This window comes from Felis catus, chromosome C1 (assembly GCF_018350175.1).
Source record: "Felis catus isolate Fca126 chromosome C1, F.catus_Fca126_mat1.0, whole genome shotgun sequence".
Taxonomy (NCBI): domain Eukaryota; kingdom Metazoa; phylum Chordata; class Mammalia; order Carnivora; family Felidae; genus Felis; species Felis catus.
The window spans coordinates 113,580,682-113,724,860 of NC_058375.1; positions in this window are offsets into that span (position 1 = coordinate 113,580,682).

A 144,179-nucleotide genomic window follows, 5' to 3' on the forward strand; every position below is an offset into this window, starting at 1 on the left:
TCCTATTTGCAAGTATCCGATTAATTTCTCCCTTTAGCATCACTACCTTTACCTATGCCTGATGTCCCCAAGGCCAGAAACTCTCTCTTTTGTCTTCTCTAGAGGGTGAATATTTCCTCTTTCTCTTATGAAGCAATTGTCCACCTTGGAAGACTGAGAGAGAGGGAATAATGCCTTTAGTTATAAGAAGTTATACTGTTCCTAGCCCTACCTTCATCCCTGTTATTATGAGTAACAGCTAGTACTAGATTATGGATATTTTGGATTATTTTACCTTCTTTCCTTCATTTCTTTCTTCCTTCCTACCTCCCTCTCTCCCTTTTAATATAATTATCATGAGATTTGGGGATAGAATATGCTTAATCTACCTATTTTATTTTATTTTTTAATGTTTATTTATTTTTGAGAGAGAGAGAGAGAGAGTGAGCAGGGGAGGGGCAGAGACAGAGAGGGAGACACAGAATCCAAAGCAGGCTCCTGGATGTGAGCTGTCAGCACAGAGCCTGACTTGGGGCTTGAACCCATGAACTGTGCATTCATGACCTGAGCTGAAGTCAGACGCTTAACCCACTGAGCCACCCAGGCTCCCCTAATTTACCAATTTAACTAATAAATCTTCCAATTGTTTTTAAACCCTAATATTCTCATCTTTTAAGTAGAAATAATAGTATCTACCTTACACAGTTGTTATGAAGATTAGATATGGTATTTTCCTGGAACGATATCTGACATCTACAAACTCCATAAAAAAAAACATAAAAACAAATTGAACAACTGTGTTGAACATCTTAAGGATAAGACACAGTAGAAACAGAACCAGATAATGTCAAACAGAAAGAAGTATTATAGATTGTAACACTCAACCTTCTTTTTCACAACTGAACTACAGATTCAATTGTAATATGCTTGTACTTTCTAATCTCAGTACTTTATAAAACTGTTCTCTGCTATTAATAGTTTATACTATGATGTATCGACTGATAGAACTCAAGAAAGAAAAGCAAAAAGTTTCGTGAGGCTAGGAAATTTTTAAATAACTCTGGATTCTTTCAATTAGCCTGTAATCTTATGTTCACACAAAATTCCAATGTCGATTCCTTCTCAAGATGTTTAGTATCAAGCATATTCACTCTTTTCCAGTCCTCTGTCTCAGGTACCAGAATGGGGAAAGAGACAGAGCAGACATGCAAGGCTATGCCACTACAAGCAGGCCTGTTAAGGCTGTTCTGCAGTGAACAGTCCAAAACAAGTATGGATTCAAAAACCAGAACATGTGGTATGATTGAAAAATGCACTAGAAAGATGAAGAAACTGTTGATCCCTTGGAAGGGCCAACCAGCAGTGCTGAGCAGTCAAGTAGCCAAGGAGAAGTGGAGGTTCAAACAAAGATGGTAGAAACAGAATTGACATTGATAACTAGCAGCTAGATTCAAGACAAGTTCCACTCATCCTGCCGTGGATTGTCCTGCTTTACCGATACACAGCAGAACCATAATTTACCCTCACATTCCCCCACTGTCTACTGAACAAAATCTAAAAGATATTGCATTGATTCTTCTGTTCAAAGTCTTGTTGGGGCTCCTGGGTGGCTCAGTGAGTTAAATGTTCAACTCTTGATTTTGGCTTAGGTCATGATTTCCTAGTTCATGAGACTGAGCCCCACACTAGGCTCTGCACTGTCAGAGCCCTGCTTGGAACTCTCTCCTTCTCTCTCTGCCCCTCCCCTTCTCTCTCTCTCTCTCTCTCTCTCTCTCTCTCTCTCTCTCTTTCAAAATAAATAAATGAGCAATTTTTAAAAATTTTGCTAAAGATTCTTAAAGTTTTATTCTCAGTTCTTTCACTTTAGACCAGCTCCATAAAAAAATTATAATGTTTATTTGTTTTTGAGAGACAGAGAGAGACAGAGCACAAATGGGGAAGGAACAGAGAGAGAGGGAGACACAGAATCCAAAGCAGGCTGCAGGCTCTGAGGTGTCAGCACAGAGCCCAACGTGGGGCTTGAACTCACAAACCAGGAGATCATGACCTGATTCGAAGTCAGCGCTTAACCAACTGAGCCCCCTGGGCACCCTAGACCAGCTCCATTTTAGGGGAGATGCTACTAAGTCTTTCTGACTGGCCTCTCTTCACTATAAACCATCAGGTTAATTTTGTAAACACTGTTTTACTATGACATATAGTAAATAAACTCCCAGGAATAACTTACTAACAGAAAAAGTTTAAACTCAATCTCACATAGAGTTTCTTGGTATTTTTAGGTAATCAAGAGCCTGTTTCAATATTTTAAACAAACAAGCAAAACTTCACAGATGTTAATAGGTGATTTTTGGATTATACTGAAAGTCAGCTCAATTTAATAGTTAAGAATACGTTTCCAGAAATTAATGTGTTTCCAAATTGATATTTGGATCTCTTTCCACCATTCACTAGCTATATATCCATCAACCAGTCACTTAACTCTGCTATACTGTGATCTCTTAATCTCTAAAACAGAAATCTTAATCTCTAAAAGTTCTCAAAACAGAACTTACTTTGTAAGATCATTTTAAGAATTTAAATGAAACATAAAAAAAAGACATCTAAATGCTGCTAACTCATTTCAAATGATCAATATATATTAACAATTACTATTAATTGAGAAAACATGCACTAACATAAAGACAGAATATACACTTGTATTTTGTTTACCATAGATGTATCTGCATAAAATTCAAAGAAGGAAACAATAGTTAATGAGCATATGAGATATTTGAACAGCCTGCAAATCATGTTTGTTGCACATCTGGATGCGGAGATTGATTTCAATATTTTTTTGGTCCCTTGGGCTTTAGAACACACATATCTAGCATGATTATATTCACAAACTATTAATTTGTTGATCACATTACTTTTGGAATCACTATTTTAAAATCATTTTGGACTTATCATAAAAGCTTGTAGTGCTCTGTCACCATGAAAATGCAGAAACATGAAGATATACAAAATTATGTGCTCTGGGACTTTCACTTAAATGAGTTAGTAGAGAAGTAGCATTTGAAGCAATGTCTGGAACACAGTAAAGGCATTGAATCTTATACATTAATTACCATTTCATGTTTAAGAGACCATGTAAAGGCATTTCTGCTACACCCTGCTCATTAAAAAAAAATTCCAAAACAATTAGAAAAATAAAACAAAGGTTGAAACTTTGATGAAACTAGAAATTACACATAAAGTCTTGATAATTTTCCAGAAGGAGCTAGCTACCAAATACACTGACAGTTACATAAAAGAGGGGAATGGGGTGGAGGGGACGGACAAAAAGGGGTGAAGAGGAGTGGATGGTATAGGAGGGAATAAGTCATGGGGATGAAAGGCACAGCTTAGGGAGTATAGTCAATGGAATCGTGACAGCATTGCATGGGGACAGGTGGCAGCGACACTTGTGGTGAGCACAGCATAATGCATAGAGTTGTTGTATCCCTATTTTGTACACTTGACACTAATGGAACATTGTGTGTGTGAATAAATAATTCCATCCTAAGCTGGAAAATATTTTGAACTCAATGGAAACTGAAATCGGACATAACACCTTCATAGATTGCAGGCAAGCGCTACTTAGAGGAACATTTATATTTCAAATGTTTATAGAGGAAAAAAGAATGGATTTAAAACTAAGCTGTCACCAGAAGAAAGTAGAGAAACACGAGAATACTGAAATCAGAGCAAGCAAAAGAAAGAAAATAACAAAAATTAGAGCAGGAATAAATGGAAAAAAGTAGAGAAAGTCAACAAAACTGTAAATTGTCTTTTTGCAAATATCAACAGCGTTATAAACCTATAGCTAGTTGAGGGGTCAGCCAACTCTGGCCCATCTGGTTTAAGACTTTTTCTTCACTAGTGTTTTATTGGAAACAGCAGTTCCTATTTATGTATCTATGGCTGCTTTCATTCTAAAATAACATGGTTGGGGCGCCTGGGTGGCTCAATCAGTTGGGCGTCCAACTTCGGCTCAGGTCATGATCTTGCGGTTTGTGAGTTCAAGCCCCGCCTCGGGCTCTGTGCTGACAGCTCAGAGCCTGGAGCCTGTTTCAGATTCTGTGTCTCCCTCTCTCTCTGACCCTCCCCCGTTCATGCTCTGTCTCTCTCTGTCTCAAAAATAAATAAACGTTAAAAAAAAAAAACTAAAATAACATGGTTAACTGGTTGCAATTGAGACTATATGGCTGGTCTGTAAGTCCTAAAACATTTATTACCTATTTATTTACAGAAAGAGTATGCTAACTCCTGATTTGGACTGAACCAGAAAAAAAAAAAAAAAGACACAAGTTATAAAAATGAAGAATGAAAAAGTTAATGTAATTACCAACAGTTCGGAATATGGAATACGGGGAAAATATGCCAACAAATCAGACAATTTAGATGAATTGATAAATCATAGGGAAAAAAGTTGCCAAAACTGACTCAAGACTATAGGAAAAATAGAAAAACAAAACAAAACCAAAAAAAAAAAAAAAAAAAACCAAGAAGAAAAACAAAGAAAACAAATTGAATGAATGATTATATTAAAAACATTTCCCCAAAGAGAAAATCTAGACCCAGATTTCTTCAATAATAAATTCTGCCAGTTATTTAAAGAATAAACACCAATCACTCTCATAAACATGTTCAGTGAACTGAGAATGAGAGAACATTTCCCAACTTACTGGTGAGCCCAGTGTTACCCAGATATCAAAGCCAGACAAAGAGATCACAGCAAATGGACACTACAGACTAACATCCCTCATGAACACATATATAACAATCCTTAACAGAACAGTAGAAAACTGAATATAGCAACACACACAAAAAAAGTTTACACCATGACGAAGAAAGTTTAAGATTTATCCTAGGAATGAGAAGTTAGCTTAACAATTGAAAATCAATTAATGTAATACATAAAGTTAATATAATGAAGGAAACACACACACACACATACACACACATCAGTGTCTCAACTGATGCAGAAAAAAGCTGACAGTAGTTCATACAAATTGATGATAAAAGTCTTAAACTAGGAATGTAAAGAAACTTCTACCTGCCAAAGTGTTATGTTATTGTAACATCATATGTACTGATAAAAGACTGCTCTTATTACTTTTAATTAACACTGTACTGGAAGTTCTAGGCACCAAAATAACATAGAAGGGAACAGAAGTGGAGTGGAGGAGAGGGGAGGGAAGGAAAGGGAAGGCAAGGGAAGGCAAGGGAAGACAAGGGAGGAGGAAAAAAGGAAATGTATCAAAACGGGAAAGGAAAAAAGAATACTAAAAAATGCTAGAAAAAATTTTAAAACAAAGTTTATTTAGTGGCAGGATATAGGAGCAATATATAAAAAATAAAATAAACTGTATTTCTACACACTATCAATGAACAATCTACAAATAAATTTAAGAAAACAATTACATTCACAATATACTCCAAGAAGAATAAAATTCTTGGGAATAAATTTAACAAAAGAAATGTTAAAATTTATAAATTGAAAACTACAAAACGTTGCTGAGAGAAATTTAAAATAATTTCTGAGTAAATGAAAAATATTTCACATTTATAGGTCAGGAGGCTAAAAATTCCCAAATCAGCAATTCTGTGCAAAACGGTCTACAAATTCAATGCACTACACATCAAAATGATATTTTTTTTGTTAAAATTGACAAAATGCTCCTAAAATATATAAAATGATAATGTCACTAAAAAGAGCCGAACAGTTTTGAGAAAGTAAAGCAAATTTGGAGTTACACTAAATTATTTTAAGTAATTAAAAACACATTGTATTCAGGACAATGTGATCTTGGTTAATAGGTTTAGACAGGTCAATGGGACAGAATTGAGATTCTGGAATTGAACTCTTATGTTTATCAGTTAATTTTGGACACAGGTGCCAAGACAATTCAATAGGAAAAGAACAGTATACATAGCAGATGGTGTTGGGATAATTACATACACATGTAAAAACATCCCCTTAGATTTTGATGCCACCAATTAACCCAACATGTAAAATAGGCCAGCAAAAATATAAAATTTGTAGAGAGATAATGTTCTGACCTTGGGTTTGACAAAGATTTCATAGATAAAACACTAATCGCATGATTTATAAATGGAAAAAAAAATCAGTCGATTGGACTACATCATAATGAAAAAAAATATGTGATTCAAAAGACACCATGAAGGGGCGCCTGGGTGGCGCAGTCGGTTAAGCGTCCGACTTCAGCCAGGTCACCATCTCGCGGTCTGTGAGTTCAAGCCCCGCGTCAGGCTCTGGGCTGATGGCTCAGAGCCTGGAGCCTGTTTCTGATTCTGTGTCTCCCTCTCTCTCTGCCCTTCCCCCGTTCATGCTCTGTCTCTCTCTGTCCCAAAAATAAATAAACGTTGAAAAAAAAATTAAAAAAAAAAAAAAGACACCATGAAGAAAATGAAAAGACAAACCATGGTCTCCTAGGACTGGAGGAATAATTTTGTTTTCAAATTATATATTTGCCTTGTATCCAGATTATATAAAAACATACAATTCAATAACAATAAAATAGCCCAGTTAAAAAATGAACACAAATTTTGAATAGACATTTCACCGATGTAGATACATAGATGCCCCATGAGCGCATGGAATTACGTCCCAAATCAATATTAATTAGAGAAGTGTTCATTAAAACCGCAATAAGTGACCACTGTATGTCAATGATAATGACTATAATCAGACAAATGGAAAGTACAAAGTGTTGATAAGAATGTGGGGAAATTGGGCCCCTCATTCATTGCTGGTAGGAATGTAAAATGGTATAGCCACACTGGAAAACATTTGACAAGTTTTAAAAAGCCCAAATATGAATTTTCCAAATGGCCCATCAATTCTATTTTAGGAATTTATTTGAGGAGGAAGGGGAATATATATGTCCACACAAAGGCACGTTGATGTATTTCATAACAACATTTATAGTAATCAATAACTAGAAAACATTACCGCAGCTGTCAGAGCGTAAACGGATAATGAAAATGTGTATTCGTACAATGGAATATTATTCAGCAATAAAAATGAACCAAGTTCTTACATATGCCATACATAGATGCATTTCAAAAATATCATAAATGCAAAAATCTAGGCACAAAATAGGTGACAGGAAGCTTTAAGTGATATGGAATCATTACTTATATGCATCGTGGGAGTTTACCATTGTCCAATGTATTTTTCAATACATTATTTTGTTTTTAAGTACTTTAAAATATTTTAAATAATACAAACAATTTTTAAATTTAGGAATAAATTTAATGAGAAATATATTAGAGTTATATGAATGAACCCTTAAAATTCTAATCTGAGGACCAAAAGAAAGAAAGAAAAAAAAGGACAATAAGCCATACTATTTCTTTACATAAGAAAATAATACCCTATTCTCCAATATTCCCTAAATTCATCCATAAATGTAATAAACTCCTAGTTAAATTTACAAGTGAAACTTGAAAGAACTAAACTATTCTTAATTAATACAAATTTAAAAAAAAAAGTTCAGCACCTTAATAGCCAGAAACATTCTGAATTAAAGAGTTGTGAGCAGAAATTAGCCGTAGCTAATACCAAAACCAATTACACAGCTACAACAATTAAAAGTAGGATGCTAATGTAGAAATAAATAAAACATCAGAGTAACAAAATGGAAAGTCCAGAAATATAACTTAATAAATATAGAAATTTAGTGTATGAAAAGGGTAATGAAATGTTAGTGACTTAAAAATGCTTTATTAAATAAACGTTTTTGAAACACTGAGCAGACATCCAGAAAATAAACATATAGCAAAATTAATTCCAGATGGAACAAACATTTAAATGTGAAAAATAAAGTCATAAAATATTTTAGGTAAAAATATTTTTATGAGTTAGCATGAAGTCCTTTCAAACTATGACAGATTTACAAAATTAATGAAGTTGTATCCATTCGAAGCTTAAAAAGGATTCCACATATTTAAGAAACTCAGAGCCAAAAGACAAATTAAAAGTTGAAGAGTACCTTTCCAATACATAGTATAGACAGCAGATAACATTTTTATTTTTTTAATGTTGTTTTAAAGGTTATTTATTTATTTATTTATTTTTGAGAGAGAGGACGTGTGAGTGGGGGGAAGGGGCAGAGAGAGAACGAGAGAGAAAGAATCCCAAGCAGGCTCCGTGCTGTCAGCACAGAGCCCAATGCCAGGATTGAACTCACAAACCATGAGATCCTGACCTAAGCCCAAATCAAGAGTCGGACTTTTAACCAACCGAGCCCCACACACACCCCAGATAACATTTTTAATAAGTAAACAGCCCTAAGAGTTATTAGAGCAATTTAATGAATCCTCTCAGAAAATGGTAAAGGATGTGAACAAACAGCTCAGGGAATCAAATACAAACGGCTCTTGGTGGCTGAAAAGATGTAGAACTTAACTCAAAATCAGAAATGTTCAAATTCAAATTGTAATGGGATTCAGGATCATTTACAGTGATAACTTTCTTTTTTTTAATTTTTTTTAACGTTTATTTATTTTTGGGACAGAGAGAGACAGAGCATGAACAGGGGAGGGTCAGAGAGAGAGAGGGAGACACAGAATTGGAAGCAGGCTCCAGGCTCTGAGCCATCAGCCCAGAGCCTGACGCAGGGCTCGAACTCACGGACCGCAAGATCGTGACCTGAGCTGAAGTCGGATGCTTAACCGACTGAGCCACCCAGGCGCCCCTAGAGTGGTAACTTTCAAACAAGTTCATGACACACTTCATGGTTTGATGAACAGAAATTCTCCTACTTTTCTGGGTGAAGTATAAAACAATAATTCTTGGGACAATTTAGCAACCTTTCTCAACCTTTAAAATGCACATCAGCTTTGGCATGCACTTCAATTTCTATGTATGGTTCCTGCAAATACATGCAAATTGACGAAGGGACAGGTCACATGTGGAGTCTGCGTGTACATTACCAAAAATGAAAACAATCTAAATGTTCATCAGTAGAGTACTGGTTAAAGATGCTATGGTGAGGGACACCTAGGTGGCTCAGTAGGTTAAGTATCTGACTCTGGCTTTTGGCTCAGGTCACGATCTCATGGTTTGTGACTTCAAGCCCTGCATCGGACTCTATACTGACAGCATGGAGCCTGCCTGGGATTCTCTCTCCACTCTCTGCCCCTCTTCTGCTCTCTCTGTCTCTCAAAATACATAAACTTAAAAAAATTTTAAGGAAAAAAGATGGTATGGTAAATACATGTAACTAAAAGTCATGCTGCTGTGGAAAGGAATGAGGTTCCTCTACTGATGTGGGAGAATCTCTAAGGTATACAATACAAACTAAAAATAAAACAAAGGATAGAATAATTTGTATAATATGTTGCATTGATTAAAAAAAACCACAAAAATAAATTTATATTCAATGCATAGAATATTCCTGGATGCACGCAAGAAACCAATAGGGAACATTACCTTGGTAGGAGGGAAGGTTGGGGCTTGTGCAGGGAAGGATAACTTTCTACTATGTATCTTTTCGAATGTACCAATTTTGTAATATGTTCATGTATGACTTAAGAAATAAACTTGGGGTGCCTGGGTGGCTCAGTCAGTCAAGTTTCTAACTCTTGATTTCAGCTCAGGTCATGATCTCAGGGTTATGAGATTGAGCCCCTCATCGGGCTCTGCAGTGAGTGTGGAGCCCGATTGGGATTCTCTCTCTCTCCCTCTCCATCTCTCTCTCTCTCTTTCTCTCTCTCACACCTGCTCTCAAAATAAATAAACTTAAATAAAAGAAATTAACTTAAAAATATAAAGGATGGATAATAGAATAGGAGTCTTAGTCCCTTGTTTTAGATGATAACGAAAGGTCTAAGAACAAGAATTTCCAAATATGCCCACATGCCAAAGCAATGTGTTAGACCACTGATGAAGTGACATTAATTTATATGGCTATTTATTAAAGATGTTGCTACTTATCTCTACTTCATTCTGATGTTTTTCCCAATTTTTCAGTTGTCTTTGATTTTTTTTTCAGAAGACTGGCAGATATGAGGTGTTAGCTTTGCTTCCATGTCCGTTTTTCCCAAGAATTGTTGGTATTTTGTAGTATTTTGTAACTTCTCACCCCGCACAACCCCTCCTGAGAAACAGGAGAGGGTTTCTCTTCACCTTAATGCACCTGTGGAGAGTTTCACAACAAACCTCACAAAGCTTCACCTTTGCCCCTTGAAATTTGGAGTGTGTAGCAATGTCATCTTGATCCCTGAAGACTTTTATTTTTGAGAGGATGGTACAAGAGTCTGAAGGGGACTGACAGGGAGCAAGCAGCTCTTGGAACTATTTTGGGAAAAGGTAAATGTTTGAAAGAGGGCTGGCTTTGGATTCCACAGATGGAAGCTTGACTGGGTCATTTTGAGGAAAACTTCCAATTTGAAAAGAGGGTTTGCTGACAGTTAACCTGAGCAGAAATTGTCAGTCTGAAGAGGGTAGGCTTTCAGGTGTGGGAACTTAGGGGGTACGTTGGTAGCCATCAAAGAGGCAGCGAAGCTATATCCTTCATGGAGCTCCAGCAGCCACAAAGCAAAGCATCCTCACTCAGAATCCAGTCTGCACAGCAGATTATATCTGTCCTAAATGTGTTCCCAGGAGCCAACTGGGAAACAGAGACCAAGGGAGAATTAGAGATCTGAGAAGCTATGTAGGCCACCGTAATAACAATAACTGGAAGCCACTGACACTGCCAGGGGTAGTGGGAGGAGGTGGGAGCTTTGAGCCCAAGCTCCTGGGTCACTAGGCAGACTCTGTAAGCTCAGTGGTCTTGTTGGAAGGAGATGGGGCTACAGAAGCAATGTCACCTGAGCCAAAAATAAGGGAAAGAAACACTATGGGTTTCCCCCATCTCTTGGCCTCAATATCATCTCAGTGCCTTCTGATGGTCAAGCCCCATCAGAAGTCAAACCCTCACTGGTTATACAGTCAACAGGCTCTAGTATCCTGAATTTCAGTGCACAGAAGGCTGAAGAATGTGACTGAGGCAAAGTGTCCAGAACAACCACAGCAGTAAGATGAAATCTGTGTTTGTATATCTTCCCTGTGGTACCCAATATGGAAGGGAGGAAGAAGAACCTCAGAGAAGGAACACAAGAAGCCAGCTATTCTCATCCTCTCCCCTCTCACCCCAACCCCTCTCCCCACACAAACATAAATACACAGAGCTCCCCCAACCTACATGGAGGGAGCCTTATCTGTGTAATATTAGGCAGACTGCCAAGAATCATCCAAGTGCACGTGACCAAGGCAGTCGGACCAAGTGCAGATTCTGCCACACAGGTTGGTTCTATCCACTAGACAGCTCATAGGTAATAATAGCATTTTTCTTAATGAACGATGATAGAATTAAAAGTTGGGTGTATTCTAATGCAAATCTGGCTGTCCCTTTAATATTCACAATCTTTTTCAAGTTATTTAACCTCTCAGAAATGAAATGACGTCTTTGTTAATTCAGGATAGCAATAACAGTCATTTAGGCTTTCACAAGGTTAATGCTCCCCCCTGGGACCAGGTAGATGCTTGATAGTTATTGTTTTCTTTCCATAATTAAATTTATTGGAATATTCTGAATCTCCCCTCCATCTAGGAGAAGCTCATCTATTGGACAAAACCCACCTTAAATCTCTTTTTCAAGATTAAATCTGTGTCAAAGAGAATTTCTGTTTATCCATACGTCTCTTTTTACCATGCTCATTCCTGTGGTCACATGATAATTATTCAGAATATTAAACATGGAGGCTACAGAGGGTGAACAGTGGGGAGGAGCCATTATTTACATGATGGGCTCCAGTTTTCTCTGCACTCTTCTGTATATAATCACCATTCCTTGAGCATCCACTGTGCACATCCTTCCAGAGCCCAGGACCAGAGACCAAATTGCTTTGCTTCAAAGCCTGGCTCTACAGCTTGACAACCAAGGGGCTTTGGGAAGATCATTTAACCTCTTACATTCACAGTTGTGAGAAGTGAATTCATATAAGATGCTTGGAACCAAGTCTTGCATGTGGCAAGCACTAGAGACAATTATGTTACCCTTCGGTTTCACAGAGAAACTTTTAGATTTCCCATCAAGTAAATTAATATTCATGCGGATCCCTTACTGGGATAATTTCCCGCCATTCATTCACTCATTCATTCATTGATTCTTTCACTCACTTTTAGAGATTATTTTGCATCACATTTATTGCCACGGAAGAATTCACATGCACGTATAGTTACCCAGATGCAGGCCACAAATAGTTCCAATAGGTCTTATCTATTTTATAGATGGCTTTCCTACAATAAATAGCAGACACCTGTATAAAAATAAACCCAGACTTGATTGAATCCCACGGAAAAATAGAAATCTTATCTATCACTGTGTATCTTTATGTATTTTAAAATACATACACTATCTTTGTGTGAATTCTTTCCTAATGTAATAAATGTTAGGGAATTTAAGTCTTTTTTAATTTAACATATGCCTTTTATTTTTTGCAGAAAATGGAAACTTAAATTTATATTTTAATATGTTTTTGATATGTTTTCTTTACTGTCTCTTCTTGTAAAGAACTTTGGTCCCTCACTGTTGCCTTGAGTAAAGTCTATGCAGTCCTGCCACTGTCATTCTGAACAATTGGTAGATTGCAAAGGAGAGAAATAAATTGTAAATGAGTCTACCCTGGGAGAGTCCCCCATAACAGTGAGCAATCAGTCCCAAGCTGATAGGTGCACAGCCTCACCTCCCTTAGATTTGGCTTCCTATTATTTCACCAATGGTATGTTTTTCAAACTAAACCTTTATACACTCACCTTACAATGAAGCCGTGAGTTTGATTGTCTTGGCCAGTGTCCCTCAGGTGTTCTCATGAGCACCTGTCATTTTTAGACCAATATACTTTAAAGCCTTATTTGCTTATTTATCTTCTCCTCTTCCCCCTTTTTTTAATAAAAGGTTATATCACTACCTACTACCCAATACTCCCACTCCCCCTACACACTCCTCTACCAACAAAGGCACATCCAGCCAGGCTGTTGTATGTCCAATTTGTTTATCATGATGAGAAATGTGGAAATCTTTGGCAGAGATCATTAATTTTATAGCTTGTGTTTCGAAAAGTAGTTCCTGGGCTATTTACATCTCTTCATATTAACACCTGAGAAAATGAGTGTGCTGAAGAAAGCACACTTGAACTTGAAAGCAAATTGTGTTTACCATCTCCCTCTAAATATAATTTATGGCTCAGAACAGATCTTTACGACTCATGATCAAATATTTTCCTGGGGTGGCATTTGATGTTTGCTGCAGTGACACTGAATGTCTTTGGGTCTTTTGATTCCAAGACATTTAGCTTCCTGTTGGATTTTGGTACTCAAGGTGAAATTATTACAATCCATCTTGGCAGGGACAATTACTCTCTGAATTAACAGATACAAGTATCATGAGTTGCAAAAGATTTCCAATTTAAGAAAACATTTTTTTTTTATTTTCTTTGAAAGGAGGAGCTGAAAAGAATCCCAGAAATTATATATTGTCATCTTATGTATCTTAACTTTTAAATATCAGCATTATTGAGGTATAATTGACATATAAAATAGCAAGAAATTTAAAGTGTAAATCATGGTGATTTTATATATGTGTGCATTGTGATAGGATTCCCCACATCTACTTAATTAATACATGCGTCACCTCACATAATTATCTCTTGCATATATGTGAGAACATTTAAGTTCTACTCTCCTAGAAAATTTCAGTTATACAATACAGTGTTATCAACTCAAGTCACTACATTTTACATTGGGCCCCCAGGATATATTCATCTTTTAGCTAAAAATTTGCACCCCTTTACCAACCTCTCCTTATTTTCCCCGCCTCTCAGCCCTTGTCACTGTCTCATCTATTTTTCTACTTTGTTTCTATGAGTTTGACTTTTTTTTTAAGATTTTTGCAAACAAATGAGCTTATACAGTATTTGTCTTTCTCTGGCTCATTTCATTTAGTATAACAGCTCAAGTTCCAACTATGGTATCGCAAAAGACAAGATTTCCTTTTTTCTCATGGTTGAATGATATTCCATTGTAAGTTTATGCCACATTTTCCCTATCCATTCAGCCGTTGATGGACAGTGAGGTAACCTGGGAGTGCAAATATCTTTTCAATATCCTGCTTTCATTTCCTTTGAATATACACCCAGAAGTGAGGTTACTGGATCATATGGCAGTTCCCTATTTAATTTCTTAAGGTATTTCATACTGTTTTCCATAGTGGCTGTACCATTTACATTCCCATCAAGAATATACAGGGTTCCATTTACTCCACATCCTAGCTGACATTTACCATGTCTTATCTTTTTGATAGTATACATCCTAATAGGTGTGAAGTCATATTAATTTGCATTTCCCATATGATTAATGATGTGAGCACCTTTTCATGCATGAATTGGCTATTTCTAAATCTTCTTTGGAAAAATTATATTCAGTTCCTCTGCCCACTTATAGATTGTGTGGATTTCTCTGCCAATGAGCTATATGAGCTCATTATATACTTTGGGTTCTTAACCCCTTATCGGATATATGGTTTCTGAAAATTTTCTCCCATTCCATAGACTGCCTTTTCACTTGCTGATGATTTTCTTTTGTCGTGTGAAAGATTTCTAGTTTAATGTAGTCCCACTTGTTTATTTTTACTTTTGTAGCATTTACTTTTGCTGTCATATCCAAAAAATCATTGTCAAGACCAATATCAGGTAGTTGACCCCATGTGTTTTCTTCTAAGGATTTTGTAGTTTCAGGTCTCCCATTCAAGTCTCTGATCCATTTTGAATTTATTTTTGTGAATGGTGTAAGAAAGGAGTCTACTTTTATTACAATACATGTAAATATCCAATTTTCCCAATAACCATTTGAGGGAAAGACTATCCTTCCCTTGTTGTATATTCTTGATTCCATTAAAACAAATAAACTAAATATGTATGAATGGGTTTATTTCTGGGCTCTCTATTCTATCCCACTGATATATGTGTCTGTGTTTATGTGACCTTATTGTTTTGATTAAGGTAACTTTGTAATAAAGCTTGATATCGGGAAGCACGATGCCTCCAGCTAGCTTCTTCTCAAGAGCAGAGGAACTTCATGGCATCTTCTGACCACTGAGCATTGCTTTTAATCTGTAACTATGAATGAAATCCAGAGATTCCACCCACACTTGAGAAAAACAAATGTAACAATAGCAACAAATAAATGAAAAAATTAAAAAAAATAAGATGTATATACCTAAATTGGGGAAGGGAGGCAGCTAAAAGATATTTGAAGGAAAAGGAGTACTATAAAAAAACCTAGTAGAGAAAAAAATACTATGTTTATTTATTAATTTATTACTAAAAAATAAATGCTTCCCAGGCAGAAATATTTACCTTAGAAATGACTGCAGCTGTGGCTTGGGGACAGTCAGTGGAATTGCTCACTCCATCAAAGAAACTAGGGAGCTCTACTTTAATCCTATCACTAGTTTCCAACTTAAAGTCTAAGGTGGGTGCATCTGATCCTGGGGCCCTGACCTTCCTAGTATCCAGGAAGGCATTGAAAGTATGTGTCATTTTCAGTTCTGGAGTATAAGGCAAACTCCAAACTGACTTTTTTTTTTTTGAAGTTTATTTATTTGGAGAGAGACAGAGAGAGCATGCGTGGGGGAGGGGCAGAGAGAGGGAGAGAGAGAGAATCCCAAGCAGGCTCTGCACTGTCTGCATAAGGCCCCATGCGGGGCTCGAACTCGTGAACTGTGAGATCACAACCTGAGCTGAAACCAGGAGTGGGATGCTCAACAAACTGAGCCACCAAGGCACCCCACACTCTGACTTTGAAAGGTGGGATTTCGGATACACAGACAAGCGTTTCACATGGTGGCCAGCAGAACAAACCATACACAGCCACAGTGGTGGGTCCAGCTGCAATTCTAGGGCATGTTTGCATCTTCTTCCGCCTTCAGTATTTAACTTCTCTCATCTCGAAATGAAAGATTAGGACTCAATTATTGCTGATGTTACTTCTATCTTTTACATTTTGAGATTCACTGATTCAGAGAAATGACAAGATGAGAACAGTTCAGATATGGTGTTCAGAAAGCAGACAGATGAAACAAAATGAGAAAAGAATTTTCTGAGTCAAACAAGAAATTCAGTGCCGTCTTGTCATAGCAGAATGACAACAAGAAGGTAGATGAGAGAGAGACAGAGGGGGTGGGAGAGGGAAGAGAGAGACAGAGAGACTGAGAAAAAATAGTATTCAGAGAAGCTGACTCATGCATTCATGAGGCAGGTGAACTCTGCTTGGAAACTTAATCAGCCAAACTGATGGATAAAAAGAAGGTAACTATAAACATCCCTTACCTTCACATTCATAGTGAAATGCATCAGACAAAACTTAGATTGCTGAATGCTTTACCTGAGGGGAAGAAAGTCTAAGAATGTAGGAAATGAATTTCATTCATTCACCTACTCATTAAGCAAACACTTTGCCCCACCTTCTACAGTATTAAGAACAGAACACATGTTCCCAGCTGGCAAGGACTCCGTAGCCTAGAAATTAATGATCGCAACAGTATGGCGAGTGTAAAAAAAATCAGTGACACATTAGGACATCAGAGAACAGAGGAAGTGTACATAACAGCCTGCAAGGCACAAAAAATGTTCTCAAGGGGCAATTAAGCTACATCTTGAAGGAAGAATAGAAACCACTCACAGGAGGATAGAGAGAGGATGGTTGTTTCAAAACCACAAACAACAACAAAGAACACATGATCTCAGGGAAAAAAACTTGAAAAATTGTTTGACTTAATTTGAGAACTCAAGGTTATTGCAGTTGAGATGGTGGCTACACACATAGAAAAGAAACAAAGCCTAGGACATGAACCACATCACACTGGGCTTCATGTTTCTTGTTAAGTAATTGGTGCTACATTCTGGAAATAATAAGTGACAACAAGATTTGGGGCCAGGAAGTAACAAGGACAGGGTTGAGGAGTTTAGAGGTTGGAAGAAACATGGAAAATTAGAAGTTGGTTTTAATAGTATAGGAAAGAGGCACTGATAGTTAGATCCAAGGCAAAGGGATCAAGAGGGAAAAAAATAACCTGATGGATTTAAGAGAAAATATGGAAGATCAGTTAAGAGCATGCAGAGAAGTATAATCCTGACCATGGTTTCCTCAAATCCTAACCTCAAATGGCTTTCAATCTCAAAGCAGGAAAATAAAATGTGTGTGTGTGTGTGTGTGTGTGTGTGTGTGTGTCCGTGCGCACATATGCGTGAGTACATTACATATACAGTACATGCGCACAAAAGTATGGAAAAATCTAAGAGAGTATATTATTACATGAGAGTTGTTTTGCGATCAATACTCTGCCACATTTTATAAGTGTTACCATTTTTATAAGGCTAATATATTCAAGACACACTTGTTTTATGGAAAAGGTGGAATTTTTATTGCATCTTTAAGAACAAGTAATATTTAGCTTCCCAGAAAGGAGAAAGGTGGGCTTTCAGCTATGGGGAACAAATCGATCAGGATAATGGGGTTGGAATGAATCTGGTTTGGGCTCAGGATGTAGACAAGATGATACCCGCTAAATAAACAGAGCACACAAGCAGGAAACGGGTGTGGAATGCTAAAGAGGTAAAGATAATCAGCAACCTCTTGAAGAATTGCTTGTTTGGGTGTATGAGTGGTACTGTAGTAGAAGGCATTGAAAGAAGGTTGGTTGAAGAAATAATCTGAAGGCAGAATGGGGTTAAATGAGATCATTGGGCCAGCTGTGTCACAGAAGAAGTGGGCTGAGTGGCTGGGAGGAAATGGGAATCAGGACTTGGGAGGGTCGAAAGGGTTTCTAACAGCAGGAGAGATATGTAAGAAAGATATGTATTTAGATAGTTGAGCTGAGGTCCAACAGAGAGACAAAAAGAAGACGTCATTTCAGACAGCAGGGTTATCTTGTGTGAAGATGAGCGGGCACAAAATGGCACATCATATTCATGGCACTCTAAGTAATTAGGGCGGGTTGGAATGATGGGACAGGTGTGTGTGCGCAAGCACATGCATGTGTCTATTTGGGCTGGACATGCTGGGAAGATGATACCACTCATGTGTTGGGGGAACCTAACAGGACACAAAGAGAAAAGTAGGAGCCAAATCTTAGATGATCTTATACAGAATAAAACCACAGGGTCTAGGCTGTATCTAATAATTCCATGTCGTTAGAAGATCTGTGATACAATTTGCAAGTTTGAAAGATCTCTCCCTACAGTGGCCAGGGTAGAAAGGGGAGAGAGAGACAGAACCAAGCCATTCTATTTATCCCAGTGGTTCTCACAATTTATTGTGTGTGTGAATCCCCTGAAGATCTTGTTAAGATTCTGATTCAATGGGTCCGAGTGGAGCCTGCATTTCTACATTCATAACATTTCTCACAGTCAGATGATACCAGCCTGCTGGCCCATGGGCAGCACTTTGAACAGAGATGGTGAACAGATCATTTCTCTGGCCCTGGTGACATGATGATAGCCTGACCTGTATTCCGTAGTTGTTGCTATATGTCTATTGAGGGTTCCTCACTAGGTGATCTCCTGATCAGTTATATTCTTAAGATGCAGCACACATGAATTTCAGTTATTAACTGCTATAAACATCTAAGAATGTTCACACAGGCCAGTAGACCATATGTTTTCTCTTCTGTATGAATCAAGGATATGTTCTACTCAAAGCGTCTCTTCATATAAATACCCATTTCATGACATTGTGCCTCCAACTGTTTTTCTCTAATAGAAATGTGAAAACAGATAAAGAAATAACAACACATTTTTTTTCCTGGTACTCACAGAACTGTTTTTACTCCAACCTGAAAAGATTGTGCAAATTAAACGCGTCCCTTTCCAACCTGTTTAACTGTTGGAAACGGTTATGTTTAAACACGGATGTGAGGAGGCTTCTGCTTCCTCTCTTGTCCAGACATATCAGTGAGAGGGGTATTCTTACGTGCCCATCTTCTTCCGGTGACATGTGCATATTGTGGAATTCAGTCATTAGGTTTAGGTTACAGAGTTAGTGGATATTTATTATCTAGAATGAATTCATTCTTGCAAGAACAAAAGGAAAATTGAAACCCTTGGAAAATTTTATGTTTGTCAATTGGGTCAAGCTATTCCCTAAAGTCACTCTTTCCTTCATTGTCTGACACAAAGTCTGTGTATTATTTGCAAGAATAGTGGATGTATAGAGATTTAATTTGGTTGTAAAATATGTTTTCATGGTCACTTGCGGCCTTTATTTTTTTCCTACCTCATGTTTATTCCTTTTTATCTTCCGGACCCATTTCTTGCCTTCCGTGGAATCTGCTTACTCAAAATACCCTTCACATTTTTCTTAAAAACTTAGATGCCTATAAAAGAAAGAAAATTAGTGAAATATTTCTTTCCCAATGGAAAACATCCATTAAATCTGTTGTCAAAAACCTGTGAAGGGCCGGGGTGCCTGGGTGGCGCAGTCGGTTAAGCGTCCGACTTCAGCCACGTCACGATCTCGCGGTCCGTGAGTTCGCAGGTCACGATCTCGCGGTCCGTGAGTTCGAGCCCTGCGTCAGGCTCTGGGTTGATGGCTCAGAGCCTGGAGCCTGTTTCTGATTCTGTGTCTCCCTCTCTCTCTGCCCCTCCCCTGTTCATGCTCTGTCTCTCTCTGTCCCAAAAATAAATAAACGTTGAAAAAAAAAAAAAAAACCTGTGAAGGGTCCATGATTTTGCTATACTTGGAAGCTAACAAACTTGCCTGCCATAGTCTCAGTGTCCTGAGAGAAGATACAAGATTCCTAGATCAGAAACAAAGCACATTTACTCCTGGCATAAGGAGACAGCATGAGCTTCCTATCCGTTTTGGTTTTCTGTGTTGCTCCCACCATAGATCCTCAGGGGTGAAGTAGAACCAGATTCTGTCCATGCAGTAAATTCATGTTATGGCTGAGGAACTCTGAGGTTAGGGCATATGAATATATTTTTTAAGTGTATTTATTTATTTTGAGAGGGAGGAAGAGAGAAAGAGAGAGAGAGAGAGAGAGAGAGAGAGGAGACAAATCACAAATGGGTGAAAAGCAGAAAGAGAGGAAGACAGAGAATCCCAAGAAGGCTTCGTGCACAGCACAGAGCCCGTTGCAGGGCCCGAACACAGGAACCGTGAGATCATGACCTGAACTGACGTCGGACGCTAAATCAACTGAGCCACCCAGGTGTCCCAGGACATCCGAATCTTTTATAATAGGATGCAAGCAAAGTTGCCCAACATTTACCCTGGTGGGAGATAATGATCTTTGTTATACTGGGTAGTAAACAAGCCTGCCAAGTCTCCATCTTCCTAGAAAGTTCCCTACACAAACATTCTTGAAAACACAGTTGCACAGAAAGCTACCAGTACTACTGCCTGAAAGAGGTAATATGATAATATTAAAATAATAGTAATAATAGTATTATTATTAATAACATTAATAATAAATAATAATAACATAATAATAAAATGTGACATCCATGGCCAGTTGTCTCCCAACGTTCATAAACTGATTTCTGTATTTTCAGATGTAAGACATCAGCCCCAAGTTGACAAATATAAAAGAGTATTTTAAAATTTCATTTGGACATCTGTCACCATGAGAAGTCATTATTTTATTTCACACAAAGGGCAGCATGATGAGAGCTTTAGAGTTTGAAAGTCCTGAATTTAACTGTGGCTCAGCTACAGCTAGATGAATCTCTGTGTACGATACACCTTACCTGTTTACACCTCAGACATTGGAAAAGTTAGGAGGGCATAGAAGCATTTCTGCAGAACCAATCTCCCAGCACAATGTCTGGAAATTGAAGGAAATCACTAGGTATTTCGTCTCTCAACATTCTTCTTTCCATCTCTTACTCTAAGTGTTTACTCCTATAAATAAAAGCACACTAGCCTTCTCACCCAATTCTAAATATTCATGAGAAGAGCTCACTGGTCTGCTATTTACTTTCAATTTATTCCCTGACTAACTAATCAAAGCAGAAAAATAAAAGGAGATATAGTCTGAACCAGAGGCATAGAAAGCAGACATGCTGAACTGAAAACCTTATTGCAAAATAATTTTAGGAAAGCCATTGTCAACAGAGACCCAGTCTCACTGTCATTCTCTTCAGGCACCTCACACATCAGTAGGAAAAGAACGCAAACTTCAAAGGCATGCCCACCTTAAATCCAACTCTATTGCTTAGTCTATAAATTAGTAAAGTTATCACAATGGGATGTCTATATATAAAATAAGTTTTAAAATAAATACCAGAGGAGAAGGGGGGAGGGGTGGATTAAATAGTTGATAGGTGTTAAGGAGGAACACCAGGTGTCGTATGCAAGCGATGAATCACTAAATTCAACACCTGAAACTAATACTGTACTGTATGTCAGCTAACTGTAATTTAAAAAAAATTAAGTTTATTCATTTTTGAGAAAGAAAGAGAGACAGAGTGTGAGCAGAGGAAGGGAAAGAGAGAGAGGGAGACAGAGAATCCGAAGCAGGCTCCAGGCTCAGAGCTGTCAGCACAGAGTCCGACATGAGGCTTGAACTCATGGACCCTGAGATCATGACCTGATAACAGGTTAGACACCTGAGCCACCCAGGTGCCCCTTAATTAATGGGAATTTAAATAAAAATTTTGAAAAAGAAAAAAGAAAATAATATGTATCTATCCTGTTGTAGAGATCCAATGAGATTACACCTGAAACACCTATCAGTCTATTGTAGGTGTACAAAAAACTTTGTTTCCTCCAGAAAACTTCACCTCTTCTTTCTTTATTTTTTTTAAATCTTTATTTATTTTGAGAGAAAGAGAGCTTGTGTGCCCGTGTGTGCAGGTGGGCAGGAGAGGGGCCGAGAGAGTCCCATGCAGGCCCTGCACTATCAGCGCAAAGCCAGATGAGGGGCTTGAACTCACAAACCATGAAGCCTGACGCTTAACCCACTGAGCCACCCAGGTGCCCCTCACCTCTTCTTTCTGTCTAATATTTGTATCACAAGGTTCGTTTTTAGCTATTTGAGGACTTCCTGAGCACCATCGAGAAACAGCCCTGTGTCTTGCCCTTCTTTCCAACTGCTTTTATGTTTCTTCCTAAATCTAGTCACCAGAATTCTCAAATGAGTGACCAATGTACATTACTTAATAAACTTTCTTTTTTTTTAAGTTTATTTATTTATTGAGAGAGAGAGAGAGAGAGAGAGAGGGAAAATCCCAAGCAGGCTTTGCACTATCAGCACGGATCCTGAAGTGGGGCTTGAACTCACAATCTGTGAGATCATGACCTGAGTGGAAATCTAGAGTTGGATGCTTAACCAACTGAGCCAGGCACCCCAGTACTTAAGTTTTCTTAGGTTTTTTTTTAATGTTTATTCATTTTTTGAGAGAGAGATAGTGAGGGATGTGCAGAGATAGAGGGGAGCAGAGGATCCAAAGCAGGCTCTGAGTTGACAGCAGAGAGCCCCATGCAGGGCTCGAACTCACAAACCATGAGATCATCACCTGAGCTGAAGTCAGATGCCCAACTGACCGAGCCACCCAGGTGCCCCACTTAATGAATTTTCTTAAGCCTGAGCCTTCTATCCATCATAATCTTGAAGTAAGTTAACTCAAACCAAATGCCAAATTGCCCATGTTGGCCATTCTTTTCAATGCTTCATGCCATCCTTTGTGGATGATTATACAGATTATGTATCTTCCAAAAATCTCCATAATGTTTCTAGTCCTCCATGCTCTCTGAGGACATTTCGCTCCCCATCAAGAGATAGTCTATTTCCCTCCCTTTGGGCGGGCCTATGTCTACCCTGACCAACAAAAAATGACAAAACCATGCTATATGACCTCCAAAGCTAGAGCATAAAAGGAACATAGCTTTTCCTGGCTCTCTGTGTTGGCTGTTTTCCCTTTGAGCCCAGCCACCATACTGTAAAGAAGACAGGCCACAATTCAAGGCTGTGTATGGTGTTCCAGACTACAAGACCAAGTAATGTCCCAGCTGACAGCCCCATTCCACTGCCAGATACAAGTAAATAGACTTCAGGTGATTCTAGCTTTTAGTTTCTAAGTTCCTCCAGGCTTTGCTTCTTCCCAGTGGAGGTTGCAAACATCATGGAGCAAAGAGGATCTAACCCCACTATGCCTTGTATTAATTTCTGACCCATGAATTCTATAAACTCAATCAATGCTTTACATGACTAACTTTTGAGGCGTTTATAACACAGATCTGGTAACAGGAACATACTCCTTACCAATCTTTGCTTCTGAAAATTGTCTCACTTTCACCCCTACGCCTTTTAGGGTTTCAATTCTCTTCTGCTCTGGCTCTTTCTCCACTCTGCATTGACCCCAAGATTTTCTCCCTAGATCTTTCCTCTCACCTGTACCCTGTTCATCTTGTAGAGTCTGTGTCCATGCTAAATATCTTCAAGCCTTTATCTCAGGACCACAATTCTTTGGGAGCAAGTCTCCTAAGGATTAAATTTTAAGGAGCCTCTTTCTCTCAGGATCATGCACATGTCTCCGTAACTTTGGACCATAGCAATCTCACTTGCCCTCAGCCCTGACTCTTAATCTGTCTCTGTTAGTTCCCCATTAAAATCCTAGCCTTGGAGTGCCTGGGTGGCTCAGTCAGTTAAGTGTGTGACTCTCTTGGTTTCAGCTCAGGTCATGATCTCACGGTTTCTTGAGTCCAAGTTTTTTGTTGAGCTCTGTGCTAATAACACAGAGTCTGCTTGGGATTCTCTGTCTCCCTCTCTCTCTGCCCCGCCCCTTTTCCATGCTGTCTCTGTCTCTCTCAAAATAATAAAAAATGAATTAAAAAATAAATCCTAGCCTTGTATATGTAATTCAGGGATAAAAATGAGCAGGCTCACAAGTTTGACTTTCTAGTTTGAATCTCAAGTTTGCCATTAACAGGCTGTGTCATAGAGATTATTTTAACTCTAAGTACTTTAGTTTTGTCATCTATTAATGGAGATAGTGGTATTATTTATCTCTTAGGACTAATGGAGAGATTAATGAGTTAATGAAAACAAAGACATTACAACAGTATCTGTAATAGAAACAGTTAGTGTTGGTTATAATTGTCCTTTATTGTAATTGCTTTCATATCATATGTACCTCCTCATTATAATAATTTCCACAAATGTAAAACTGAACTTTTGGTCAAAACCTAAAAGTAACACTTCCTCTGAGTCTCTCTACTTGTCCTAACATTATTTAACTCATATAGGCCCAAATTTAAAATCATCTTTGAACTACAGTCTTCCTTCAGCCAAACAAATGTGGTAATTTTTTGTACTAAGATCACCTTACCCTTTTCTCTTTTTGTCTGGTGATTTCGTTTTCATATATTTGATGAAGTCTTGATTTAGTCTTGATGAAGTCTTGATGAAGTCTTGAAGACTTTGATCCCAAAGTCTCAGTGGGATCATCAACCCTACCCAAACAATTAAAATTTAAAAGATGTTACAAAAACATCTCTGTGACTACTGGTCACTCCCTCAGGCTGTCATACATCACTCTCCCAAGCTGATTTATTGTTCTGTACTCTTTTTTTTCTGGGTCTGTCATCAAAAATCATCCAGGTTTCCCTATTTCCTTCTAAACAATCTCTACATCTCAGCTTTTGTATCAATGTTATCTAGTAAGTAAACTTGATTAAGTTATCAGACCTCATTTTTCACTAACATATAAAATGCTTTCTCCAAGTAGGTAGTCTTGAATGTGCCATAAGGTAAAATTTCTAATTTAAACATATGTCTTTGTATGTTGTGGTTTGTTGTAGCTTCTGATATACATAACTCCTTTTCATTTTTGACCTTTCAGATTTGCTATGTTTTGTATATAAGTATTATTATTATAGAGCACTTTTTAATATCACATAATATTTCAGAGAAATATAAGCATAGGACTCTGCAGGAAACTAAAAGGATCATCATTATTTTTTTAAAGTTTTGTTTACATGGAAAACTTAGCTGACCAGAATTATCGCCTTTGCACTCCAGGATTCCAGATAGCATGGAATTTATTGATAGTCTTAGATGGAATTGGACTATTTTCTTATTTCCCTGTGCAAAGTTACATATTTCTGATATTTTATGAGGGTAAGCAAATCAGACACAAATTGATATGACTAGACCACATAATCATAGAATCATTGAAAAATTCATAGATGTTATGATCTGATGTTCTGGCCAGTTTTACATAAAATATAAAACATGTGATTTACAATTATCTTTTAACTGTCATGAAATTTATTCTGATATTTCATAAAATTCATACAAAGTCCCCCTTTAACACCCAGTTGAGAGCTTAAGTTATGGACAAGTGATGTTGAATTTATTACTGTTTTATTTACATGTTCTGAGCATCTCGAAGCTTTGCAAAAGTCTGTATCATCAGCTATATAATATTGTGATTATAATTTTGGTATTATAATCAAAGGCAATAACCAAATAAGATCATCCCTCAAATCAGTTATAATTTTGTCTGAGAACAGAGAAATACCAGCTGGAAAAATAGTTTGCTAAGCAAATTGGTGGATTGTTGGAAGTTTTTTTAAAAGAGGTTGAAAAGAGAAAAGTCGGTCATGGAAGCCTATCATTTTGATTTATTTTGAAGAGACAATAAAGAAAAATCTTGCAGGGAGATATCTCAATAAGACTATATTTTGCAAAAAACAAAAACAAACTTTCTCCCATAAGGCTTGGATAGTTTATAAATAATAAATATTCTTTGACCAAATACATTGATACATTACAGATGAACCTTCCCTAAGAGTTAGACAAGGGACAAGAAACTAAGTGTCTTAAAAGGCTGTGACTGATGCATGTCGCAAGCCTCTGTTATTTGCATCAGGAATTTCTCTAATTCAAGAAGCAATAAAAAAGCTTGCATGAGAAGCCTATTGGGACACCTGCTTTCAAATTGTAGAAATAATATCTGATCCTCACCCTCATCGTCTGTAATATTTAATATCCGCCATTGGACCTGTTAAGAGAAATGCATGAAATCAAGTATGTTTGCTCCAAGGACATAATGCATTTGTGATGAAGAAAATGCAAATTGGTACAGAGCCAACTGCCTCATTCCTGATTTCTTATAATTAACATTAACAATGAACAAAAAAAGATCCAAAACGTCTGGGTTCTATTAGATAATTGGAAATCGTGAATTCAGTCTGGCTTATATTTGAAGCACTGTCTAATGGATTGAAGAATGGCCAACAGTCTAGATCTAAAGTTAAATGATAAATAGAAGCTTATTCAGCCAGGAGGCTTCCCTGCGTGGTGCAATGGTGATGAGAGTTGGTTGCATTTTATTTGTCATTATTATTAATGATGTGGAACAGAGGATAAGCAGCAGAAAAATTAAATAAGCAGGCAATAGAATATTGGAAATAGTTGCATGTCAGTGCAATACAGTGATGGGGCCCAAAGCAAGTTGAAAATCTATAATGCACCCAAGAGATGACTAAACAATATTTAATCTAAAAAATAAGAAAATGCACATAAAAACAAACACTTAAATTCAGGAAACACAAAACTAAATCAATCTAAAAAGAATCCAGTTTAAATAATTAAAACTTGACGGGTGTAGAGTAAATCATATATGCAGCTTTAATATTTTCAAGCATCAAGGGGTCTCTTAATACTATACGTACTTCCCCTTTGTTTTAATTAATCACAGGTGTAATGTCAGATTAATATATTAATATTTACTGTAGATGTGTACGTAACTGAAAACATATGGGTTGTTATAGATTTTCCCGGAAATATGCTATGAACCAAAGTAAGAAGGACAGGGATTTAGAAAGAATTCAGCTTCTTTTCGGATGTTTTTTTCAGGACTCTACCAGTGTGGAAAGTGTGGTAGTGTCATGCCTCTTTTGGACAGGAGAGGTGAGTAAAGTGCCTAGTGAATTATGCCGTCTGCTCTTGCTCTGTAGAGTCTCATTTAGTTCTGTATTCTTGACTAAATAAATTAAGATTTATTGTAGGCATGTGTGGTCACTTCCCACAAACTCAGAACCTTTCAACACTAGAGGCCCATTTCAGAATTGCCTTCTATGTGATTCTAATTATCTTTCAGCTGTTCCGTCTATGCAACAATTTTTATGATTTAATACATTTTGAATGGCAAATGAGAAAATAAGGGGGAAAAGTCAGGACTGTATGCAAGAAAATAAGACTCTTGAGGATAATGATTGGCCCTCACCTCGATACACATTACGGCTGATTGCTCTCTCTCTCTCTCTCTCTCTCTCTCTCTCTCTCTCTGTGGGAAGATGGAGCTAAGCCAGGACTAGAGCCACTGATCAACACGAGAGAGTCAATTTATTGACTCCAACTGTAATAAACTTCAAAAGGTATATAACAAATAACAAAATATAAAAAAAAAATCAAGATGCTGCTGAGTTGGTCATAGATCCACCAAATTGTATTGGCTCAGGCTATAGTAATCACATTAAAACATTCTTGGAACAGACACAGCCAAATATCGAATCATGGGCTCCCAGAACGGAAAATGAGATTAGGTCATCTGTATTAACCCTCTAACTAGATGCATAAATTCCAAATAAGTGGTCGTGTATCTTCTTATTGCACACTTCCAATACCGGAGAATTCACTGCCTCACTAGGCAGTTCATTCCATTCCAGGGCAACTTAAATTATTTGAAAGTCCTGTCTTCCATTAAGCCCAAATCTACCTCCTAATAATTTCCAATTATAGGTCTTAGTTTTTCACTCTGTGGCTATGAAATAGAAAGGAGCCCAACAATTTCTCTTTCACCCAGGCCAGTAAATATTTGAAGACAGCAATCGTGTTGACCTAAGTCTTAGTCACAGGCTAAATACCATGTTTTTTTTCCTCAGCTCTTCTCTTGATATGTCCTCAATTGCATACCCACCATTTTCTTGGCCTCCGTCTATCTCTTCATATCCAGTTTATCTTCGTCATTCCAAAAGGTATTTTCCAGGATTTAGTCTGCCACTACTCTAAACTGTCCCTCAATTCTCATGAAGCAGAGTGGTACCATTACCACCTGGTGCTGAACACTGAGTTTGTTCTACTGCCAAAGACAACAACAGCTCTTCTAGAATCTCTCTTGTCTCGTGGTAGGTATGGTTACCTACATAGGATAACATTTGGTCCCTTCTCCTCTCAAATCTCTTTTTTTCTCATTGAGAGATCACTGGTGCCTCAATAATATTTAAGCAAAACCAAAAACATAAAACTTTATTGTTTTTTCATAAGAACACAATTTAATTAATCCAGGAATGTGAAAATCAATGAAAAAGCTGACTAAAAATTGAATTTGTACTTCTTTATTGCATATATTGCAAAAATCAAAAACTTTATCATTCTTAGGAAAATACTTTTCAGGCTATAAATATGGCCTCCTGACCATCACTAGCCATGCTCTGAATCTATAACCAAACAAAAACCATACTTTGGAGGATTATTGACAGACCCATCTTCTTGTCACAGAAAATCAGACAGTTGATGGTTAATATGCACATTTTGATTCTTCAGGTGTATACAATTGCCCTACTGAATTTCTGATCAGTCTAGAAATTGTTATTTTTTTAATATAATTTATTGTCAAATTGGCTAACATACAGGGTGGAAAGTGAGCTCTTGGTTTTGGAGTAGATTCCTGTGGTTCATGGCTTACATACAACACCCAGTGCTCATCCCAACAAGTGCCGTCCTCAATGCCCATCACCCATTTTTCCTTCTCTTCCACTCCCCGATCTACCCTCAGTTTGTTCTCTGTGTTTAAGAGTCTCTTACGGTTTGCCTCCCTCCCTCTCTGTTTGTAACTATTTTTTTCCCCTTCCCTTCCCCTATGGTCTTCTGTTAAGTTCCTGAAGATCCACATATGAGTGAAAACATATGATATCTGTACTTCTCTGACTGTCTTATTTCACTCAGCATAATACCTTCCAGATCCATCCACGTTGCTGCAAATGGCATGATTTCATTCTTTCTCATTGTCAAGTAGTATTCCATTGTGTATATGAACCACATCTTCTTTATGCATTCATCAGTTGATGGACATTTAGGCTCTTTCCATAATTTGGCTATTGTTGAAAGCATTGCTATAAACATTGGGGTACACTTGCCTCTATTAATCAGTGCTCCTGTATCCCTTGGATAAATTCCTAGTAGTGCTATTGATGAGTCATAGGGTAGTTCTATTTTTGATTTTTTGAGGAACCTCCACACTGATTTCCAGAGCAGCTGCACCAGTTTGCATTCCCACCAACAGTGCAAGAGGGTTCCCGTTTCTCCACATCCTCACTGGCATCTGTAGTTTCATGATTTGTTCATTTTAGCCACTCTGGCCGGTGGGAGGTGATATGTTAGTGTGGTTTTGATTTGTATTTCCCTGATGAAGAGTGACGTTGAGCATCTTTTCATGTGTCTGTTGGTGATCTAGGTGTCTTCTTTGGAAATATGTCTATTCATGTCTTCTGCCCATTTATTCACTGGATTATTTGTTTTTCAAGTGTTGAGTTGGTAAATTCTTTATAGATTTTGGATACTAACCCTTAATCTGATATGCCATTTGCAAAAATCTTTTCCCATTTGATTTCTTATCCCACAGTCACTTAGTGGAGAGCATATGATGATTTAAAATCAATTGAAGATACAGATAGTTATTAGATTATTGATGGGTGAAAGGGGAACCTAATAAATGGTAATTCTGTGTAAAAAAGGAAAGAGGGCTAGGAGAATATACATGTGTAACAAAAAAACGCACTTTGTTAACTTACACACTTTCTCCTAAAATCGTTTTCCTGAGAAATGTGTGATGAGATAGATGTGTCATCTTCGAAGACAAGTAAACCAGGCCATGAATCCTTGCTCACTCACCTACTTGTTATGTGAACTTAAAGCAATTACAATTTTTTTCCAATATTAATTCCCTTCTTTATAAAATCAAGATAATTCCAGCAATTATTTTCAAATAATTAAAAAGAGAATTAAATAAAATAATGTACTAAATTGATGAACACAATCTGTGGTATGGAGCTCTACATATAGGCACTGTAACTTCCTCTTCCTCCTAATACCTAAAATATGATTCATGAAAAATTTTAAGTTTACAGATAAATTTATAATAACTCTGATTACTTTTAATTCAGACCTTACCCTAGGACTAGATGAATGCCAATGAATTGTAATTTGAGGGGAAATGAAAGTGGTTTTGCCTGAAAGCATCTCTTCCACCTCACTGCCATTTTGTCATGTTCCCTTGTGAGTAATTTTTCAAATCTCTCTGTGAGAGCTGAATCACCAGGAAGTGTAGGGGAAAGTGTAAGAAGGTAGATAAGGCAGAGATGCAGGTATGAGTCACTGATCATCCAGAGAAGGTCAGCTCAGGAAAGATGCTTCTGCATGCCTGGTAAATGGGAAAGCTACAGAATGGGTGATAATGGGGAAAATGGACTATTTGGTCCTCTTTGGAAAGTCCCCAGAAAAAAACCTGAAGTACTTATCTACTAGCATGGAGCAGACCCATACCTAATTGGCATCAGATGGGCATTCCAAAGGTAACAGAAGAAAGGGGAAGAAAGACTCATGTTTGAGAAAGACTTCAAACTTAACCAGAAGAATAATACCAAGTGTCAGGGCACAAGACTCATGGCAAAGCATTGGCTAGAATAAGACAATCAGAAGAGAGTCATGGGGATTAAGAAATGTGCCAGGAAACAGGAGTTAATATGAAATGAAGGATTCAAAGCAAGGGTGCTAGACTTGCATTGCCAATGGTCAGTGGTCTCTGGGTATGGGAAGTGGGATCCTACAAGGGTCCAGACAGAGAGAAAACAACAAAACACTCTTTTAACCATACCCCATGTTGGCCATGACCAAAGCAACATGGTAGTTCAATTTCTTCCATCTTTTCATTAAGACACTTTTTTTTTCATGACCTAGAAATACTAGGAATGTAATAATATGCATGGTTGGGCTAAATGCCTCTACTGTAATTATCCCAGGCATGTTAACCATAAATAATGAAGTTATTGGTTGGAGCTGAGTCCATAAAACAGAAGGGTAGTGATTAGTGCATCAGTGCCTGAAGCAGCCACAACTGTGTGTGGTCTTTTGTTTTGCTTTGTTTTATTTCTGACTATAGATAATGGTGGTCTCTGATTATTTTCCTTGCTTTAAATAAACTCAGTTCCACTTATTTGTTTCATTGTGGGATTTTTTTTAACCAACAAATAGACTTGATTGCTATATTTTTGGCTGCTGAATTCTGGTTCATATTTCCCATACATGAAATAGGTAAGAAAAACATACTTTCCTTGAATAAAAATTTTAAAAAATGTATTTGTAAGCACAAATCACATCTATCACTTTAATCACGGTGTGAATAAATTGGATGTAGTTTTTAAGGATTCTTTTTGCTACAAATAATGTGTAATTTTAGTTCTTAAAAGGTTGTCTTAAAAAGGTCAGCTGTGAGTTGTGGGTCTTTTGTCAAGAGCCTTTATTTCAGATGTGTATGTTAGCATAAAATGTGCAACTTCGTTGTGTTAATAAGCACACATACATTGTGGCAGAGTAGGACAAGACCATGCTGTAGGCTCAGACTAACCCTGATTCGGTTCAAAGCCCCTGAACTTACCAGCTGACCTTAGATAATGTATTTAATGTCTCTGAACCTCAGTCTCCTTACCTGTAAAACTTTTACACACATAAAACTGGTGGCTTCTCTAGCAAACAGAAAGTGTTTATCATACAGTGGCCAATATTATTATCATCCATATGTGTATATCATGTAGTGATCAATATTATCATCATCAATATGCATAAACACTTAGCATAATGCCTGTACATAGATACTATTTAACAAAGAGTGCAGAATATTTTTGTCTTTGTATTTGGGGTAGACCATTAGATACAACACTATATATATATTTATATAGAGTCATATATATTCTATACAACAGGTACAGAATAAGTGATAGCATGCACAGCATGATATGAATAAACTAAAGACTATTCTTCCACAAGAAGAGGAGGTGAGGGTCATCTAGGTCAGGAGCACATGCATAGGAGGCTCTTCATAACCACCCGATAACAGGGATGATTTAGAATCCACGTAAAGCTACTGGTACAAAGTTAAACTCACAATAGTGGCTTAATAAATGTTAGCTATTATTGTGTTCTCCATAAGCAGTATCAGACCTAATAACTTTATTTGTTGCTTCAATTGATCTCCATATCAATACTGAATATTTATGCTTCTTAAGTGGATTACCTTTACTTTAAGAGGCCAGCTTTCATTTTCAATAAGCCCCCTGCTATTTTGTTTTGTTTTCCTTTTTTCAAAGTGTGTAGGCCCTTATTGATACAGGGCTTATCTAAAACAAACAACATGAGTCTGTACAAAGGAGAGAGTCAAGTGAAAGGAAAGAGATGTCTGTGTCAGAAGCACAGTAAATGCGGGCAGATTGGGTGTTTGCTGCAGATGCTACTTTGCTGACACGGGGAAGCGCATACATCATTCTGTCAGTGCGTGGTGTTTCCGAGCTCGACAATCACCAGGCAAGCTTACGGTGAAGTACAAACGCCTGGAGATAAATATGAAGGGGATACTTCTGTTAAGGAATTTCCTCCACTGAGCACAATTCCAAGAACGAGGACCATAACGCCTTCAACCTAAGAATTCGCCTTAGCCAGATTTCAATATCGTATTTCTCAGAAATAATAACAAAGAAGAAAACAAGTTATTTTAAAAGTGTCTTGTTACTGTTTTACTTGTTTGGTTTTGTAATTGGCCAGTGTTCATGCCTGGGTAAAACTGGTATGAGATTTGGATTCTGAAACTAGAGCAAATTCACCCAAGACTCACTCCAAAAACATACATATACGCTCCAAACAGAAGAACAAATAGAAATTTTCAAGTACTATTTGACACAAGCTTAAGAATAAATCATATTCCATGTACCACAGATTTAAAGTCCTCAGGCATATGTGCCTACTGGAAATCAAGCATTATGTCTGAAATAAACCAAATCCTTCTACCTTTTTTTCCTGAATTCTTTTGTTGATTTAAGTTTGCCAGCTATATGCAGGAGAGCTCTATATTATGCTTGGCAATTGAACATATCCTTGTGAGATATTTTGTGACAAGGGTGTAGGCCACCATTATAATTAAGCAGAAAAATTATGGCCCTCTGTATGGACATTCGGAGGCACTGGCCCTCTAACTTTCCCACCATTGTTTTGTTTTGTTGTGTTGTGTTGTGTTTTTTTAATTTTTTTAATGTTTATTTATTATTGAGAGACAGAGCATGAGCAGGGGAGGAGCAGAGAAAGGAGGAGGCACAGAATATGAAGGAGGCTCCAGGCTCTGAGCTGTCATCACAGAGCCCGAGGCGGGGCTCAAACTCACAAACCACGAGATCATGACCTGAGCTGAAGTTGCACGCTTAACCGACTGAGCCACCCAGGTGTCCTTTCCCACCATTGTTTTGACAAAGTCTGAGACCCTGTTTTTAAGAAGCAACTACAAACTCCAGTTCCCTTGGAGAGTGAGCACAATGACTTAAGTTAATCACTAGAAGTGACTCTTGACCAATCTTCCTGATAATGGATTTGAGCCCGAATAAAGAAGAGAGAACAAAATGATGGCAAATAAAGAAGGAAGGCCATTGAGAAAGTCAAAGTTATGAAAAGGATTAAAGGAAAACTTTGCTATTGTCTCACATCAAGAAATGGTTTCTAACTAGATATCAGGAGCCAAGATATGTATGCAAAAACACAAAGAAATGTAAGCATAGTTATTGTAAATTCATGGGTGAATGTCTTTTTTCCAGTCTATTAGTAAAAAGGAAAAAAAAAGGAATTTCCCAGGCTGATTTGACTTTATTAAAGGAATGGTGACACTCCAAAAAAGCTCATATTTTGACCAGAAGTCCTTGAATTCTAAGAGAAAAATCAGACTCAGTATGTGGAAAACAGGGTCACTTGAGGCATATTATTTTCCTCTAAAGTTTTCTGTTTGACTTTTACACTTGGTTGTCTCTGATGTTGCTGCTAGGCTTGAGAGTATGAAATGTATGGCTCTAGGGAAAAACCATGGTAGAAGAGAAGCCTAACAAAATAGCTAATTCAGGAATGATGTGTGGTACTAGAGACTCAACGGCCACCAAAGCGGTGCTTGTTTCTGTCCTTATCCTGAAAAGCTACCTTGAAACACACTTTAGAATTTACTCTAGGTATCTATAAGGGTCCTGAAATTGCCCAATGATATGGAGGAGCACAATGAGAAGTTTTTAAAGCTAAATGAAGTAGACTATTCCTAGACCTGCTCATAAGAAGAGCCTGAAGATCAAGTCTTTACCATAATTTTGGTTTCAAATGAATTTGAAGTTCTTTGTATATGTCAGGGGCCATCAGCTATTCTTTGGTAGAAGACACTCTTTGCTCCCGGAGTAAGGCATTTTGTGGAGATATGAAAGAGTATTGATAATCAATATCCAGTAAGTTGCTGAGATTCAACCAAGCCTGAATCATAGGATCATGGTGACAAAGGGTGTTATCTTGCTCCTTCTGGTCAGATGCAGCTGACATTTGCAGTGGAAGAGTGACTGGCCAACAGTCTTGTAAAGCAGAAGCATAGCTGTTAAATTGTGTTCATATTTGTGGCATCAGAGGTATCATGGTCAGGCCTTGAGCACCATCCCCCTGGCAGCAGTATACCAAAAGGAGAAGGAGAATTTCTCACCCCAATTCAGAGTCAAATCTCATTTTTGTGTATATGAAGATAAGATAAGATAACATTTAGACTATATTATTCCTCTGCATGATCCTTCTATGATCTGCGAGAGCCATCACACTTCTTCACATTGCTTAGTGGTCATAAGCAGAGTTAGCCTGACTTTTGACTGAAAATCCTTTCCTGGTGCATCATCTCATGAGTAACTTTGCTCAAAATGTCTTGGTGTTGAAAATATGATTTGCACTCCCCAACATCAGCCTTTGAAGCATTCCTCCACTTGCTCTCTTCTTTTCTTGAATTTTTCTTGGGTACATGCCTAGAAATGGAATCATTAAGTCATATGGTAACTACATTCCATAACCTTTTGAGGGGCAGCCAGACAGTTTCCCAAAGGACTGTAACATTGACATTCCCACAAGTAGTGAATAAGGGTCCCAGGTTCTCCACATGCTTTTCAATACCTGTTATTAGTTGTATTCTTGATTATAGGCACATTAAGTGGATATAGAGTCGTATCTCAGTTATGATTTACATTTCCTTAATGGTTAATGATATAGCATATCTTTTCAGGTGCTTATTGACCATTTCTATATCTTCTTTGCAAAATATCTACTCAAATCTTTTGCACACTTTGAGTTATGTATCTTTATTTTTGCATTAAAGAATTATTTTTGTATCCTGGATACTTGTTTCTTGTCACATACATGAGTTTCAAATATTTTCTTCTATTCTGGTGGTTGTTGTTTCACTTTCTTGATGATAGCATTTGCAAAACAGAAATTTAATTTTGACTAAGTCCAAATTATCTATTTTTTCTACTTGTTGTTCGCATTTCTGAGGTCCTATCTAAGAAATTATTACCCAATCCAAGATCATGACTATTCATTCATATTGTCTCCTAAGAGTTGTATAATTTTAGCTCTTATATTTATGTCTATAATCCATTTTAATTAATTTCTGTGTAAGATATGATGTTGGGATCCAACTTCATTCTTTTCTTTGTGGCTATTCAGTTAACATCAGCATTATTTGTTGAAAAGACTATTCTTTCCCCATTTAACTGTCTTGGCACCCTTGTTGAAAATTGGTTGACTATATATGCCAGGATTTATTTCTGAACTTCAATTGTATTTCATTGAACTATTTATAGTTTCATTAACCTCATAATGCATTGCTTTGATTACTGCCACTGTATATGTTTTCAAAACAAAAGAGTGAGGAGTGACTTTTAATAGATACAGGATTTCTTTTTAATAATTTTTTAATGTATTTATTTATTTTTGAGAGAGAGAGAGACAGCTCATGAGCAGGGGAGAGGCAGAGAGAAAGAGACACAAAATCTGAAGCAGGTTCCAGGCTCTGAGTGGTCAGCACAGAGTTCAACGCAGGGCTCTAACCCAGGAGCCATGAGATCATGACCTGAGCCGAAGTCAGTCGCTTAACTAATTTAGCCACCCAGGAGCCCCTGGGATTTCTTTTCAGAGTGATGAAAATGTTCTTGAATTATGTAGTAGTAATGAGGGTACAGCTCTGTAAATGTACTAAAACCATTGAATTCTACACTTTGTATGTGTAGATTTTATGGTATTTAAATTATATTTCAATAAAGATGTTTAAAACGACAGGGAATACTTCACAGAGAAGCTGAGGTCTGATACAGTTCTGATATGAGAATTTGGCAGATGAGAAGAAAATGGGATTGCAGGAGAAGGATCTAAGGGCACAAATGCAGAGTGATACGAGGTCATACCAAGTGTTCCAGCAACCCCAAACAGTTTTGTACTAAGCGTAAAGTAGAATAAAATATGGGTGATGGCATTGAAGAAAGAATAAAGAGTCTGTTAGGAATCCCATTCTATTCAAATAAAAGGAGTTCAGATTTTAATTTGTTAACTGATATAAATATTTGACCATGTTCCATCTATATATGTATTTATATAGTTATTAATTATAAAATATAATATATATTATGTTATTGGATTAATAGCACATTTATGCATTTTAAAATATTCTATTTATTTTATTTTGTAATGTGCATTTATTTATTTATTTATTTATTTTTGAGAGAATGAGAGTGTGAGCAGGATAGGAGCAGAGAGAGAGAGAAAGTCAGACAGAGGATCTGAAGTGGGATCCACACTCTCAGCACAGAGCCTGATGTGGAGCTCGATCTCATGAACTGTGAGATCATGATCCAAGTTGAAGTCAGATGCTTAACTGACTGAACTACCCAGGCACCCCATTTCATAATATTTTAAAATTATTTTTAAATCATAAAATATAAGCAAAAAAAGGTAAAAATAAACACAATTTCTAATATTCATTTATCTCATTCCAAATAATAAAGGTTACTCCTGGGTTATTTGGGTGTAGCCAAATAAATATGAAATACTTGGTTATGAGGCAGGGGAGAGTATATTTCAATTTAATTTGCAATATTAAACCCAGGAAACATATCAAAATCCAAAGCGGATCCATTTTTAATAATAGAGCTTAGGCAACCTAAGATGCTTTTTGAGAAATATTTGAGGGCTTGGAGACTTATCTGGCACACTTTCAATAAAAGTCACACATTTCTTAATCTGAATCCACATGCTTTAATCCCGCTATTTCTTTAGTTATCTTCTTCATTTTTAAGGGCCAACCAATGGAGAAACAGAACAGGATACACTCTGCCTACTTTTCTGGCTTCAGTAGAAAATGATTTGCATCATGATGCTACTTAAACTTTGCCCTTTACGATTACCTAGTTAAAAACAAACAAACAGCAAGGTAAATTCCTGTTTTTCCTTGATTATTGGAAGAAAGGACAGCTTGCTAAAAGACTGGAAGGAAATGGTCTCCAGTCTTCTTTTACCTTTCCAGTGTGTGTGTGTGCTGGGGGAAGGTCTCATATTTCACGAACCAGCATACAAAACTCTTATTATTTTATTTGGTCCTATTTTCAATTTGTATTACAGTACAGGGAAAAAGAGTTTCCAAGTTCCATGTTATAAATGAAGAGATTAAAGGTAAGAACTGGAGGCAGACGGTGTGCTTACAGGCAGAATAAATGCTCCTCACCTTAGAAATCAATCAATCAAACTGGAGGCAGAAGCACACGGTGGCCTCTGAGCCCAAGCCTCGTCTGAGGTTTCCTGAGAGCCTTGTGGCTGGGCTGATGCTTGGTGTGCCTGCTCCCGAAGCCACTAGAGGCAGGGCACCCCAGGTGGAGGGGCCACCGTCCTTAGTCACGACACACAACGGGACGCAGACCTCTGCCGCTCCTGGCAGGGACCTCACCTGGTGCTTGAAGCCTGCTTTGGCAGAGAAAAAAATGGCAGCAAGTAGGTGGGCTGCTCTAGAGGACACCAGTGACCAGGTGGAGGCCTAGGTCACCAAACTGAACGTTATGAAAAAGGAGACAGAAGAGGCTCTGCTAATTTTGCATGGTGTTCACCTTGCCTTTCGCAGCAATAACAAGAAGGCCATCACTCACACTTAAATAAAGGTAAATAAAAACTAACATTTGTTAGTCATTCTGCACAATACATACTTACTTAACATCAACAATCTTTTGTAATTCTTACCTAAACTTTGCCATTTAGGTTTTTCTCTCCCCTTACCACTTGGGGAAACAAAGTTTAAAAGATCATAAAGTGGAAAGCAACTTGCCAAAATGTAGACCCAAGTTCTTTTTATACTAGAGAAGTATTTATATATCTATTAAATAAGCACCTATTGAGCAAACACTAATTTAGAACAGACACTAATTTAGAAGTTAGATACATGGGCATGTGGGGAAAGTGACACCAGAAAAATGTCAGAAGAAGAGTTTCTGATGTCTTCCCCCAAATACCACCAACTTTGACAATAGCCCATTGATAAAAGTATCTTTGTGGAAGTCAGTGAGCCCACCATTTAAGTTCCAGAATCCCACTGTAGAGAAAGAATGCCAACTAGTATGTTTTCAAAACTGTAAGAACAGTTTCACTGCACCAGGGGCATCCCTCCTCTAAACCAGCTCAGCTCAGAGCAGAATCTTTCTCACTCTGTGACTGTACCACGGTGTGTGACGTGAGCATGTGACTTCCCCAGCTGTGCTGCCACTTCATTCTTGTCCTGTTCATGATGCTGAGGTGTCTGTATGACTTGGGGAAGGGAGAGTGGGCAGTGTAGAAGTGCAGAAAGAACAACAGCCATGGTTCTCCAAGGGCATGAAAGGAATAGGAATCCCACTAACCACTATGCAGACTCCCTTGAAAAGCTCACCATGAGCTTCTTGGGATGCCTTGGTTAGACTCCCCCCTTCAGTGGCCCATAGACACCCAGGATGCTCCACATGCCTCACTCACATACACCCCCACCCTGTGACTGACTCCATTTGCCGTGTCCCCAGGGGCATGACTGCAAACCTTTGCAGACCACTAATGAGCATGCACAGAAGGCTGGCTGCTGAGGGAGAATGCACGCAGAACTGAGAACTTAGTGCTGCTCTAGGGAAAGCATACAGAAGGCTGTCAGCACCCAGGCTGACTTTGCAGAACTGAGGGGAAGCATTCAATCTTAATATATTGTTTCCCTTATTAGGGAACATATGTGGAGTAGGCACACCTTAGAAAAGGTTTTAGAAAACCTCAGATTTTCCAGTAAGGGTGACAGAGGGTATTTCTCTCCCAACACAGGCCCACAAAGAGTAGAAGGGTCACTACTTCCTTAAATGCAAAGAAAGCAAGGCAAGACTTCAGCAAACATGAAAAATTAAGTGAACACCACCAGAGGAAAACACTAATTTTCTAGAGAACGAGAAAGGGATGGAAATCTGCAATTTGCCCCATCATAGTTGCCCAATTTGCCCAAAATAGTCATTTCAAGGAAGTTCAGTGAGGTACAAGAAAACACAGAAAAACAATTCAGTAAAATCAGGAAGACAACACATGAACAAAACAAGAAATTTAACAAACAGATAGAAATCATAACAAAGATCCAACCAGAAATCCTGGAACTGAAGAATACAATTAATAAAATAAAAAGTACAATAGAGCATTGACATCACTCTTGATCAAGCAGAAGAAAGAAACTGTGAAGTCAAAGATAGCTCATCCAGATAGAGGAGAACAAAGGGGAAAAAAAATAAAGAATGTCAAAGTGTGAAGAAAGCATGTGGATTACAAGATACCATATAAGAAAGCTACATATATAATGGGGTCCCAGAAGAAGGGAGCAAGAAAGAACACATAAAACTCATTTAAAGATAATGCTTGGGGTGCCTGGGTGTCTTAGTCAGTTAAGTATCTGACTCTTGATTTCAGCTCAGGTCTTGATCTCATGGTTTATGAGATTGAGTCCCTATCCCACCCCTCACATAAGACTGTGTTGAGCCTACTTGGGATCCTTTCTCTCTCTCTCTCTCTCTCTCTCTCTCTCTCTCTCTCTCTCTCTCTTTCTCTCTCTCTGTCCCTTGACCACTCATGCGTGCTCTTTCTCCCTCTCAAAAAAAAATGGCTAAGGGGTGCCTGGCCAGCTCAGTCAGTAGAACATGTGATCCTTGATCTCAGGTTGTAAGTTCAAGCCCCATGTTGGGCATAGAGCTTACTTTAAATTAAAAATAATAAAATAAAATAAGTGGACAGGGATGTCTGGGAGGCTCAGTTGATCAAGCATCCGACTCTTGATTTCTGCTCAGGTCATGATCTCACAGTTTGTGGGACTGAGCTCTGTTTTGGGCTCCATGCTGACAGAGCACAGCCTGCCTGGGGTTCTCTCTTTCCCTCTCTCTCTGCCACTTTCCCACTTGCTTTCTCTCTCTCTCTGTCTCTTTCAAAACAAAAACATAAGTTAAAAACAATAAAATAAGTGAAAATAATGGCTACAACTCTCAAATTCTGGGTAGAGTTTTGGAGATCCAAGCTCATGCAGCTTGTAATTCTCAAAAAAGATTCAACAAAAAGATAATCTCCCTCAAAACATAATAAAACTGTCAAAAAATATTAAAAGCAGGAAGATGAAAATAATTCCTCACACGTAGGGAATTTCCATAAGGCTGTCACTGGATTCCTCTGCAGAAACCTTATTAGCCAGCACAGAATGGGATAATATGTTCAGAAGAAAAGAACCGGCAACTGAGAATACTTTACCTAGCATAGCTGTCTTTCAGAAACTGTGGAGAGATATAGAAATTGCACAGACAAATGGAAAAAGAAACTCCATCAGTTCCAGACCTGATTTATAAGAAAAACTAAAAGGAGTTCTTCATGCTGAAATGACAGGACACTAATCAGTAACATTAAACACCTGAAAATATAAATCACTATGGTAAAGGTAAGTATAGAATAAAATTAGATTATTTGATTTTAATTGCTAATTAGATCTAATGCTAAGAGAGAGGGAATCAAACCATGAGACTCTTAATGTTAGAGAAAAAACAGAGTTGATGGAAGGAGGTGGGGGGGTGAGCTAAATGGGTGATGAGTATTAAGGAGAGCAATTATTCGGAGGAGCACTGAGTGTTATATGTAAGTGACGAGTGACTAAATTCTACTACTGAAGTCAATATTACTCTATGTCTTAACTAACTATAATTTAAATTAAAAAATTGAAAAAGAAACAAATACTCTAATACTGAAATATGGTGGTGTGTTCATTATTAAACTGTGGTATAAAGATTAAAGGACAAAAGCATTAAAAATAACTACAGCCACAAAATTTATTAATGGATACACAATATAAAATATGTAAATTGTGATATCAGAAACATAGAATGTGGGGGATGTATAAAAGAGTGTAATTTTTCTATGTGACTAAAATTAAGTTGTTTTCAGCATAAAATAACTTTTACAACTATAAAATAATTTGTGTAAGCCTCATGGTAACCACAAAGCAAAAACTTACAGTAGATACACAAAAGATAAAAGGAAGGGAATGAAACCCTACCACTATGGAATGTCATCAATTCATAAGGAAGAAATAAAGACAATTCGTAAGGAAGACATAAGGAAGGAATTCATAAGAAAGGAATAAAAGGACCACAAAACAGCCAGAAAACAGTAAGTTGGCATCAATAAGTCCAAAACTATCAATAATCACTTTAAAAGTAAATGGACAACGTTTTCCAATGAAAAGCAATAAAGTAGCTAAATTGTTAAAAAAAAAAAAAAAAGACCTAACTATATGCTATCTGCAAGAAACACACTTGAAGTACACACATACAATGAAAGTGAAGGGATAGAAAAAGGTATTCCTTGTAAGTGGAAATCAAACGAAGCAGGAATAGCTATATTTATAGCAGAGAAAATAGACTTTAAGCCAAAAATTATAACAAGAGACAAAGAAGGTCATAAAATGATGAAAAGGGAGTCAATTCGTCAACATGATGTAACAATTGTAAATGTGTGTGCTCCCAACACACACACCTAAATATATTAAGCAAATATTAACAGATATGAAGGAAGAAACAGACAACAATATACTAATTGCAGGGGATTTCAATACCCCCTTTCAATAATGGACAGATAATTCAGACAGAAAAGCAGTAAGAAAATAATAGACTTCAATGACATTTTAGATCAAATGAACATAACAGACATATACAGAACATTCCATCCAACATTAAGATAATACACATTCTCCTCAAGCACACATGAGAATATTGTCTAGGATTTATCACATGTTAGATCACAAAACAAGTCTCAGCAAATTTAAGAAAATTGAAATTATACTAAATATCTTCTCCAACCACAATGGCATGAAACTACAAATAAATAACAAGGGGAAAACTGAAAAAAGAATTTTAATGGGGAAAATAAACAAGATACTACTATACAACCAAAGTGCCAAATAATATATCAAAATAAAAATTGAAAAAAAATCCCAAAACAAATAACTATGAAAACACAACATTCCAAAACTTATGGGATGTAACAGAAGCAGTCCTAAGAGGGAGATTTATAGAGATAAATGCCTACATTAATAAAAAAATAAAAACCTCAAATAAAAAACCTACTTTTACAACTTTACCTAAACTCTATAGTTTCTCAAAGAACTATAAAAAGAACAAACTAACCCCAAAGTTATCAAAATGAAAGAAATAATAAAGATCAGAGCAGAAATAATATGATAGAAATCAGCAAAACAATAGGAAAGGCCAATAAAACCAAGAACTAGCTTTATTAAAAGGTTAAAAAATTGACAAATTTTTAGCTAGACTAGCTAAAATATAGAAAGATTTAAATAAATAAAATAAGAAATGACAGAGGAATGTTACAACTGATACTCAGAAATGCAAAGAATCATGAGATTATTATGAACTGTTTTATGCCAACAAATTGGAAAACCTAGAAGAAATAGATACAATCCTAGAAACTTAACAATCTTCCAAGACTGAATCAGTAAGAAATTTAAAATCTAAACAAACTAGTAATATGCAAGGAATTTGAATCAATAAACAAAAACCTCCTGACAAAATAGGAACTGATAGCTTTATTGGTGAATTGTATCAAATATTTAATGAAGAATTAATACCAATATTTCTCAAATTCTTCCAAAAAAATTTGAAAAAGATAAAACACTTCCTAACTCATTTTGGAAGATCAGCATTACCCTGAAATCTGAGTCAGGCAAGGAAGGCATAAGAAAAAAAATTACAGCCCAGTATCTCAGATACATATAGATGCAACAGTCATCAACAGAATACTAGGAAACCAGATTCAACATCATGTTAAAAGGATCATAACAGCATAACCAATTGGCTTTCTTTTTTCGCTTGGATGCAATGATGGTTCAACATCCACAAATCAGTAAGTGTGATCACCACCAACAAAATGAAGGGAAAAAATCATCTGATGATATCAATACATTAAAAAAAAGCATTCAGAAAAAAAAAAGCATTTGACAAAATTAAACTTCATTTTATCATTAAAACTCTCAACAAATTAGGCATAGAAGGAGTGTATTTTCACATAATAAAAGCCATATGCAGCAAGCCCACAGTTAACTTCATGCTCATTTTGAAGAGCTGAAAACTTGTCTTCTAAGATCAGGAACAAGACAAGACAAATCTGTTCACTCCTACCAGTCTATTTACATAGTACTGAAATTCCTAGCCAGAAACATTAAGGGGAAAAAATCCAAATCAGAAAGGAAGGTTTAAAATTGTTTCTGAAAATTATACATATCCTTAGAACTTATAAACAATTCTATAAAGTATACAAAACCAATATGCAAAAAAGACTTACACTGCTATACCCCAGCAACAAATTATCAGAAGGAGAAATTGAGAAAACACTCCCATTCATAATAGTTTCAAAAACAATTAAATGCCTAAGAATGAGTCCAACCAATGGGATGAGGGGCCTGTACACTGTGAGTTGTAAGAATTTGATAAAATTTATTGAAGGAGACACAAATAAATGGAAAGATATCTCATATTCATGGACTGGAAGAATTAATATTGTTAAAATATCCATACTACCCAAAACAATATATAGATTCAATGAAATTCCTATCAAGATTGCATTGACATTTTTCACAGAAATAGAAAAATCTATCCTACAATTCATATGAAAGCACAAAAGACCCTACAAAGCAACCCTGAGGAAGCACAGCAAAGCTGGAAGTTATCACACTTCACACTATATTACAAAGCTATAGTAATCAACAAAATATGGTGCAGGCATAAAAACAGACACATAGATCAATGGAACAGAATAGTAAACCCAGATAGAAACCCATGCATGTACAGTCATCTAATTTTTGACAAGGGTGTCAAGAACATGAAATAAGAAAAGGATAGTCTCTCTAATAAGTGGACGGGAAAACTGGATACACAGGCAAAAGAATGAAATTGGGCTTTTACTTTTCACCACTCACATGAATTAATTTGAAATGGATTAAAAACTTAAAGAGAAGACTTGAAACCATAAAACTACTGGAAAAAATATAAGCTTGACATTGGTCTTGGAATACAGTTTTTAGATATGACACCAAAAGTACAAGCAACAAAAGAAAAAATCAAGTGGAATTATATCAAGCTAAAAAGCTTATGCACAAGAAAACAATCAACAAAGTGATCGTTGTACCTCATGAGAGATTGCTATCAAAAATATAGAAGAAGCTCATGTAACTCAATAGCAAATATATACATATCTATATATATTAATAGAAATCTATATATTATAGAGTTATTATTATTAATATTATATATTATATATTATATATATTAATTGCATATATTAATATAATGTGTATTATATATTAATATATATTATGTAATATATATTATATATTAATATACGTATTGTATAATATATACTATACAATATGTATATTATTGGATATACATATACATATTATATGTATATGTATAATTATATTATATTATAATATACATATAATATACTTATATAATATGCATATTAATATATAGTACATATATTATATTATATATTATATATTAATAATATATATATTAATATGTAATACACATTACATTAATATATGCAATTAATATAATATATTACCCCATATATAATATAATGTATATTAATATATAATTATATTATATATTGATATATAATATTAATATATTATATTTATGTTATATATTATATAATATATAGTAATATTATATATATTAATATAGCATTAATATTAATATTATGTTATAATATATTGATGTATTAATATTGGCATTACTAAAATTAATTAATTAATAAATATTATTTATATGTTATATTATATTATATATATTAATTGCATATATTAATATAAAGTGTATTATATATTAATATACATTATATAATATATATTATATTAATATACATATTGTATAATATATACTATACAATATGTATATTATTGGATATACATATACATATTATATGTATTGTACATATATACATATTATATGTATATGTATAATTATATTATATTATAAATACATATAATATACTTATTATATAATATGTATATTAATCAATAGTATATATACATACATTATATATTATATATTATTAATATAAATTAATATGTAATATACATTATATTAATATATGTAATTAATATAATATATTATCCCATCTATAATATAATGTATGTTAATATATAATTATATTATATATTGATATATAATATAAATATATATGTAATTTAAAAACATGAAAAGGACTTGAATAAGGATTTTCTCAAAGAATACTTGTAAACAAGTACATGGAAAGTCGCTCAACATCACTAACCATCAGGAAATTTCATATCATCTCATGCCTGTTGGAATGGCTTTTATCAAGAAGATAAGAGGCAACAAACGTTGATGAAGATGTGAAGAAAATAGAGCTCTTTCACTAGTGGTGGGAATGCAAATCGGTACAGTTGTTATGGAAAACAGTAGAAAAAATAAAAATAGAATGACCATATGGTCCAGTAACCCCCCTTCTAGGTATATATCCCAATTAAGTGAAATCAGCATCTAGAAAAGATAGCTGTGCTTCCATCATCATTGCAGCATTATTCACAATAGCTAACACGTGGAAACAACCTAAGTGTTTATGAATAGATGAATTGATACAGAAGATGTGGTATATATATTCAATAAACATTATTCAGCCATCAGAAAGAATGACATTCTGCCATTTGCAGCTATGAACCTAGATGCCATTATGCTAAGTGAAATTAGACAGTCACAAAAAGACAAATACTGAAATACTGTATTATCTTACTTACATGTGAAATGTAAGAAAAAAAAAGGAAAGAAAAAGAAAAAGAAAAAAAAAGAAAAAGAAGAAGAAAAAAAGTTGACCTCATAGAAACAGAGTAGAATGGTATGTTAGCCAAGGTTTGATGTATGGGGGGGAGGGGGAAATGCTGGCAAAAGAAATGAGCCTTTGAGGGCGCCTGGGTAGCTCAGTCGGTTAAGCATCTGACTTGCAGTTGATGAGTTCAAGCCCCATGTTGGGCTCTGTGCTGACAGCTCAGAGCCTGTAACCTCTTCAGATTCTGTGTGTGTGTGTCTCTCTCTCCCCCTCTCTCTGTCTCTCTCTGTCCCTCCCCCACTTGCACTCTGTCTTTATCTCTCTCAGAAATAAATAAACATTTAAAAAAATTTAATTGTATGGAACCACTAAGGACCCCGAATAGCCAAAATAATATTGAAGAAGACCAAAGTGGGAGGCATCACAAACCCAGACTTTAGCCTCTACTACAAAGCTTTTATCATCAAGACAGCATGGTAATGGCACAAAAACAGACACATAGACCAATGGAATAGAATAGAAACCCCAGAACTAGACCCACAAACGTATGGCCAACTCATCTTTGACAAAGCAGGAAAGAATATCCAATGGAAAAAAGACAGTCTCTTTAACGAATGGTGCTGGGAGAACTGGGCAGCAACATGCAGAAGAATGAAACTAGACTACTTTCTTACACTATTCACAAAAATAAACTCAAAATGGATCAAGGACCTGAATGTGAGACAGGAAACCATCAAAGCCCTAGAAGAGAAAGCAGGAAAAAACTTCTCTGAGCTCAGCCGCAGCAATTTCTTACTTGACACATCTCCAAAGACAAGGGAATTAAAAGCAAAAATAAACTATTGGGACCTCATGAAGATAAAAAACTTCTGCAATGCAAAGGAAACAATCAACAAAACTAAAAGGCAACTGACAGAATGGAAAAAGATATTTGCAAATGACCTATCAGGCAAAGGATTAGTATCCAAAATCTATAAAGAATTCACCAAACTCCATACCTGAAAAACAAATAATCCAGTAAAGAAATAGGCAGAAGACACAAATAGACATTTTTCTAAAGAAGACATCCAGATGGCCAAGAGGCACATGAAAAGATGCTCAACGTCACTCATCAGGGCAATACCAATCAAAACCACACTGAGATGTCACCTCACCCAAGAGTGGCTAAAATGAACAAATCAGGAGACTATAGATGCTAGTGAGGATGTGGAGAAATGGGAACCCTCTTGCACTGTTGGTGGGAATGCAAACTGGTGCAGCCACTCTGGAAAACAGTGTGGAGGTTCCTCAAAAAATTAAATATAGATCTACCCTATGACCCAGCAAGAGCACTGCTAGGAATTTACCCAAGGGATACAGGAGTGCTGATGCATAGGGGTACTTGTACGCCAATGTTTATAGCAATGCTTTCAAGAATAGCCTAATTATGGAAAGAGCCTAAATGCCCATCAACTGATGAATGGATAAAGAAATTATGGTTTATATACATAACGGAATACTATGTGGCAATGAGAAAGAATGAAATCTGGCCTTTTGTCGCAACGTGGATGGAACTGGAGAGTGTTTGCTAAGTGAAATAAGTCATACAGAGAAACACAGATACCATATATTTTCACTCTTATGTGGATCCTGAGAAACTTAACAGAAGACCATGGGGGAGGGGAAGGAAAAAAATAAAGTTACAGAGGGAGGGAGGCAAACCATAAGAGACTCTTAAATACTGAGAATAAACAGGGTTGATGGGGGGGTGGGAGGGAATGGAAAGTGGGTGATGGGCATTAAGGAGGGCACCCGTTGGGATGAGCACTGGGTGTTGTATGGAAACCAATTTGACAATAAATTTCATATTAAAAAAATTTAAATTAAAAAAAAAGAAATGAGCTTTTGGTTATAAGATGAATGAGCTCTGGAGATATAAGTTGAAGCATGATGATTACAGTCAATAATACTATGTTGGGTACTTGACATTTGCTGAGTGAGTAGACCTTAAGCGCTCTTGTAACTGGGTGAGGTGATGGATGTGTTAATTAACCTGATTGTGGTAATCATTTCACAGAATACATGTATGTCAAATCATCATGTTTTACATTTCATATTTATATATATATACATACACACACATTAATTTAATATATTTATATTAATTCAATATATTAAGTTAACTAAAATTATTATTAATAAGTATCAAATAAATTAATTATTGAATCAATAAATAATTACATTTAATAATTAATCACTATGCATATAATATATAATTTATTTAATTTAATTTAAATATTAAAGTTATTGAATTAAATTAAATGTATTAAATACAATTTTGAAATATATAATGATACATATAATTTCTTATCAATTCTACTTCAATAAAGCTGATTTTTTAAAATAAATTGATAAAACTAGACATATGGGTATGAACAAGACAGACTACATCCATCACTTGTGTAGCTTACATTCTTAGAGCATAATAAACAAATAAAAGCAGAAGTATGTAATAGAACCTCAAATGAAAATAGCCATTATACTGGAAAATAAAACATGGAAAGGAGTCAGAAACTGACTGAGTGATGAGGACACTATTTTATGTAACGGTGATGAGGTTTTATGGGGTAATTTTGGGGTTCGTGGGGTCTGGAGCCAACAGCAAAGAATTATTGAAGACGTCTTTGGTGCAAAAAGGTGATTGCATTAAAGCACTGGGACAGGACCTGTAGGCGGGAAGAGCTGCCCTGGGACCATGAGGAGAGACTGGTTTTATACTTTGAGGTGTGGGGAGGAAAGTCCAGGGGAAGTTTCCAGTGAGATTTTCATATGCTAAACTCCCAGGATAGTGGAGGCCTGGCTAGTGTCAAACTAGGGTTGCTTACCCTCTAGCAGAGCATTAGCATTAAGACATAGGGAGTTACTCTGCCTGCCTCAAGTATTTGTCAATGGGCTGAAGTTTATAAGGAAATTTAGTTCTATCTGCCATTTCCTTCTGCCTTTGTTTCCCACATCTCTATGGAGGGGTGATGGAGACTTAGGTCCTGCAGGATCATGATCTCTATCAGTTAACCATTTTTTCCTCCTTTTCCTTTGTTGTTCAGCAGCCAGGAGTGCCCTAGGAATATCCCACATATCCCACCTGGGAGTGGGGGGGGGGGGGGTGAGGGGGTGTTTGAGACCTGTCAGCTTGCCTTATGTTCCCTCATCAATATGATCAATAAAAAAAATGTGACCAAGAAGATATTTTTGCAAAAATTAGAATAAAACCAATAGAGACTTGCCTAGGGGGTGTTTTTGTAGAGGTAGCAGTAAGTGCAAAGACCCTAGACCCTGAAGAAGCAATTAGACTGTCACATTTGAGAAAGAGCAAGAAAGTTGGTTTAGCTGTGGTAGAACAAGAAGGGAGATGGAGAGATTGGCAGATCTAGACCACATAGGATTTGACAATCAAGGTAAGAACTCAAACTTTAATTTTAACTGTGGGGTAAACCAGTGGAGGGTTATGATCTCATTTGAAATTTAAAATTATCATTCAGAAGTAGAAACAGAGAGAACCATGGGGAGGGGCTCTCTAGATAAGAGATCATGCTGTCAAAAACAGGAAAGCAAGGAAGGTAGTGGGAAGTAGCACATTCAGATATCTAATAAAGGAAGAACTGACCACATCCATTGATTAGTTTAATTTGTGGTGAGGAAGATATGGGGGAACCAAGAATAGCTTGTTTCTACTTATTTTTTTTGTTTGCCTTAGCAACTGGGTAAATGGATGTAATAAATGATCTGGAGAAAATGGGGGAAGGAGCAGATGTGTGGATTTGGTAGATTAAGAATTCTATTTTGGGGGCAGCTAGGTGGCTCAGTTAGTTGGCATCCAACTCTTGATTTAGGCTCAGGTCATGATTTCTCAGTTCAGTTCCTGAATTCAAGCCCCACATCCAGTTCTGTGGCCTGCTTGGAATTCTCTCTCTCCCTCTCTTTCTGTCCCACCCTCAAAATAAATAAATAAACAAAACAAAATAAAAAAATGTATTTTATTTTGGGCATGCTAAATCTGAATTGTCTTTTAGCCATACAAGTAAGGATGTACAACAGGCAGAGGAATATGCCTTATTTCAACTGATCCCAGTGTTCATTGTTCTTTCATACTTTAACATCCTTGTAAAATAAAAATGTCTCACACAATTGATGTTCTTTTCAGTGACTGGAAGTCAGGTGGTGGTGGTGATGGCATTGACATTGTCTGATCATGGACAAACTTACCTCCAGCTCTTCATATTGTCATGACTTCAATTAGATGCTTGCTGTGCAATGTTAGTCCTTTACTACAGAAATGCCTTTCTTATTGTTATCAGAAATAATTGAGTCTCCTCAGCATGTAAATAGCACATTCAGCCATAGTACTGGAAGTGATGCGCCAAGACATCAATATAGATAAGAAGACATTGCAATTAAAGCTTACCCCTGTGGCATGCCAACATTTAGGAGTCACAAAGACAAGGTGAGCTCAGCAAAGGAAACCAAGAGTCCTCAATGAAGTAGAATGGAAAATGGAAGAAAGAGGAATCAGAATAAGAGAAATGTGTTTATGGAAGGATGAAATAATCATCCAGGTTAAATGTTGCTGAAAGATCAAATAACATAAAAACTGGGGACTGACCACTGAACTTGGTAAACTGTGAGCCTTTAGTGATCCTGACAAAAGCAGAAACGCTTTTTGGGAGAGGCAGAGACAAAGTTTAATTGGAGTGACTTTAGAGAAGATAGGAGATGAGGAAGTAGAAGTTATCTTTTGTGACTTTGAGGAGTTTTACAAAATAAAGGATAATAAACACACACACACACACACATTCACAAATAAGGGATGAGTTAAGGAAGAAATTTTGTTTTAAAGTGGAAGATCTATTCAGAAGCCGATTATAATGTCCTAAAGAAAAGAGAAAACCATAATATTTAAAAGAAGGGAGTAATTGTGGGAACAAAATCATTAAGTAGAAAAGGGGATGAGTTCCACCCTATAGGTTTGGCCTTGAAAAGAAACAGGAACAATGCTAGGTTTACATATCAAAGAACTTTCTTCACAATGAGTAGAAGGGAGATCATCTGCCTGTGCTAGGGGTAGGCAAACTAATATAAAGGACAAAGGCATGGATTAAACACTACAGTGTTCCAGGCTTCCAACTCCCTCTTCCGTCAAATGCTTGCTACACTACGTGCCTTTATATAAGCTTGTGACACTACAGGGACCCAAGGAAAGTGTAGTTTGAACAGTTCAAAATTGTCTACCACATGCAAGATGCTATGATTGCTTTCCATCAGACTGCTGTCAGCAGGATTTTCTCATTCCTGTGCCAATGTATCTCTGTACACCACCCCCACCAGCACCCCAATTTATTTTACTGGCAACAGTAAAAAAGTCTTGCTGGAGGAGAAAACCATGTGCTTCACTTCACATGGCTTGCTACTTGCCAGTAGCTCATATATCAGGACAATTTGGAACACAGTTGGTGCCCTGGATTTCCTGGTGTGACTTTCTTCAGGGTGTGATGGCTGTCCCAGCACCACCTGGCACCCCTTGAAGCCACCAACTGTTGTGCTTTGTAGAAATCCATGAAGCCCTAGGACTCAGGAGGCGATGTCGATACCAAAAGTCTGCAGAAAATTAGAAAATGTAAAAATATTACTGGGAACAGATAAGCAAAGTATTTGAGATTTCATTCTTTAGTGACTTCAGCTTGTAGTTCGGTCAATTGTTATCCATTATGTCCAATAGATACCTGTGCAATACTTACATTTAAGGCACGACCTCAACCTTGGGGGGGGGGAGGCTCACAGACAAGTGGCAACATTGATAGACAAACAACTAAATGTCTCAGACAAGCCAAATTAAGAGGGAGCTGTTTCAGAGTTCCACAGTGGAAGGTATCAACCACCATCGCAACCTCAAACAGGTATCCTGGGACCCTCAGTTCTCTACTGGTTTTTAAAGAGATGGTGAAGGTACATTTTAGAAATTCCAAAAAGATCGGTTGAGCATCCAACTCTTGATTTTGGCTCAGGTCATGATCTCACAGTTTCATCAATTTGAGCCCTGCATCAGGTTCTGTGCACTGACCTGCACAGAGCCTGCTTGGGATTCTGCCTCTCTCTCTACCTCTCTGTCCCTCCTCTGCTCATTCTCTTTCTGTCTCTCTCAAAATAAATAAACTTAAAAAAAGAGAGAAGAAATTCCAGAATGAGAAAACAAGCGTTCTAAACGCTCAGAGTTGTATAATGGCAACATTTGTGGAGATTTATAAATTTTTAAATTATTACTCTTCTGAAGATGGATTGGATCACAATGGACTAAACTTTCTGTCATCTTGGGGAAGGGTCAGAGAGAGAAAGAGAGAGGAGGATCTGAAGTGGGCTCTGTGCCATTAGCACAGAGCCTTATGCAGGGCTTGAACTCACGAACCATGAGATCACGACTTGAGCCAAAGTCTGACGCTTAACCAACTAAGCCACCCAGCGACCCTCATTTTTCTATCATCCAAACAAGGGAATTGTCAATAAAAGATGTGTATGAGGTGTGATCAACACGGGGATACATGGCCTGATTCCTGTTTAAGGACGGGCATCTGACCAGCTTCGCGGGTGCCATCAGGAGACAGCTGTCCACCGTTCTGGGTGTGCTTCAGCCACGGGAGTAGCCTCACCTGAGGACATGCTTTTCCTGGAGTGGCCCACACGTGTTGATTGAGCAAGTTAGGGATACCCAGGTCCTGCCCTTTTGCCCAAAGTGAAAGATTCCATCAGCCAGTATTCTCTCCAGGGCTTGCACCAGTTGGCTAGAACTTTGTGAGCCTGCATTTCAATTTGATGTTTCCTTTCATAACTACTGATCCCCATGAACACCTTATACTTCAAACTCTGTCAGTGGATGCCTCTGGAAAACCCAAACTATAGCAAGAAGGTGGGCATTTAGCTGCCTTTTGGCTATGTGATATCCTGTTGGAAAATATCTATTGTTTTATTACCTTATTTTTGTTTTTAGTTTTAGTCGATCTTACTTGGTGGATAAAAACTCCTCTTATAACAATTTAAACTGTCTTTTATAGCATTTTTTCCATTAGTATGTCAGGTGGCTTTTTTGGTTTTTTGTTTTTGTTTTTTAAGTGAAAGGCAGCTGAGATTAGGGCATAGAAGGACTGGGGCAAGGTGGGGAGGTTGTTTGAGAGACTCGAAAGCTATGAAGCAGGAAAGGCCTGAAATCAGTAGCAAGGGCAGGAATGTGGTCATTCCCTGAGTGGGGTGGGCTCAAGGGACTTAAAAGGTGGAGATCAAGGTGGGGATAGAGTATACTGCCTGGCAGGGTGAGAAAGATCCCCCCTCTCTCTCTTACTGCCATGAGACAGTGCCTTACACATAGTAAGAAATCAAAAACTGATGGCTATTGCTTTTTGTTGTTTTCATTAACATTGTTATCAGAAATAAAAGAATGAGTGGGAGAAGCGAAGATCAGCTTCATACACTCTATAACTCTGCCTAGGGCCAGTCTTCCTGCCCGAACAAACCACGAAGAAATTGCTTAGCGTCAGTGGTTAAACAAAAATAAGGAATAAATGACTGAATTTTCTTCCACATCTTTACACCAATGCAAACATGGGGATATAAGAAAAAGAAATTAGGAATGATAATAAAAACTGAGATAATTAGCATTTGAGAATAAGTGATGATTTGTTGTTTTAATTGCAGCACAGATCATAATTGATTCAGGCCATCTGCAGAACGGGGAACACAAACGCTAGAAGAGGGGTGTGAATACCAAAGTGCTTTCAAAGGCATCAAGATAAACAGATAAGAGGCTGGTGAAATATTGAACTTGAAATAAATATTCAAAGGATTAAAAAGCCATGGCAGAGGGGACTCCTCCTGCCATATGGATAACTAGGTATGCTTAAAGAGAATATGCTTGTATCAATATAGGCCAATATCTGTTCTTTTGAGACATTAACCAGTCTTTTTTCTACTAAATAATTTTATATATGTTATCAAGCAAGTGGACTCCAGAATATATATTTTTTCTAAGCCCAAAGTCATGATAAATAAAACTGGAAGCTTCTAGGACACTATTTAGTCCAATCAGGTAATTTTAAAACTGGCGGCTGGGTGGCTCAGTAGTTAAACGTCCGACTCTTGATTTAAGCTCAGGTCATGATCTCATGGTTTGTGAGCTCGAGCCCTGCTTTCTCTCTCTGCAGCCCCTCACCCCCTGCTCATGCTCACTCTCTCAAAATAAATAAACTTTAGAAAAAATAAATAAATAAAACTGATGATAGATAGTCCAAAGGAAATAAATGGTTCATATTAGGTGACAGATACAGCAGAATCAGAATAAGAACTCAGGTCTGAAATCCTAGGTCAGCATACTTTGTAATATCCCAGGATACGATGTTTCATTTGATTGCAATTAAGAAATACTTCCAGGGGCGCCTGGGTGGCGCAGTGGGTTAAGCGTCCGACTTCAGCCAGGTCACGATCTCGCGGTCCGTGAGTTCGAGCCCGGCGTCAGGCTCTGGGCTGATGGCTCGGAGCCTGGAGCCTGTTTCCGATTCTGTGTCTCCCTCTCTCTCTGCCCCTCCCCCGTTCATGCTCTGTCTCTCTCTGTCCCAAAAATAAATAAACGTTGAGAAAAAAAAAAAAAGAAATACTTCCATTTATTTATCATAGATACCAAAATTCTCTTTGTACCATATAGTTGTATAAGAAACTAGGGGCGGGGGGCAGTGAAACAACAGATCTGTAGCTTTGTTGATTTCTGTGTTGTAACTATTCATAAATGTGTTCACCATGAACAATTTCAAGCTACCAAAATGATATCACTGGACACTAGAGAAGAGATGTGCATAAACAGCTGTAATGAAAATCATCCAGTATTTAACTTAGTCTGTGACAATCATCTATAACCCCTCTTGCTTTCTCAGATTCCTTGTGTGCACAAAGAAAGCCTTCCTCTAAGTCTACAAATAAAGTTGGCTGGAAAGACACAAAGGTTAGCTGCTGCAAAGAATCTTTAGAACTGATCCTGCAATTTGAATTACTTGCTTTTGAAGTCCTTAGTAGGGGCACCTGGGTGGCTCAGTCAACTAAGCGTCTGACTTCAGCTCAGGTCATGATCTCGCAGTTTGTGGGTTCCAGCCCTGTGTCAGGCTCTGTGCTGACAGCTCAGAGCCTGGAGTCTGTTTCAGATTCTGTGTCTCCCTCTCTCTCTGACCCACCCCATTCATACTCTATCTCTCTCTGTCTCAAAAATAAATAAACGTTAAAAAAAAGTCCTTAGTAAATAGGTGGGAAGGACAAAACTGCCTCCCTAGCTTTAGGAATTAGGTAGGATACAAGGTAATATTCTAGTGAGTCATGTCTCAATGTATACTTGAGAGTATCAAATCTGTAAAAGTTGTATAAGTGAATATCTTAAGCTAATCACAATGTTTATCACATAATATAGCCTTCTTATTCTTCCCCTCTATGGGTGAGAACCAGAAGTCTGTGTCTAAAGCATACTGGCCAGAAAAGAACTAGAATCTTGTCTCTTGACTTCCCAAAACATTCAAATCTACTCCTTTCTACTGACCTGAATAGACCTTTGTTACCAACCAAGAATAGCACTAAGTTTCTCTGGAACTATTTGTGCCAGAAATCAGGGTTTCTGCGATGTTTCTCACTATGGGAGAATCTTAATACCAACTGTGCTCTAGATCAGTAGCTCACACCTGTCTCCAACATTTCCCTCTTGAAATCTATTCTGTCCATGTGTTATTCTTTCCTTCATGTCTTCACCCCTTGATTCACTCATAAAACATGTATTACATACTAATAGAATGTCAAAACTAGCACTCACAGTGTCCATAGCCCAAAATAGAAAGCAGACAAGTCAAAATAACGACAAAAATAATATCGAATAATACAAAAGGATAAATATAACAATGAATATAAACACACATGAGGGGACCTGAAAGAAATGATCTGATTTTCTGTGGCAGGCATTATGTTTTATGGGGTTTGGGATCCTATAGGGTGATTATAAGTTTGCCAATAGACTGGGAAATGCATTCCAGGAAGAAGAAATAAAAACATGTATAACTATCCAAATGTTTTTGTTTTTGTTTTGTTTTGTTTTTGTATGTCAATGGGCATACTCACTCCTGAAATATACACCTTTTTTATCTTTTCTTCTCACAGTCCAGGCTGCTAAAACCAAGTAGTATCATTACTAAGACATCAGGGAATAGAGACCTCAAACACTTAGCTTTTACATTATAAATAAATAAATAAATAAATAAATAAATAAATAAATAAATAAACAAACAAATGCCTAACACTTGAAAGATTCTGGAAACGAAAAACCTCCCGATGTAATGTTAACACCTCAGAAAGGATTTGAAATCACTGGGACAGGGGACCGAAGAAGAGTTAAAGAGAAGGTGAAATAGAGCAATTGTTAGGATCTCCAACAGAATCATGTAACTGTCCCCTCTTCTCCTTAGGGAGAGTTCCAAGGAGGAAGTTTGGAGATCTGAGACCAGTGGTCACCTCTACCTTGTTTTGGGATACAATCCTGAGATATATCAGGCTTTGGGAGGTTTCTCTCTCCACTGTGGTTTGGAAACAGAAAAAGCAAGATACCTGCTGGGGAAGAAAGGACCCAAAGTGGTAGCTCCGTGTCTCCTATTGTCCCAGAAAAGGATGAGGGAACAGTTGTGTTTCCTCGTTTCTTAGTAGAATTCTCATTATTTATGAAGGAGAATGTTGAACATTCCTATGACACCATCAGGACATTGGGTTGCTGGAGGGATGAACAGAGTGGACAGAGTAGCATCAGAAGAAGTCAGGGTGGGGAGATGGGCTATAGATCAGACAAGACTTGTCAGAGAGCAGACAAGACTGAACACCTCAGAGAATGGGGTCTTTGAGGTAAAATAACTCAGAAAATCTAAATTGAATTTGCCAGAACTCACTAGAGTAGATTTTCTGCTTTCTAAAAGAATAAAAGATTCAGATGAAAATGTAATTCAAATAGAGATCAACAGGTACTTTGAGTGGTGTTTCTGTTTGCATGCGAAGAGGTTGAAGATAGGGATGGATTACACAAATATTAAAGATGTTGAGATTCATCAGGAGATCAGCTTTAGGCATGAGAACATGGGGAACTCTGGTTACTCCAAGTAAACTTGTTTAAAATTACTTAAAAACAAAACAAAACAAAACAAAACAAAAACAAGGGTGCCTGTGTGGCTCAGTCAGTTAAGCATCCAACTCTTGTTTTCAGCTCAGGTCGTGATCTCATGGTTTTGTGAGTTCAAGCCTCACATCGGTCTCTGCATTGAGAGCATGAAGTTGAGATTCTCTATCTACCTCTCTCTCTATTCCTCTTCCATTCATACTGCCTCTGTCTCTCTCAAAATAAATAAAATAAACTTGAAAAATGTAAAACAAAAACAAAAATCAAACAAATAAAAAAAACATTTAAAGACTCTAGAAATGGTCTTAAGGGCAACAGCAAATGAGAAAGATATTTTCAAGCAAATATATGAAAGTTTGTTAAGAGAGGTAAGAGTATGTAGTATTTAAAGCAACACCACTACATCCCTCCAGGCTCTTGGCTCAGAAAGAGGAGACTCCCCTCCAGGATACTGCAGCCAAGAACACATGGCTGCCTCCCGACTCAGGACCTGGCCAGAGGGATGTCTTACTGGAAGAAACAAGACCTCAACATTTCTTATCCTACTGCCAGCTGACTGTTGCTGAGATTGTCTTGGGTGATGTGAGAAATGAGACCGCTGACCCAATCAAAGGAGGGACACGGAGACTCAGAGCACAGTGACGTGAAGCTTTAATCAACGTTCTTGCAAGAGCAGGTGTCTGATGCACAGGCACACTCCAGGCAGTTACAGCAGGCAATTGACCTCCTAGCGTGAAGTCCCTCCCCTGAGTCCTCTTTGACTGACACTACAGAGGTTACCCAGAAGTCGCCTATGCCCATGTAAGGCAAAAAGTAGTCTGATTGGAACAAAGGTACATTTCCTGAGGTAACACAGACACTTCAGTTCTTTGGCGCATGCTCATTGCAAAACCTATGAAAAATAAGCCCGTGAAACGGACAGGGGAAGAACCAGCAAGTGAAGTGTCTACAGGTTTGGGACTCCATTGTCAGGGGGAGACGTTCGCACACATTCTCAATAGGTTGTAAACCTATTGTTAACTAGACAACACAGCTTGCATTTGGTATTTCTGAAAATGAATCATCTCCCTTACTTCTCACAGATGAGTGCAACTGAGAAGTGTGGAGGTCCCTATTTTGCCCAGTCCACACTGCTGGAACAGTAGTACTGCCTGAGGCATGATATGCTGAGGACACTGAGCCCATGAAAGCCCTTCCTCTAGCTTGTGGGACAGTACTTACAGGTCAGGAAAATGCAAGCCAGGAAGTTGACTTTTCCCCTCCCCCAGAGGACTCAGATCAGACAGTAGGGGTGTCACTCAGAGAAGATTTCCATTGTCCCTACCTCCAGCTCCAGAGCCTTTGGTCCCAGACTTTGCCTTGAGGTAAAAGAGAAGCATAAATCATATACCTCCTAATGTCCTCCTAAAGGAACTTACTTCATTCATAACACAGTGTGGAGAGTTTTAACCCAAGGGCATTCTCAAGAATGCAGAGCTTGTGGTGAGGGCATTTGGGAAGAGACCTATGGATCTAATGAGGATGTGGCCTAGGTTGTAAGCCAGCTAGTTTGCAGGAAAGAACCAGAGAATAAGAGAGCTTGAAGCAGACAAAAAGCATGATCCAACTATATTGTGTGTATAGAAGACAGACTTGAACTCACAGACAAATAGGTTGAGAAGAAAAGGGTGGAAAAGCATGCATCATGCAAACAGCAACAACAGAAAATCTGCAGTGACTCCACTAATATGGAACACAATAGAGTTTAAAACTAAAAACAGAATTTAAAACAGAGTTTTAAAATATGTATTAGAACATGAGACCGCTTGGAGCACCTAGGTGGCTCAGTCGATTAAGTGTCCAACTCTGACTCAGGTCATGATCTTGCAGTTCATGAGTTCGAGCCCCACGTTGAGTTCTGTGCTGACAGCTCAGAGCCTGGAGCCTGGTTCAAATTCTGTGTGTGTGTGTCTCTCTCTCTGCCCCTCCCCTACTCTCTCTCTCTCTCTCTCTCTCTCTCTCTCTCTCTCTCTTTCTCTCTCAAAAATAAACAAAAACATTAAAAAATAATTTTAAAAAGAGACCTCTTATAATGACAAAACCTCCAAATACATTTAGGAAGAAATACTAATTGTAAGCATATATACACCTAAAACAGAGCACCAAAGTACACATAGTAAACCTAACATAAATGAAGGCAGAAATAGACAATTCAACAATAATAATTGGAACATTCAACATCCTACTTTTAAAAATGGCTAGAAAAACTAGAAATAAGATTAACAAGTAATAGAAAACTTGAATAAGACTATAAACCCCCAGTCTTAACAGACATCTATAGAACATTCCATCCAAAACAACAGAAAATATATACTTCTTAATTGCACATGAAACATTTTCAAGAATAAGTCATGCCCTAGGTCATAAAACAAGCCTCTATAAATTTAAAAGCATGGGAATAACACAAAGTATACTCTCACACATGGAATGTAACTAGAAAATTCATTAGTTATTTACCCTGAAAGAAGATACAATCAGAAGAAATATTTTAAGCACTAATCAGTTTTTCCATAATTGGGAAGATAGATCAGAGTGGATTACATAAGAAAAGGGAGACCATGTAGATGACTTTGGCCAGTCTCTTTGGCAAAGAAGTCTGAACCAAGGCAGTAGAGGTGGGAAATCAGAAGGAACTCACAGAACATAACTTTATCACCCTGCCTCCCTCTGTATTTTGAACCATAGTTTTTCATCCAGTTTCATTTATTTTTTTAAGTTCATTTATTTTGAGGGCAGAGTGGGGGCAGTGAGAGAGAGGGAGAGAAAGAATCCCAAGCAGGCTCTGTGCTGTCAGGGCAGAACCTGTTGTGGGGCTTGATCCCATGAACCATGAGATCATGACTTGAACTGAAATCAAGAGTTGGACAGTTAACCAACTGAGCCACCCAGGTGCCCCTCAGCCAGTTCCATTTAAACTGTGATCTTCACAAATGGTATGTAATACTTGATAGTCAAGTGCTTTTTGAGAGAGGCAATATTATTAACAAGAATTTCAGCCTCCGTGAAGTGTGACCTGCCCAATTAGAAGAGTACTGCTACGAACAACAACAAAAATGCACAATAACTGTGATTAGCAGTGGTGGCAATAATGCCCATGGCAAGTACCATCAGCAAAAAAATAAGAGACAGGAGAAAGCTTGTTGTGTCAACAATGCTGGGAAATATGCGGGCCTATTGGTTCTTCATTAATAAAAGGTGAGGAAGTAAAGTGTACATTGGAATGAGAGACTTACTGGGGAAAAAAATAGTATGTCTTTTGCAAGAGAATTTTTGTGTCTGACTTTGTTCCTGTAAATTGAGGAAAAAAACACAAATTGGGTAAAGTGCTTTTGACTATGCTTTTTCTTGGTTTAGAGCAGTAGATTCTAACCCCTATGGAAACATGCATGGAGGTGAAAGACAAAATAGCACTGGATGAAAGGTGACACACACTCATAGCTGACCCTACCTGTGTGGGCAAAAGAACAGGAGAAGAAAATATGGGGCTGGGCAGGCATGACTCTGGAGCGATATTCAGGGTGCAGATCCAGAAAAAAATGAAGAGTCAAGGGTGAGTGGAAAATCACGACATAAAAGGATTATATAAAGGGAGGGTCAAGCAAACTTGGCATTGATTGGCAGATTGAGTGGCCCCATGAGTTATAGGGGATCAACAACTGTCCTGCAACAACTGTCCTATTTCCCATTGAATGGATCAGAATCTCTGAGGAAGGACTGAATTAAATTATTGTGCCAGCCGCAGTCATCAAAGGGAAATGAGTTATATGAGCAGGCAATAGACTCTGTTCCAGTGAATGTGATGAAGGCTTATCTTAGGGGAAGTCTCCATTCATAGCAGAGCAAAGAGAATAAATATGAGACTAATTAAAGTTACATCTCCAGATGTGTGACAAAAACCCATATTGACTGAGAAATTGCTCAAAAGTGCGTAAAGAGGTGATAATTGTGACACAGCTAAGGGAATTGGCTTTTAGCACCAAATTGAGGTGAAACCTAAATAGTATAAAATTTAAAAAGAAAAACCGTAATACGATCATGAACCCAATTGGACTATTTAAAATAGTCCTTAAACGTTACCTCTTCATTTCTCTGTTCTATACTTTGGTTCATACTTCTACATGGTCAAGACACCGACACCACCTAGGACCTTCACTTCTTGAGAAGTCTTCCAATGATTCCTATTTTCAAAACGTGCACATACCCACTTCTGAATTAAATGAGAAAAATTTTAAGCTCCTTAGAGCAGAGAGTCATCCTTAATAAGTGTTTTTTTGTTTTGTTTTTTGGGTTTTTTTTTGTTTTTTTGTTTTTTTTTTTTTTACATAGAAATAGCCCCCTAGTCAGCCTGTCTCTTGGGAAGGTGTTAGACATGTGGTTTCGACTACTAAAAACTGCCGGTTCCTTGCCATGCCTTAAAAGGTGAATGCACATAGGAAGGGTTTCATAAATCAACAGAACACAACTAAATCCAGTCTCCTAAATGCCTATTCCTCCAGCGTCTGCAGGATGTTGGTTATCAAGGATGTTGCAGAGGTGGGAGAGGAAAATAGAACTGAAGCCAATAAAAAGACACAAAGCTTTCTGGTTGTTTGTTTGTTTGTTTGCTTTTAGAGAGGTCAGGGGGCAGAGGGAAAGGGAGAGAGAGAATCTTAGGCAGAGTCCACGCTGAGGGCTTGATCTCATGAACTGTGACATCATGACCTGAGCCAAAATCAAGCATTGGATGCTTAACTGACTGAGCCACCCAGGTGTCCCAAAGCTTCTTGTTCTTACCAAGGTTCAGCGATTTTTTTTTGAAACAAATAGTCCTCATATTGTTGCAAGACTTTAATTAATTGATTAATATCCTCAATGACTTGATTTTGACTTTTTTTTTGGCTAGGTTTTTTTTTCCCCCTCTATGGAGGAGGTTCCTATTGCCTGTTATGGACTGAATATCTGTGTCCCCCCAAAAAGTCATATGCTGAATTCCTAATGTGATGGTATTTGGAGGTGGAGGCTTTGGGATATGAGTAGGTCATGAAAATGGAGCCCTCATGATGGAATTCTTATCCTTAGAAAAAGAGACACAAGACCTCCCTCTCTCTCTCTCTCTATCTCTCGCTCCCTCTCCCTCCCTCTCTCTCTCTTTCTGTGTGTGTGTGTGTGTGTGTGTGTGTGTGTGTGATGTGAAGACACAGTGAGAAGTTGACCATCTGCAAGCCAGAAAGTTAGTTCCCACCAGGAACCAAATCAGTCTTGGTCTTGGACTTCTCAGACTCCAGAGCTGTGAGAGAGAAATTTCTGTTGTTTAAGTTGGCCAGTCTGTGGTATTTTGTCATGGTAGCCCAAACAGTCTGAGATAGTTCCCCATTCCAGATTTTATCTACAACATTTAATCTGATCTTTATTTTCTAGTCAGATAAGACTGGTATAATGATCCTCACACTTGATTTTGGACACAATTTTCTAGTCAAATAAGACTGGTATAATGATCCTCACACTTGATTTTGGACACAGAAGTAAAGAGTAGACAAAGGAAGAGGTTGAAGAGGAGAAAGTGAAGGAGAAAAGGAGGTGAGGAGGGGGAGAAGAGAAGAGAAAGCGGGAGCAATCAACTGATACTGAAGTGTGTGGCTTGCCAAAAATCAGACACCTAGCAAGTGGGTAGTGCTCACATCTGGATTTGCATCTTTTAACTTACAGAACTCTTGCAGTGTATCCAAAGAGGGAAAAAATGCATTTTTTTTTATTGAAAACTAAAACAGTTTAGTTGGAAAGATATATAGAATAGAAATAATTGCCAGTAGCTGGTGATGTTTAAGATGTGACTTGGCGCAGGGAGCCTGGGTGGCTCAGTCAGTTGAGCGTCTGACTTTGGCTCAGGTCAGTCTGTGAGTTCGAGCCCCGCATTGGGCTCTGTGCTGACAGCTCAGAGCCTGAAGCTTGCTTCAGACTCTGTGTCTCCCTCTCTCTCTGTTTCTCGCCTCCTCACGATCTGTCTCTCTCTCAAAATAATAAACATTAAAAAAAAGATGTGACTTGGCCCAAAACATGGTGAATCTGATCAAAATGACAGAGACAATGAGCAGATTTAAGAATTATGAGCATCTCTCTGGCTCTTCAATCGGGCTTGGGCCCCAAAGTCACACAACTTGCTTATGGCATCTGCCATAATACCATAAACACCCGGGTGTTAAGCTTTGCCTCTTCTTCGCCTGGATTGATATAGAATATGAGATCACTATGATAATGTTTTGTTTTTCCTTCCGGACACACTCCTGATTTTTGGAAAGACCTGACTTCATGCAGGAGAATCCCTTCCCCACAAACTCCTTCCTAACTTGTCCCAGAGAGAAACAGAGGATTTTCTCTCAGTATTCATAAAGACTCAGGTCTCCTATTTCCAGGTCCAATACCGTACATATTATCCTATCCTCTTAAGTAACCCCTGTTGTTTTAGGCTATCATGGGTCCAGAGTTAAACACTAAAATTTTTAAATTTTAGTAAATTTAGGGTAAAGAGAGCTCTGATCCAAATTCCTAGTGATCTAGAAGGGTCAAAGTCTGTTCAATGAAGCAGTAATGAGATTGCCATTTTGGATTATTTTAGGTAATTATGGTATGGGACAACAAAGTTTTAGCTATCTTTGGCAGCTTCCAACCCTGAAATTGAAGGTGTCTTTAAAAGATAACGTCTCAAGAATTTAAACAGCATAAATTCAGAGATTTAAAATATCACTGAGAAAGTGAGTTTTAAAGTCACACGTTTCTTATGAAATTTAGTAGGCTTACCTTCCAGTATTCATTGTTATTAAGCTTCTCACTCAGTCGGGTCACAATAAAGTCATAATTTAGTCAAACATGAATCGTTTTAGTCTATTCAGGTTTCCTGCTAGAAGGAAATTCAGTACTTATTAGTCCCAGGTGTTTAGTGTCTAACCCTAAAAACCACCATGAAGTGACAGTTCAGGTTCCCAGGAGACAAATATCTATGTACCTGAGACTCCACAATTGAAAGTCATTTGTCATCAGGAAAGAGGTTTTGAAACAAAACTGCAAATATTATTTCTTTATACAATCACGGTGCACATTAACCTGGAGTAGTGTGCATGGATGTGGTTATTCATTTTTTCCCCAGTTATTTACTTTGTCCCTTGACAAGGTGCTCTTCTAGGGTTGGGGACCCAGAATGGGTTATATACATTTCCTGCCCACTAAGAACATACAGATTCCTTTTCCTATGTTGCTGCCATGCTAAATAGGTACTAATTTTCACCACTGTGTACTCTGTGCAAATTCCTGAGTTTGGTCTGGAGGAAAATGGGGATAATGTTGGTTTAATGATCAGCATTGTTTGGTTCCTGTTTTATGTCAGTCACTCAGCAAAGTTGATAGCTAGTTTGTGTGTTCATTTTTCTTTTTTCATGTGTTATATTTTGGAATCCCCAAAGCAAACTTTCCAGTGAGAAGCAGAGAGTGGTATAGAGGGAAAAGCATGAACTCAGAGGTTAGATTGTTGTGGGTTCAAATCTTACTCTACTGAATAGTATTTCTGTGATCTGGGCAACTTGCTAAAATGTTTTGAGACTGTTTTCTTGATTGTAAGAGAATTGAGAAGATTGTGTCAAATACTATATTTGAAGCCTTTAACAACATTCCCAGAATATAGAAAGTTTTTTTTAAGAAGATTAGTTATTTCTCTTAGTTATTATGATATCCATTTTATAGTTAGAAACGTGAAGCTCAGAGACATTCAACAATATGTCAATAGTGACATAACTAGTAAGTGAAGGGGAGGGTTAAAACCCACATGGTCCAGTTCCAAAGTCCTCCTCCAGTTTCCAAGATGCCATGTTTCTCCTGCACTTAGCTTCCAATTCCTTTCCCATTTTGTTTCTTCCACCATTCCGTTAAATCAACCTTCCCTAAACTCGTTGCATATCAGCATGACCCCTCAATATCTCTTGGTTTCTAAAGTATCTGATATTATAAGCTTGTTCAAACTATAGTAATTACTGCTTTTATACCTGTCTGTCCAGGTATATGTTCAGATAGACTTATTTCCCAGAGGGAAAAGTACTCATGTCCCTATTTCCATGGCTAGATAGAATTATTAGAAGTTGTTTATTGAATAAATTGTATTCACATTGTAAAAGAAAACTTAATTGAAAATATAATTGAAGAAATGATTAATAAATTCCATTATATACTTACACATCTTCCAGTTAATTTTTTTCTCTACAGATAAAGTATTGTGATTGAATTCACAGACTACCTTCATCTGAGTGTGCACCTTCAACAAGTTATTTAATCTCTATTTCACTCTTCCTTCTTCTTCTTTTTTCTTTTTAATTAGGAATAGTGATTTCCAATTCATAAGGTTGTTTAACTATTGACATATGACGGCATTTAGCGCAATGTCTGGTACAGATTTTCTAATAACATCCTCCTCATTATCTTTTCATCTAAAATTCCAACAGCATCTAATTACTAACCCAGAGCTTGTGATTGATAGATGGGCTTTAAAACTTTATTTTCTTAAATCCCTTTTTACCTGATTTTTAATAGCATCTGTGAATTTAAAAACAAAAGCAAAAACAAAAGCAAAAAAAAAAAACAGAGCTAGGCTAGGTATTGTATTTTTCTTGTAGGTGCTTCATTATAATACTGCCAGAGTATTTATTATATTCTTAATCACAATTCTGTGATGATTCTCTAAGATAAAAATCTTCCTTCATTTGCTGTGGCTGCCCAGATGATGGTGGGAAGAATGATCTGAAAGCCACATCTAAACACTTCAAAAGGGTGTCATGGCTGATTATTGAAGTCTACCTTGGCAGGAGAAAAAGAGAACAGCATCATATATACTGAGAGCTGCTCATCCCTGAATATCATAACTCATCAGGAAGTCATGAAAATGGAGAAGGTCTTGGTAGCTAAGGATGATGTTTGATTCTTTCAGACACTAACCCCTACATTTTTTCACTAGCAGAGCTCTGGCCTCTTGCCATTATTTTTAAGATGTTTATCTGTTTATTTTGAGAGAGAACATGTGCACACATAAGTGAGGGAGGAGCAGAGAGAGAGAGAGAGAGAGAGAGAGAGAGAGGATCCCAAGACGGTTCCCCACTATCAGCACAGAGCTCAATGTGGGGCTTGATTCGAACTGTGGAATCATGACCTGAGCCAAAATCACGAGTCGGACACTTAACTGCCTGAGCCACCCAGGCACCCAGGCGTCTTCCCATGAAGGAGGCAAATGCTGATGGAGAGTTCAATAGGCTTCCAACCTGGGTTAGCCCAAAGTCTTAAGTACCCACTGCACCTACTCTTACTTCCTGCAACCTGCTTTATTGTCAGACAACACTGTTCTTCAAACCATTCCCTATACTACTCCACATGATAATTTGCTCTTGAATTCTTAAACTTGGTCTCAACCAACCCTGATTAATGCTCTATCAGCAGTCCAGCAAGGTATGTCTTCAGTTTATTCCTCAACACAAGTACATAAGTAGTCAGAATACTGCGACCACCACCACTACTGTAATAAATGATAATGATGATAATAAGAATAACAACAACAACAACAACAACAACAGTAATTGCTACCCTACTCATCAGATCGTTTTCAACATTATATCATCAGCATATTGGATTAGCAAGATGTTCTAGAGATCATCAAAATGATCAAAATCCCTTAGGACTAGATTGTGAAAGAGTAGATTTAACCATGTCCAGGGAGAGTTAACATTGATGTCCTTCCCACATAAATTATAACTTCTTTTTGTCCCTTGTATTTAGCTTTTTAAAGAACTAACTCTTCCTTTTTTTTTCTTGTTTTCTTTGGTTTTTCCCTGTCTTTATTTAATTTACTAATTAATTTATTTCTGCTTTGATCTTTGATCTGTTATCTCCTTCCTTCTACTCACTTTGGATTTAATTTGTTCTTCTTTTTCTAGTTCCTCGAGGTACTAGAAACTCCTACTTCTAGTGTACTGTTAAGTTGTTTATTTGAGATCTTCTTTTTTTTTTAATGTAGGCATTTATCACTATAAAGTTTTCTCTTAGCATGGCTTATGCTGCATCCCATAAGTTTTAGAATCCTGTATTTCCATCTTTGTTTTGAGATTTTTTTATTACTCTTTTGATTTCATTTTTTACCCATTGGTTTTTCAGAAGTGTATTGTTTAATTTCCACATATTTGTCATTTTTTCAGTTTTCCTCCTGTTATTACTTTATAGATTCATACCATTGTGGTCAAAAAAGATATTTTGTATTATTTCATTTTTTTTAATTTCCTAAGACTTTTTTTGTGATCTAACCTATGATCTCTCCTAGATAATGTTCCATAGGCAGGGTGAGAATGTTTTATTCAATTGCTGTTGGATCAAGTGTTCTGTATCTATTAGGTGCATTGGCTTAAAATATAATTCAAGTGAGACATTTCTTTATTGATTTTCTGTCTGGAGGATCTATTCATTTTTGCAATTGGGGTATTGAAGTTTTCTACTATTATTGTATTATTGTCTATTACTTCCTCCAGTTCTGTTAGTATTTGCTTAATGCCCCTCCAAAGAGACTGAGACTCAAAATAGATAAAATTATAAAGAAAAGGTATTACAACTGATACCACACAAAGGATCATAAGAGGCAGCTATGAACCACTATGCACTAACACATTGAACAATCTATAAAACAAAATTGTTACATTCTTAGAAGTACAACCTACCAAGTCTGAATCATGATGACATTGGAATCCAAAAAAACCAAAAACAGGTAAGATTGATTCAGTAATCAAAAAACTCCCAACAAAGAAAAGCCCAGGACCAGATGACTTCATGGGTGAATCCTACAAACATTTAAAGAATTAACGACAATTCTTCTCAAACTCTTTCAAAAAGTTGAAGAGGAGGAGACACTTCTAAATCTACTTTATGATCAGCATCATCTTGATTCCAAAACCAGGTAAGGGTACAACAACAAAAAAAGAAAACTAAAATACAATATCCTCAATGAACATAGATGCGAAAATTCTCAAAATAAATGTTAGTAAAGAGAATTCAACAGCATTTTGAAAAGATCATACACCATGATCAAGTGGACTTTATCCTTGGCATTAAAGGATGCTTCAATATAAGTATATCAATAAATGTGATATGTCACATTAATAGAATGGCAGGAAAAATCAAGTGTAGAAATAGCATTTTACAAAATTCAGCATTCTCTCCTGATAATAACTCACAACAATAGAACATAGAAGGAATATACCTGAACATAAAAAAGTCATATACAACAAGCCTACAGTTAACATACTCAATAGTAAAAATTTTAAGGTTTTCCCTCTAAGTTTGGAAACAAGACAAGGGCACTCAATTTCACCATTCCTTTTGAACACAATAATGGAATTCCTAGCCAGAGCAAGTAGGCACGAAAAAGAAACAAAAGACATACAATTGTAAGAGGAAGTAGTTAAATTATCTTTTTTTGCTGATGGCATGATCTTATATGGTAAAACTCTTACTCAAGACTCCCCCCAAAACAGAGCTATAAGCAAATTCCATAAAGTTGTTGGCTACAAAATTAACATTATAAATTAGCTGCATTTCTATATTACAGAAAAGAACTATCTGCAAAGAAATAAAGAAAACAATCACCTTTACAATGGACATCAAAATCAATAAAATACCTAAGAATAAATTTAACCAAGGAAGTAAAAGATATGTATACTGAAAACCATAAGACACTGATGAAAGAAATTAATGCAGACAGAAGCAAACAAAAGATACTATTTTTTCATGAATTGGGACAGCTAATATTGTTAAAATGTCTTTACTATCCAAAATTATCTATGGATTCAATGCAATCTCTATCAAAATTCCAACGACATTTTTTATAGAAATAGGAAAAGCAATCTGAAAATTTATACGGAACTACAAAATACCCCAAGTATTTTCCATCTTACACAAGAATTAAATTGAAATGGATTAATGACTTAAACATAACACATAAAATTATAAAAATCCTAGAAGAAAACATAGGTAAAATTCTCCTTGGCATTTGTTTTGGTAATGACTCTTTTTGACCTAACACCAAAACACAAGCAATGAAAGCATAAGTAAAAATGTGGGACTAAATCAAACTAAAAACTTCTGTACTGTAGAAGAAACAGTCAACAAAATGAAAATGCAACCTACTGAATGGAGAAAATACTTGAACACCATATATCTGCTGCTGAGTTAATATCCAAAATATGTAAGGATTTTATGCAACTCAATAGCAAAACCCATACTCTTATTTAAAAATGGACAGAGGAATTAAATACACACTTTTTTTCACAGAAGACATACAAATGACAAACACATTTATTAAAGTGCTCAGTATCACTAGGTAAACACAAATCAGGGAAACACAAGCCAAAACCACAATAAAATATCACCTTACACTGTTAGAATGTATCATCAAAGAAAAGATACAATGAATATTGGTGAAGATATGAAGAAAAGGAGACCCTGGTACACTCATTGAGGGAAAGTCAATTAGTATAGCCACTATTGAAAATAGTAAGTAGGTTCCTCAAAAATTAAAAATAGATCTACCATACAATCTGGCAATTTACTTCCAGGTATACACCCAAAGAAAATGAAATCATAACCTCAAAGAGTTATCGGCATTCCCACATTTGTAGCCCATTATTCACAATAACCAAGACATGGAAACTATTAAGTATCTATCAATGAATGAATGGGTAAAGAAAATGTGCTATATATACACAATAGAATATTATTCATCCATAAAAAGGATATCCTGCCATTTGTGACAAATGAATGGACCTTGAGGGCATTATATTAAATGAAATAAGTCACAGAGAAAGACAAATACTGCACATTCTCACTTACATGTGGGATACAAAATCATTGAACTCATAGAGTGTAGAATGGAGGTTGCCAAAAGCTGAGGGGTGGGAAAATGGGGAGTTGTCAAAGGATACAAACTTTCAGCTACAAGATGAATTTAAATTCCAAATATGTAAAGTATAGCATGGTCGCTATAGTTAACAATGCTGTACTTTATACTCAAAAATTGCTATGAGACTAGAGCCTTAATGTTCTCACCATAGCAACAACAAAGAGACGGTAATCATGTGAGGTGAAGTATGTGTTAATTAACTTTATTGTGGCAAACCTTTGGCAATATATACATGTATCAAATCATCGCATTGTACTTCTGAAACTCAGTGCTATACGTCAATTATCCTTCAATAAAGTTGACAGAAAAGCTTCTTCAGCTCCTCCGTACTGATATGTTTTGAGGATAGTCTATTCACTAGATTAATAGCCACATACTATGTACCAGAGGCTGTGTTAATATGTTTGAGTAGAAATATCACATCATACATGCAGCTGCAATTGTGGCTATCATTTGGCTAAGTTTATGGTAGACCACTGTCATTTTCCAAGAGTGATCTTTGTTTGCAGAAGCCATACAAACTAATTGAATGTGATTATAATGGACAGAACCACTGCAGTGTCCCTTAAAGCCTTAAATCTTTAATGGTGGCTTTAATCTCTGCAATTCCTATAGTATACATTATTACTTCTGATTTACCACCATTGCTGAGGGAGGAGGGTGTCACAAAGGACCATTTCAGGAATTTGACCCTTACTATCTTCATGGCTCTTATTCCATATTATCATGGAACCAAAATGAGGTTCTGCCAGCTACTAAATGTATTTTCTCAATTATACACTTGGAGGATGGGGAAACGATAGCAGGGAGGGTATGAAGAAACAATGAATCCATTGGGAGTTGACTTGGCCTAGAATACCATTTATCAGTGGCCTCAATAGGGGTCTTACTAGTTGGAGCATTCTGATGGCATTTTGGTCCCCTGGTATCAATCATATATCAAAACCTACAGCAAAATTCCAAAAAAGTCTTGACATTCTTTTTTCTCTGGTACAATTTTGCCAGATATATTACCACAGGTTTCTGTCAGAAGGAATTTGGGTAACATTTGGCATAAAGACTGGTGAGGGCGTTGCAAAATCCTTCCAAAATTCTGGTCTCCATTTCAATGGATGACTCCCAGGCCTGTCTTCCATTGAGGGCTATCACGTGCCTTCTGGGAAGCAGCTTCCTCTCAAAGGGGTGTTGACCTGCTGTCTCATTGCCCTCCAAAATCTATTAATCACCACGATAGATCCCAGGGGACCAGACATTCTCAGTGTCACTTTACCCTCTCCGTATATTTTGGTAATTCCATGTTGTTTTTGATGATTGAATGTCATTACCTTGCCTCTGCCATTACAGAGTGCTCTCATTGGTACTATCTGCTCATCATCTGCATTGTTACTGGGGAGCCCAGTTCCGTGGTAACATCCCCTTCTGTCAGCTCCAGACCAGAGGAGAGCCAGCTCAGGTCTCCTCTCCAGTATATACTTCTCTTAGTTAAAGGTCTACTCTATTGGCCTATCTAGAAAACAGTCAAGTGATGGTTTATCTAGTTTTGCGTAATAAACTTATTCCACATTCCCACTTCCTTAAGCCTTCTGGCCTTTACTTCAATACCCTGCTCCACAGTCCTTCCATGTCTATGGCATTTAGCTGCTAACTATTATTATATAAGAACTTCAGGGGTGCCTGGGTGGGTCAGTCATTTAAGAGTCCGACTTCAGCTCAGGTCATGATCTCATGGTCCATAGGTTTGAGCCCTGCATCAGGCTCCGTGCTGACAGCTTGGAGCCTGGAACCTACTCGGATTCTATGTCTCCCTCTCTCTCTGCCCCTCCTCCACTCACCCTTTGTCTCTCTTTTTCTCTCCCTCTCTCTCTCTTAAAAATAAGTAAACATTAAAAAAAAAATTTTTAAAGAACTTCAAGGAACCATTCCCAAGCACATTAGGTTACTTTTAGCTGACTTGCCAGGCTGCTAACCCACAGCAGAGGTCACTAATCTTATATCAATAAATTCTTGCCTATTCACACTTACGGTCCTGTTCTTCACTCTACCTCCTGCTCCAACCCCTTAGAATTCACTTCTACTCATCTTCCCAGACTCCTACTGGCATCTCATTATGTGGATCCTGATTTTTTTTTCCTTTTAGAGTTATATCCTTCTGGATCTTGGACTGTATGTCCTAATGTGCACTGTGCTGAGACCTAATGCTGCTAACCAGCCTGAAGACAAGAAGGGATGGTAGAGGAGAACCTTCAGAAGGACAAGAATCATCTTGAAAGACACTAGCTTTGGGTGAGGTCCTTAAGGGCCTCAATGAAAAAGATGATCCTTGAATAAACACATGAAACAAGTTGGCTAAACATGCCATAATGAAATGTAGAATAAGAGTGAAAGGTAGAGACTACCTGAGGGGCAAACCACCAGAACAGAGATGTAATGTAGCTGATGGAATCAGATGGGCTTGAGGGACTAGGCAGCGTGCATGGAGACATTTGTGAGAAAGAGTGGCAGGGAGTGAGATCAGGGTATCACTAATCCTCACAAAAACCTTATGAGACATGGTCTACCATGTTCTTCAACTTGCAACTTAAGGAGACTTATAGCAAGTTTAAATAGCTTACCTAAGGGGAGTCCTCTAAAGATAGTATTCAAACCAAGGAAGGCTATTTCTAAAATGTGTTCACAACAACCATGTTGTAGTGGTGAATAGTGAAAGCAATATAGCAGCCTGATTCCACGTGAGCCCACAGAGTGTCTGTGATGACATCATGCACCTCCTCTCCTGCTCTTGACCCCAGCTGCTCATTTTGGTGTCTGCTGTAGTGGTGGGCATCAACTAGATTTACATAAATGCAACCTGACAGTGCTTCATCTAGGCATAAATGAATGAACTACCAAAATGAATGAGCATTCTACTCACTTTCTAGGGATCGCCTCCATCCATGTTTTTCTTATTTTTTTTACATTTTTTTCATGTTTTGAGAGAGAGAGCAATTGGGGAAGGGGCAGAGAGAAAGGGAGATAGAAACCCAAGCAGGCCACAGCACAGAGCCCCATGTGGGGCTTAAACTCACAAACCGTGAGATCATGACCAGAGCTGAAGTCAAGAGTCGGAAGCTCAACCAACTGAGCCACCCAGGTGCCCCATCCTTCATCCTATTTTGATTCCCAACCCACCAGCCCTGGGTTCCACTCTCCTGAGGTACTACTCTCCATGTATTGATATATTATAATGTTATGTCATAAATGATAGTCATTTGTTTACCATCTCCCCCACCACACATTAGAACATGAGTTCCAGGAGGGCTTTATGTTTTGGACCCTGGTATATCCTTAGGGCTTAGAAAAGTTCCTGGTACATAGTAGGCATGCCATAAATATATATTAAACAACCTGATGATGAATAATACCTAAACCCCACTTTTCAAAAACATTTTAATGTTCATTTATTTTTGAGAGAGAGAGAGAGACAGGGGAGGGGCAGAGAGAGAGGGAGACACAGAATCCGAAGCAGGCTTCAGGCTCCGCGCTGTCAGCACACAGCCCAACACAGGGTTCAAACTCGAACTGCGAGAGCATGTCCTGAGCTGAACTTAGATGCTTTACTGAGCCACCCAGGGGCCCCAATACCTAAAACCCACTTAAAACAGAATCAGACATGCGCTTAATGCTCAAAAAATGGTAGTCTTTGTTACCATTACTTGTTCTATGGCTTTATTTAATTACTTAGTGTAATTTTTTTTAATTTGATATCTGCAAAATGAATTATCTGTCCTATATGTTTGTTGTAGAGGACCTGTGAGATACTATGTAGGAGGTGATTAATGGTAGGACACCAGCACACGGTAGTTTCTACCTTTTTTATTATAACTTTGTCTATGTGATAAGTCTTAAATTTTGTATGATGAGTACACTTAAATACAGAGAGACTTGGCTGTACATATGAATTCACGGATTTTTTTTTCCTGTCAACTTTTCCCTCCTGGTTTATTATCCATTACTCACTAAATGCAACCATCATGGCTTAGCCTGGGGTCCTGTTTACAGATGACACCACATGAAAACCATGCACATTTTCTCACACGTACACACACGCATTTTAGCACAAATAAAGATCATTTTTAAACATAGGAGGTGGATGGGATCTTTAAATAATGTGAATTATTCTAGGCAAATACTCAAGCCAACAATTCTCCTGACTAAGGAATACTCCCCTTGGATATGGGGCACCAACTTGGTCTCTTTGTCCAAGGACCTGTTCAAAGTGCTGACTCATGTGAATATGGCTTCCTTCCATTGTCCATATTGTGTTTAATCCATCTAAAGGAAGTTTTCCCAACAGCAGCTAACAGTTTTATTTACTTTTTATTACTGCAAGTGGAATTGTATGGACCGATTCCAGTCAGGGTGCAAAATAGAACACAACCTCAGATGCCAATTCCAGGTAAATTCTGTCTCAGTCACTCACTGAGTGATACTCTGTAACTGGATTCCACTAAGCTTCAGCCTCAGTTTTGGCATCTGTGAAATGAATGCTATTACTTCACAAGGCCATTGTGAAAATAAAATATTAATGGAAAATAACCAATGTAAAGTGTATGACCCATACTAGTAGGTCAAGAAATTTAATAAGTGTACTAATACAACATTAAAAAAAATCCCGCTTATTGAATGCTTGTGATATATGTTAACACATCCAATTGCCACAATCCTTTCAAATAAGTACTATCACTATTTCATTTTACAGCTATTAGTCTAAATAAACAGCTGACAGAACTTGCTTCAAGACCACAACTCATTGCACCTTAGGCGGGAGATGAAGTATGGCTAACATCTCACGAAGGCGGTGATGACATTTCAGAGAAGCCAAGTGATATGGCCATGGCCCCTTTGTTCATGATAGTGAAGCAATCTGAGATTGGGGACAGACAGCTGCCATTCCCCTGCCCTGTTTGATAGTCATCAAAGGAAGCAAAAGAAAATGGCTGATTCCTGGAAATCACTTTCTGATGAAACACCATTGTTTTTCAACATAAAGCAGTTCCCTGACTCCTGGGACCACTGGCAACTCGGCTGGGGGCAGGAAGTGAAACATACTGCCCCTCCTTATTGTGATGGGGGTAACCCCTCACACTATGGTTCTCAGCCTCATGCTGAGAAGTCTGTACTCAGGGGCTAAGCAGAAATAAATAGAGACTTAACTGGTTTTCTACATCTCAATTGAGATATTTATTCATGTGGAAAAAAGTCACTGAGGGGGGAAAAAAAACCTCACTGCATTTAAAAGTAATTTGATTTAGAAATATTTTTATTTGAAAGGGTTCTGAATAACGCCCCTATAGTCTGTGTAATGAAGGCGGAAGGGGAGATCTTTCCAATTAAACACTTGAAAACATCTTACTCATAAATTATTTTGCTGAATTTCCAGTAATAAATTCAATAGAAGCTAAATGTGTAGGTTGAGAACAAAGTGCTTGTTTCCAGCAAAAGAGGGACAAAGAAGCCAGATAAACATAATCTCCTTGTGAGATAATATCTGAGGACAGGTGGTCTTTACCAATACCTATTTGCTCAAGTAATTGTTCTACTGAATACTTGTCAAGGTATTTTATCAGCCTTTTATGTATCTGTTTAACTGAAGCCTGGGTTTTCTTATACCACCGCCCCCCCTCCCCCAACACCCTGTGATGAAGCCTGGCTACTTGGTTTCAACTATCTGTATATTTAACTGTTTTCTTCACTAGAGTGTGAACATCCTGAGGCCAGTGGCTTTGGAGTAGCTACTGTTGTCCCTTCTAGAGCCTGGGAAGGAAGCAATGCAGAGCCTACGTTTAATAAATCACAACTACAGAGGGTTTACTGTGCAGGGACCATGAAAGGAGAATGAAGAAAAGAGATAAAAATGACTAAGAGACATGGTTTCAGCATGCAAGAAACCATCAGCCTATTTCAGTGCTTCTCCACCACACTTATCCCTTGTTTTGCCAATCAAGATTTTAAGGGACAGAATCTCTACAGTTTGTATTATGAGACCACAAATATTGTCTAAATACAAAGTCATAGGACAATATTGACTATGTTATTTGACACCACCCCACTGACATATTGCCTCTGAAATGCTGATCTCCCTTGAAGAGGGGGGTTTCTTCTCCACTGGTCGAGAATAACTGGTATCAAGTGAGTCAAATCATACATCCTTATAAACATCTACGCCTAGGTGTATTAAGCCACCAGTAAAGAATGGGTGTCTGATTCTGCATTGTTTAGTGTGTACTATATATGAGTGTGCATGTTTTACAGATCCAATTGATAGTCATCTCTGAAGCAAACATCTTGTGTGTACTATTCTCACAGATTAAAATTAACATGTTTAATCAACAAAAACATACAATTTCACGATATTGCAGAAGCTGGGACGAAGCTGGCAAATCTCCCCTTCTTTCGCTGCTCTGATTTTTGTCCCCATAAAGGAGTGGCTCCACTTGAAAACAAGGATGCTTCCATCGCAATCACTCTGCTTATCAAGTATCTGAAGCCAATATCAATGCCTTTACCTTTATCCCAGTTTCATTTTGCTCTTACAGAATAAGAAGTCAAGCAGATCACTCTCCAGTTTCATATGTCTCTTCCCCATTCTTCCTTGGATATCTATTTTCCTACTCGTCTTTCAAAGACTTATTTCTTTATGGTACAGTTCTTAGCCATTAAAAAACAAAACAAAATAAAAACAAGACGGAGTCTTTTCTAATATGGAGCTGGGTTATCTGTGCCTTTCCAGCTAGAAAAGCTCTCCATCTGTTAGTTGATTCATAGTAATAACAATTTTCACCAATGGGTTAGTTATATCAGGCCTGAATATATTTTAGTAGAAGTTGTGGAATTTGGAAATTACTCCTGAAATAGGTGGAAAGCTAAATGAAATGTCCTAGAAATGTAGTAGCTTCTGGCAAATGCTTTCATTCATGCTTCACTCACTTCCTGAGCACATGTGCCAGAAACTGAACTGGACTCCATGGGTGAGGAAATCAAGGCCAAGGTTGAGCTCTGCCTTCCAGAAGGTTACAGCCAATTGAAAGGAGACTTTTGCTCAGATTCCTGCAGTTTGGCGTGTGTTAAGTGACAGATTCAGAGTCCAGGCAATAAATACTGTACCAGTTTAAAAATGAGAAAGTGTAATAAACTGTTAATTGAAAAACAATGATATCACCTGCAGCCTCAGTGCCCAGAACTTAATGACTCTTTATGAATTGGGGACCAGTCAATTGGCTTTCAATGGTCTCCCTTTGTCCCCATAGAACATATTCCCACTTTGGTTGCTCACGGAATGGGAGCTCCCTTTATTCTCTTAGACTATATCTGGGCAACATCAATTTTAATGTTTATTTTGTCCTTGGAGCATATATTCACATGGAAAGAGAGTTTGTAGAGCACTAACAAAACCTAAAATAAATGAGAAGAAATTGGTATCTCTGCCATGAGGGCTGGGAATTGACCCATGATTGCCAGAGGTGGACAGATTTCCAGTTGGAGAAGTTTTCCAAGACTTCCCTCAACGGAGACAGGGTCTACATTTGACACTCAGAACACATCTGCTCATAGAAGCAATATATAAATTGGGGTTAGCTTTCAGAACTGGCTAACAGAACACAAACAGTAACTCATATGGTACCAAAAGCATAGTGTCACACTATTTTAAAATTTTCATTTAATGTTTATCTATTTTTGAGAGCGAGAGAGAGAGAGAAAGAGACGGAGACACAGAATCTGAAACAGGCTCCAGGCTCTGAGCTGTCAGCACACAGCCGGATGCGGGGCTTGAACTCACACACAAACCATGAGATCATGACCTGAGCTGAAGTCAGAGGCTTAACTGACTGAGCCACCCATGTTTCCCAGGGTCACACTATTTTAAAAGCAAAGTTTATTATAAAACAATTCATCCAAAGAGAAATGCAGATGAAGCTCTAATTGGAAATACCAGAAAATGTGATATGGCATTCAGGGGAAAAGGTAAAATAAAGAACCAAGGATATTCATGACTAGCCAAGTATGTTCTCTTCCCCCTCATTTCCAGGGACGCTTTTTTGTTTTGGATATTCCTGGTCATCTATATATTTATTTCTCAAAGCACAGTAGATAGGTTTATTGCTTTATTTTTCCAAACTGTGTTGTCTTTCCTTTTTTTTAAATTTTTTTTAATGTTTTATTTATTTTTGAGACAGAGAGAGACAAAGCATGAACGGGGGAGGGTCAGAGAGAGGGAGACACAGAATCTGAAATAGGCCCCAGGCTCTGAGCTGTCAGCACAGAGCCCGACGCGGGGCTCGAACCCACGGACCACGAGATCATGACCTGGGCCAAAGTCGGCCGCTTAACCGACTGAGCCACCCAGGCGCCCCTGTGTTGTCTTTCCTTAAACTCTAGACTCCTATTACCTCAAAATTTCTCTCCTACCTTCCAGAAAGTAGCTTAACAAAAAAGAAGAGAGAAAGAAAGAAAGAAAGAAAGAAAGAAAGAAAGAAAGAAAGAAAGAAAGAAAGAAAGAAAGAAAGAAAATAAATCAGGACCAGGGGTGCCTGGATGACTCAGTTGGTAAGCTCCCAACTCCAGATCTGCTTGGGTCACGATCTCATAATTTGTGGGATCCAGCCCCACTGTCAGCGTAGAGCCTGCTTGGGATTCTCTCTCCCCCTCTATCTCTGCCCTTCCCCTGCTCACTCTCATTCTCTCTCTCAAAAATAAATAAACATTTATAAAATTTTTCAAGGCTAGAAAAAAAAGGGAAATAAAAAAGGGTCATGAGAGCTATCCCTGGCATTCCACATTGCCCTCTCTTTATTCCTTACCTATAAACTTTTGGTGAGTGTTGGCTTTGGTTGATATTTGTATCACCATGGGTTCCCAAGGGTTTTAGCACACAGCCGATGCTGTAGGCAATTCCTACAACATCATAGGTGTTATATAAATATTTCTCAAATGAATAATTTTCTGAGGTTAAAAAAAATGTTAATGGTCTTTAGGAAATTGTAAGCATGCAATTTTATAATGCTAACTTATTTTCCTTCTAGCCCATCTTTTGGTTAGATAGATAGAGCACTTGGTCATCATGCTTGTTCAGTGTCCTCTTGCCCTTCTATCACAGCTGTTTTGACATTGGGTCCACATTTGACTGGGGCTGGTTCAATCAAATGGCCAAAAGTCTTGGTCAGGAAACATTCATCTGTGCCTCTTGTCCACCAGAGAGGAATATGGTGACTTGTCAGCTCTCCTGGGTGAAGGGGCTAATCACTGCTATACTTAGAATCTCTTCAGAGTATTAATAGAACATTTTAAATAGAATTGATTTTTTTTGGGGGGGGGATGCACTAGAGTTCTCCATCCTTTGCTTAGGAAGCTAGGTGAAATCTGATGATGTGAGTTCTGCCTAAGACCAAAGTCAAGATAATAACTTTTGCCAAATGTAAGAAACTCAATATTTATAAGATAGGGTAAATTACATTATCTTCTTTTTTTATTTTATTTATTTTTAAGACAGAGAGAGACAGAGCATGAGTGGGGATGGGGCAGAGAGAGAGGGAAACACAGAATCTGAAGCAGGCTCCAGGCTCCGAGCTGTCAGCACAGAGTCCGACACGGGGTCGAACTCACAAACTGTGAGATCATGACCTGAGCCGAAGTTGGATGCTTAACCAACTGAGCTACCCAGGCACCCCAAATGAAATTATCTTCTTAATGGAAGAGGAACTCAAATTCAAGAGAGTCAATAGCTATAGGACCTCAAGTGTGAATAGGAAAAGAGGAATGAAACCATAATTTATAGCATCAAAGAGTGTTCTTGCTTCACAGATGTTCAGATGTTCTGACAGCTAGCTCAAGTCTTTTGCTGCCTTTCATGGTTGGGCAGCTCAAGATCAGGGTAGCAGAAAGGCATTGAATCTCTTAATTTATGCTGTTTTCAAGTGAAAACATATAACCTTCAGAACTTGCTGTTATACTTGGAAAAATGAAGATAATGATATTAGTCATTTATATCTCACTCATTGTGGTGGAACAAAATGAATGGTATATTGAAAATTATATTGTAAAGTGCACCACTGAAATATTAGTCACCATGATAACCATCAGTAGCCTCTTGATCCCACTTGCTATCTCACCTGCTACGTTTTTGCATAAGGAATGACTTCCAATTGCTACCTTCAGTTGAATTCCAGATCCAAATAAGACCATCTGTAGACCATTTTCACCGGTATGGCATACATAAGCTATTTGAGTCAAGATGACCTCAAGAGAATTGCTTATTTTTTTTTCCATAAAGTCTCACCTTCTTCTAGTGTTATGATCGACACTTCCAGTTGCTAAACCAGACAACAAGGGGTAACCTTTGTCGAAAATAATAATCCAATTGATCTTTCTTATAAGTTGTTACATCTGTATTCTTTTTAAAATTTTTTTTAACATTTATTCATTTTTGAGAGAGACAGAGTGTGAGTGGGAGAGGGGCAGAGAGAGAGGGAGACACAGAATCTGAAGCAGGCTCCAGGCTCTGAGCTGTCAGCACAAAGCCTATCGGGGGGCTTGAACTCACCAACTGTGTGATCATGACCTGAGCTGAAGTCAGACGCTTAACAGAATAAGTCACCCAGGTGACCTTACATCTATCTGTATTCTTGCTACTACCACTGCCATTAACTTATTTAGATCCCTAAATTGTTGCACTAACCTTTTAATTTGTCCCCTTTCTCTCTCTCTCTTTTTTTTTTCTTTTTCTTCTCTCTCTCTTTTTTCCCCTGGTTTACAAATTCTCTGGCACCTCTGACGATGTGATTTTCTGCCATTAATGAAATTAAAATTTTATTTAACTCCCAGAGTCCTTCATAATCTAAGACTATATGATGTCTGCAGACTCATCTTCTCAACTGTTGCCTCCCTGCCACTGACATTTGTGCCCATCGGACCCTGAGTTTAGTCCTCAAACTCGATGTTACACAGCAAATGAGGGGTAGAGCAAGGGCACAAACCCAGTTCTGATGACTTCAGAGCTCCTTATTGCTTCCCTTACCTGCTTGTGAATTCCTGGAAATTTTGTTCTTGCTGTTGTCTCCTTCCCTGGGAATTATATTCCGAGACCTTCTCTTTGCCTTTCTAATCTGTGTCCCAATCTGTTACTCACAGAAGTTTCCCGGGAGTGTCTTTTCTAAGTCACTCCCTCAAGGCCAGCCTATTTGATCTTGTTCACTGAAGTAGAAACTGCTACTCCCCACCATTCACCCCACGTCCTCTTCTAGTGAGAGCACTTGTCATTACAATCACCTTAATATCATTAAAAACCAGTCAGGCCATCACATTCTTTGAAGGAGTGAAATTTATGCTGTAGCTAAAATAAAAATTAACAAAGTCAATTATCTTAATGAGTGGCAATAGGGGAGAAGAAAGGCATTTGAAAGGGCGCACCAAGGTGCTGTGGATGATGGAAACCAGACAAGTACTGCTCAACCAAGTTACCAGAGAGACCACTGTGTGTGACTATCTGGAGTGGAACAAACAGCGGCCCTACCAGCTACTGCCTGAATGAATTGCCAGTGAAAGGAGGATGGGGGAGTGTGGGGTGGCATATTGGGAAATGGAACATAGCGTTAAAAGCTGCATCCTCGGAGGAAGAGGAATTGTTTGAAGGAGAAAAAAGTAGTGGAGATAAAGATGTTGATGTGAGGAAGAATGTCGTGGTACATACATGGCTGGTGGTGTCAGTCAGCATTTAACAGCTAAGGGTGCATCCTCTACCCAAATCCAGGTTCAGAAGGAGACTCAGAAGTCGTCTTAGCCACACTCCATCCGGTATTGAGCGCCTCTCTCAGAGATGTAATCTACCTTCTGCTTAAACACCCGAGGCGCAGGAATTTATTCTTTTAATATATTTTTAATTATTTTTTTTATCTTTTTATATTATAATTTTATATTCTTTATTTGTTTCAAGTTCTTTAATATCTAAAGAGAACTTTTTTTGGTTATTTTATCTCCTTATTCTGACCTGAAATGTTCCTATGGTTCTTACAAACCAGCTGACAAGTTCTGTTCTCTAGTGTTAGGGAAAACTATGAAAAGCCAGAAATTAAAATAAAAATATGTTCACTCTTCTATATGCCATCTTTCAAAAGTGGACTTTAAAAGTGACTTGGTTCCTCAAAAAGGGGTATGTGTCCCTACACCAGGGCACATCCCAAGATGGCAAAGGGCACCCAAAGCCACAGGATAAACATGAGTAATCTTTGTAGATTAATATTTTTGTTTGAATAAAACATTGGGTGAAGACTTTTAATTTTTAATTAAAAATAATTGTGCTATGCATGCACCATCTAATTGGATACAAATTTCACATTGGCGAAACTCATGGATTTTGTGAAAGCTGGGAGAACAGAAAACTTGCGCATACAATATGGGAAATTTGGTTGTGGTCTTTTCTGTTGTAATTATTTTCTTGATGGTAATTAATCTGATTTTTTAATTAAAAGAAGCATAAATATATTACTGAATAAGAGGAAATATTTTACACATATAAGAGAATAAAAAAATCTTAATATAGTGTTTCAAGTATTTCCAGAGACTCCTGGAGTTGTAATGCATAGAAAAGTTGGAGAGGCACAGAAATGATCCATCCCTGGTTCCCCAAGCTCACTATAACTCTACAATGTTAAATCTCTTACAATAATAAAGTTGACTTATTTTATTACAAAAATAAACATTCTAGTTACTTATCATTTAGAAAATGCATTGAAGTAAAACTCAGAGTCATATTGCTGATAAAATTTGGCACTCTACTTTTTCTACTTAATACTGTATCATGGGCATTTTCATATGTATCTAAAATTTTTCAATAAAGAGTATTAAAAATGGCTATGTATTATTCTGTTAGAAATTTATACCATAATATATTTTATAATCCCTTTGTTGTTGGGAATTTAAATTGTTTCAAGGTATTCTCTGTTATAAACAGTTTTACAACCATCTTTTAAATAAATATTTGTTATTTCATTTTACATGCTTACATATTATTACATGTTCAGATATTACATGGTTAGATCCATGGAACAGGAAACAGAAACAGAAAGAAAATACAAATGAACAAAATTCCTCTGTTAAGGGTATATAAATCATTTCCATGGGTGTCTCTTTGATACAAATGGGCATTCATATGTAAAGACTCTTGGAGAGCAATCAGGTCAATTATTAGTTCCCTGTGGTGGGTAGTATTTAGACAATGGCTTAGCATCACGATTGCTTTGTCAGAAGTGAGAGCAGTCTTCTGGGGCACTCTGTGCCCTCTAATCTTGGTAACTGGAAGCTCTGAAGACAAAAACAACCTTCATGCTTGATGATTGACTAAAAGAACCCATAGAACTTACTGAAAGCAATTACCCTCACAGTTACTATTTCTTACCATGAAAGGGTACAGATCAAAATTAGTCAAAGGAAGAGTCACGTGGGGCAGAGTCTAGGAGAAATGTGTGACTCTGACCAGTGGAAACAAGTCAGTGTTAATTCTGTTACCAGAAGAGTCACACGGGCTGCTTTGCATATGTTCAAAATAATTAGAATATTCCCTCTTCAATCTCCAGGACTTCCTAGAAACAGAAAAAGTGTGAAGGAAAACATCTCAGGAAAAGGAGATAAATACAGCAAAAGGATTAGCACTAAAGATGCTAATGGGAAGTGAGAGCCATGGATGAAGGCCAACTACCTAGTTAGCAGGTAAGGGGACTAGAAGGTTTTCAGTAGGAAGTGGACAGTCATAAAGAATTAGTCAGGATTAGTTAGATAAAAGTTACAACAAAAGATTCTGAAAAAGCGCATCTCATGCCTACACACACACAAACACACACACACACACACACTCCATAAAGAAAATGATGTATGCTAAAAATAATCACAGATAATAGCTAACATTTACTGAACATACAGTTATGTGTCAGGTACCATCATAAGCTTATAGTCTTTTTTAGCTTAGTGTTTCTCAGACAATCTGTCACAAAGAACCATTTTTTATTGTCTAATTTTTAATCAACCCCAATTGGATAATCAGCACACTGGGCAGGACTCATGCACAGCTCATAACACATGCAACTCAGTACTTAAGTCAGACAATATCCAAACCAGTATCTGCCACAGTCAACAAGACATTCCCACCAATCACACTCTGAAGTGTGGTATCAAATTACTATAAAAATGTTTAAATGCTTCCTTCTCATTTCTGCATCTTTTCTAGAGCAGTAACTTAACAATATTGCACAAAGCCCCTTCATGGACATGTGACTTGTGCTGTTGCATAGGACACGTGCTCCAGAGAGCCACAGGCTTACAGTAATGCTCTGTTCTCACCATCTTGAAATTCTTAACAATTGGTGAACAAGGACCCCTAATTTTCATTTGCACTGAGCCCTACAAACTGTGTAACTGGTCCTCTCCACGGACCATACTTTGAGTAGCCCTGTATTAACACATTGGATTCTTAGAAACACCTATGAGATAGTTACTATCATTACCTTCATTTTTAGGAGAAAAATGTGAAGCACAAACAAGATGGTTGAGATGAATACAGCTGGTGAGTGAATAGATAGATCTGAAGCCAGGCAATCTGGCTTTAAAACCCAGATTCTTTTTTTTTAAGTTTATTTACTTATTTTGAGAGAGAGAGAGAGAGCAAGCAGGGGAGGGCTAAAGACAGAGAGAGAAGGAAAGAGAATCCCAACCTGGCTCTGCACTGTCATCTTAGAGCCCATCGTGGGGCCTGAACTCACGAACCTCGAGATCATGACCTGAGCTGAAACCAAGAGTTGGACACAACCGACTGAGCCACCCAAGCAGCCCTTCAAGCCCAAATTCTTAACCACATACAGTGAAAGGGAAATTTTGGAAAATTGCTAAATACCCAGTGTTGCCCAAGTAGAGGAGGAAAAAGGGAAAAAAATATCTTAACAAAGAAAAAGAGGGGCACCTGGGTGGCTCAGTCATTTATGCATCCAACTTTGACTCACGTCATGATCTCAATGGCTCGTGAGTTTGAGCCCCGTGTTGGGCTCTGTGCTGACAGCTCAGAGCATGCAGCCCACTTCAGGTTTTCTGTCTCCCTCTCTCTTTGCTCCTCCCCTGTTCACCCTCTGTCTCTCTCTCCTTTAAAATAAGTAAAGATTAAAGAAAATTTAAAAAATTTAAAAAAACTGAGAAAAAGAATTTTCCCTTTACAAGGAATCATGGGAGTAATTTTGAAAACATGTAGTGTCAGCAGTGGGGCTGCACTATTTCACCACTTGGTAAAGAAGACGAGGATGGAGCCTGCACTGAGCATATTTGTCTGGTTTGGAGACCCCACAGAGGAAACTCCTGCCTATTTGGAGTGCAGTCATGCCAGAGATGTAAGTGCTCTCAAAGTTCTTCCAGCCTCTCTTGCATCAGAGCATGGACAGGTGACCAAGGTTCAGTAAGATAGATGCATGTGCCATTGTATCAGATTGGGAGTTTGTGACACAGAGGAGCAGCTACTGTAGAGGAGCCTCTCTGGTGACTGAGGATGGTGTCAAGGTCATCAGTGGGGTCTGGGCCCATGTCTAGTGCAGAAGTCTTGGCAGTGCCTTTGGTGGTGGCCTGTTTCCAGTGGATGAGGGCAGTGGTGTCCCTCACTCACACAGTGCTGGGATGTGGGTAGTGGTCTGATCTGTGACCTCACTTTGCTCTCGCCCATTTATGAGCCAGGTTTTCCACCTTCGCTATTCTGACATCCATTCACCAATTTCCAGTTTTGCTCATACCAGTCCTAATGTGTGTCTTTGACTTGCTTTCTGGGACCCTCATGAAGATAAAACCTGAATGCAAAGAGGATAGAGATCTTGACATTTCAAAGCCAATGACAGCCTCAGAATAGTGAGGACCTCTGGGTCGGACATGAAAGAAAGTAAGAGTTTCAGAAACGCCATAAAAAGGTGGAATTAGAATGAGGTTAATTATTCATTTTAAAATTAAATATTAATAATCAAGATTAATAACAATCTTACATTTATGGAATGCATTTCCCACTTGAAGAATCTCCAAGAGCCCATTTGAATTTATAAGCCAAGGTAATATATAGAACATAAAATCATTAATTAAAACATGAAATTCATGAAATATATACATCTTTAACTAGCAAGAAAAAAGATCATGGAAGCCTAATTAGCATCTAGCATTAACACAGCTTCAGGGAGGCACAGGTCACAGGGATGGTCAGTTCTCTCTACAGATGCCTTTGTGGTGTTCAATGCTTTGCCTTTTTGTCCTGGGTCTCCAGAAACCTCTGCCACATGGCTTTCCCTCTTCTGACATTTGTTCATGACCCAGTGTGATCACTGCCAGCCACTGACTCAGTAACTGGGGCTTTGAGAGTATAGGGTTCAGGAAGGAAATATGTCTCTGGTTCTATAATGATGACCTATAAATCCTGAGATGACAAAGTTTGAGTAAGGGAAAACATGGTGTCATACATGTGGTTTTCCTGTGCAGGTGTGGGCAGGGGTAGCTATCTGGGACGCTAAACCTCTGGAAGCAGTGTGGACATTCTAACACACATGACTTCTAGCACAGGATCTCCTGGTAACCTTTCCATATCCAGAAATAAATGAAGAGTAACCTATTTGATGCTTGTTAAGTGCACACATGTGTGCTCATAGCCTCAGCAATCCACCCCTTTTAGGGATTGAAATTATATTAGTCATGGTGGGGCAGGAAAGTAATGGCTCTGGACCTGTGGAACTTACTAGAGCTTTATGAATGGCAATGTGCCATTGTGGTGAAGTTAAGGGAACCCCTGAGTGAGGGTGAAGGAAGCAGCCTCTGGGACTGGCTGCAGGGGAAGCCCTCATCCCCATCATCACGGGGCAAAGAGGAAACAGTGTTTCTGGACCCAGCCAGGGCTTATACCTCCAATGTCCCTCTTCTCCTTCTCTGAGCTGCTCTCTCATGGCCTTCCCAGCTTGCAGTCTATAGGGGCAGCCTTCCAGAACCCAGAGCAGGGCAGAGAAGCTATGACAGAGAAGGCAGACAGAGCAAACAGAACTGCCAGTACAATGGTCCTTTTCACATGTGGGAAGCTCAAGTTCAAAGTGACTTCTAGAAATCATGTGGCTCTCTGGTCGAAGAACTGGAATTTGAACTAACATGACACATTCTCTTTCTGTGCCTACCAGGCCTCCACCTCTATATACCTCTCCCAAAGCTTCTCATATTTTCCTACCTAAGCCCTCTTGAAGTCCAAGATGATTGAATATAAACTCAGGTTGAGCATGGCGTCCTAATCATAAATAACCCATTCCAAATGGCAAATATATTTGAAGTCTCATTTTATCTTAAATATTAATGAAATTCTGTGAGTATATTTGTGTATATGTCTGTGGGGGGATATAGGTGTGTGAGTTTATTTTAAATAATAATAACTATTAATTTCCCATTAAAATTTGAGTATATGAAGACAGGCCATGTTTGCCTTGTTGCCTTACACCTTTCAAGGCACAGGGACAGATAGATACCCCAGGGACAAGGTGTCCTCAATTTATGAAGTAGGGTGGCCTCTTCCACCCTTCCACAGCATACAAGACTTGGAAGTATCAAAATGACAGTTACAGAGATTTTACATTGAAGCTCTGCTCTTGACCGTGGGTGTGAATCCCCAGAGTGTTCGTTCAGGATAGATTATTCTTTAAAACCAATTTTTACAGACTTAATAACCCAGTTTTATGAACGAGGTAGGAAATGGTGAAGGTGGCCCAGGAGAAGGAAGCAGGAAGAAGCCAGGTCAGAGCAGCCACAGTGGTAAACGTGAGAAATGACATAGGGCTGGGCTGGCCTCACTGAGCGGAGCAAGTGCTGTGGGGACTAGTCCCTTGACTGAGGTGTGTACATACTTCCATTCTGTCCCCATGGAAGGCAATGCCCCAAAGCATCACAGAAGCAGATCAGAGGGTTCAGTGTCCGGAAGGTCTTGGGTGTATGGCATCTCAGAATTACAAACTATCCACTCCCTCATCCCCCACCTATTAGGAATATGTATTTTAATTTTGCATTTTAATAGACATTTTATGTGTTTTCTCCTTTAGTCTTCATTATCAGCACTTTTCCTTAAAAAAAAAAAAAGATTCTCACTGCAGCAGCATCTGGGTGGCTCAGTTGGTTGAGTATTTGACTCTTGATTTCAGCTCAGGTCATTATCTTATGGTTCATGAGTTCAAGCCCCGCATCAGGCTCTGTGCTGACAGCAAGGAGCCTGCTTGGGCTTCTCTCTCTCTCTCTCTCTCTCTCTCTCTCTGCTGCTCCCCTGCTCATGCTCTCTCTCTCTTTCTCAAAATAAAATAACAAATAAAAATTAAAATAAATTCTCGTTGTATAGATGAGCACTAACTCTCAAAGAGATAAAGAAGTAAGTCACAACGCCACAATTTTCAACTGGATGACTCTGAGTCCCAAGCCCACACTGCTTTATGCCAAAGGAAAATAATGAACAGCAATGGCCAGTATCATACTCTATGACATTGCCATGCAGCTGTGTCATCCTGTAGTAAGGTGATGGTCTTCAATCACATAGACCTGGGTTCATGCCCAGTCTTTATCACAGACGTGCCAAAGGATCTTTGCCAAGTTACTCAACTTTTTGAATCTTCTGTTTTCCCATCTGTAAAAAGGAACCAGTGGTTTTTGTTTTTTGTTTTTTGTTTTTTGTTTTTTGGGTTTTTTTTTTTTTTGTGATGGTTGTGAGGAGTCAGTAAAGTCATGCACAGGAAACATTTTTTTCAAGCACCTGGAACTGAGTTCCCAGATCCTAAAGCCTGGTGGCATATGCACACTTGTTAACTTGCCATCAGGAATCACTGTTTGTCCTCTATGTGTGTACCATTAAGAAGAGTTGATGGGCTTGTATTTAGGAGAAGCAAAGACGAATTCAGGTTTAGAAGAGATTAGGGATTCCCAAGTTAGAGTGGGCAGAAACACTTTCCGGAGGGGAGGAAATCTGGCCAGTTTCTCCAGACTGGGGGCTAGAACAGAAGAAAACAGGCCCTGATGATGGACAGTATCCTGTGTAGGGTTGGTCCACCATTTCCAACCCTTTCCTTTGTAGGTTCTCAGCCCTGGCTGCTCCTTGTAATCAGTGGGAACGTTCAGCATGCTGGGGCCCCAGCCCAGAGGTTCTGGTTTAATTGCTCTTGGTGCAGCTCAAGTGTCAGGAGTTGTTGAAATTGCTAATGGTGATTCAGCTGTGCAGCAACATCTGCCTAGGTGTCACATGAGCATATCTGCCTCATCCCTCCCAGCTGCTCCAGTGTCTGTTCTGAAATCACGCTGAACGTGCCCCCTTTTCTTCCAGTCTTGCACTCCTACTCACATTTCCGGGTTCTCCACACTATCAGACCTTTTCGTTCACTTCCTTCTTACCATTGCTTTTTAGTTTGTAGCAGAACGTGACTGTCCCAGCTTAGGAACTTGTGTGGGTCACATTCACTTTGACTCCTGGACTCTATATGCTCTGGGCAGCTAGGTAATCATCAAGCGGGAACAGACCACACGTTCTGTATCCCAGGCAGACTTGTTCTGTTCATTAGTGGATATGGTGAGTCCCTAAAGGCAGAAAGAGGGTCCTGGTTATTTTGCTGTCCAAACCCAGAACTAAGACAGTGGGAGAGGTCTGAAGACATATGGGGACAGAAGATGATTTAGAAAGTGAAACTGGAAAACATTTAATTGATCATGTACACTCAAAATGCCAAAACCATGGAATTTTTCCCGGAAAAAAGCAACAACAAAAAAAAATGACGGCCATGTGCATTGAACAATTATTTGTGATTCCCTCCTTTCCCCTTCACCACCTTGGCTGGATTTGACTTTGCCTTGGAGGAGCTGTTCTTCAGCACAAATGAATTGAGATAATACCTTCACTTTCTTGTATTTATATGTCACCCCCAACCTTAGCAATCCATAATATTAGGATAAGAGTGAATGTTCCTTCAAGAAGTACAGTGCTCTTGGGGCACCTGGGTGGCTCAGTCAGTTAAGCGTCCAACTTCAGCTCAGGTCATGATCTCACAGTTTGTGAGTTTGAGCCTGGCATCTGGCTCTGTGCTGACAGCTTGAAGCCTGGAGCCTGCTTCGGATTCTTTGTCTCCTTCTCTCTCTGCCCCTCCCCCACTCTCACTGTGAGTCTCTCTCTCAAAAATAAATAAATGTTAAAAAATTTAAAATAAAGAAGTACAGTGCTTTTTTTTAAAAGTTTATTTATTTATTTTGAGGGACAGAGAGAGGGGTGTTGGGGGAAGGCAGAGAGAGAGAATTCCAAGCAGGCTCCGTGTTACCAGTGTAGAGACCAATGCAGGACTCAGACTCACAAACCATGAGATCATGAGCTGAACCAAAGCCAAGAGTCAGACCCTTAACCCACTGAGTCACCCAGATGCCCCTAGAAGCACAGTGCCTTTTATGTACTGAGTGCTCAGTAAATGTGTCACTGTTACTGGTTACTGAGTTACCCAGTCCTTTTGGGTGGCTGGCAGATGGGGAATTTCTAATATTGTTGTGTAAGTCATATATTGTGTGCATGACCTTCTGAACAGGGAAATTGTGTTGAAATAGAAATAAAAACAAAACACTACTGTCCAGTGCAGCAACATAAACTCTCCCTCAGGACACCATCCACTTTTTTAGACCTGGAAAAATATGACTCCCATGGGGGTAAATGTTACCTGAAATACTCTGGGTTCTGTTGCCCTAAACACCAGCACATATTTTTTAACCATCACCCTCCTGCAAAGGCAGTGATAGTAGAGATTAGGGGAGGAGGAAGGAGCAGATCATTTCATCAAAATTAAATATATATCCTCTATGCTTTCTTTTTAATGTGATTTACCAATACCTATGCTTACCAGGGGAGCAAGGTCTCAGATGGTTTTGCATTTGTCTTCCTTCTTGTCATCAACTGCACGGACTCAACTGGAGGAGTAGCAGAAAAGGTGATGATTTTCCCATAATAAACGCTCAACCACTATAAGCCTTCCAAGTGCACAGAGAGTTTTGAATGTGACCTTATGGGAAATGAAGAAAAGTCAGCTTAACGTCAACTGAAATGCCTTGTTCTTTTCCTCCAGCCCTTATGTTTATTTCTTTTCCCCTTTGGAACTTTCTGCAAGTCGCTGTGGCAATTCCTTGTGTAGTTTCATGACTTTTGTTTAGAATCTATGCAATGAAAGGGCACTTCTGTAATTTAAAAACAAAACCAAATTGCTTTGTGGGTTACAGAGATCCCTCAGGGACAGAGGGCTTGAACTCATTTGGGCATGCAGGACTGACCTTTGCCCAGCAAAGAGAAGGCAGCCCCCTTTCAGGGGTGATGAATGCCACTGTGACTCCCAGATGGGATTTCCACCCTTCTGCTGGTCCAAGGCACTGGCTTCCTTCTCGCCCAAGCCATAGCAGCTTTCATCAGTGACAAATGGACAAGAGAGGAAACTCACCATGCTCTGGGAACTTGCCTTGACCATGCCAGCTTCCTCCTGTGTCCCAGGGCCATTGTGCTGCTCTTCCTTTCCACAGAACACTGTCCTCCAGGCTATATTCTGTCTGTTGCTTTCTAGCATAAGGACCTCCTTTTAAATAGATTCTCTTCAAGATGCTCAATGGCACTTATCATCAGGGAAATACAAATCAAAGCCACAGTGAGATACCACCTCATACCGGTCAGAGTGGCTAAAATGAACAACTCAGGAAACAACAAATGTTGGCGAGGATGTGGAGAAACGGGAACCCTTTTGCACTATTGGTGGGAATGCAAACTGGTGCAGCCACTCTCGTAAACAGTGTGGAGGTTCCTCAAAAAATTAAAAATAGATCTATCCTATGACCCAGGAATAGTGCTTCTAGGAATTTACCCAAGGGATACAGGAGTGCTGATACAAAGGGGCACATGCACCCAATGTTTATAGCAGTGCTTTCAACAATAGCCAAATTATGGAAAGAGCCTAAATGTCCATCAACTGGTGAATGGATAAAGAAGATGTGGTTTGTATACACAATGGAATACAACTTGGCAATGAGAAAGAATGAAATCATGCCGTTTGCTGCAATGTGGATGGAATTGGAAGGTATTATTCTGAGTGAAATAAGTCAGTCAGAGAAATGTGAATATCATGTTTTCACTCATATGTGGATCTTGAGAAATTTACAGACAACCATGGGGGAAGGGAAGGGGGAAAAAATAGTTACAAACAGAGATGGAGGGTAAGAGACTCTTAAATACAGAGAACAAACTGATGGGGGGTGGGAGGTGGGAAAAAGGAAAATGGGTGATTGGGCATTGAGGAGGGCACTTGATGGGATGAGTACTGGATGTTGTATGTAAGCCAATTTAACAATAAATTGTATTCAAAAAATAAATAAATAACTTTTCTTTAACCTAATCTAAAGTGCTCACTCTAAGACCTGTTACTCTTTCACACACAAATGTTACACAAAGTTGCCTTTCATTATATATTAGTTTCCTTGTTGATTGTCAATTACTTCCCACTCAAATATCAGATTACAGAGTAGAGGCGGGTTTTTTCTCAGCTATATTTCTAGCACCAAGGACAGGGCCTGACACAGAGTAAATACCTTCCAAGAGTGAACTAGACTAGGGGGTTGCGAAGAGGAGAGACAGTGTGGTTAGTTTGGGGCTGGAAAAAAACTCAGTTTGAATCCAGACTCACAGAATACCTATTTGGTCTTGAATAGAATGCTTAAATTCTCTGGACTTCAGTGCCCCATCTGGGAAAAGAGCACTTGTTCTGGGGGCTGGGGCTCCCTGTGGATGGGAACAGAGTCACCAAAACTATGTTTGCCACTTCCCTTCCCTTCTGGTTTCTGCTTAAGATTGTTGCTGCATTCAGAAGACGCATTATCACAAAGCCAGCTGGTGCCTTTGGTGTTGCAAATTAGGTGAGATTATATACAAAAGCATTCTGACAGAATACCTGATGAGTTGGCCCTTAATGAGTATTATTTTCTTTACTTCTTAAGATGCTACATAAAATGTCATACTTCTCTGACTTGTTCTAGACAATACAGACACCCCACCAACAGCTAAGTGAGATCTTCTGTTTTTATACTCATGGGGTAAAGGGGAGAGGGAATTCATGTGAAAAAGGTAGAGAATAAACCTTAATGTAATAGACAGTGGCAGGAAGACAATGGACAAGGGAGAGAAGCTGGACATACATCTGTGAAGTCAGATTTCTTGAAGAAAACAGTGGTAATAAACATAGATGATTCCCATTGCAAACTGTTACCAAGCATGTGACAAAAATCAACCCTCTTTGCTGTACCAGCATCGCACTGGAGGATTATAGATGCTATGACTAGAAAGAACTTCCTGAGATCATTTAGCACAAGCTCTATAAAGACAGCAGTGAATGCTAAAGAATACATTTTTGAATCCACAAACTACATCTGAATCCTTGATATGCTACTCACTGCCTTGTTCACTTTGGACAAGCTACTCAACTTATTTGAATCCCAGGTTTATCATCTTCAAATTTCTGATAATGGCACATAACCCAGGGATTAATGTCAAGATTAAATGAGATATTTTGGGTAAATTGCATAGCACAGGTCCTTTTACAGTAAACCTTGATATAGGTAGCTATAATGACTCTTTAATACATAAGTTACTATATTTTATCATGTTTCATTGTGGTCTTTCCTTAAAACTTACTTATTTAAATTCAAGTTAGTTAACATACAGTGTAGTATTGGTTTCAGTAGAACCCAGTGATTCGTCACTTACATATAACACCCAGTGCTCATCCCAACAAGTGACCTTCTTAATGCCCATCATCCATCCAACCTATCTCCCATCCACCTCCCCTCCAACAATCCTCAGTTTCGGTCTAAGAGTCTTTTATGGTTTGTTTCCCTCTCTGTTTTTATCTTATTTTTCCTTCTCTTCCCTTATGTTTGTGTGTGTGGTGTTTCTTAAATTGTACAAGTGGCTGAAATCATATGATGTTTGCCTTTCTCTGTCTGACTTATTTTGCTTAGCATAATACACTCTAGTTCCAGCTATGTTGTTGCAAATGGCAAAATTTCATTCATTTTCATAGCTGAGTAATAATCCACTGTGTATATATACCACATCTTCTTTATCCATTCATCAATCAACGACATTTGGGCTCTTTCCATAATGTGGCTATTGTTATAGTGTTGTTATAAACATGGGGATGCATGTGTCCCTTTGAATCAGCATTTTACTATCATTTGGATAAGTACCTAGTAGTGCAATTGCTGGGTCATAGGGTAGTACAATTTTTAGTTTTTTGAGGAACCTCCATACTGTTTTCCAGAGTAGATGCACCAGTTTGCATTCCCACCAGCAGTGCAAACGTGGTTCCCTTTCTCCACATCATCGCCAACATCTGTTTTTTCCCGAAGTGTTAATTTCAACTATTCTGACAGGTGTGAGGTGGTGTTCTATTGTGGAATGTTTTTCAAAAAGAAGCTCAGGTCAAGTTGTTAATTGTTTTGCTCCAGGTCGCATGGTCCAGTAGAAAAGGAACTGGAACTATTTCCTGTGTTGTTTCCATGTATTCAGTGTTGCCTTTGGTACTCCTCAGAGCAAGAATTTGGAGATATGCAATGCCTTGATCAAGTTCCTCATGTTTAATGACTTATAGGGCCTTCCATTCCTTGTATGTAAGTCAGAAAGTCAATGAAAGCTTACTAAGTTCAGGGTTGGACTAGATGCAGAAAGACACTGAGAAGACAAATAGTCTAGTTGGGGATTTATTTTTTTAAAAAAGATCATTATTGCAAAAGAAAAAAGCATCATCAAATTGTGCTGCAAATACCAATATAGATTAAGGATACAGGTATCAGACAGAGGAATGGGCCCCAGAAGCAAAGTTGGCTCTGCTGAGGTTTTCATATAATTGTCTGTCTGATTTTTCAAATTTAGGTAGATGGAGAACTAGCCAGGGGATTCAAGCCAAAATGGCTGGGGACCACCTAGTATTAGATATGCCATCACGCTTGTGACCATAAGAATACCTTGTCTCAGTATGGAGGGTAGATGTTTTTCCCCTGCTCTCTGTCATCAGGACAGTCTATGAACAGTGGCACATCCAAGTGGAGAATATTAAATACTGAAAGAAAAATCTGCGAGGTGGAGGGCATTTCTGCCCAGTACACCACCATCTGATTAAATTCTATTCTGTCAGAGAATATTTATTGCAGCTTCCTAGATGCTTTTAGACTATAGATTCACCGTTTCATAACCTCTGAGAAGATCCTCCCAAGCTTATCTTATTTTCGTGATCTTTAATATCCAGGATCTAGTAATTCTACTTTATATTCTTGGCCTCAAGCAGAAACTAACCACGATTTTTTCATTATCCTCTAATGCCTTCCTCTCTATCTTAGTACAGTGATGTGAATGAACATGTCTGAGAGTAATTTACTTCTACAATGTATGAGGAACCCTGTGTGAGGCCCTCCAAAACAAAATGTCCAGATTCAAGGAAGAGAAATTTCATAAACTATATCATTAAACTGGACTGGATAATGTTCTCCCCAAAATCCACATCCACCGGGAACATCAGAATGTAACTTTATTGGGAGTCTTTGAAGATGTATTTAAGTTAAAATGAGGTCATACTAGATTAGGATTGGCTCTAATACAATGATTTAGACGAAGAAAAAGCAGACGCATACAAAAACTTAGAGGAGCACACTCTGTGAAGATGGAGACAGAGATTGGATTAATGTGTTTGCAAGTTAAGTAAAGGCAAGGATTGCAGCAACCACCAGAGAAGCAAACAGAGACAAGGAAGGATTCTTTCTGAGAGGCTACACAGGGAGCACAGCTCCATCAACATTATGATTTTGGACTTTTAGGCTCCAGAATTGTGAAAGAACAAATTACTGTGCTGGTAAGCCACGATGTTTCTTGTACTTTGTTCGAGTAGCCACAGAAAACTAACACTCATCTGTAGGATGAGAGGGAGTAACATATAGACAATGAGGCATTGAGGGATAATGCTTTTATTAATATTTTTAATTACGAGTGCCACTGAAACTTAGAAGAAGATGACTGAAAAGTAACAGTACACAACCTTATGGATATCAACAAAATAAGTAAAATATCATATACAGTAAAACCTTGGTTTGCAAGCATAATTCATTCCAGAAACTTGAGTGTATTCCAAAGTACTAGTATATCAAAGCAAATTTCCCCATAAGAAATAATGGAAACTCAGATGATTTGTTACACGACCCAAAAATATTCATATAAAATGATTACAATACTGAAATATAATACAAAATAATGAAGAAGATACAAAATATATACAAAAATACACAAATTTACCTGCACTTGCCTTTGAAAACTTTTGTGGCTGGTGTGAGGGAGATAAGAGAGAGGAGGGTGATTGGATGCTTGGGACTTAGCATCCAAGCAAAGGAGATGATCACCCACAATCCTGCAGCAAGAGAGAGAGAAGGGGGCGGAGGGGGAAGAACCATTGGCTCAGTTGTGATCATGTGACATTCAGGGTCACATACTACTCCTATTGCAAGACATCGCTCGTTTTTCATGTTAAAAGGTATTACAAATGTTCTCCCATCTTGCGGAACACTCACAGAACAAGTTACTCGCAATCCAATCGTAACGAAAAATCAGGGACCTACACCACCCTGCCCCCATCATTCATGGGAGTGCATTGCATTGTGTCTGCTTCCCTCTGCACAGTGACTTTACTCCAGCACTCTTCTCTGTAGACCAGCTTTCTCTGCTTACATACTCTTGTAGTGACTTCAGTGGGGTCTGCCTCTTGCCTTCTAGGGCCACTGACTCTAGCAAAACATAAAAATAAAAACAAACACACGCAAAATATCTGTTTGGTCATCAGCTGTCTTCTCAGTTATACTTAAGTCACCCTGTCAGTTCCAGATTCTTAAATTGTGGTCTGATTAGTTCTTCTCCAGTCAGCTGACCATTGAAGCCTGCTATGCTATGTTGATGGTCCGTGAGCATGCCTTTAGGACGACTGTGAGAAAAAGGAAGAAATAAAAAATAAAAAGGAAGGTTGTAGGGAAGAGTCCCTAAGAAGTCATGTGAGCAAGTAGGTGATAATTGGTATGTCTACCATAGTTAAAACTGACAATATTTATTCTGACATCCCAAGAGCAAGAGATAAACCAGCTGTCATCAGCAATTTAGACCTGATAAAGGACTTTGTTTTAGCACTAGATTATTGAGTCCCACCTTCTCTTAGAAGAAAGTTCTTAGAAAACTATCTCCCCCTCTCTGGTATAATTTCACATTCACCAATCCCTGCACAGGAGCCACATACATCCTCATCAATAAAAAGAGCCATTGACACACTGATGCTATATTGATAACTTGACATTTCTGTCCTGTTTTCTGTAGATACACAAGAAGCCCAGTTTCCAGTCAACAAGGACAAGAGCAAGATTCTAAATTGTAAAGAATTTAACAATGTGCTAGCTCCTGCCAAAGCGGGGATATTGGCTTTATTCTAAATGAAGTAAAAACTTGTTGAAATATTGAGTTCAACTCCTTCAGCAAATTTCTTATGTCCCTCACAATACATCCACATGTAACCACAAATGCCTGAAATTCCTCAACACAAAATGTCTCAAAATGTCTGCTGGATAGAATCACTTAGCTTTAAAAATATGTATGCCAAGATTTCATCCTTAGAGATTCTGATATAATTGCTGGGCACTGGGGTTTCTAAAAGCTCCAGTGTGTGTGTGTGTGGGGGGGGGGGCTGGCAGAGGAAAAGGGGATCAGACAAATTGCTCTGACTATGGAATTTTTCCAGAAGTGAGCACTTCATCTGCCCAGGCAGAAATATACTTAAACTGAAATTTGGGTTCTTGCATCAATGAATCACTGAACAAGAGATGGCTGACCGTTCAGTCAAGTTTGTTGTTATCAGTGGAGACAGCCTGACCCAAAATCCAGTATGGAGTCCATTTATGATTCTAGAACTTTCTCCTTCCCATCCCATCCTAGGTCTTTCAGTCTGTGAAGACTCCTTGGATGTAGATAGAGTGGAGCTGAGAGAAAGAATCGGAAATGGTACGAGGAAATGCACACGCGGGATTCGTGTGAAAGGAGTTCCTGCAGGGAGAGAAGAGAGCAGATAAGCACCTCATTTCACCCAAAAGCTGAACAGCAGGCTTGGCTGGCAAGCTGAGAATAGACTGGCTTTATTCATGTCCAAACTCATTTAGTAGAGGCAGCCCCATACAGCTGGAATCAGAAGGTAATGGCAGCATTTGTAACCCCCGTCTCTGGAATTCTGCAGGCCATGTAAAGCTTGCCTTATGCAGTGCACAGAATGCAAGACTCATCCTGCTCCCCAGGACTACTTAAATGCTGCATTCATTGCCTGTGGATCGCCCCTTAAAACACTAAGATACAATTTGCCACAGACCAACCACTAAAAAGAAATGAAGCTTTTTATCTTCTGCCTACAGATGAGTGTGGATAGGAGGGCAGAGTGTTCTGTGGGGAAGCTAGGGTTGGGTAGTGATTTCCTGAAGCGCATTATTTCGGATCTGTCTCCATAGAATGCCAGCTTTTTGGTAATTCAAGTCTAGGGAGAACTGACATTTCTAAAGCTTTCTGTAGAATACAATGAAGATTTCTTAAGATAAAAGACAGAAAAACAAAACCACTGCAATTCCATTTTCCCTACAGGGTCTTAAATCTTTATACTCACTTGCTCTTACATAATCTAACTTTCCTTTCCACTGGGATCCCAAGAAAAGTAGCAGTCCTTTTCTCTCAGAAGGGTTAACAGCTACTACATTCTATAACAAGGAGAGGAAATAATGCTGGTGTCCTCCAATTAAAGACTCTGCTCCGTATCTTTGCATATACAAAGTGACTGGCTGAATAGTTTACTTCAGGTGTTTGGAGGGGAGAAAGGGAGAGTCTGGGAATGGATAGCAGGTCTCATTTGTTGTCAGTGTGTTATCTCCATGCATGTATTTCGGGAAGGAGGGGAGAAGAAAGGAAGTAGAGAAAGAAGGGGAAAAGGGAAGGAAAGTGAGGGGGAAATAAAGCCAACAAGGAAGTTGAGCAACCTGACATGATACATGGAAAATCTGAGTTCAAACCCAGTCACAAGTTTAGTCCAGGGTTTGAGTAACTGAAGGACAGCACTCTGTCCTACCCCAGGGACCCCCAGGTACTCCCTCTTCAGGTAGACACTGATCTCAAGCATGACTTTTCTTGGAACAAGTCGCCAGAAGTAAGAAGTGAGGACCCCTGCTGAGTGCTGAGTCAGGAGGGAAGTTACTTCCTGCAGTCTCCAAACAGAAAGCCCAGAACCTCCGTATCTGATAAAATAAGAACATAAAATTCCCAAGGGGGGAAAAATTCAATGCACTGAGTTGACACATTCCACTTCCGCTTTCACTGCCATAACCAGTTCTGACTGGACTGATGACCAAATTTCTTCAAGTTCCTCAACATGAAAATCCAAGCCAAATTGGAATATCATATAAAATTTATATACTTACAACTCATCATGTCCTTGAGGAATTTAAAATTGCTTACATAGGTCCACATAAGATCCACATATTTGAAAATAAGACCACGGATGGAACATTGTCAGAAGAAAAGAAGACATTTCCATCTATTTTCATACATGCATACAGTTCATCATATTACACATGTATAAATGATTGCATGTATATGACCTTAAAAATAGACTTAGAGTTTCAATCTTGAAATATGAGAGAACTGAAATTCTACTCCAAGACAGTGTTTGATCAGAGGATAAAAAGTTGAATCTTAAAACTTTGCTTTTTAGTAACACGAGACACTTAACAAGTTGGGAAGTTAAGTATTTTAACTGATTTAGGAACCTGTATCACTTTTGTTATAAAAACAAATAAGAACTGTAAGCAGATAATTAACACTAAGGGGATTTGAGAGAAAAGAAAAAGGAAATATTTTCAGCTCCCAAGAGAAACCATACATCTATAAATGGGTACATGAAAAATACATATTTTCCTCAAAACACATCTGTTTTATGCAAAGAAAATTGCCAGCACACTTATATTCCCATAAATAAAATGTAAACTGCAATATTTTACACTTAGGATGGCACAAAAGAGCTATCTTAGATTACTCTATGGATGGGGGATAAATTGCTACTTTTTCAAGGCTTATCTCTTCCCAATTCCAGAGCAATTATAAGTCTGATTCAGTGACCTTACAAGAAAGAGAGGCAGAGTTGAAATATAGTGATTTCAACACTACATTCTATAAAAATCTTAGCATCATGATGTCACGTACGATTCTACCACCCCAGGGTCGTGATCCCACCCCTGTGTGTATCAAGCAGAGACTGTACCCTGTTTCAGACCTGAGGCTCTTTCCTCTTTTGAGTTCAGAACTAAGAGTGAAACCTTTGAGCCCCACTTAATTATTTAATGTATTTGATTTCAAGCCATAACAAAATTTTGGTGACTGACGAGCTTTACTTGGAATTGTCATTTCACTGCAATGGATTCTGATCTTGAAGTGGGAATGTTGCTTACACAGTTTCTGTCAAAAGTGTGAGGCTGCAGGGACATGTGATGATAAGAATCGAGAGAGAGAGAGAGAGAGAGAGAGAGAGAGAGAGAGAGAGAGGGGCAAGGAGCGAGGAATTGCTGTGGTCTCCACGTGCCCTCCCATGCCAGGGTTTGCTTCTAGAACTGACCTGAGTAGGAAGGGCTTGCGCATGAAGAGTATAAAAATCCCTCCCACTTTTACTACAACCGGCCAGAAAAGCCATCATCACACAAAAGAGATGCTCATGTTGGGCTAAGTTACACGTTCTGCCAGACTCTCATTGGCAGAAACAAGTTTCTGTGGAAGTTACCACAAAACCCGAGAATGATCAGTCAAGTAATCATAAGAGGCTTAATACAAGAGTGAAGATTTGTCACCATCCATTCTGAGACCAAAGTGAAACCAAATAAATATACGACAAATTAGAAAAGAGGCTTTAAAAAGACTGTAACACATAGCACTTAAATGGGATTATTTGCTGCTGTTTCTTAAGGAGGAGGCACTAAAAGTTTGTGTCAGAACTATGTGCCTATCATTATTCATGTTTACTAATAAACTATATTTATTGATGTTCCTATGTTTATTGATGCCTAATAATAAACTAGGTTTATTGTTGACATCTGTGAATAATTTATTCTAAGATGTGAAGTCAGACACTCCTGTTAAAATCTACTGTCTTTTCAAGGTACTGAGTTTTCTAACATTGCTAGAGATTGGTGCTTGGACTTAGTAGGTCGCCTTTGGCTACCAGAGTAAATTTTCTGCTCCCCAGAGTGAATAGAACAAGTAATCAGTCTCAATTACTGACTCCTGCTTTAGCAAGTTTTATTTCTATCATAGTATATGAAATATTTCCATGCTTCTCTGTATTGGATTTTCTAATTCCTGTGCTATCCCTACTTAAAAAATCAATCAATCAATCAATCAAACTCTGACAAAACCATCTCCTACCTGGTTAGTGCCCTTAGACCAAGACAGATAATTGACCACAGTGTACTGGAAGTGGGTAGATTTGCGTTCATGCTTCACTTTGTGATCCTGGGAAAGCTATTTAAACCATAAAGCCTCTGTTTCTCTGCCTAGAAAGAAGCACTGCTACCGACCTGGTGGAGTTGCTGGAAGGATTAAAGGAATCACAGTACCATCTACCTCACTGTTAATTTGTCTTGATACCATTCCCCAAGAGTCATAGTACCTCGGAAACGGAAAGGAAACTCAAATGCTGAAACACCAGTGCCTTGAGTTTGACGTTGTTTCTTCTATTTCTGATCTTGGAAGTCTTACCTATTACCTGGAAATCTGATTCATCACACAGAACTAGCTACCTGTTGGATGTTGGTTTTTCCTTTGATGACGCTATTGAACGTATAACACTTTCCTAGAGAGTCCTCCTGCAACGCCTCGTGATGTGACTCCACCATTCACCCCACTTTTTCTGCTGGTCAGCAGATTTGGGGGACCTCATGTCTTCTCTGGCTGCAGTCTCCTCACATGCCATTCCAGGAGATTTTAGGGTCCATGTCTCTTTTGAAGAATTGAGCATAAAGCATTATACAATGACTCACAGGTTTAGAGGGAAATGTTCTATGCAGATTAATGTTATTCATCAAAACTATAATGTGGTCACTTTTTATCCAGTGAAATAAAAGAAAACATCCTCTTGTTCTAATGTTGGTAGAAAAAAATCTCCGATTTTTCACCCCAGCTATGATTATTGATGATTACCAGCTAACTATTGTATTGTAATTCTTTGCTGCAACATGTATTTATAATGTTAATTAGTATACTAAAAAGAGTTAATGCCTCATCTAATATAATCTGCACAGTATCCTGAGTATATCATTACCCGTTCCAGAGTTGTTGAAATAAAGCTCAAAGATTTGATGTCATGACCTTGACATTAACATTGCCCTATTTACCTTCAAGCTTTATGAACTGCTGGTAGGTTTTAAAAAAATTGTAAGGACCTGTATCACTTTGAAAACATGGGAAGAACAAGATCTCCAAATTGACTAGTTTTCTTTTACTTTTAAAAAATACACAACTGCCGGGGATCCTGAGGGGCTCGGTCAGTTAAGCATCCAACTCTTGACTTGGACTCAGGTCACGATCTCATGTTTGTGAGTTTGACACCTGCATCGGACTCTGTGCTGCTGGCATGGAGCCTGCTTGGGATTCTGTCTCCCTCTTTGTCTACCTCTCCTCCACTTGCTCTCTGTCTTTCTCTCAAAGTAAATAAAAATAAACTTTTAAAAAATACAAAAAAATACAAAATACACAACTGCAAATGAGTCCTAATTGAGCTTTGGGTGAACATGCAAACAGAACAACAACAACAAATTGCAAGAGAATGAAAAAAAGTCTATTGTTGGAAATCTAGGTGCACATAATTTTTTAAAAATGTCAAGCAGCAAATGTGAATTTCCTTTTTTTAAATATGAAATTTATTGTCAAATTGGTTTCCATACAACACCCAGTGCTCATCCCAAAAGGTGTCCTCCTCAATACCCATCACCCACACTCCCCTGTGAATTTCCAAGATAACTAGTCATAAAGCAGCGTCCATCAGCCAAAAATTGCCATTAAATATTTTGCAATGGCTATTCCCTGTTAACACTTGTGTTAATGATGTGGCAAAAAGCTATGCTGACAGGTGAGAACATACTATTCAGCAGTCTCTCACATTTTGTTAATTAATATCCTTGGATGCAAGTCAAAGCTAACCAATCTTTTATTGTAGTCCTGATGTTATTTTGAGGTGACTCCAGTTTCCAATACACTATGCTGATGAGGGATGTACTAGAGCCAGGCATGCTATTCAGTGAGGACATAGGTTTTCATAATCAGGGGACAGGATGTCACATCATTTTGGGGCAAGACACATGGTCTATATGAAAAGAATTTGGGGACTAGGGACCCTAAACAAAAGAAACTTTGGAGTAACTGCCTTTTCCTGAGAGAGGAACCAAATCACATCATCTACCGGCTGGAGGAAATTGTCAAGTAAAAATTAATACCTCTTGTGAGATAGGAAGACACAAATCTATGCACCTGTGAAAAGAGAAGCAGAATTTGCATGCCACACGCGGAATGTATCTCCAAACTAGGAATTTAACACAAAAACTGATCTGTGAACGCTGCTCCTAGCTCACTAAAGACACCTACATAAACCCAGGGTAAAGTAATATTTCAGAAAAAGTAACCCTCAGGTTTATTGGGCCAGTAAAGAAAGCCTGAAACCCACTTCCTTTTTTGTGTGTGAGGGAAAACCAAACAAAAGAGTCAGAAGGATTAACAGTCCCAAGAACCTAAGATAATAAGACAATTTGAAAGACACGATAAATATCTTTGAAATTATTAAGGGCTAAAAATAGGAATGCAAGTCAATAGCAAAATGAAAGAAAAAGAGACTATAAAAATAAAATAGAGCAACTTTTAATGTGCACCAACCGGGATTGCTAAGAAAGGAAAATGTAATCATTTCCATTAAAAACTTAATAGGTAAGTTTCAAGAGTAGACACAGCTGATCAATATGAGAAAACACTTTGAAATGTGCTGAGGGATGGAGATGATATAGTAATATATAAATGACCGGCAAGGATATAAGGATGATAAAATAAAATAATTCATCAAATGCCCACAAAGAGATAGAGAAGTGCCTTGAGAAAATGAAGAGAATACAGTATAAGAAATAATGGTTGAGAATTCTTGAGATTCCGTGAAAGACTCGAGGCCTTGGATTGTACAAGCGTGCCAAGTACTGAGCAAGATAAATAAAATGAAATTCATACTCACAGATTCTTAGTGAAATAATACAATATTACATGTTGGGATAACAGTTAAAAAAACAACAGAAAAATGATAATGTTATTCTCACTGTACTGATGGAAAGTAACTGTCAATCTAGAATTCCCTGCACTGCAAAGTGTCATTCCAGAATGATGAATTCAAGCTATTTGCAGTCAAAGGGAGTTTACAGTTCACATATCTTCATGGAAACAAGTTCAGCAGAAAAGGGATATTCGAACAAAGAGAAAGGACTGCAAGATGTATTCATGAGCAAATAGATAAATAGACATAAGTGGAAAACTAATTAGGTCTCTACTGAAAAACAAAAATAATGACTAATTTTGGATTTTAAAGCAGGCAGAACTGAAGTTTGAGACCACAGTGTACAAATAAAACACTGTGTTTTCTCTTTTGTTGGTAAGGAGGGTGACACTAACTCTTAACTTTCTGTGATACATGTTATGTTGTAAGGAAAACCATAAAAATAAGGCAAATACCAGAAAGTCTTCCAAAACCAAGGGAAAAGAGACAGAACAAAGGAATAAAATAAATCTGATAAGTTTAATGGACAGATTGAAAGAATAATGTTTAAAATGTTAATTTTTTGTTTAAAATTTAAAATTTTTAAATGTTTAAAATTCAAATTTTATTTTAAATGTTTAAAATAAAATAAAATTGAAAGAATAATGTTTCAAGTTCATAGTATAATAAAGAATTATGTGAGGAACAAGTGTCATTTACCAATATTTACAAAAAATTACAAATAGCTTATACGTGCCTTTTCAGTGATAACAATCCACAATCTATGTAAAACATCCTATTTAATTTAGTTGTTCAGTTTTTTAGTTGCCTACCAAATAAACATCTGAAACATAATGACCCATAAAGTGAAGTGGAATTAATGCTATCACTCCATTTATTATAATTTCTATAGTTCTGAGGTCCTCATTTAAATACATTTTCTCTTTATGACCTGTGTTCTATTATGAAGTATTCATAGATTTGGTACTCTTTTCCTTTTGATTATATTTTTAAGGAAACTGCAGATCTACACACAGTTGTAAGATGTAATACAGAAAGATCCTCTACATCATTTACCAGTTTCACCATACAGTAACATCAAAACGATGGTATAATTTCATGCCCAGGACATTGATATGGATACAGTGACCACACTGAACTGTTCATCACCGTAAAGATACCTTATGCTGCCCTTTTAAATCTATGCTTGCTTCCTTCTCCCATCACCACTTACGTAACCCTTGACAACTGCTAACCTGTTGTCCAGATCTACAATTTTGATATTCAGAGAATGCTACATAGATGAACTCATATAACATGCGATCTTTTGGATTATTTTTTCCCAATCAGCATAATTCTCTGAAAATCCACCTAAGTTGCTACTTATATCAATCATCCATTTCTTATCGCTGAGTAGTATTCCACGGTATGGAGGTACCACAATATGTTTCACTGTCCAATCATTGAAGGGCATCTGGATTTTTCCAGTGTTCGGACTTCACAAATAAAGCTGTTAGAACATTTGTGTACAGGTTTTCATGTGACCATAAACCTATTTATCTGTGATCAAAGCCCAGGTTGTTTTAGGGGGGTTGTTTTGGCTTGTTGTTAAGAGACTTCCTATGTGTTTTCCACAGAGCCTGCACCATTTCACATTCCCCCACAGTGTGTAAGAGACCAGTGTCTCATCGCACAGTACTTTATTCTTCTCCCTACTTTTCACTTCCACCACTTTGAGAGGTGTGAAGTGAGAGTTCATCATGGTTGTAATTTGCAGTTCCCTACAGACTAATGCCGAACGTCTTATTTTGTGCTTATTTTGCCATTCTGAGTACATCTTCTATGGAGAAATGTCTATATAAGCCTGAGGTCCACTTTTAGTCAGGTTGTATGTATTATTGAGGAATTGTGGGAATTTCTTTCTATATTATGGGTATTAAGCCTTTAGGACATATATAATTTGCAAATATTTTCTCTCATTCTGTAGAGTCTTTTAACTTCTTTGATGTCTTTTGATGCACAAAAGATTTTAAATTGGATGAACTCCAATTTATCTTTTTTTGTTATTGCTCATGTTTACAGTGTCATATCTAAGAATCCATTACCAACACCCAAATCGTAAGTATTTACCCTTATGTTTTCTTCTAGGAACTTTATGATTTTAGCTCTTATATTTAGATTATTAATCTATTTTGAGATAATTTTTGTATATGGTGTGAGGTAGGGGTTAACTTCATTTCTTTCCATGTGGAAATCCAATTATCCCAGGACCATTTGTTGAAAAGACTTCTCTTTCCCCCATGGAATATATTTAGTGACCTTGTCAAATATCATTTAGCCATAAACAAAACAAAACAAAACAAAACAAAACAAAAACATTGGTGAGGATGTAGAGAAATCGGCAAACTTGTGCACTGTTGTGGGAATATAAAATGGTGTAGCTACTATAGAAACAGTCTTGAGGGGCGCCTGGGTGGCTCAGTCGGTTAAACGTCCGACCTCGGCTCAGGTCATGATCTCACGGTCCGTGAGTTCCAGCCCCGCATCGGGCTCTGTGCTGACTGCTCAGAGCCTGGAGCCTGCTTCAGATTCTGTGTCTCCTTCTCTCTCTGCCCCTCCCCTGTTCATGCTCTGTCTCTCTCTGTCTCAAAAATAAATAAACGTTAAAAAAAATTAAAAAAAAAAAGAAAACAGACTTGAGGTTATTCCAAGAAAAACTGAAAACAGAATTTCCATATAATCAAGAAATTCCACTTCTGGATATATTCCTCAAGAATTGAAAGCGGTCACCCAAACATTTATTTGCACACCCATGTTTATAATAGCATTATTGACAATAGTCAAAAGGTAGAGAATATTCAAGGGGTGAATGAATAAACAAAACATGGCATATACATAAAATGGAAATTATTAAGCCTTATAAAGGAAAAATAATATATTTGTTTTAATGAGGTATGATTGACATAATATTATATTAGTTTCAGGTGTACAACATGAAGATATTCATATATATTACAAAATGATCACCACAATAAGTCTGGTTAAAATCCATCATCTTAAATAACTACAAATTTTGTTTCTCATGATGAGAGCTTCTAAGATCCACTCTCCCACTACTTTCCAATATGCAAAACAGTATTATTAACTGCAGTCACTATGCTATACGTTACAGCCCCATGACTTATTTATTTTGTAACTGGGAATTTGTACCTTTTTACTCCTTTCACCCATTTTATTCACCCCCATCCTCTGCCTCGGGCAACCATCAGTCTGTTCTCTATACCCATGAGCTCAGTATTTATCACAGTGTTGGTTGTTGCTATTTTAGATTCCATATATAAGTGAAATCATATAGCATTTATCGTTTGTTATCTGACTTATTTCACATAACATAATGCCTTCAAGTTTCATTTTTGTTGTCATAAATGCTAAGATTTAATTTCCTTTTGTGAGTGAGTAATCTTCCATTATATATATCTCACATTTTCATTATTTATTCATCTATGGGTGGGCATTAGGTTCTGTCCATATTTTGGCTGTCACAAATAATGCTGCAATAATCATGGGGGCACATGTACCTTTTCAAGTTGGTGTTTTCATTTTATTCAGATAAATCATCAAAAGTGGAATCGCTGGATGATATGGAAGTTCTTATTTTAATTTCTTGAGGTACCTCCACCCTGTTTTCCATAGTGGCTGCATCAATGGACATTCTCACCACATGCACAAGGGTTCAAAAAAGAAGAAATCTGGCACACACTACAACATGGGGGAACCTTGAAGACAGTATGTGAAGTGAAATAAACTAGTTAAAAAGGACACATACGTTATGATTCTACTTGCTGTGGTAACTGGTGTGCTCACTGTGTGAATGTACCAGTTTATTTATCCGTCACCTGGTGAAGTTCATCTTGGTTGCTTCTAAGTGTAGTTAGCCAGTTATGAATAAAGCTACTGTAAATATCCAGGTGCAAGTTTTTGTGGAGACATAAGTTTTCAGCTCATTTGGGTAAATATTAAGGAATGTGATTACTATATAATATGCTAAGAGTATGTTTAGTTTTGTAAGAAACTGTTAAAATGTCTTTCAGAATGGCTATACCATTTTGTATTTCTACCGGAAATTAATGAAAGTTTCCGTTTCTCCACATCCTCACCAGCATTAAGTATTATCAATGTTCGCAATTTTTGCCATTCTAGTAGGTATGTAGTGGCACATCTTAGTTACTTTATTTTTAAATCCCTTAATAACATATGTTAAGCATCTTTCCATACTTTTATTTGCCATCTGTCTATCTTCTTTTGTGAGGTATTTATTCAGATCTTTAACCTATTTTTAAAATCTGGTTGTTACTTTTTTTATTGTTGAGTTTTAAAATCTTTTGTATATTTTGGATCTAGGTTCTTTTTCAGGTATGTCTTTTGAAAACATTTTCTCCTAGTCTATGGAATTTTTTGTTTTTAATTCCCTTGAAAGTGCTTTTTGCAAGGCAGAAAGTTTTAATTTTAATGAGGTCCATAAAGCATGCCTTTGATGCTGCATCCCAAAAGTCATCATCAAACCAAGGGCCATCTAGATTTTCTGCAATTACCTGCTAGGAATTTTAAGCTTTGTGTTTTACATTTAGATCTATGACCCATTTTGATTTAATTTTTTAAATTTATTTTTATTTATTTCGAGAGAGAGAAGGAGCAGGAGAGAGAGGGAGGGAGACAGAATCCCAAGTAGTCTCTACTATGTCAACGCTGGACCCCAGGTGGGGCTCAGAGTCACAAACCTTGAGATCATGACCTGAGCTGAAATCAAGAGTCTGAAGCTCAGCTGACTGAGCCTCCCAGGCACCTCTTGATTTAGTTTTTGTTAAGGCAGTAAGGTATGTGTCTAAATCCCAGTTTTTGGCCTGTGAACACCCAGTTTTCCTAGCACCATTTGCTGAAAAGACTATCTTTTCTCCATTATATTGTCTTTGCTCTTTGTCTTGTGTAAGTGTATTTCTGAGCTTTCTATTTGGTGCCATTAATCTATTATTTTGTTGCTGTTTTTGCTCTTTCTCTAATACCACACTGTCTCAGTTACTGTAGCTTTACAGTAAGTCTTGAAATCAGGCGATGTCACTCCTCCAACCTTGTTCTTCTTCAATATCATGTTGGCCATTCTGTTTTTTTTTTTTTTTTCCCATCTCCATATAAATTTTAGAATCAGTTTGTCAATAGCCACAGAACAACTTGCTAGGATATTGACTGGGATTGCCTTGAATCCATACATCATTTTGGGAAGTATTGGCATTTCAACAATATTGAGACTTTCTATTCATTAATGTGGAATATCTATCCATTTATTTAATTTTCTTAAATTTATTTCATTAGAGGTTTGCAGTTTTCCTCATATAGATCTTTTACCCATTTTATTAGATGTAGGTATAAGTATTTAATTATGTGGAAACACTGATGTAAATTTTTAAACATTTAAAAAATAATTTAAAAAATTTTTAAATTAATTATAATTTTTCATTTTTTGCATAGAGAAAAGATTGACTTTTGTATATAAACCTGTTCTCTGCATCTTTTTTATAATCACTTACTAGTTTCAGGAGATTTTATTGCTGGTGCTGATTCTTTCTAATTTTCTACATAGACAATCATATCATCTCCATATATATACATTTTTGTTTTTTCTTTATAATCTGTATAACTATCATTTCTATTTTTTCTTCATCTTGTTGCATTAGCTAGGACTTCCAATATAATGTTAAAAATGAATAGTGAGAAGGCATATCTTTGCTTTGTTCCTGAACATAGTGGGGAAGCTTCTAGTTTCTCATTATTACTTGCATTATATGTAGGTGTTCTGTTGATGATGTTAATCAAGTTGGAAAATGCCCCTTTTATTTCTAGTTTCCTCTGAGCTTTTATCATGTATAGGTGTTGAATTTTGTCAAATTATTTTTCCACATCTGTAGATGTGACCATGTGATGTTTCTTCTTTAGCTTGTTGATGTGATAGATTACAATGATTTTCAAATGTTGAATCAGCCCTGTATGAAATAAATCCCACTTCATTATAATACATAATTGTTTTCATGTATGACTGAATTTGATTTGCTAATATTTTGTCGAGGATTTTGGTATCTATGTTCATAAGAGTCATTGGTCTATAGTTTTCTTTTGTGTAATGTCTTTGTCTGGTTTTGGTATTAAGATACTGCTGGCCTCCCATAATAAATTAGAAATATTTCCTCTGCTTCTATCTTCTGAGATTGTAAAGAATAAGCACAATTTCAAGTGTTTAATAGAATTCACCAGTGAACCCATCTGGGCCTGGTGTTTTCTGTTTTGGAAGGTTATTAATTATTGACTCAATTTCTTTAGTAGATATAGATCTATCCAGATCATTTATTTCTTCTTGTGTGAACTATGACAGATTGTACATAATCCCTTTAATATGCTGTTGAATTTACTTTGTTAGTATTGTGCTCAGAATTTTTATATCTATAGTCATAAGATATATTCCTTTGTAATTGTCTTATAATGTGTTTATCCGTCTTTGGTAACAGGGTAATACTGGCCTCATAGAATGTATTATGAATTGTTTCTTCCTCTATTTTTTGGAAGACTTTAACAAAGATCAGCGTTAATTTTTTTTTCTTTTTTATGTTTGATAGAATTCTATAGTAAAGCCATCTGGTCCTGGGCTTTTCTTTGCTAAGGGAGTTTTAATTACTGATTCAATCTCTTTACTTATTATAGGTCTGTTGAGATTTTCAATTTCATTTTTAGTCTGTTTAGGCAATTTGCATTTTTCAAGGTTATGTAGGCTATCTAATTTGTTGGTGTACAATTGTTCACAGTATTCTTTCATAATCTTTTTATATTTTTCAACTGCCCTCACTTTTATTTACTATTTTAGTTATTGTCTTCTTTCTACTTTTATTTTTAAGTCTAACTGAAAGGAAATGAATTTTCTGATCTTTTTCAAAAATTAACTTTTGGTTTCATTGTTTTTATTGATTTTCTACTCTATTTTATCTCTGCTCTAATCTAATCTATTCTAATTTATTTATTTTCAGCTGCCTGAGGGCTTTGTTCTCTCATCTTTTTCCAGTTTTTCAATGTGCAATGTTAGGTAATTATTTTAGATTTCTCTTCTTTCTTTCTTCCTTCCTTCCTTTCTTTCTTTCTTTCTTTCTTTCTTTCTTTCTTTCTTTCTTCTTTCTTTTTTCTCTTTCTTTCTTTATTTAAATTTTATTTAGTTATACAGTGCAATATTGATTTCAGGAGTAGAATTCAGTGATTCGTCACTTACGTACAACATCTGGTGTTCATCACAAGTGCCCTCCTTAATACCCATCATCCATCTAGCCCATCCCCCACCCACCTCCCTCCATCAACCTATAGTTTGTTCTCTATCATTAAGAGTCTCTTGGGGTTTGTTTCCCTCTTTTCTCTTCTCCCCTTTCCCAAATGTTCATCAGTTTTGTTTCTTTTTTGGTTTGTTTGCTTGTTTGTTTTGAGACAGAGAGAGAGAGAGAGAGAGCAGGAGAGAGGTACAGAAAGAGGGAGAGAGAGAGAATCCCAAGCAGGTTCCAAGGAACCTGAAGTGGGCCTTGATCTCACAAATCATGGGATCATGACCTCAGATGAAATCAAGAGTCAGATGCTTACTAAGCCACCCAGATGCCCCTCATCTCTTTTGTTTCTTAAATTCCACATATTAGTGAAATCATGTGGTATTTGTCTTTCTCTGACTGACTTATTTCGCTTAGCACAATATGTTCTAGCTCCATCCACATCATTGCAAATGGCAAGATTTCATTCTTTTTGATGGCTAAGAATATTCCAATATAGTGTGTGTGTGTGTGTGTGTGTGTGTGTGTATAATTTATATATACATATTGGCTATTGTTGATAATGCTCCTATAAATATTGGGGTGCATGTAATCTTCCAAATCTGTATTTTTGTATCCTTTGGGTAAATACCTAACAATGCTAGATCTTAGTGTAGTTCTATTTTCAGTTTTTTGAGGAACCTCCATACTGTTCTCCAGAGTGGCTGCACAAATTGTATTCCCACAAACAGTGCAAGACGGTTCTCCTTTCTCCACATCCTTGCCAACTTGTTGTTTCTTGTGTTATTCATTTTAGCTAGCCTTTCTGACAGGTGTGAGATGATACCTCATTGTGGTCTTTCTTGATTTGTAGTTCTCTTCTTAATCTAGGCACTGCAGCTATAAATGTCACCTTGAGCCTACCTTAACTGTATCTCATAGTTTTGTTTTCATTTATTTCTAAATATTTTCTATTTTCCTTGTGATTTTTCTTTGACCACTGGTTGTTTAAGAGCATTTATTTAATTTTACATATTTGTGAATTTTCCAGGTTTTCTTCTGTTTTTGGTTTCTAGACTTTATCTCATTGTGGTAAGAAAAGATGCTCTAATTTCAATATTTTAAAAATTAATTGAGAATGGTTTTGTGGCTTAACATATGTTCTGGGAAATGTTTCATGTGCACTTAAGACAAATGTGCTTTCTTCTGTTATTGGGTAAACTGTTCTATGTACGTGTTAGATCTAGTTTTGTTTTGTTTCTTTTTTATATTATTTAAATTTTTTCTAGTGTTTATTTTGAGAGAGAGAGACAGATTGTAAATGGGGGAGGGGTGGAGAGAGAGGGAGACACAAGATCTGATCAGGCTCCAGGCTCTGAGCTGTCAGCACAGAACCCAACACTGGGCTCAAATTCACAAACTGCGAGATCATGACCTGAGCCAAAGTTGGGTGCTTAACCAACTGAGCCATCCCGGTGCACCTTGTTTTGTTTCTTAATAGTGTTGAAGTCCTCAACTTCTTTATTGATCTTCTAAGTGTTGTGAATGTAATAGTAATAAATTATTTGGGGTATGAAACACAAACGAATATCTTATTCTATCTCTTGGATTTTGTTTTTGTAATAATGGAGTCTTTTGGCTTTTGCATGCTATAATTTCCCTCTTTCTTTTTTTATTATAATGTCTTCTGCATTTGTCTATTCAACATGTGCTGTGATTCACTTCCTCTCTTCTTAGTCAAATTTACTATGAGAAACTTTGTTCTGACACTATTTACTTTGAGAGATTCTAGGCATTTTCTTCTAAATTCCTTTTTTATTTTTCTTGCACGTGTCTGCATCCCCCTCTCAAAAATGGTTGAGGACACATTGTGTTTGATAAACTGTGCTGTAATGGAAGAAAGAGAAGTCAAAAATTCAGCTGTAGCTGTGTTTAGAACTTTGTGAAACAATCATACTCTGCCCTACATTTACTCTATTGGTAAGGAGGGTATTTATTTCCTTGAGGAGATACTCATGTGGTTTTCTTGTTCTCTGGTCCATTTGGAGTCAGTGCCCCTAAGTGAGAAAGTCATGTTCACTTCCTCCAGTGCTGCTTGCTAATCTAGCTTTTCTTTCTATTCTTTCTGCTGGTCTCATTCTCATTGCAGTCAAAAGAGGGAAGGTATCCTTTCCTTTACTTTTCTGCAAAATTAGGACTCTTCATTAGAATAATGGGGACTTTTGGAATCTCCAATATCTTTCCCCAGGGTTAGGAAGAAATCATTTTCTTCAGCCAAGTTCCTTCTTTGAAGTTATCTTGATTTTTGCCTTATTAGTATTTCAGGACACCAAAGGACCATGTGGCCTGAAAAGAAGAATGGGACAAATTAACCTGGGCATCTAATAAAAGCCATATCCCAGATCAGACATGTTTCCAAACCCCTAAACCCATGCTTTTGTCTCTTAATATATGTTTGCATTATAAAATGTAATTCCTGCCCATAATATTTCCTGTTTGGTGTGCATGAAAAAACACTCTGTTAACATTTGGCCATAGATACATTGGAATTCTGACAGGTATACTGTGTATACAATGATACAAAGGAATGAGAAACTCAGTAGGCCTGTATAATAATAGCAAGGGATTCAGTGTGGTTAGAGGAGAGAAAGTGTGGGAGGGGTAGAAGATGTGAGGCTGAGATATACAAATAAATCAGAAATCAGGATATACTTGTTAAAAGACGTTGGAGTTTGCTCTGAGTACAACGGGTAGACACCGAAGGAGGAATTTAAACACTAGGGAGGAACATCATCATATTAGTGTTTCAGAAGTCTTTCTGATGGCAATGTGGAAGCTGGATTTAATATTGGAAAAATTGGGGAACACGAGAAACTGGGAGATTATTACTGTGTTCTAATCAATATATGGATGCTGTTGTGCTTCCCCACAGGACCAGGAGAAGATACCAAATGTAACTGGAAGGTGAAAGAGGGCCTTCCAAAAAGGGTTATAATGCACCCCATTCTGGGAACAAGGTGTTGAGGTCAAATCTATCCTTCAGTAATTCAGGTGAGATCATTAAATGGTGCCCGAATGTTTTCAAATGGACTGAAGTAAAATGGGTGTTTTGCCAGGTTCTTGTATGGAATTTCTTGGAGGTTGATCATTTACATTTCTGCTCATGTCCAGCATTCAGTAGCAATCCCTGTCTTCTGAAGACCTGTCACAAAGGCTATAGCTGCCAAATGGGAAAAGGAATGGTAATGCCCATCTGTACAATAAGTGGTGTTTTTATGAGATCCCCCACGTAAAAAGGAAACAGATGGAGGGGAAAAAAGCAATTGCAAGAAGAAGTTCATATGTAAGGAAGATCAATAATAACCCAAGTGGCAGAGCCTGGTCGAATCAGTTGGAGGAACATGTGACTCTTGATCATGGGGTCGTGAGTTCAAGCCTCATGTTGACCACAGAGATGACTACAAATATAGAAATCAGTAAACTTAGAAAAAAAAAAAACAACCAAAGTGTTAAAATCCTAGTGTGCCTCTGGCAGATATATAATAAACAACTATCAGAAAACCTTGACACTGTAGCCACTGAACTCTTGAGACCATTTGTAGAATAAAGAGTTAAAAATTTTGAGAGATTGCTTGGGAAAGCAGACTGGCACCAGATTCATTTTTGTTTATTTATTTTAAATGTTTACTTTACTCAATATTTTAATGCAGTAAAGACTCAAGGTGTTCTTTATAATTTGTTGCCAAAAAAAATGGCATTATACTCTCCTTTTGTCTCCTCCTCCCACCTATGCCAACTCACTCAACTTCTTTTTTGCCTCAATATCTCCAAACAACATGCTATTATTTTTAGTTTAGGTTTTCACTTTTAAGTATTACCTATTGATTTTCCACAGCAATCTGTTGTTGACTCGCCCTCCTCTCCTCCATCCCACAACACCTCTTCCCTTCACATCTCTTCTTTCCTGTCACCTCGCCAACAAAACAGTATTGTAATTGGGGTCAATTGAGTACTCGGTATCTACATTTTTTTTTAATGTTTATTTTTGAGAGAGAAAGAGACAGAGCAGGAGCAGGGGAGAGGCAGAGAGAGTGAGGGAGACACAGAACCTGAAGCAGGCTCCAGGCTCTGAACTGTCAGCACACAGCCCAACATGGGGCTCGAGCCCAGGAGCTGTGAGATCGTGACCTGAGCCGAAGTCAGTCGCTTAACCGACTGAGCCACCCAGGCACCCCTACATCGTTTTTACAATTCAAGTGCTATTCACAGCCACATAGTAAACTGATTTCTATTAGTTTCCACCACAACTTGTTTTGGAAGGAATAATTATTATGCTCTTGTGGAGATATTGTACCTTATTAATAAAAAGTATTATATGTTGTCATTTGGTTAGTAATTTAGCTTAGAAGAGAATTGTAAATCACAAATAATTTTTTCCTTAAGAATGGAAAGTCTTGTTGTTCCCTGTTTTTGGTGTAGAGAAGTCTCAAGCCGTTCTGACTGACTCCTGATTTAAAAAAAAAAAAAAAAAGATCTCTGGGGATTTTTTTTCTCTTTGTTCTTTGTTCTCAACGCTCAGATGTTCTCTAATGATATACCTTGTCATGGATCTATTTTCATCTATTGAGCTAATAACACTCTTTATTGAGCTCTTTTATTCTGGACACTCGTGTCCCGCATATTCAAAGATTTCAATAATTTTGTTGATGATTCTTTTCTCAACTATTATGAAATACATCTTAGGCACATATTATAACTCTTGGATGTTTTCTCTGTTATTTTTGGTCTTTATTTTCGGTAACGCATTTCATTTTTATTCTGCCTTACCTTCGGAAAGATGTCCGTATCCACTAGGCATCCAATTATATGTTTCAAACTTGCATCGAGTTTTTTCATGAATAATTTCTAAGTGTTCTTTTGTCCCATGAATATTCCTTTTCCTCCTAATTTCCTTTTCTTGCTTCATAGTTGCAAAGACTTTTCTTATTTCTCTAAGGACATTTATTGATATTTATTTGAAGCCTTGCTCTTCTTGAAAAGGTTGTTCAAAATTTGCTTTTTTTGTATCTTATCTCTCTCTTTCATGCTGGAGGCTTTCTTCAGATGCCTAATGATCTCAGACTGCCTATTTATATGAAGTGCAGAGGAGTAAGACTTTTTTTGTAAACACAGAGTATAGGTGCTATGGACTTCCCTGATGGGAGTTGGACTGATCCATTCAGTTGGGCCGCTCAGAGTCCTCAAGAAATCACTTGTATTCTCCAGTCAAGGGGATAAAGGCTTGTCTGCCAGCATTCTGGAAGCAGAGTGCACTTGAAATTCAGACTGTCTTCATACAACAGGTGTGCATTTCTTTAATGGCTGTGGTTCCAAAGTAGCGCCCCTGCCCTCAAATATCTTAGCTTCCTCTTGTGTAGAGATATTTTATTTTACCTTCCTCAGGGAAAAAGTTTGAATGCTCTCCTGCAATTGGGGTTGGGGGAGAAGAGGACATCAGTCCAGGGAAACAATGTGAGAGATCAGATCTGGGGATCTAACTAATTCCTAACTATTTCTGACCAGTCATCTTTCATTTTACTCACCCTCTCACCTGTTACCTCAATTTCAAGGGATACCAGCCTATTGGAGATACTGCCATATAAATCATACTGCTTTTCTGTCCACATTCCTCACATCCACCCACAAACCCATCCACCCACGGAACTCACATCTCAGCTTTCTCAGGACTCAGTGAATAGCCCGTTGGGGCTAGCGCTTTCCAAGGCCTCAAACTACCTACCATCACTGTATTTATCTACCATTCTCATCCTCTTTGTAGGTTTATTAACATCAGCAACAAAAAGTCTTGTATTACTGTTTAATGAGTCTTAGGGAGGGATGTGTTAGACGTGGTGTGGACAATCAGCTACATTTATCCAAAAACCACAGAATAGTTTTTGATTGAGTGTTTATTTTAAATGCTGCTTAGTTTAAGTCATAGTTAATAACCTTGAGTAACAGGTCACTTAAGCAAATTCTATCTGTCCATTTTCAGACATGCACATGTATATGCCAATGATCGGGTTTTCTCATATACAGAGAGAGCTCAGCACACAAAGACACGTACGTATACATATTGTGTTAATCATGGCTAGTCAGAGTCCATATGTGTCTGTATGTCTTCATTTATATCTACGTGTGCATCTGTAGAGAGAGAGAAAAGGATTTATTTTACGGAATTGGTTCATGTAATTAGGGAACACGGCGAGTCCAAAATCTGCAGGGTAGGCCTGCAGGCTAGAGACCCAAGGAAAAGCCAATGTTACAATTCAAGTCCGAAAGCTGCCTGCTGGCAGAATTCTTTGTTGGTCAGGGAGGTCAGTTTTTGTTCTATCAAAGCCTTCAAATAATTGGATCAGGCCTATCCACATTACAGAAGATAGTCTGCTTTACTCAAAGTCTACCAATTTTAAATGTTACACTCATTTAAAAACCACCTTCACAGGGACATCCCCAGATCCACAGAAAGAGAAAATTTGGTTCGACCAAATAAATATTTGAGCATTGAGACCCAGACAAACTGACCCATAAAATTAACCAGGACACACAGACGTAATATGTGCATGTATATAATATGTCGATGTATATATATGCATTTCTAATAATTTCTAATTATTAGAAGAAAGTAATTTCTAATTATATGTATATATATATACATATATGTGTGTGTGTAGATTTGTGTGTATATATATATATATATATATATATATATATACATATATATATATCTATTGGACCTTAGACTCAGGTAGACCAAGATACAGTTGATTTAAACTTCATGCTCACTTTCCCCCCTCCTCTTCCTCGTCCTCCTCCTTCTTCTACTTCTTCTTCTTCTTTTTTCTTCATTTTCTTTTAATGAAGAGGATAACAGCATTGCTCACTTCTAAGGATGGTGAGTTGATGAGTGTTCTGTAGAGTAGTGTAAAGAATGATACAGTAAAGCGTGTGAAGCCAGACTGCCTGTCTGGCTCATAGAAAAGACACCACAATGTGCTCTAGCACTTTGGTTATTATGATAGTCTTTATTAATTCATCAGAGAAGTATTTCCTAACCATTTTTATCTAAAATAGCCTCCCTCATCACTCACTAACTGCCTTCCTCTCTATACTTGCCCCATCCCAGGACTCGATGAGGGCAGACATCTTGTTTTGTTTATCACTGTAACCCTGCAAAGTAACTGGTATCTGCATTTCACTTTTGAAAAAAAAAGTGAATAAGTGACTTATCGCTCTCATAGCAGATATCTACTTCCACCAGTTTTTCTTACGTTTGACTATGCTTCAAAGGGATTAAGGCAGTTTCAAAGCTAACCACAATGTAAGCAACTATTAATAAAAAAAAGCAGAATCATGAAAAAAGTTAGACTTTTGTCAAACTAGAGACTTTCACTAAGAAAATAAATGGATAAAACACAGTGAAAATATATATTTTTAAAAAGCCTATATTACATTTCAATAATAAAAAGACAACCAATCCTATAAAAAATGAGCAAAACATTTTAACAGGCATCTCATAAAAAAGTATAAAAAAACCAATAAGCATGGGAAAACTTTTCAAAATTATTATACCACAGAGATAAAACTATGAAATTATGGCAAGATACAACTATCTGCCACTAGGACAGCAAAATTAATGATGAATAAAAACAAAGGTTAACAGGTATATGGAATAGTAATTCTATTACAGTGTTGATATGAATAAAAAATGGCACTAACAATATACCTCCCAAGCAATTCTAACACCATGTATTTATCCAAGAGAAATGAAAATACATATGCACAAAAGTGCTTAAATAATACATTCATAAAACTGTATGGCTGAGGAGGCAAAATATGGAAACAGCCTGTGTCAGGAATAGATAAGTGGTGGTATATTTAAACTATATATATATATATATATATATATATATATATATACACACACACATATATAATGCAGTAAAAAGAAAAGAACTCTGTACAGCATGAATGAATCTCAAAAATATTTTGCCAAGTAAAAGAAACTCTACACGCAAGACGCCACACTGTAGGATTCCATTTATATGAATTCCTAAAATACACAAATCTATCTATGGTTAAAAAAAAAAAAAGAAATCATGATTGTGATTGCCTGAAGTGGTGGTGGTAACGAATGACTGGAGGGATCATGAGGGAATGTTCGGTGGTAAGTTTAGTGTATTGGTAGAGGTTTGATTACTCAAGTGTATGCATTTGCCAAACCCTAGAGAAATGAAATAAAATATCTGCAGTTGATCATTATTACTGTTGCCTCCAAGGGGAGATCACCGTGAGCAAAACTGTCCTCTAACCGAGGATGTACATGGGTTGGGATTTGGCATGCAAATTTACTTACTTTACTTTGAAACATATCGAAAAGGATGAATTAATAGATGGAGAAAGAGGTGGATAGAACAATGTGATAAAGTGAGCACAGTAAAATGAGAATGGCAGAACGTAGAGGGCGTTCACTGTTAAATTCCCTCCATTTTTCTGCATGTTTGGGACTTTTCGTAACAACATGTTGTAACAAATAAAATGAGAATAAGAAAGAAATAAAAGATTCAAAGAGTGTACATCTTCAGGCACCTAAGGTGTGATTATTGTTCTAGTTGAACTTCCAAACTTTGAGTCCTTAAGAAGCCAACACAAAAAGGCAGGTGTGGGGGCTATAGAGTCCTCATTGCTTAGATTTAAATGGCTCCCGGTCATGCCACAGTCGAGTATGAATTTCCATAGACTGACCTTGCTTTGAAAATATCACTTCAACTCAGAGATAATCTCACCAAAAATAGGCACATTACTCTTTGCCTTGTCTTTGAGAGACAGAAATACGTTTTCCAAGAAAATTCTATTTAAATGTCAACAATGTGAGCCTCTTTTGGAGACTGCAGAGCACCTGCTGGTGACCTCCAGTGAGGCTGGCCCAATTCTGGGCTTGTGAAATTGTTCAGCAACAATCAAACTCCCTGTGGTTAAATCAATACCTTGAACTTGATACCTGGAGTTTTGGTGTTTTATTACTACCAAGGGTTTCCAAGCATGCTGTTTCACTGAAGTTAGTTCAAACACTATTGTTCTGAAGAGGGCTTGGGAAGAAAAATACAACTATAGGTGTCAAAAAGTAATTCTCCATGATGCAAATATTGCAGAGTAGGGAGTAAGGATTACATAATGGACAAGCATTTTAAGCAACTTTTCCCATCGAAAGTTTTCCTCCTTTTGCAAATCAGATCTAGATGATACAAGTCTAAGTAACATTTGTCTTAACACTTTTGTTCATTATAACATTGATTACACTGTATTGTAACCATTTGCATAAAGAACTTCCTACTAGACTATGAATCCTTTGAGGCAAAACTGATAACATTTTAATCTCTATATTTCAGCTAGGGGCTACACAAAGACATTCAATAAATTTTGAGATAATATCCCCAGTTGCTATCATTTGCTTTGGGAGATTTGTGCAGTGGAAATTTTCAAGCATGAGATACTATATTCTGGTAGAGAAGTATCTTTTTAGTAAAATATTTGTCCCTTTTTTTCTGATAGATCTCATCTTTTCTGAAGTTGTTTTGTCCCCAGTATATTTTTCAAGGGCCCTTGTTCATAGAAGTCTATCCAGGCAGTCTGTAGCTTACTGGGCTATTTCTTTCCCTTTTTTATCCTGTTGAGATAAAACTCTAACAGTAAAATGATTCACCATATTGCTCTTCATAGTGATTATTTTAGGGTGGACACATTCTCTTTGCTAAGAACATTCTTAGAAACAGAATTTCAGCTAAATTATTTGCCTTCATTGTGCATGTAGTTGATAGTTATAAGCTTTTTTTTTTAGGTATTTTATAAAATGAGTAGCTTAAGTAAAAATATGTTTGTTTTGATAGGTGATCATGATTTTGTACTGCAATGGTTTAAAAAAATGCAAATTATTTGATGCTCTTGCTATCAACAGAGTCTACATTTTGTCTCCTTGAGCCTGGGTGGATCTGTGAGACTGTCTCAGTGAATAGCAAATGGCAAAAAAATGGCATGGAGTGACTTCCATATCTAGTTTAAAAAGGGATACACAGCTTATTCTAGTTTCTCTTGGGACAGTCTCTTCAGAAGCCCTGAGCCAACATGTAAGATGTACTGCTACTTTAAGACAGACATCTGGAAAAACAAAGTGGAGAGCGCTCCTAGAAATGGAGAAGCCCAGGGAGCCCCAGCTCTTCCAACCTCCAGATGATTGAGTCTCCAGCCCGGGAGCCAGGCATGCAAGAGAAGGAGCCTCCAAGATGGCTCCAGCCTCAGCCACCATGTGGCTGCAATGGAATGGGGAAACCTCAAGTCAGAGTTGCTTAGCTGAGTCCAGTCAGCTCCCAAATTAGTGAGCCAAAGAGATTGCTGCTAATGTTTAAGCTACTCTTTTGGAGTGGTTTGATACGTAGCAATAGGTAGCTGGAACAATTGTGCATCCACAAATAAAAACAATATTCTTCACAGGTAACCTAAGACTAGAATCCCAAAGTATCAAGACCAACTGAAGTCATGAGACAATATTTTTCACATCTAAGTAGGTGGTTTCACGTGGTGTGGAAGCAATTGACTAGACAGAGAAACCCCTCTCAATCATTCCAGGTGGATGATAACAAGTGGTGTATCTGATTAAGTCTTTCTTTCCCTAAGTTTTGATTAGTATATTTCACATTTTGTGACTGTAAAAGTGGCACAATGTACTTCTGAGGTCTTGTGTGCTTACTAATTTACTTACGTATTGTTGATATTGCTTATCTTTTGTCTCCCCTTCCCCCACCAGATATCAGCTTCACCAGGCAAGATCCTTCTTTAATTTGTTCACTGAGGCATCCCAGGAGGTAAGAACAGTGATAGACACATAGCAGATGTTCAATGCAATAAATTAACTTTACCAAGAATTAGAGAGTCAAATCAAATTAAGATACCAAGATTTCATTTCACACTCATCAAGTCACAGGTGTTTACAAAAACACAGTTTCTTAAACTTGGCACAAATGTAGAGAAGCAGGCACTCTCATGCTTTTTTTTTTTTTTTTTTTTAGATAGACTTTTTTTTTAATTTTTTTTCAACGTTTATTTATTTTTGGGACACAGAGAGAGACAGAGCATGAATGGGGGAGGGGCAGAGAGAGAGGGAGACACAGAATCGAAAACAGGCTCCAGGCTCCGAGCCATCAGCCCAGAGCCTGACGCGGGGCTCGAACTCACGGACCGCGAGATCGTGACCTGGCTGAAGTCGGACGCTTAACCGACTGCGCCACCCAGGTGCCCCCGGCACTCTCATGCTTTGAAGATGTGAGAAGAGATTGGTTTTAGAGATTTCCATCACTACACAAATAGGTAAGTTGTGGCATATATAACAATATTTTACACAACAGCTTTCAGTAATAAATCTGATCCAAATGGATAAAGCTTAAAGGCTTAATGGTGAGTGGAAATAAAGTAGTAGAAAGATATCAGCACTATGATGCCATTTATTTTAATTAAAAAATTCAAAATAAAAAATAAATTACCAATATAAATAATGTATGTTATGGTCACACACATGTATAGCAAGGGTATAGAAGATCATCCAGAAAAGTATACATCAACTTTAGAATATTATTTACCTTAATTAATGAATGGATGGAAATGGGCATTAGAAGAAAAATATCCTTCAATGATTTATATGTTATGTATTTAATAATATTATTATTATTAAATGATAATAACTAAAAGATCTAACCCAAATGACAAAGTGTTACCATTTATTAAATCCGGTTGGTTGGCACTTAAGAATTTGATACTTTTCTGTACTTTTATCTATATTGAAATATTTCACAAAAAGAATATCATGAATGTGATCTCAGGATATATTTGAAGTATTTCACCAAAAAATGTGCAAATTATATAGGAGTCAGTAGAGAATTATTTGTTATGCAGTGGGGCTCAGGTAAGGGACTGAACAGTACTCTTAGAGTAATAACAAAAAATGATTTCATGAAGAAGATAGAACTACCTCTAATCTTTAATGCCTTGTAAGGATTCATGAGGGATGCACATTGGGAACAGAAACTATAGTTAGAAGAAATTGCATGAGCAATGGTATGTCTGTGTAGATTCGCTGCTGTGGAAATGTCATAGCTAGAGGAGGGCAAGTCTGGTGCTTGAAGCAAACAGAGGACAGAATGCCTTCATGAGCTCCTCTGGTGTAGACATCTCTGGGTCCCCTGCTAGGTCAGGGACAATTCTATATTTACCCCCAGTGGCATAACCAGCTTAGTTTATAACCATAAGTCTTTTTTTTTTAATTAATCCCGTCCTTTATTAGGCACAATTATTTTCAGTATTAATATTTCACTAAAGTTAATAATATCAAGACAAAATGGAAATATGGACAACAAAAATGTCTTTTCAATAAACTTTGTGTAATCATATCAATAAAAACCAAAAAAAAAGATAAAATAAAGTGAATATTGCAGTACCAAAAAAAAGAAAAGGCAGATCAATTACAGGGATGAATTTCTATTTTAAAGCTAATGTTTGTATAGGTATAACATTTCATGGATGAATTAAATTGTATTCTTAGGAAACACAGTTCCCACTTTTTGATGGATATGTTAATTAGTTTGATTGTGGTAATCATTTCATAATTTATGTATATTAAATTATCATGCTGTGCACCTCAAATGTGTATACAAGCTTTATTTGTCGATTTTATCTCAATAAAGTTGAAGAAAAGTTTAATCCAAAAAGGATTCCAGTTGGTCACATTGAAATAGCTGAAGTTCTATGTCTTCATGTTTTTATCACTATGTGATCATTGTTTATTTTCTACAGGAATCTGTGTGGTACCTCAAGCATTGGAGACACAACACCAGGAGGAAGCATGAACAATTCCAACCCATTACAAACTTATTCTGTTCAAGTGAATGTGTGTAGTGAGTCCATTTAGGATTCATTTTGGCTGCTTACCTCTTCTGTCTTCCCTTAGTGGAGTGGGAAACTCCAGCTTGTGGATCTTTAAATGCTTGGATATTTGGAAACAAACAAACAAACAAACAAAAAAATCACCATCATCCCCTCAAATTAAGCAGCTTGTAAAGGAGAGGAATTTTAAGGTAAATTTAGTAAAGTTTTGATTAATAACGGATTCTGAACATTTTAAATTACTGAAATGAGACGATTTGGGATCTAAAGTAACTCTAGAATTTCAGTTAAGACCATGAGAAAGTCAGAGAGACAAGTTTTTGCACCAGGAATAGAGAATGGGTGTTCTCACTTTCGTTCCAAGCTGATAATTCCTAGAAATTAGTGGTTGGATTCGCCCCCATTCCACAGACCCAGTATAGAACAGTCATAAAGTAGTTTGTGAAAGTTTGATTTGATTATCAAATGACTTTGTTAGTGTGTTAGGGTTGCCGAAAAAATACCACGGACTGGGTAGCTTAAATGACAGACATTTATTTTCTTATTGTTCTAGAGCCTAGAAATCCAAGATGGAGGTGAAGTCAGGGCTGGTGTCTGGTGAGTGCTCTCTTCCTGGTTTGCAGATGGCAGGGGCACATCACCTCTCCTGAGTGCTCACAGGAAGAGCGAGAGAGCTCTCTGGTGTCTCTTCGTTTTCTAATAAGGACCACAGTCCTATTGGATTAGGGACCTACCCTTATGACCTCATTTAAACCTTAATTATCTCTTTGAAGGTCCTAACTCCAGAAACAGTCACACTGAAGGATAGTGCTTTAACATATGAATTTGTGGAAGTGGTGAAAAAATTCAGTCCAGAAAATAATTCTGGTAAAGACAACTGGTAAGTACTCTTGAGAACTGAATTTATTTCAAGAGTATGTGACAGCAACGTGTCAGCTAATGAGATCGGGTGAATTGTGGTTGGTTAACAGCTCTCGGGGGGGATAGGGCAGTGAGACAGGCCAAGGGACAGCAGGGTCTGGTTAGCCCACTCTCCCCACGGTCCTACCATTTTCTCACTAATACCTTTGGAGAAGAACATTTCTTCACACATATATGTTTCAGCAAATCTAGTGTAAACGGAGCAGTCTATCCGAAAGCAAGTTCCACTCATGAGTCTTTCTCAAAATGACATTACAACATCAAACTGAACAAAACTGTTGCATTCATTCAAATTTTCAATGTAGACTTACTCAAACTCATATTTGTAATGTAGTTGTTTTGATGAATGGAGATAGAAAATGAAGAAATAAAGGAACAGGATGCTATAATATTAGGAAACATTAAGATAATATAAGAGGACCCTTGGAAAGCAAAGTTATGATGGTAGAAATTCGAAGCTCAAAAAACAGGGCTGATAACTGAGGAAAATAACTCAGAAAGAAGAGTGAGATGATGGAAAAATTGAGAATCAGACCCAGATGCCCCAAATCATTTTGTTTCACAAAGACAGAGAAGTCAGAAAGGAGGAATTTATCAAAGAATACTTGAGCTTTTCAAGCTTCAGCCTAGAGGGACTTGCTGTGGGCAAAGCACAATGAATGGAAAAGCACTCACACCCAGAAATATCATGGATGGATTTCAGAACAGCAACAAAGGGAAAATCTTGAAAGGTTTTAGAAAGTGTAAATAAGCAGTCATCCTATAATGAATGAGGAATTTATATAGTATAAGACTTGAGTCCCTACATCAAAGCTAAAATTGCCTTGGAGTAACGTCTTCAAATTTTTCAGGGAAAATATTCTCAAGCTAAAAAACCTGTCTCTCACCTAGCTAGTTATCAAGCATGAAGTTAAGACTTTATATATAAGCAAGGAGTAATTTGTTTTCATCTTTGTCACATTTTTTTTTCTCAGTATCCACTTTCCCCAATTGAGAGAGAGAACCAAAAAAGCAGGGAGGTCATGGTATTCAGGCAAAGGGAATATAATGCAAAATAAAGTGCAGTACATTGTATTTCCTACATGAGGGTGAAGGGAAACCCCAGGAGAATAGATCAGCAACAGGCCTGAGAGCAAAAGTCTTGACTAGAGCAGGCAGATCAAAGGCTTCGGAAGGGAAGGATGAAATGAAACTGCATACCTGATGGGCTTTAGCATATTGAAAGGAAATTCACTCTCCAGGCAGTTGAATGATAAACTTTTGATAGGCATATAGCCAATCGAGCAAGTGAAAACATGAGGAAATAAAGATTTATAAGAGAATAAATGCAATTATTACACAGTAATTGCCTTAGGCTGGCTAATATTTATGTAGTCACAACTATACGAACACTGAATATTGATGTAACCAACAATTGTGCATTAATTTTTCTGGGTGGATGGTAAAGAGTGTATGAAGAAGAGCTAAATCCTTCTTTTCTGTAGCAGGGAAAGCACAGCGATATCTTAAACTAAAGAGTCAAAATTAGCAGCATAAGCATGTGGTTTAGAAAAATGGGGTGTGGTACCAGAAGAAAGAACTGAAATAGAGTCAAGTCTTCTCTTTGAGGGTATTAAAATCAGGTAAGGAGGTGGGTAGAGCAGAGAATGATTATTTTAATTATAAGACTTATCAAACAACTTCTAAAAATAGCTGTGGCTTTTAAGTTGATTAGTTGATTTTAAAAGTTAATTATTCAGTTAAGAGTTAGCTGTGGGTATTTACTAGGACCTAAACATTGAAGTTGGCCCTGTGGGGACATGGGGGTTACTAGAGGCATTTCAGTACACATTCTTCAATGACTCGGGAATTAAGAGCCAAAGGCCCATATATAAATACACTACTTACTAACTTATAATTAAGTGGTAAGTTTTCTGGAGTGATATGTAGCTAGAGAAGGCAATCCCATATGGACTTTAGTCATGGGTGCTTCACAAAGAGATGTCAACTTCAACAGACTTTGGAAGGAGATATTTGATGTGAACTGAAATTTACCAGCATTTACTGACCTCTGTCCCAAGTACTATCCTTGATGATATCTATTCGTTCATTCATTTTGTATTATTTTTTTTAACGTTTATTTATTATTGAGAGACAGAGAGACACAGAGCGTGAGCAGGGAAAGGGTAGAGAAGGGGGGAGACACAGAATCTGAAATAGGCTCCAGGCTCTGAGCTGTCAGCACAGAGCCCGATGTAGGGCTCGAACTGACAGACCACGAGATCATGACATGAGCCGAAGTTGGACGCTCAACCGACTGAGCCACCCAGGTGCCCCTCATTCATTTAATTCTTGACTCAACCCCATGCTGTAGGCTTGATTATTATTATCCCTCTGTTATTGATGAAATGCCTGAGGATCTAGACAAATTGAGTAGTCTTCCTCAAACCCACATAAATTGTAAATAACAATTTTGGGGTGAATGAGCAAGTCGCATGAGAGTTCTATTTTTTCCTTTGAAAATACATGTATTAGGTTATATGAACCCCAAGATTATTTGATCCTATGATACCTGAATTGTGACTTTATTTGGAGCTTGACTGGGGATGGGGTAGGCAGAGCAGCAAGCACCCAGCATAGTTATGTCTCATTTTTACAACTTGGGTAATAGTAACCATTTTGCTCCATGTTTAAAAGAGGGGGGGCACCTGGGTGGCTCAGTCGGTTGAGTGCCCAACTTTGGCTCGGGTCACAATCTCACAGTTCTTGGGTTCAAGTTCTGCATCAGGCTCTCTGCTGTCAGCACTGGAGCCCACTTTGGATCCTCTGCCCGTCCCCCCCCCCCCACTTTCCCACTTGCATTCTCTCTCTCAAAAATGAATAAATATTTTTATTTTATTTTTTTTAATTTTTTTTCAACGTTTATTTATTTTTGGGACAGAGAGAGACAGAGCATAAATGGGGGAGGGGCAGAGAGAGAGGGAGACACAGAATCGGAAACAGGCTCCAGGCTCTGAGCCATCAGCCCAGAGCCCGACGCGGGGCTCGAACTCCCCGACCAGACTGCGAGATCGTGACCTGGCTGAAGTCGGACACTTAACCGACTGCGCCACCCAGGCGCCCCTGAATAAATATTTTTTAAAAAGGAAGGAAGAAAAAGAAAAGTGGGTGGTGGTTTAGCCCCCAATGTTCAAAAATTCAGTAATGCACCAGCTAGTTTGCTCTTGTGACTACAGGTCTTCTCCATCACTGTTGGAAGGTGGCTATTGCCTGGCTTCTAGGTCAGTGACTTCTGCATTTGGAAAACAGCCCAGTTTACAGGTCCAAGTGATTTTAACCTGGATTCTGAGATGGGCATATTGTCTGGATGCTTGACCCAGAGCAAAGCGTTTACTCTCTTTATGAATTACCAGTCTCACATCTCATACACTGAGGGTATTTGACTCTGCGTGTGCTTACTCAGTATTAAGAGCTAAACCTGATATTACCAGGCTCAGCCCAGGCTTTCTCCTTGCATATATTTTCATCCTGGTTGTTGAATGGAATAAAATGCAGTGGTTGAAATCATGGGATTTGGATTCAAGACCTGTCCTGGTGTCCTTGCTCTAAGACCTCGGTTCTTAAATTCTTTAAGACTCTCTTCCTTATCTACAAAATAGGAAGGAAAAAAATAATGCCTATTCTACAGAGCTGATGATCAAAGGGACAATAAACATAAAGGTTTTAGCACAATATTTGACATTTTAAGCCTTCAACAAATATCAAATATTGTTTTTGATTTAGTTTGATTTGAATTTGTTTTAAACTTTGTTTCCATTCAAACCCCAGTTAACTCACTGGTTATGTTGGGATCACTCCTGAGTGTACTAACTTCAGAACTAACCATCAAGTTCATGTTAACCAGTCACTTTGTCCCATCTCTGGATTTTGTCTTTTTCTACTAATGGGACTCTCCTTTTAAGACGGGACCAAGAGGTGAATATAGTGGTGTTGATGACTCTGAAGAACATTTGGAATCAAATCACCTCATACTGGATTTCTTCCTCTTCCGACAATGGCTAGAAGAGCAGAAATTGGAGCAGTTATGTAATCTTTTTGAAGACTCGCTTTTCTCATCAGCAAACTGGGAAAGGCAGGCCTTACCTTGCAGGGATGTCAAGTAATGTCAAGTAATCCCTGAGGATTAGTGATAATGCGTGACATTCCTCCGCTTAGAACCTTACGCTCCATAGACGTTGTCACTGTTATGGCTGCCAGCTAGAAGAAAATATTAACTGATCATTATTTTCACTTCAGAATTTGCTCACGAGAGGCATGAAATTTTATTTTAATGTGTTTGGGTTTTTTTTATTTTTTATTTTTCATGGGAGCTGATTCTATTTGCATCATGTGATTCTTCCCCAGCTCTTCTGAAAATATTTCTCAACTCTCAATGGAGTTCTGAGGACAGACTCATTAATTGGGGGGAGAGAACCCCAGAATACATCCTGTCTATTCCCTTCATTTCAAGGGGGAATGAAGCCCAGAATGGTACAAGCCTGGCCGGAACCTGCACAGCTCCTGAGGAGAATTCTGCCCAGTCAGAGGGCTTCTTGCCTCAGGAGCAGTGTTCATTGTCTATTTTTTGTTTGTTTTGTTTTGTTGTTTTTTAATGCTTTTTTTTTTTTTTTTGAGAGAGAGAGAGAGCAAGTGCGAGTGGTGGGGAGGGGCAAAGGGAGAGAGGGAGAGAATTCCAAGCAGGTGCCATGTTTAGCACAAAGCCTAAAGCAGGACTCAATCCCACAACCCTGGGATCATGACCTGAGCCGAAATCAAGAGTCAGAGGCTCAACTGACTGAGCCAACCAGGCGCTCCCATTATCTGTTCTTTGATGAGGTTTAATACTATCTTCTGCTTCCTGACATCTCTTTAGCATTTGTGATTACTGAAATCTGTGAAGTAAACTCTAACAATTACGTCACAGCCCTGTCATCACTCCAGCCTCAAGAAAGCATCTTCTCTGTGAAGAAACGCACCTTCATCTTCCCAGTTAATGTCTCTGATCTGTTTCAAACCAAGTTACAGGCACAGTGATCTTATCCAACAGCTCATTCCGGCTTTCACAGAGCTACTCATTCAGAAGAGTGTCCCTTAAAATGAAGTCTCATCAAGTTGACAAATTTCTGAGTATTCAGATTTTTGAAACTGGAAAACAGCACCACATTGACTAAGCCTTTCTCTATTTTCATCTGAATGTTGCTACCTCTCTTAATTCCTTCTTTTGGGTCCATTTCCCTGGTCCATTATCTCCTCAGTGTCCTGTCTTTTCCCCTGCCAGAGGGAGGTTCCCAGGGTGGAAGGGCCTGTTATTCACTTGAATGGGCTCAGTGGGGAAGTTCTCTAGGACAAAAGGATGTGAAGATGGGCGGCAACATTTAAGACAATTACGTGTCTTGCATAATTAGATGTCTTGTGCTTACATTTGTGAGGAATGAAAGAGACAAAGGAGTCATTCTGTGGTTCATACAGGCATTTTGTAACTAAGATCATTCCCTGCCTGGAGGTGTAACAAACAAGGAAGGCAGAGCTTGGGAAGGCTTGGTGATGCCAAGCCTCAATTTCTCCACACATTACCCTCTCTCAGATTTCTGTGCTCACCCCTGCAAGCTTGATAAAATTTTGGCGTGATGGTGGGGTTCATGGGGTGCGAAGCCAACGACCAAGAAAGAATTCTCAAAGACACCTTTGGTGCAAAAAGGTGATTTTATTAAAGCACGGGGACAGGGCCACAGGGGACAGGGCTGGACAGGGCCCATAAAGATGGGCACAGGGGTGCAGGAGCATGTGGCTGTAGGGGTCCCAAACAGACCAGATTCAGCCACGTGGAGCTGACAAAATCCAAAGTCAGAGAAATGAGTGGTGGTGATACAAGGAGGGGATTTATTTCAGAGAGGCCAACACTGGGAAGACAGCAGACTATAGTCTCTCAAAGACTGTCTGCAAAGTGCCCCAAATACTTCCAGCTTTATATAAGTAAAATGTCGGTGGGTACCTCCAGGTAGGCAGTGAAGGTTAAATTGATCACGGTCTTGGATCATGGGGCAGAGTCCTGGGGGCTCTGGGCTGTCGTTACTTCCCAGTTCTTAGGAGGGGATGCTGTGCCTACAGGGTCTTTGGCCTGAATTCAGAGATAACCTGGAAAGAAGAACTTAATCTATTAGAAAGTTTAAGGTCACAATGGAGGTGGTTGAAGTCCTCTTTCAGATGTAATTGAAGAAGGGTTAACTAATCCACAGATAATAGATGGCGATTAGGAGATTACCAATAGTGGTACTGGTAGACTAGGACTGGAGGAGGTTATTTCGCCTTGTGGAGGACATCTTGTCTTGCACAAAGCATTTCTTGGTGTCTTCTGCCAAAACGTTACAATCCTGAGCCTTGCATTCTTACCATATGCCTTTCTTGAGTTTCCCTGGTCATCCCTTCAGACTGAGCTGGGTTCAAATTCTTTATCACATTCAGGACACGAGTTTAAAACGCTTCAGATTTTTCATCTACGCTATTTTTTTATATTTATTTTAAACAATTTTTTTAACATTTATTTGTTTTTGAGAGCCAGAGAGAGACAACATGAGCGGGGAGACGCATAGTGAGGGAGACACAGAAACTGAAGCAGGCTTCAGGCTCTGAGAGACTTGAACTCACAGACCATAAGATCATGACCTGAGCCGAAGTCTGACACTTAACCAACTGAGCCACCCAGGTGCCCCCGTGCTATTTTTTTTAAGGTAACTAATTTTGTCAGTCCTCACTCTCATTTTCCATTAATATTATCCCTCTGTGTTCTTAGGGTTGACTTAGACTAATGGTGAGAAATCAATATGGAGGAAACAGTGTCCTCTATGTCAAGACCTTTGTTAGTATCATCAGGCTTGAGAGCTGCGAAGGCTCTGAGGTACATGTGGACCAGCTCTCTTACTTTACATTGGACTGTGTCGCTGAGAGTAGAAGTGTCGTGTTCAAGGCCAAATAATATGTCAGGAATAGATTTGACTGTAGGATCCAGCCGAGATTTTGGCTCCTGGGCCAGTGTACTGTCCACTTTCATAAATAAGAACTACTGAGGAAGTTTGAGAATAAAATATTCCATGCCCCAAAACATTGGTGTATACAGGATAAACAAAGTTCATCGTATTTCTTCTCAGCAAAGATTCTACAGTCTGTGCATATGCACTGAAGTACCAGATTTGGAGAATATACTTTTCCCCTCAACTATTATTTACTCATGTAATTCTTTCAATTGTTTTTATAGTATTTTAATCATCTATAGAATATAATGTGCACAGCTATTGGAAGTCTTTTGAAAACCACAGTTCAGATGGTGTTGCGTTAACTACCCATAACCATAAATCAACCTCATTTTAACGCCCTCAGACCCAGGACCACCCTCAGTCATCCTGTATCCTCAAGACTATTGAAGACCTGGCAGGCATGGTTATTATGTGAGTTTTTAATATTAGTGCTTATTTTTACCATCAGCAAAAAAAAAAAAAAAAAAAATTACCAATGAGCAGTTAGCCCAATAACTAATGTTTCTGTGACAGCCTGCCATGTTACTATTAGAATGTATTTAAAAAATTGGATGCAAGTCTTGTCTCTTCATCAATTATTAATAATCAACTGAAACTTTTTTAAATGCTTTCCTTACCATGAAGTTACATTTTTTTTAACGTTTATTTATTTACTTTGAGAGAGAGAGAGCGTGTGAGAAGGAGGGACAGAGAGAGAGGGAGAGAGATACTCCCAAGCAGCCTCTTCACTGTCAGTGCAGAGCCCAATGCGGGGCTCGATGTCACAAATTGTGAGATCATGACCTAAACTGAAATCAATAGCTGGATGTCTGACTGAGCCACCCAGGTGCCCCTACCATGAGGTTACATTTAAAGTACATTTATGAAACTTAATGTAAGTGCTGGAAGCCACGCTATCCAGCCAGCTTGATGGCAGGGCCCTGGCAGTGGACGGATCGGGACTGCAGGGTGGCTCACCGACAGTGAAGCTCCTTGTACTCCCGCTTTTATGTAATTTGGCCTTAATAAAAGTACCTGGGGAATTGTCTGTTGGGGAATTGCCCTTGGCAGGCCCCCTGGGAAAAGAACCATTGGGGGAAAGAAAATAAAGTTCTGCAAAGAAATTGTGTGGCCCTACATTTAGCCCTTGCCACCCCCTATAAAGACTCCTCTACCAAAAGGAAGGATAGCCTCATATATTTCCCAGCCAAGGAGGGACAAATGGATTTGAAAGCCCCACTCCGGCAACAAAAGAGTGTATCTATGGGCACACTTTACTCCAACCCCTAGGCCCACTTGGTTCCCAGGAAGCATTCCAGATGATGATTGAACCTAGTCGGTTAAAGTACAGAATGGTTCATTAGTTCCTAGGTGCCTTGTTTCTCCGAGAATGCATAAGGCATGGGTTTCTAAGGCCCTCTTGGCCCCTTCCTGGCACCTCGTACCGAGGCGAATACTTTTGTATTGAACCATGAATGGTTCAGGGAAACAACTAAGAGGTCATGTCCCTGTAACTGTTCCACTTGAGATGGTGAGAAATAGATGACCTTTCATGAAAGCAACAAAGCAAATGTTCTATAGATTATAGATAAACATAGAAACATAATGAAAATAATGTAAGAAATTAATCAACAAGCAAAGGGCAGGAGGGAACGTTATGAGAAAATAACCATGTTATTCCTTAAAGGGTGATTACACATAAGAACATTTTTAGAATTAGGTAATGCCAGAAAACATAGATGACGTGCGCTATAAAGAAATTGCTAACTAATATATAAAGCCACGTTTGCCACAATAAAGCGGCCAGTCCAACACACTGCTGTTGTCTGTGTCCATTTTATTTTTGTTTTATTTTATTTTCACTTTTTCACTGACACCATTCATCCTTTCGGAACCTCTGGACCTGCTGGAGCTGGACTCCGGCACGTAAGGAAACTCAATACATGTTTGATAACAAGAAAGTAGAGATGATAGCTAAGTTTTCTAGGATAAATTACTCTCTTTTCTTCAAGGTTTTTGGAGATTTATGCTCTACTGTATTTTTGTTTTCTTCAAACCCCAAATATTTTGTGGGATACATTTTTAAATACCTTCTATTATTTTCTGAGTACTCATCATAAACTTCTCTGTCCGACATTCTCCATAAAGTTGTCATGGTATTTTAGTCTGACATTTAACCATCGATCCATTCAATAATATGAGTGGAGTGGCTCAAAACCTTTTGTGCTTTCTACACTTTCCCTCGTGTGTGTAGGGGAGGGTAGTGGGGGTTGGTCACTGCCTTCAAAAGGCTCAGAAACTGACAGGTAAGGATGGAAACAGATCATCGGTAGGCAAAATCCTAATCAGAGAGGCATACCTATGTTACAATAGGAGAAGAGCCGAGGGACCAACTCTTATGTCATACACGAATAATACACAATGGAGAAAGAGTCCTTCATTTTGACTTTTATTTACATTAAAAGTATGGTCTTCTTTGACCTCAGTTTATTTTCCCCTATACAAATCCTTCCCCTTTCTGGCTATAAGTGTGTTGGCTATATTCCCTCAGGTTCGTCAAATTGTGTCACCTTTTGTTTTTTTCAGCAGTAGACTTTGGCTAGTGTGTAATATCATCTTGAAATATATTTATTTGTTTTTTATTAATAATTCTGCTTAGAGAGATTTATCTATATATTTAGTAAGCTTCCTCTCAATTCTTGAAAGGAGTTATCTCAAGTTGTAAAATGTAACATATTCTAGGACTAATTATTGTGAAATAATATTTATGGCCCTCGTTGAAATTGAGTTATAAATAATTACTCTTAAAGTCAGTTATTTTTGTACCAAAATATTATAATCAGGTCTGCACTGTCATCACTTATTGGAAGAATGTTTTTTGAGATAGAATTGATCAAAGCCTTCTTGAAAAGAAGATAGTTGTATGTTATTGTTTCCATCTTATTCCCACATTCTTGTAACTTTTTTGCTGAAATAAATTAAATTCATCTAAAAAGATTTGGTTTTTTTCCAGACTCTTGTTTTCTAATACCATAATATCTCAGATGGGTTATTTGATGGTTCGCTAGGATCTTCCTTTCTTCTTTCTTTCTTTCTTTCTTTCTTTCTTTCTTTCTTTCTTTCTTTCTTTTTTTCTGAATGTTTCCTTCTTTAGAACAGGTAGTTAGGGTCAATGCCAGTGACCATGGCCAAGCCCATTGAAAGCCTGAAGGGCATGGCATTCAATTCTTCTGATTTAAATATGACAGTGTTCCTGGTTCTTCTTTATCTTTCAACACTTCGATTTGACCTTGCAACAGAACTGACAGTTATTCAACTCAAAAATTCACGTCCAGTTTTACTAAAAGTGAGAAGTGAAAAAGTCATAGAAACCCTCAGGATTTTTATGGCTTTCTGTTAAGAGCTCTTCTTTTCTAGAAGAACACAAAACTTTCTGAACAATTATGTAAATTTTCATCTTTTTTTTCCCCCTTCCATTCCCTTTGTTTGGTATTGTCTTGCTAGCTATAGCCTTCCTAAATTTAATCTTTAAATAGCTTTTCTTTATGCTTTCCACTTAGCTATTTAGTCTGTATTGTCTATCCCAACACAAAAATGGAGATATGGGATTATAGAATTTGATCCACCATCTCTACAACGCCATCCTAAACAGGCCATCATTTTAGGAGTTTTGCATAAGGTCACCAGCTGGAGTGTCCAGCCACCCAAAGCCCTGCCGTTCCTCACCAAGGGAGGCAGGAATTACCCACAAACAATACATAGGTTTGGAAGCTTAACATTGTCCTATTGATCTTATTATACATTAACATCATCCATGCTGAGCAAACAAGACTCCCTTTCTCCACAATAATGTTTATTTCTCTTTAAAGTGGCTCAGCCTATTCAACTTGATCACAAGTAAAATGTGTAATTTGGTCATATCCCATGACTTCTGCAAAAGTTGCTAACTTCCTTTGGGTCTCTCAAACTGAACAAACAAGATGACAACAAAGGAAAGACTTCATCGTTATCATAACTGACATTTTCATGTGTTTTATGGATAATAGGTGTTTTCTTATTCATAGCTTCTTCTGTTTCTTGTTTCTATGTCAACTGGTAAGCAGGAAACTGAGGTCATCCAGTCCATTCCTGTCCAAGCTGTGGCCCAAGGAACCTCTGTTTTACAACCCTTTCCCATTCAACCAACTCAAGAGCAGTATTGATTCCTTAAATCCCACACCTGGAGCTGAATCTCTTGAATCTCTCTAAGCTCTCCACATCCTCAGCCTTATTTTCTAAAATGTGTGTACATTTTCATGATACTGGTCTCCAAAAGAAAATAAGCATATATTTTATATCTCCATTTTCCACACTAAGAGAGGAGAGACTTCAAATGCAGTGAATGTTTGTCTAATTAAGGGGTTTACAGGGTATGACCTCTGGGTCAAATCTGGCCAACTGCCTGTTAAGCATGATTTCCTGTATTTATAAATGGTTGAGTACAATAAAAAGAGGAATAACATTTCATGTTATGTGAAAGTTACATGAAACTTAAATTTAAACTAAAGTTATGAAGTTGCAGTTTCCATATGTAAAGTCCTATGGAAACCCAGCCATACTTACTCATTTACACAGTGTCCATGGCTGTTTTAGTACCAAACAGCCGAGCTGAGTGTTGACGGCAGACACTGGCCCTTAAAGCCTAAAATATTTCCTCCCTGGCCCTGCTGTAATTGATGGATATTTTCTCCCACTCTGGGTTTGGAGGTGGTGCAATAGTAATAACTAATATTTGTATTGTTTTGTAGTTTTAAAAGATACTTTCATAGTTCTTTTGTTAATTACTCATAACAACTCAAATGATAAATTAGATGCCCAAGGCTCAAAATAGTGGTGTCCACAGTCAGAAAAGAGAGGGTTGGGACCCAATGGAAATCTGGCATCAAATCCCATCTAATGCTTGCTTCAAACATGAGGTCACCAAAATATAATTCTATTTTACTTCTGCACATCCCCTATGTTTCATTTCTGCTTTGCTCATCCCAGTGAGGAGACTTTGATCTAAAAGGCCATTCCAGGGGCGCCTGGGTGGCTCAGTCGGTTAAGCGGCTGACTTCGGCTCAGGTCATGATCTCGCAGTCCGTGAGCTCGAGCCCCGCGTCAGGCTCTGGGCTGATGGCTCAGAGCCTGGAGCCTGTTTCAGATTCTGTGTCTCCCTCTCTCTGACCCTCCCCTGTTCATGCTCTGTCTCTCCCTGTCTCAAAAATAAATAAAAAACGTTAAAAAAATAAAAAAAATAAAAAAAATAAAAGGCCATTCCACATATTTACTGAGTTGCCTGTCATTTTTGAATAAGAACTTTCTAGCCCTAGTTCTAAGTCACATTTAGCTATGTATGGTTTCCTGAATTGGCACACACACTCTTGCCTCGGTGCCTGTTTCCTTTCTCTTACTTGCCATTTTCAACCTAACTTGTGATCATCCTCTAAACCTTTGAGACACAACTGAAACAACACCTTCTTTAGTCAAATGCCTGCTCCCTGTTCATGTGTGTTAATTGGGGCCTGGGCCCTTCTCTATGGCACCTGTTGTACAGGATTGTCATTTATGTACTAGCCTCCCTAAGTAAACCCTGTACAGCCCTTTGTGAGCAGTTGCTATATCTTATTATGTGATTATTCCCAACATCTCAAAATCCACATCAAAATTGCTGATCAATATTTGTTGAATGAATGAATTAGGAAATGAATGGTTAGTCTCAGAATATACAACAGTTGATATTACACACTATAATATTAATACTATAAAGTTATCTTACAAAATGTAAAGGGTGATAAATTAAGATGTCTTTTTGTATAAGATAAAATGCTAAAGAACCTATATACACGTCACATGACATTGATCCCCTTTTATTTGATTTCTGGCCGCTTGATATTGATGTTTTTTTCTGGCAGTTTGATTTTTTTTTTTCAACGTTTATTTATTTTTGGGACAGAGAGAGACAGAGCATGAATGGGGGAGGGGCAGAGAGAGAGGGAGACACAGAATCGGAAACAGGCTCCAGGCTCTGAGCCATCAGCCCAGAGCCTGGCGCGGGGCTCGAGCTCACGGACCGCGAGATCGTGACGTGGCTGAAGTCGGACGCTTAACCGACTGCGCCACCCAGGCACCCCTGGCAGTTTGATTTTTAACTTTGCGTTTCCTTATAATTTCAATAACTACAGGCAAAAACAGGAAGGTCAGCATCTAGCACACCGCAGGCTCTCAATTAATGTCACATCATCAGGTTTCCTTAAGACGCTCACCAGCTCCCTCAGAGACACCCAAAGGGAAGAGCCACAGGAATCGGAATATTTTACAACATGAATGTCCCACCAAAATTCCAAAGTGGTGTCATGGATGGCGGAAGATCTCTGCCTGTTTATTGGAAAGGGGCACTTGATTTTACTTGGTTGCAAGTTTATGTGCTGAAAAATGTTTTCTGTGGGCTCAGCTTTAAGTGAGTATTTGGATAATGCTATTCTCTTCTAGAAGAGGCCCTGTCTCGGGGCGCCTGGGTGGCTCAGTCGGTTAAGCAGTCGACTTCGGCTCAGGTCGTGATCTCGCGGTGTGTGAGTTCGAGCCCCGCGTCGGGCTCTGTGCTGACAGCTCAGAGACTGGAGCCTGTTTCAGATTCTGTGTCTCCCTCTCTCTGACCCTCCCCCGTTCATGCTCTGTCTCTCTCTGTCTTAAAAATAAATAAACGGGGGCGCCTGGGTGGCGCAGTCGGTTAAGCGTCCGACTTCAGCCAGGTCACGATCTCGCGGTCCCGGAGTTCGAGCCCCGCTTCAGGCTCTGGGCTGATGGCTCGGAGCCTGGAGCCTGTTTCCGATTCTGTGTCTCCCTCTCTCTCTGCCCCTCCCCCGTTCATGCTCTGTCTCTCTCTGTCCCAAAAATAAATAAAAACGTTGAAAAAAATTAAAAAAAAATAAATAAATAAACGTTAAAAAAATAATAATAATAAAAAGAAGAGGCTCTGCCTCTTTAGACCTCTGGAGAGTAAAGATCAGCTACACTCCCTATGCACAGGGGATTGGCCCTGAGACAGGTACATTACAGAGGTTTTCCTGCAGACACAAAATGATTCCTACATATTCTACTGGTAGTGCAGTTTGGGTGTTTTGAAGCATAACCACGTATAGCCAGAGAACCCTTTGATTTTCTCTTTATGGCCTTTTGGTTTATCTTGTTTAGTTGGAGATTTTCCTCTAGTTTCATTGAGCCATAGAGGCCAGGGACAGAGCAGCTGTACAATGGCAAAATTAACATTATTTGAATTTGTTCTAGCTGTAGCTCGGTACAGCTAGATGTGGTTTAAGGCTGATATTGGTTAAATCTTCACTCTTCCACTAACTAGCTATGTTAATCTGGGAAACAGGTGTTACCATTCCTATTTTCCAGATGAGAAGCTGAGTCACAGGTAGGGTAAGACCATTGCCTGAAGCGACACAGATAACAGAGTGGGAACTGACTCCAAGCATCTGTGACCTCAAACACTGTGCAGTTCTTTCAGCAAATTAATTTACTCATGCTAGGTATAGTTTTCTGCAAAATGAGAAAGACAGTCCTCCTCTGATGGTTTCATTGGGACAAAAAGGGGTAGCACGTATAAGTACTTGATATACACCAGGTGTGCAACAATTGTTAATTATTTTATTATTACATTTCTATTTAGAATATTTGACTCATGCCATTTCTCTTCATAAAGCCAGTATTTTTTAAATGAGAGCTGTGCACACAACAAAGGGCCCTGTGAGACGCGGACAAGTTGTCACACTCTCCAAACCACAGAGTGGGGGGGGGGTCGTGAGGACGACCACCTGCCCTTTCCAGGGAGCACCCTCCTGCGCTCTCCCTTGCTGGCATTTCTCCTCCGTTCGGTGAAAGTTATGCTGTAAGACAGCCGTTAATTCTCTAAGGCCTATTTGAACAGTTGGAGTGCCTCAGAGGGCGCGGCTAAAGTGGATTTGCTTTTCTTCCGCTGCTCAACACTGTCATCGGCTGGTGCTGGTGTCTCCTCCCCAAGGATGGATCCCACATTCCAGACGGGGCTTTCAGCAGCCGCCTCGCTGGTGTCAGATCCTGTTGGCCGGTCTCAGATGTGCAGACGCTGTGAGCTTATCGACCCCATCAAATGTAGGCCCATGGAAATTTGTTCATTTTGAACCGTCATGAACAATGAAATCAATTCACATACAGTTTAAAAATTGTATTAGGAAAAAATACCATGAGGTTAGTCCTCCCCACAACACAGTATATGTCTGTTTGAACTCAAAGTCATTTGTTTTCTCTTTTCTTCCTTTCTTTCAATTTTATTTGCTTATTGTGAGAGAGAGAGGGAGAACGTACGAATAGGGGAGGGGCAGAGAGGGAGAGAATCCCAAGCAGCCTCCTCACTGTCAATGCAGAGTGTGATATGGGGCTCGAACCCATGAACTGTGAGATCATGAACCAAAATCCAGAGTCTGACAACCGACTGAACCACCTAGGCACCCCTTCTCTTTTATTTTATAGGCTTAAACCAATACAAATATGGCAAAGTGGATAAGATTAACATAGTCCTTCATTAACTCTGAATGGTACTCTCTGATTATATTATGTGACTAGAAAGTAGCTCAGGAAAAAGACGTAGGGAAATGAACATATTTTTAGTACATGAATATTGTTTTAAAATCCATTGAATGATGAGGCATTGAACCTCAGAGATGAGAAAGGATTTATGTATTTACTGTCCTTCAGCTACTAATTAGAAGAGTTGGGATTTGAAGCCATGAGTGTCTGGCCAAAAGCCCATAGGTCAATTTCTCTGCTATCCAGAATTATTGTAAACGTTTAAGATAATGGATTTGTTTCATTATTTAGAATCAGTCCCCACTTTTGCAAGGACAGGGCATTTCAAAATCTCATTTATGGCAGAGCCACAGCTAGAACTCAAGACTTCTTCGTAGTCCAATCTGCTTACAAGCCATTACTGAGCCTCCTTGCAGAGCAAAGCATGACTAACTTTTCTATGGCTAGCTTTAGTAAATTCTGTGTGATATGTGTCACTTGTTTTCAATACATTTGGAAAGGATAAAGAGATAAATAATGGCAGGAAGCATTTACAAAGGGCCCCACTGCTCATGTACTTGGCTAAGTGGTTTGCATGTGTTATTTCATTTGATACTCAGGGTCTCTAAAGTTCTTTGTGTTTAATTTTCCAATTTACATCTTCAAAACCCAAGGATTATGGTGGTTAATCTATTTCAAGTCACAAAAGTAGAGAATGGGATTTTGTGGGATTTGAGCCCCAGTGGCTTGCCTGGCTCCAATGTCCATGTTTGTACCATAAAATTATTGCTCTGAGTCTTATCCCATGCTTCCCCCTAGCTTCTCCATCCCTTCAGCTGACTCGAAATCACATGGACTTGCCACTTCTTCATTAAGTGGTTCTAAGGGTCGTCAGGGCTTTGATCTTGCTAGAGCCCATGGTCATTATCGATTCTCATCTGACTTGGTTTCTCAGTAGCATTTAAGAGCTGTTCACTTCCTCTTCATTACACACTTTGTTTTCTGAGCTCCAACTTACCCCGTCTTCCTCCTTCCTCGATGTCTGCCTCCTTCTCCTCTAACAGACCATCGTTCCAGGCTCTATTCCCTAGTTGCATTCATTGTCTGGATGATTTCAATCAGACGCTCACACACACATACACACAGATGTGTAGATCTGTAAATGCATATACAGATTCAAATATCTCCCAAGTATCTCTCTAGAGCCACCACACTCCTGAACTGCAGACATATACCCAGATACCTGTTTGACACCTACACTTATTGCCCAGTGGGAATCCTAAACTTAACAAAATCCCAAATTGAGCTCAGGATCCACTCTTCCTACTTCTCAGCCACCGTTCTCCAAGACAAAGCTATTTATTTTCTCCTGTCCATTCAATGGCCTAAGCCCCAAGTTCTAATCTTTCTTGGTTCTTTGTTCTGCTCATAATCTCCTTCAAGTCCATAAGCAAACCCTTTTGGTTCTCTCTGGACCCAGCTCTACTATTATATTCTCTTCTACAACAGCTCTAGTCCAAACAACCTCCCTTCCGGCAATGGGTCCTAACTGTTCTCTCCCCCTCCCCTCTTGTTTCTCCATGGCCAATTCTTCATTGAGAAGTTAGATGAGATTTTCTAAAAGGTAAATCTGATAGTGTCACTCTCCTGTTTAAAACCTTTGCCAGTTTTTTGACTGTTTGTTGACTGACTACCCCATACATAGAATCTTAATCAGCATATGAAGTGAGTTCTAATCATCACTATGGATTGTTTAATATCCTAAACACATAAAAGTCCAGTTGGGGTTGGGGTTTCCTCTGGGAAGAAGGGGAAGGCAAGATAAGCAACGTGGCTGCTGTTAAGCTGGCAGGGATGAAGGTTTAGGAGAGGCCTAGGGTTTCATACAGGTGGATGAAACCAGGATGGTTCCAGAGCCCTGAACGTGCTTTTTGACCAAGTCACTGAGCTTGCTGTCATAGGCATTTGAGCCAGGAAAGCAGGCGAGTATAATTCAGCCTAGTGATGAGACAGCCCATGACAGCACTTTCAGGCCCGCTGAAATCAATAAACCCAGGGAGTGGGAGTTTCATGTTTCTCCAGCAACACCACAGGTCATGTTGTCTTGGAGTTAATGGTCTAAGGGATGAGAATGAGAGCTAAGGGATTAATTGTTAGACTCTTCATTAACCCAAGAAAACACAGC